General features: G+C 44.3%; 27 non-coding genes and 3 pseudogenes across 27 annotated transcripts; all 30 read left to right on the top strand.

Annotated features, from left to right (window-relative positions):
* Window positions 1–1811: 1811 nt before the first annotated feature.
* LOC138286079 (small nucleolar RNA U3) lies at window positions 1812–2029 on the top strand. The gene has a single exon (XR_011201774.1). It is a non-coding gene; the product is annotated as a small nucleolar RNA U3 (small nucleolar RNA).
* Window positions 2030–7056: 5027 nt separating this feature from the next.
* On the top strand, window positions 7057–7274 carry LOC138286078 (small nucleolar RNA U3). Its single transcript, XR_011201773.1, has one exon. It is a non-coding gene; the product is annotated as a small nucleolar RNA U3 (small nucleolar RNA).
* Window positions 7275–18192: 10918 nt separating this feature from the next.
* LOC138286108 (small nucleolar RNA U3) lies at window positions 18193–18410 on the top strand. The gene has a single exon (XR_011201802.1). It is a non-coding gene; the product is annotated as a small nucleolar RNA U3 (small nucleolar RNA).
* Window positions 18411–22531: 4121 nt separating this feature from the next.
* Window positions 22532–22749, top strand: LOC138286077 (small nucleolar RNA U3). The gene has a single exon (XR_011201772.1). It is a non-coding gene; the product is annotated as a small nucleolar RNA U3 (small nucleolar RNA).
* Window positions 22750–27771: 5022 nt separating this feature from the next.
* On the top strand, window positions 27772–27989 carry LOC138286076 (small nucleolar RNA U3). Its single transcript, XR_011201771.1, has one exon. It is a non-coding gene; the product is annotated as a small nucleolar RNA U3 (small nucleolar RNA).
* A 4121-nt stretch (window positions 27990–32110) lies between these two features.
* Window positions 32111–32328, top strand: LOC138286075 (small nucleolar RNA U3). Its single transcript, XR_011201770.1, has one exon. It is a non-coding gene; the product is annotated as a small nucleolar RNA U3 (small nucleolar RNA).
* A 5022-nt stretch (window positions 32329–37350) lies between these two features.
* Window positions 37351–37568, top strand: LOC138286074 (small nucleolar RNA U3). Its single transcript, XR_011201769.1, has one exon. It is a non-coding gene; the product is annotated as a small nucleolar RNA U3 (small nucleolar RNA).
* Window positions 37569–41700: 4132 nt separating this feature from the next.
* Window positions 41701–41918, top strand: LOC138286181 (small nucleolar RNA U3). The gene has a single exon (XR_011201871.1). It is a non-coding gene; the product is annotated as a small nucleolar RNA U3 (small nucleolar RNA).
* Window positions 41919–46052: 4134 nt separating this feature from the next.
* Window positions 46053–46270, top strand: LOC138286168 (small nucleolar RNA U3). The gene has a single exon (XR_011201859.1). It is a non-coding gene; the product is annotated as a small nucleolar RNA U3 (small nucleolar RNA).
* A 4121-nt stretch (window positions 46271–50391) lies between these two features.
* LOC138286073 (small nucleolar RNA U3) lies at window positions 50392–50609 on the top strand. The gene has a single exon (XR_011201768.1). It is a non-coding gene; the product is annotated as a small nucleolar RNA U3 (small nucleolar RNA).
* Window positions 50610–54732: 4123 nt separating this feature from the next.
* LOC138286167 (small nucleolar RNA U3) lies at window positions 54733–54950 on the top strand. Its single transcript, XR_011201858.1, has one exon. It is a non-coding gene; the product is annotated as a small nucleolar RNA U3 (small nucleolar RNA).
* Window positions 54951–59071: 4121 nt separating this feature from the next.
* LOC138286152 (small nucleolar RNA U3) lies at window positions 59072–59289 on the top strand. The gene has a single exon (XR_011201844.1). It is a non-coding gene; the product is annotated as a small nucleolar RNA U3 (small nucleolar RNA).
* Window positions 59290–63412: 4123 nt separating this feature from the next.
* LOC138286072 (small nucleolar RNA U3) lies at window positions 63413–63630 on the top strand. The gene has a single exon (XR_011201767.1). It is a non-coding gene; the product is annotated as a small nucleolar RNA U3 (small nucleolar RNA).
* Window positions 63631–67751: 4121 nt separating this feature from the next.
* On the top strand, window positions 67752–67969 carry LOC138286071 (small nucleolar RNA U3). Its single transcript, XR_011201766.1, has one exon. It is a non-coding gene; the product is annotated as a small nucleolar RNA U3 (small nucleolar RNA).
* Window positions 67970–72092: 4123 nt separating this feature from the next.
* On the top strand, window positions 72093–72310 carry LOC138286149 (small nucleolar RNA U3). The gene has a single exon (XR_011201841.1). It is a non-coding gene; the product is annotated as a small nucleolar RNA U3 (small nucleolar RNA).
* A 4123-nt stretch (window positions 72311–76433) lies between these two features.
* On the top strand, window positions 76434–76651 carry LOC138286147 (small nucleolar RNA U3). The gene has a single exon (XR_011201840.1). It is a non-coding gene; the product is annotated as a small nucleolar RNA U3 (small nucleolar RNA).
* A 4123-nt stretch (window positions 76652–80774) lies between these two features.
* On the top strand, window positions 80775–80968 carry LOC138286198 (small nucleolar RNA U3; annotated as a pseudogene).
* A 4121-nt stretch (window positions 80969–85089) lies between these two features.
* Window positions 85090–85307, top strand: LOC138286070 (small nucleolar RNA U3). The gene has a single exon (XR_011201765.1). It is a non-coding gene; the product is annotated as a small nucleolar RNA U3 (small nucleolar RNA).
* A 4123-nt stretch (window positions 85308–89430) lies between these two features.
* On the top strand, window positions 89431–89648 carry LOC138286146 (small nucleolar RNA U3). The gene has a single exon (XR_011201839.1). It is a non-coding gene; the product is annotated as a small nucleolar RNA U3 (small nucleolar RNA).
* A 4123-nt stretch (window positions 89649–93771) lies between these two features.
* Window positions 93772–93989, top strand: LOC138286145 (small nucleolar RNA U3). The gene has a single exon (XR_011201838.1). It is a non-coding gene; the product is annotated as a small nucleolar RNA U3 (small nucleolar RNA).
* Window positions 93990–98112: 4123 nt separating this feature from the next.
* Window positions 98113–98306, top strand: LOC138286197 (small nucleolar RNA U3; annotated as a pseudogene).
* A 4121-nt stretch (window positions 98307–102427) lies between these two features.
* Window positions 102428–102645, top strand: LOC138286128 (small nucleolar RNA U3). The gene has a single exon (XR_011201822.1). It is a non-coding gene; the product is annotated as a small nucleolar RNA U3 (small nucleolar RNA).
* Window positions 102646–106764: 4119 nt separating this feature from the next.
* LOC138286166 (small nucleolar RNA U3) lies at window positions 106765–106982 on the top strand. The gene has a single exon (XR_011201857.1). It is a non-coding gene; the product is annotated as a small nucleolar RNA U3 (small nucleolar RNA).
* A 4121-nt stretch (window positions 106983–111103) lies between these two features.
* Window positions 111104–111321, top strand: LOC138286069 (small nucleolar RNA U3). The gene has a single exon (XR_011201764.1). It is a non-coding gene; the product is annotated as a small nucleolar RNA U3 (small nucleolar RNA).
* A 4123-nt stretch (window positions 111322–115444) lies between these two features.
* On the top strand, window positions 115445–115662 carry LOC138286068 (small nucleolar RNA U3). Its single transcript, XR_011201763.1, has one exon. It is a non-coding gene; the product is annotated as a small nucleolar RNA U3 (small nucleolar RNA).
* A 4121-nt stretch (window positions 115663–119783) lies between these two features.
* Window positions 119784–120001, top strand: LOC138286067 (small nucleolar RNA U3). The gene has a single exon (XR_011201762.1). It is a non-coding gene; the product is annotated as a small nucleolar RNA U3 (small nucleolar RNA).
* Window positions 120002–124124: 4123 nt separating this feature from the next.
* LOC138286176 (small nucleolar RNA U3) lies at window positions 124125–124342 on the top strand. The gene has a single exon (XR_011201866.1). It is a non-coding gene; the product is annotated as a small nucleolar RNA U3 (small nucleolar RNA).
* A 4123-nt stretch (window positions 124343–128465) lies between these two features.
* On the top strand, window positions 128466–128659 carry LOC138286196 (small nucleolar RNA U3; annotated as a pseudogene).
* A 4121-nt stretch (window positions 128660–132780) lies between these two features.
* LOC138286127 (small nucleolar RNA U3) lies at window positions 132781–132998 on the top strand. The gene has a single exon (XR_011201821.1). It is a non-coding gene; the product is annotated as a small nucleolar RNA U3 (small nucleolar RNA).
* A 4119-nt stretch (window positions 132999–137117) lies between these two features.
* Window positions 137118–137335, top strand: LOC138286066 (small nucleolar RNA U3). Its single transcript, XR_011201761.1, has one exon. It is a non-coding gene; the product is annotated as a small nucleolar RNA U3 (small nucleolar RNA).
* Window positions 137336–140432: the final 3097 nt, after the last annotated feature.

The raw sequence follows: 140432 nt of genomic DNA, 5'->3' as shown, positions 1-140432 counted from the left end.
GGGGGCACAAATCAGACCCCCTATGCCAAAAAAAATTATAAAAAAAAAATAAAAAAATACTTACCTGAATGTCCCTGGGGTGGGTCCCTCCAGCCTTGGGTGTCCTCCTGGGGTGGGCAAGGGTGGCAGGGGGGGTCCCTGGGGGCAGGGGAGGGCACTGTGGGCTCATTTTGAGCCCACTTGTCCCTTAACGCCATGCCTGACCCAGGCGTTAAAAAGCGGCGCAAATGCGCCGTTTTAAGCCACGCCCACTCCCGGGCGTCTCTTTTGCCCGGGAGTATAAATACCACGTAAAGGCCTGGGAGTCATTTTTTAGACGGGAACGCCTCCCTTGCATATCATTAACGCAAGGAAGGGGTTCACGCTAAAAAATGACGCACATTCCGGGAACTTTGGCGCTAGACGCCTCTAACGCCATAGTATAAATATGGCGTTAGTTGGCGTTAGTTTAGCGTCGAATTTGCGTCGAAAAAAACGACGCAAATTCGGCGCAGAGATGCCTAAAAGTCATGGGGCCTGGAAAAGCTGCATATGTTCAAAGCGGCTGGTAGGACAAGGTGTTGCTGATGTGAAGGCTTTCTTTGATGTCCAGGTATTCAGAGCTCATCTGAAAGTGGTAGGTTCCGTTGTAACCCGTGGTTCCTGCGGAATGCCATCGCCTTGTAAGGGTCTTACACGTGAACTGGGGGAGAGTTACTTTGTTTGGGGAGACTGATTGAAGACATTGCCATACATTTGATCTGTGGTGCAACTTTTCAAAATGTAAAGGTAGGTTGCTTGCTACACCTTTTGTTTCCATACTTGCAAACCTACCAGGTCGTTTCTCATTCACTAGCAATCAGTATCACGCTTTCGGCACATTGAAAGGTCATAATCTGAACCAAATATTCTGATTGAAAACTGTCTTCCTGCAAAATCCTGTGGAACCTGCCGTTTTGTTTCAAGTTTTCCCCATTTTCCCTTGTGTAAGGCATTGCAGTAGTCCAAATGAGTGCTAATTAATGCTCTGCCTCTTAACATGTAAATCGATTTGCGTCAGGAAGTTGAACATCTCACCAAGATATCTGAGGATGAAACTACCAGAGAAATCCATGTCTTGGCTTGAGCTTCAAAATGAAGGCTGTGAACAAGAATAATTCCCAGTGTTTTCACCACCTACACTTTCAGCACAGTATGATGTGAACTCAGAGGGCAAGTGTGTGCTGCTTTACTTGAACAGAGTAAGCGCTCTGGTGATTCTGTCCGATCTCCAGTAAAATGCACCCACTTCGTGCAGTCTGATAATGCGTAGCCATCTTGAAATGGTAATAATTGTCATTTAGTGCAGTGCCGAAAGCTCTGGAAGTAACGGTAGACTGTCTTTTTTGTGAGTTTACCAACTGTTTCTCTTACTTTTTAAACAAGTTAAAATGTGTTTGTTGCGGTAAACGAGAGCAGGAAAGGAAAGTATGGCTGCCGTTTCTTTACCTGTTTGAACTTTAACTTTCATACTGTAGTCCTCTGTCTGTTTCAGGGGCAGCCAACAGGTAACCTGTGTGTGTGTGTGTCTGTGTGTGAGACAGGGCCGGGAAAAGGCAGGCTGAATTTGATTGGTGGCTGATTTCTGATATGCAAATTTTTAAAGCATTGTGTCACCCGAGTTCTAGGGAGAACTCTTTCTTGCACAGAAATGCACGCGCATCTGCTGAATGCTATTTTGTGGTCTTATCTATATATTTATATGTTTTTTGACTTGATGCCCAACAGGTGCTTACTGTAGGTAAGAAGGGTTTCCACTTTTTCTGTCTGTGTGAGCTGGAAGTGGTTCAGGCAAGACTATACTTTCAGGGATCATTTCTATAGTTTTTAACTGAGGAAATGTGTTCGAAAGTGTCTGGTCTTCGCTAACCACGAGGAAGAGTTGTAGTGTTTTCTTCTGAGCGCGAAGCCAGTGGACAGTGTTGCATTTGTGCAGCTGCTGTCTGCTATTGATGAACGTTCCTCTCTTCTTTTACGAAGAACTGGAGGAAGGAAACACAAACTGAGTGGTTAGCTTCTTGTTTCAGTTTAAGAGAGTACAGCATTTTAAACTTCTTTTCTTGGATATTTGATGGTTGCCAGATTCTCACTTGACTTGTATTTGCAATCACCTCTTTTGGGCTTTTTTGGGGCTTTCTTTTATAAACTGAGCTTTTCAAACGGTCTTTCTATAATCGTAATTTGGTACATTTAAGTAAGGAGGGTCTTTTCAAATGGACCCGGGGAAGGGGAAGATTTACTCACCTCTTACGCAACTCAGCAGGACAACTTGAGGATAAAACGTAGAGAAACAAAGATATTTCTCCTTGTTGCTCCTCAGTTGGGAAGGCGTACGCGTTCCCAGGTTTACTACTCTTAGTAAATCTGGGAATGCATGAAAGAGCATGGGTGGATGCCTAAGATCACCCACTCCCTACCCATGGAACGCCTTCCCGGCAAACAGTAACGCAAGGCAGCGACTTGCGCTGCCATGGGTTACTCTAGATTTATTAAGACATGCAATGCCACGCAAGGTGGCCTTGCGTGGTTTAGTAAACCTCACTGATGCCCTGGTGTTGCCTTACGCTGTGATAACGCAAGCGTTTCATAAATCTGGGCCTCTATGTTTGATCTATTTTTAGAGTTTAGACATCTTCCACACAATTAGTGCCGCTCAGTGGCTTATCGCCCTGTCGAATTGACGTGGGGAAAAGGGGCTTTCTAATGCTAGTTAGTCTTTTTAGACTAAAACCAAGAGTAACACCCTGGTCACAGGTCCTAAAATGTATAAGGCTGTTGAGGATCTTAGACCGATGAGGACAAAGAACGCCGTCTTGGGCATTTGCTAAGGTGTTGCACGGGGACTCGCATAGCACAAAGTAACGTAAGCGTAAAGGATTGCATCTGATTACTTACCATAAAAGCCTGTAGGCGCAGCAGAAAATCATTCAGCTTCCCAGGAACGCTCGCACAACCTCTAGTACATCAAGGGCTAGATGTCTTAGGACATTGGAATTTTTTAAGATTCATTGGGGACAGTGAAGTTGCAACAATCAAATAATGGTTGGAATAAGCCATCTGGTCTAATATTCTAGCAAATGTCGTTTTTTTGGCTTTCCTGTTTAATTTAAAGCATTCTTACCTCATTGAACGAAATGTTGAGCTGTCAGCATAGGCGTCGTTCCTCTGCTGTCACATTAGTTAAATGCCCTGTCCCCTCGCTTTTGTCAATAACTCTCAACAGAAGACGTTTAATGATCCCTTTGGGCCCCTAATAATGTTCTCGTATGCTATATTAGAACACTGCAAGATTGATAGCCTCATGAAGAAAATCGGAATGCCAGCAGCTTTTAAACAGTAGAATAATCCCTGTACCTTGAAAATGGTAAAGCTGCAATGTGTGGAACCCCGGAGGCCGCCATTTTGGAGTTCAAACATGCCCCAATGCCGGGGAAACGAGGTGGGTGGGTTGGCGGCAGAGCGTGAATTGGAGAAGGTTCCGCTCTGGCGGCAGGCCAGTTGAGTGCTTCAAAACTTTGCCTAATCTTGGCTTTATAGGAGCCAGGAGCGTAGCCCGACTGCCTTCCCAGCAATGTCCTTTTTTAAAATAATGAAATAAATAGATAAGTAAATATAAAAACAAAAAACAAAGTAAGACTAAATTGTGGTACCCTCTAGCCTGCTGGAAGAGGGGATGTGGACTGTTTTTCGCCTTCAACTTGAGCCTGTCGTGCTGAAGCAATACTTTAGTTAGCGGCATAGACCACAGCAGCAGTTTTTAAAGTCTGTATCACTTACCATCTGAGAGCTAAGCCAGATGGCAGCAAAAATGCTGTTGTGACATCTTCCTGTGCCACTGGAACAGAGTGGCATAGCGTTATAAAAAGTTTCTGAAGAAAGAAACTGGAACTAGTGGGGCATATTTAAGAGAGGCTTGCACTGCAGTTGCGTGACTTCTAGTGACGCAACAGCGGTCAGACCTTTTAACCATATCTAGGAGATCACGCAAAGCCACTTGGCGTGGCTTTGAATAGTCCCGTAGATAGTGATTAAGGCAAGGCATTGTAAAGCGGTGCGCTGGCTTACTCTGCATTAGGGAGGCGATCCAAGGGCTTTGCAGTGTGTGTTCCAACGCAACACCCATGTTGTTAGACGCATCCCCAAATTTACAGAGCAATGTAAATCTGGGAATGCACCAACACCTTACCCCTCCCCAGGGGAGGGTCAGTGAGGAGAAATATCTTTATTTCTCTTTGTTGTTTCCCCTTTCTATGTGTGCTGCGTTTTGCAGCACGCATAGGAAAAGGGAAAAGCCTCCCAAGATTGTTTTTGTGTAGGAAGGTGCCTCTTCCTTCACAAAAACAATTTTGCCTACAACGCAGACAACCTTGCACCATGGTGCAAGGTTGCCGGCGCTGGCTCTAGGCAGTCAAAATGGCTCCAGCGCAGTGGAAAAGGACAGTATTGCATACATATAACACATTATTGCCCGTTTTCTTTGACACAGGGCACAGCAATGTGACTTGCTGTGCTGCCCTGCGCCAAAATGTCGTAAATCTGCCCCAGTGTTTGTAAGTGTCAGAGAGTTGTTGCAGAAAAGCCCTGATCTGGAAAGGAAGGGCAGAGTTGTATTTATGAAACAACTGTCTTTTGTTGATGGCTGTTCCTTTCTTCATTTGAGGAAGGGCTGGATGACGGATACATTCACTGAAATGTTCGGTTCCTATTCTGAAGAATACTAGGATCAAAATTGTCCCGACAAGGATTCACTCCCCGGTGAACGGAATCTTCTGTACAAGAAAAATAAACCGTGTTTTGGATACTTCTATAATACAGAGGCCCATATTTATACTTTTTGACGCTAAACTGCGCTAACGCAGTTTAGCGTCAAAAAGTTTTGCGCCGGCTAACGCCATTCTGAAGCGCCATGCGGGCGCCGTATTTATTGAATGGCGTTAGCCGGCGCAAGCAGACCGGCGCTGCCTGGTGTGCGCGAGAAAAACCACGTACACCAGGCAGCGCCGGCGTAGGGGGAAAATGGCGCATGGGCGTCTTAAAATGGGGCAAGTCAGGTTACGTCGAAAAAATCGTCGTAACCCGACTTGCGCCATTTATTTTCGACGCCCATCCCCCATCAACATGACTCCTATCATTGTAAAGATAGGAGTCATGCCCCCTTGCCCAATGGCCATGCCCAGGGGACTTCTGTCCCCTGGGCATGGTCATTGGGCATAGTGGCATGTAGGGGGGCACAAATCAGGCCCCCCTATGCCAAAAAAAATTATTAAAAAAAAATAAAAAAATACTTACCTGAATGTCCCTGGGGTGGGTCCCTCCAGCCTTGGGTGTCCTCCTGGGGTGGGCAAGGGTGGCAGGGGGGGTCCCTGGGGGCAGGGGAGGGCACTGTGGGCTCATTTTGAGCCCACTTGTCCCTTAACGCCATGCCTGACCCAGGCGTTAAAAAGCGGCGCAAATGCGCCGTTTTAAGCCACGCCCACTCCCGGGCGTCTCTTTTGCCCGGGAGTATAAATACCACGTAAAGGCCTGGGAGTCATTTTTTAGACGGGAACGCCTCCCTTGCATATCATTAACGCAAGGAAGGGGTTCACGCTAAAAAATGACGCACATTCCGGGAACTTTGGCGCTAGGCGCCTCTAACGCCATAGTATAAATATGGCGTTAGTTGGCGTTAGTTTAGCTTCGAATTTGCGTCGAAAAAAACGACGCAAATTCGGCGCAGAGATGCCTAAAAGTCACGGGGCCTGGAAAAGCTGCATATGTTCAAAGCGGCTGGTAGGACAAGGTGTTGCTGATGTGAAGGCTTTCTTTGATGTCCAGGTATTCAGAGCTCATCTGAAAGTGGTAGGTTCCGTTGTAACCCGTGGTTCCTGCGGAATGCCATCGCCTTGTAAGGGTCTTACACGTGAACTGGGGGAGAGTTACTTTGTTTGGGGAGACTGATTGAAGACATTGCCATACATTTGATCTGTGGTGCAACTTTTCAAAATGTAAAGGTAGGTTGCTTGCTACACCTTTTGTTTCCATACTTGCAAACCTACCAGGTCGTTTCTCATTCACTAGCAATCAGTATCACGCTTTCGGCACATTGAAAGGTCATAATCTGAACCAAATATTCTGATTGAAAACTGTCTTCCTGCAAAATCCTGTGGAACCTGCCGTTTTGTTTCATGTTTTCCCCATTTTCCCTTGTGTAAGGCATTGCAGTAGTCCAAATGAGTGCTAATTAATGCTCTGCCTCTTAACATGTAAATCGATTTGCGTCAGGAAGTTGAACATCTCACCAAGATATCTGAGGATGAAACTACCAGAGAAATCCATGTCTTGGCTTGAGCTTCAAAATGAAGGCTGTGAACAAGAATAATTCCCAGTGTTTTCACCACCTACACTTTCAGCACAGTATGATGTGAACTCAGAGGGCAAGTGTGTGCTGCTTTACTTGAACAGAGTAAGCGCTCTGGTGATTCTGTCCGATCTCCAGTAAAATGCACCCACTTCGTGCAGTCTGATAATGCGTAGCCATCTTGAAATGGTAATAATTGTCATTTAGTGCAGTGCCGAAAGCTCTGGAAGTAACGGTAGACTGTCTTTTTTGTGAGTTTACCAACTGTTTCTCTTACTTTTTAAACAAGTTAAAATGTGTTTGTTGCGGTAAACGAGAGCAGGAAAGGAAAGTATGGCTGCCGTTTCTTTACCTGTTTGAACTTTAACTTTCATACTGTAGTCCTCTGTCTGTTTCAGGGGCAGCCAACAGGTAACCTGTGTGTGTGTGTGTGTCTGTGTGTGAGACAGGGCCGGGAAAAGGCAGGCTGAATTTGATTGGTGGCTGATTTCTGATATGCAAATTTTTAAAGCATTGTGTCACCCGAGTTCTAGGGAGAACTCTTTCTTGCACAGAAATGCACGCGCATCTGCTGAATGCTATTTTGTGGTCTTATCTATATATTTATATGTTTTTTGACTTGATGCCCAACAGGTGCTTACTGTAGGTAAGAAGGGTTTCCACTTTTTCTGTCTGTGTGAGCTGGAAGTGGTTCAAGCAAGACTATACTTTCAGGGATCATTTCTATAGTTTTTAACTGAGGAAATGTGTTCGAAAGTGTCTGGTCTTCGCTAACCACGAGGAAGAGTTGTAGTGTTTTCTTCTGAGCGCGAAGCCAGTGGACAGTGTTGCATTTGTGCAGCTGCTGTCTGCTATTGATGAACGTTCCTCTCTTCTTTTACGAAGAACTGGAGGAAGGAAACACAAACTGAGTGGTTAGCTTCTTGTTTCAGTTTAAGAGAGTACAGCATTTTAAACTTCTTTTCTTGGATATTTGATGGTTGCCAGATTCTCACTTGACTTGTATTTGCAATCACCTCTTTTGGGCTTTTTTGGGGCTTTCTTTTATAAACTGAGCTTTTCAAACGGTCTTTCTAATCGTAATTTGGTACATTTAAGTAAGGAGGGTCTTTTCAAATGGACCCGGGGAAGGGGAAGATTTACTCACCTCTTACGCAACTCAGCAGGACAACTTGAGGATAAAACGTAGAGAAACAAAGATATTTCTCCTTGTTGCTCCTCAGTTGGGAAGGCGTACGCGTTCCCAGGTTTACTACTCTTAGTAAATCTGGGAATGCATGAAAGAGCATGGGTGGATGCCTAAGATCACCCACTCCCTACCCATGGAACGCCTTCCCGGCAAACAGTAACGCAAGGCAGCGACTTGCGCTGCCATGGGTTACTCTAGATTTATTAAGACATGCAATGCCACGCAAGGTGGCCTTGCGTGGTTTAGTAAACCTCACTGATGCCCTGGTGTTGCCTTACGCTGTGATAACGCAAGCGTTTCATAAATCTGGGCCTCTATGTTTGATCTATTTTTAGAGTTTAGACATCTTCCACACAATTAGTGCCGCTCAGTGGCTTATCGCCCTGTCGAATTGACGTGGGGAAAAGGGGCTTTCTAATGCTAGTTAGTCTTTTTAGACTAAAACCAAGAGTAACACCCTGGTCACAGGTCCTAAAATGTATAAGGCTGTTGAGGATCTTAGACCGATGAGGACAAAGAACGCCGTCTTGGGCATTTGCTAAGGTGTTGCACGGGGACTCGCATAGCACAAAGTAACGTAAGCGTAAAGGATTGCATCTGATTACTTACCATAAAAGCCTGTAGGCGCAGCAGAAAATCATTCAGCTTCCCAGGAACGCTCGCACAACCTCTAGTACATCAAGGGCTAGATGTCTTAGGACATTGGAATTTTTTAAGATTCATTGGGGACAGTGAAGTTGCAACAATCAAATAATGGTTGGAATAAGCCATCTGGTCTAATATTCTAGCAAATGTCGTTTTTTTGGCTTTCCTGTTTAATTTAAAGCATTCTTACCTCATTGAACGAAATGTTGAGCTGTCAGCATAGGCGTCGTTCCTCTGCTGTCACATTAGTTAAATGCCCTGTCCCCTCGCTTTTGTCAATAACTCTCAACAGAAGACGTTTAATGATCCCTTTGGGCCCCTAATAATGTTCTCGTATGCTATATTAGAACACTGCAAGATTGATAGCCTCATGAAGAAAATCGGAATGCCAGCAGCTTTTAAACAGTAGAATAATCCCTGTACCTTGAAAATGGTAAAGCTGCAATGTGTGGAACCCCGGAGGCCGCCATTTTGGAGTTCAAACATGCCCCAATGCCGGGGAAACGAGGTGGGTGGGTTGGCGGCAGAGCGTGAATTGGAGAAGGTTCCGCTCTGGCGGCAGGCCAGTTGAGTGCTTCAAAACTTTGCCTAATCTTGGCTTTATAGGAGCCAGGAGCGTAGCCCGACTGCCTTCCCAGCAATGTCCTTTTTTAAAATAATGAAATAAATAGATAAGTAAATATAAAAACAAAAAACAAAGTAAGACTAAATTGTGGTACCCTCTAGCCTGCTGGAAGAGGGGATGTGGACTGTTTTTCGCCTTCAACTTGAGCCTGTCGTGCTGAAGCAATACTTTAGTTAGCGGCATAGACCACAGCAGCAGTTTTTAAAGTCTGTATCACTTACCATCTGAGAGCTAAGCCAGATGGCAGCAAAAATGCTGTTGTGACATCTTCCTGTGCCACTGGAACAGAGTGGCATAGCGTTATAAAAAGTTTCTGAAGAAAGAAACTGGAACTAGTGGGGCATATTTAAGAGAGGCTTGCACTGCAGTTGCGTGACTTCTAGTGACGCAACAGCGGTCAGACCTTTTAACCATATCTAGGAGATCACGCAAAGCCACTTGGCGTGGCTTTGAATAGTCCCGTAGATAGTGATTAAGGCAAGGCATTGTAAAGCGGTGCGCTGGCTTACTCTGCATTAGGGAGGCGATCCAAGGGCTTTGCAGTGTGTGTTCCAACACAACACCCATGTTGTTAGACGCATCCCCAAATTTACAGAGCAATGTAAATCTGGGAATGCACCAACACCTTACCCCTCCCCAGGGGAGGGTCAGTGAGGAGAAATATCTTTATGTTCGATGGCATCTGTCGCTGTAGATACGCATGTTCTGCAATAGCTCGCCATCTGGTGTTGGGCCGGAGTGTTACAAGTTGTTTTTCTTCGAAGAAGTCTTTCGAGTCACGGGACCGAGTGACTCCTCCTTTTGTCTCCATTGCGCATGGGCGTCGACTCCATCCTCGATTGTTTTTTTTCCGCCATCGGGTTCGGACGTGTTCCTGTCGCTCCGAGTTTCGGAACGGAAAAAATAGTTAATTTCGGAAGATTTTCGTCGGTATTGTTGCGTTCGGGATCGGCGTACTTAGATTCAACACCGCATCGAAGATCGAAGAGCTCCGGTGCCCTTCGGGGTAGTTTTTCGATCCTCCGTCGGGGCCTGGTCGGCCCGACCGCGTGCTGAGGAACGCCGATGGAACGGACCCCGTTCCGTTTCTGCCCCAAATGCCACAATAAATACCCCTACACAGACCAACACTTGGTCTGCAACCTGTGCCTGTCACCTGAGCACAGCGAAGACACCTGCGAGGCCTGTCGTGCGTTCCGGTCCCGAAAAACACTCCGAGACCGTCGAGCCAGAAGACTTCAAATGGCGTCCGCACCGACAGCCCAACGGGAGTTCGAGGAACAGGAAGAGGAAGGTACCTTCTCGATCCAAGACTCAGACTCCGAAGGATTCGACGATACACAAACCGTGAGTAAGACGTCGAAAACCACACAAAGAAACATTTACAAGGCCCAGGGGACGCCACTGCCACCAGGCCATGGCTCAACCCATAAAATCGGTGACCGACCGTCGGCACCGAAAAAGGCCCAAACAGTGCCGAGATCGTCCGACTCCGGTCGAGACACCGGCACGCAGCCTTCTCGGGACCGAGAAAGTGCTGGAGACAAACCTCGACACCGAGATGCCGGTGTGGACACGGCTCGACGCCGAGACAGCGGCACCGAAACAGATCGACGCCGAGAGGTTTCGGCACCGAAAAGGAAAAAAGTCACCTCGGAGCCGAAAAAACACGCAGACACAGTTTCGACGCCGAAACAAACTGCAAGCGACCCAGCTTCAGGCTCTTATACAGAAGAGCACTCGCTAACCTCCCAAATGCAGAAGCATAGGTTTGAGGAAGAGCTACAAGCAACTGATGCGGACCATACGCAAAAGCGTATCTTCATTCAGCAGGGGACAGGAAAAATAAGCACCCTTCCCCCCATTAGGAGAAAGAGAAGGTTGGAGTTCCAGGCGGAACAAGTACCACAACCAAAAGTGGTGAAAAGAGTTACACCACCACCCTCTCCTCCGCCCGTGATTAACGTTTCACCAGCACAAACGCCATCACACTCCCCAGCTCACACCACCATGAGCCAGGGTGACCAAGACCAGGACGCATGGGACCTATACGACGCCCCAGTGTCAGATAACAGCCCAGAGGCATACCCTACAAAACCATCTCCACCAGAAGACAGCACCGCGTACTCTCAGGTGGTGGCTAGAGCAGCACAATTTCACAACGTAAGCCTCCACTCAGAACAGGTCGAGGATGATTTCCTGTTCAACACACTCTCCTCCACCCACAGCTCCTACCAAAGCCTGCCTATGCTCCCTGGTATGCTCCGGCACGCAAAAGACATATTTAAGGACCCGGTCAAAAGTAGGGCAATCACACCAAGGGTGGAAAAAAAGTATAAGCCGCCTCCTACAGACCCGGCTTTCATCACAACACAGCTGCCACCAGACTCTGTTGTTGTAGGAGCAGCTAGGAAAAGGGCCAACTCTCACACATCTGGAGATGCACCACCCCCAGATAAAGAAAGCCGCAAGTTTGATGCAGCTGGTAAAAGAGTCGCAGCACAAGCTGCAAACCAGTGGCGCATCGCGAACTCCCAGGCACTACTTGCGCGCTATGACAGAGCCCACTGGGACGAGATGCAACATCTCATTGAACATCTGCCCAAAGACTTCCAAAATAGGGCAAAACAAGTGGTTGAGGAGGGACAGGCCATCTCCAACAACCAGATCCGCTCCTCCATGGACGCTGCAGATACAGCTGCACGGACAATTAATACATCTGTAACTATCAGAAGGCATGCATGGCTCCGAACGTCTGGATTTAAACCAGAGATTCAACAAGCAGTTCTCAATATGCCTTTTAATGAAAAAGAACTGTTCGGTCCAGAAGTGGACACAGCGATTGAGAAACTCAAAAAAGATACGGACACTGCCAAAGCCATGGGCGCACTCTACTCCCCGCAGAGCAGAGGGAATTACAGCTCATTCCGTAAAACGCCCTTTCGAGGGGGGTTTCGGGGTCAAAGCACACAAGCCAGCACCTCACAAGCCACACCGTCCAGTTACCAAGGACAGTATAGAGGAGGTTTTCGGGGACAATATAGAGGAGGGCAATTCCCTAGAAATAGAGGAAGATTCCAAAGCCCCAAAACCCCTACTACTAAACAGTGACTCACATGTCACTCACCCCCTCCACACAACACCAGTGGGGGGACGAATAGGTCATTATTACAGAGCATGGGAGAAAATCACTACAGACACTTGGGTTCTAGCAATTATCCAACATGGTTACTGCATAGAATTTCTACAGTTCCCTCCAAACATACCACCAAAAGCACAAAATTTAACAACACACCATTCCAATCTCCTAGAGATAGAAGTGCAGGCACTATTGCAAAAGAATGCAATCGAATTAGTGCCAAACACACAAATAAACACAGGAGTTTACTCACTGTACTTTCTGATACCAAAGAAGGACAAAACACTGAGACCAATCCTAGACCTCAGAGTAGTCAACACTTTCATCAAATCAGACCACTTCCACATGGTCACACTACAAGAAGTATTGCCATTGCTAAAGCTGCACGACTACATGGCAACTTTAGACCTCAAGGATGCTTATTTCCATATACCAATTCACCCATCGCACAGGAAATACCTAAGGTTTGTATTCAAAGGAATACATTACCAATTCAAGGTACTGCCTTTCGGATTAACAACCGCACCAAGAGTCTTTACCAAATGTCTAGCGGTAGTCGCTGCACACATCAGAAGGCAGCAAATACATGTGTTCCCATATCTAGACGACTGGCTAATCAAGGCCCATTCGTTAATAGAGTGCTCAAATCACACAAATCATATCATACAAACCCTCTTCAAACTAGGGTTCACCGTCAATTTCACAAAATCCAAGATTCGGCCACGCAAGGTACAACAATACCTGGGAGCCATAATAGACACATCAAAAGGAGTAGCCACTCCAAGTCCACAAAGAATTCAAAATTTCAACACCATCATACAACGCATGTATCCAACACAAAAGATACAAGCAAAGATGGTATTACAACTCCTAGGCATGATGTCATCATGCATAGCCATTGTCCCAAACGCAAGACTGCACATGAGGCCCTTACAACAATGCCTAGCATCACAGTGGTCTCAAGCACAGGGTCACCTTCTAGATCTGGTGTTAATAGACCGCCAAACTTACCTCTCGCTTCTGTGGTGGAACAACATAAATTTAAACAAGGGGCGGCCTTTCCAAGACCCAGTGCCACAATACGTAATAACAACAGATGCTTCCATGACAGGGTGGGGAGCACACCTCGATCAACACAGCATACAAGGACAATGGAACGTACATCAAACAAAACTGCATATCAATCACCTAGAACTTCTTGCAGTTTTTCAAGCACTAAAAGCTTTCCAACCAATAATAGTTCACAAATACATTCTCGTCAAAACAGACAACATGACAACAATGTATTATCTAAACAAGCAGGGAGGGACGCACTCCACGCAGTTAAGCATGTTAGCACAAAAAATTTGGCATTGGGCAATTCACAACCAAATTCGCCTAATTGCACAGTTTATACCAGGGATACAAAATCAACTCGCAGACAATCTCTCTCGAGATCACCAACAGGTCCACGAATGGGAAATTCACCCCCAAATACTGAACACTTATTTCAAACTCTGGGGAACACCTCAGATAGACTTGTTTGCGACAAGGGAGAACGCAAAATGCCAAAACTTCGCATCCAGATACCCACACAAACAATCCCAAGGCAATGCCCTATGGATGAACTGGTCAGGGATATTTGCTTACGCTTTTCCTCCTCTCCCTCTCCTTCCTTACCTGGTAAACAAACTCAGTCAAAGCAAACTCAAACTCATATTGATAGCACCAACTTGGGCAAGGCAACCCTGGTACACAACGCTGCTAGACCTATCAGTGGTACCCTGCATCAAATTGCCCAACAGGCCAGATCTGTTGACACAGCACAACCAAAAGATCAGACACCCAGATCCAGCATCGCTGAATCTAGCAATCTGGCTCCTGAAATCCTAGAATTCGGGCACTTACAACTTACCCAAGAATGTATGGAAGTCATAAAACAAGCAAGAAGGCCATCCACCAGGCACTGCTATGCAAGTAAATGGAAGAGGTTTGTTTGCTACTGCCATATTAATCAAATACAACCATTACACACAACTCCAGAACATGTAGTGGGTTACTTGCTTCACTTACAAAAATCTAACCTAGCTTTCTCTTCCATTAAGATTCACCTTGCAGCAATATCTGCATACCTGCAGACTACCTATTCAACTTCCCTATATAAAATACCAGTCATTAAAGCATTCATGGAGGGCCGTAGGAGAATTATACCACCAAGAACACTACCTGTTCCTTCATGGAACCTAAATGTTGTCCTAACTAGACTTATGGGTCCACCTTTTGAACCCATGCACTCCTGCGACATACAGTTCCTAACCTGGAAGGTGGCATTTCTCATCGCCATTACTTCCCTGAGAAGAGTAAGCGAGATTCAGGCGTTTACTATACAGGAACCTTTTATACAACTACACAAAAATAAAGTCGTCCTAAGGACCAATCCTAAATTTTTGCCAAAGGTTATTTCACCGTTCCATCTAAATCAAACAGTGGAACTTCCGGTGTTCTTTCCACAGCCAGATACCGTAGCTGAAAGGGCACTACATACATTAGATGTCAAAAGAGCATTAATGTATTACATTGACAGAACAAAGAACATCAGAAAGACTAAACAACTCTTTATTGCATTTCAAAAACCTCATGCAGGAAACCCAATTTCAAAACAAGGTATAGCCAGATGGATAGTTAAATGCATCCAAATCTGCTACCTTAAAGCTAAACGACAGCTGCCCATTACACCAAGGGCACACTCAACCAGAAAGAAAGGTGCTACCATGGCCTTTCTAGGAAACATCCCAATGCAAGAAATATGTAAGGCAGCCACATGGTCTACGCCTCACACATTCACCAAGCACTACTGTGTAGACGTGTTATCCGCACAACAAGCCACAGTAGGTCAAGCTGTATTAAGGACATTATTTCAGACTACTTCCACTCCTACAGGCTGATCCACCGCTTTTGGGGAAATAACTGCTTACTAGTCTATTGCAGAACATGCGTATCTACAGCGACAGATGCCATCGAACTGAAAATGTCACTTACCCAGTGTACATCTGTTCGTGGCATCAGTCGCAGTAGATTCGCATGTGCCCACCCGCCTCCCCGGGAGCCTGTAGCAGTTTGGAAGTTACCTTCAATTATTTATATATGTATCATCTCAACCTTAAATAAGTGCATACTTAGTCACTCCATTGCATGGGCACTATTACTACAATTCAACTCCTACCTCACCCTCTGCGGGGAAAAACAATCGAGGATGGAGTCGACGCCCATGCGCAATGGAGACAAAAGGAGGAGTCACTCGGTCCCGTGACTCGAAAGACTTCTTCGAAGAAAAACAACTTGTAACACTCCGGCCCAACACCAGATGGCGAGCTATTGCAGAACATGCGAATCTACTGCGACTGATGCCACGAACAGATGTACACTGGGTAAGTGACATTTTCATTCTCTTTGTTGTTTCCCCTTTCTATGTGTGCTGCGTTTTGCAGCACGCATAGGAAAAGGGAAAAGCCTCCCAAGATTGTTTTTGTGTAGGAAGGTGCCTCTTCCTTCACAAAAACAATTTTGCCTACAACGCAGACAACCTTGCACCATGGTGCAAGGTTGCCGGCGCTGGCTCTAGGCAGTCAAAATGGCTCCAGCGCAGTGGAAAAGGACAGTATTGCATACATATAACACATTATTGCCCGTTTTCTTTGACACAGGGCACAGCAATGTGACTTGCTGTGCTGCCCTGCGCCAAAATGTCGTAAATCTGCCCCAGTGTTTGTAAGTGTCAGAGAGTTGTTGCAGAAAAGCCCTGATCTGGAAAGGAAGGGCAGAGTTGTATTTATGAAACAACTGTCTTTTGTTGATGGCTGTTCCTTTCTTCATTTGAGGAAGGGCTGGATGACGGATACATTCACTGAAATGTTCGGTTCCTATTCTGAAGAATACTAGGATCAAAATTGTCCCGACAAGGATTCACTCCCCGGTGAACGGAATCTTCTGTACAAGAAAAATAAACCGTGTTTTGGATACTTCTATAATACAGAGGCCCATATTTATACTTTTTGACGCTAAACTGCGCTAACGCAGTTTAGCGTCAAAAAGTTTTGCGCCGGCTAACGCCATTCTGAAGCGCCATGCGGGCGCCGTATTTATTGAATGGCGTTAGCCGGCGCAAGCAGACCGGCGCTGCCTGGTGTGCGCGAGAAAAACCACGTACACCAGGCAGCGCCGGCGTAGGGGGAAAATGGCGCATGGGCGTCTTAAAATGGGGCAAGTCAGGTTACGTCGAAAAAATCGTCGTAACCCGACTTGCGCCATTTATTTTCGACGCCCATCCCCCATCAACATGACTCCTATCATTGTAAAGATAGGAGTCATGCCCCCTTGCCCAATGGCCATGCCCAGGGGACTTCTGTCCCCTGGGCATGGTCATTGGGCATAGTGGCATGTAGGGGGGCACAAATCAGGCCCCCCTATGCCAAAAAAAATTATTAAAAAAAAATAAAAAAATACTTACCTGAATGTCCCTGGGGTGGGTCCCTCCAGCCTTGGGTGTCCTCCTGGGGTGGGCAAGGGTGGCAGGGGCGGTCCCTGGGGGCAGGGGAGGGCACTGTGGGCTCATTTTGAGCCCACTTGTCCCTTAACGCCATGCCTGACCCAGGCGTTAAAAAGCGGCGCAAATGCGCCGTTTTAAGCCACGCCCACTCCCGGGCGTCTCTTTTGCCCGGGAGTATAAATACCACGTAAAGGCCTGGGAGTCATTTTTTAGACGGGAACGCCTCCCTTGCATATCATTAACGCAAGGAAGGGGTTCACGCTAAAAAATGACGCACATTCCGGGAACTTTGGCGCTAGACGCCTCTAACGCCATAGTATAAATATGGCGTTAGTTGGCGTTAGTTTAGCATCGAATTTGCGTCGAAAAAAACGACGCAAATTCGGCGCAGAGATGCCTAAAAGTCATGGGGCCTGGAAAAGCTGCATATGTTCAAAGCGGCTGGTAGGACAAGGTGTTGCTGATGTGAAGGCTTTCTTTGATGTCCAGGTATTCAGAGCTCATCTGAAAGTGGTAGGTTTCCGTTGTAACCCGTGGTTCCTGCGGAATGCCATCGCCTTGTAAGGGTCTTACACGTGAACTGGGGGAGAGTTACTTTGTTTGGGGAGACTGATTGAAGACATTGCCATACATTTGATCTGTGGTGCAACTTTTCAAAATGTAAAGGTAGGTTGCTTGCTACACCTTTTGTTTCCATACTTGCAAACCTACCAGGTCGTTTCTCATTCACTAGCAATCAGTATCACGCTTTCGGCACATTGAAAGGTCATAATCTGAACCAAATATTCTGATTGAAAACTGTCTTCCTGCAAAATCCTGTGGAACCTGCCGTTTTGTTTCAAGTTTTCCCCATTTTCCCTTGTGTAAGGCATTGCAGTAGTCCAAATGAGTGCTAATTAATGCTCTGCCTCTTAACATGTAAATCGATTTGCGTCAGGAAGTTGAACATCTCACCAAGATATCTGAGGATGAAACTACCAGAGAAATCCATGTCTTGGCTTGAGCTTCAAAATGAAGGCTGTGAACAAGAATAATTCCCAGTGTTTTCACCACCTACACTTTCAGCACAGTATGATGTGAACTCAGAGGGCAAGTGTGTGCTGCTTTACTTGAACAGAGTAAGCGCTCTGGTGATTCTGTCCGATCTCCAGTAAAATGCACCCACTTCGTGCAGTCTGATAATGCGTAGCCATCTTGAAATGGTAATAATTGTCATTTAGTGCAGTGCCGAAAGCTCTGGAAGTAACGGTAGACTGTCTTTTTTGTGAGTTTACCAACTGTTTCTCTTACTTTTTAAACAAGTTAAAATGTGTTTGTTGCGGTAAACGAGAGCAGGAAAGGAAAGTATGGCTGCCGTTTCTTTACCTGTTTGAACTTTAACTTTCATACTGTAGTCCTCTGTCTGTTTCAGGGGCAGCCAACAGGTAACCTGTGTGTGTGTGTGTGTCTGTGTGTGAGACAGGGCCGGGAAAAGGCAGGCTGAATTTGATTGGTGGCTGATTTCTGATATGCAAATTTTTAAAGCATTGTGTCACCCGAGTTCTAGGGAGAACTCTTTCTTGCACAGAAATGCACGCGCATCTGCTGAATGCTATTTTGTGGTCTTATCTATATATTTATATGTTTTTTGACTTGATGCCCAACAGGTGCTTACTGTAGGTAAGAAGGGTTTCCACTTTTTCTGTCTGTGTGAGCTGGAAGTGGTTCAGGCAAGACTATACTTTCAGGGGTCATTTCTATAGTTTTTAACTGAGGAAATGTGTTCGAAAGTGTCTGGTCTTCGCTAACCACGAGGAAGAGTTGTAGTGTTTTCTTCTGAGCGCGAAGCCAGTGGACAGTGTTGCATTTGTGCAGCTGCTGTCTGCTATTGATGAACGTTCCTCTCTTCTTTTACGAAGAACTGGAGGAAGGAAACACAAACTGAGTGGTTAGCTTCTTGTTTCAGTTTAAGAGAGTACAGCATTTTAAACTTCTTTTCTTGGATATTTGATGGTTGCCAGATTCTCACTTGACTTGTATTTGCAATCACCTCTTTTGGGCTTTTTTGGGGCTTTCTTTTATAAACTGAGCTTTTCAAACGGTCTTTCTAATCGTAATTTGGTACATTTAAGTAAGGAGGGTCTTTTCAAATGGACCCGGGGAAGGGGAAGATTTACTCACCTCTTACGCAACTCAGCAGGACAACTTGAGGATAAAACGTAGAGAAACAAAGATATTTCTCCTTGTTGCTCCTCAGTTGGGAAGGCGTACGCGTTCCCAGGTTTACTACTCTTAGTAAATCTGGGAATGCATGAAAGAGCATGGGTGGATGCCTAAGATCACCCACTCCCTACCCATGGAACGCCTTCCCGGCAAACAGTAACGCAAGGCAGCGACTTGCGCTGCCATGGGTTACTCTAGATTTATTAAGACATGCAATGCCACGCAAGGTGGCCTTGCGTGGTTTAGTAAACCTCACTGATGCCCTGGTGTTGCCTTACGCTGTGATAACGCAAGCGTTTCATAAATCTGGGCCTCTATGTTTGATCTATTTTTAGAGTTTAGACATCTTCCACACAATTAGTGCCGCTCAGTGGCTTATCGCCCTGTCGAATTGACGTGGGGAAAAGGGGCTTTCTAATGCTAGTTAGTCTTTTTAGACTAAAACCAAGAGTAACACCCTGGTCACAGGTCCTAAAATGTATAAGGCTGTTGAGGATCTTAGACCGATGAGGACAAAGAACGCCGTCTTGGGCATTTGCTAAGGTGTTGCACGGGGACTCGCATAGCACAAAGTAACGTAAGCGTAAAGGATTGCATCTGATTACTTACCATAAAAGCCTGTAGGCGCAGCAGAAAATCATTCAGCTTCCCAGGAACGCTCGCACAACCTCTAGTACATCAAGGGCTAGATGTCTTAGGACATTGGAATTTTTTAAGATTCATTGGGGACAGTGAAGTTGCAACAATCAAATAATGGTTGGAATAAGCCATCTGGTCTAATATTCTAGCAAATGTCGTTTTTTTGGCTTTCCTGTTTAATTTAAAGCATTCTTACCTCATTGAACGAAATGTTGAGCTGTCAGCATAGGCGTCGTTCCTCTGCTGTCACATTAGTTAAATGCCCTGTCCCCTCGCTTTTGTCAATAACTCTCAACAGAAGACGTTTAATGATCCCTTTGGGCCCCTAATAATGTTCTCGTATGCTATATTAGAACACTGCAAGATTGATAGCCTCATGAAGAAAATCGGAATGCCAGCAGCTTTTAAACAGTAGAATAATCCCTGTACCTTGAAAATGGTAAAGCTGCAATGTGTGGAACCCCGGAGGCCGCCATTTTGGAGTTCAAACATGCCCCAATGCCGGGGAAACGAGGTGGGTGGGTTGGCGGCAGAGCGTGAATTGGAGAAGGTTCCGCTCTGGCGGCAGGCCAGTTGAGTGCTTCAAAACTTTGCCTAATCTTGGCTTTATAGGAGCCAGGAGCGTAGCCCGACTGCCTTCCCAGCAATGTCCTTTTTTAAAATAATGAAATAAATAGATAAGTAAATATAAAAACAAAAAACAAAGTAAGACTAAATTGTGGTACCCTCTAGCCTGCTGGAAGAGGGGATGTGGACTGTTTTTCGCCTTCAACTTGAGCCTGTCGTGCTGAAGCAATACTTTAGTTAGCGGCATAGACCACAGCAGCAGTTTTTAAAGTCTGTATCACTTACCATCTGAGAGCTAAGCCAGATGGCAGCAAAAATGCTGTTGTGACATCTTCCTGTGCCACTGGAACAGAGTGGCATAGCGTTATAAAAAGTTTCTGAAGAAAGGAACTGGAACTAGTGGGGCATATTTAAGAGAGGCTTGCACTGCAGTTGCGTGACTTCTAGTGACGCAACAGCGGTCAGACCTTTTAACCATATCTAGGAGATCACGCAAAGCCACTTGGCGTGGCTTTGAATAGTCCCGTAGATAGTGATTAAGGCAAGGCATTGTAAAGCGGTGCGCTGGCTTACTCTGCATTAGGGAGGCGATCCAAGGGCTTTGCAGTGTGTGTTCCAACGCAACACCCATGTTGTTAGACGCATCCCCAAATTTACAGAGCAATGTAAATCTGGGAATGCACCAACACCTTACCCCTCCCCAGGGGAGGGTCAGTGAGGAGAAATATCTTTATTTCTCTTTGTTGTTTCCCCTTTCTATGTGTGCTGCGTTTTGCAGCACGCATAGGAAAAGGGAAAAGCCTCCCAAGATTGTTTTTGTGTAGGAAGGTGCCTCTTCCTTCACAAAAACAATTTTGCCTACAACGCAGACAACCTTGCACCATGGTGCAAGGTTGCCGGCGCTGGCTCTAGGCAGTCAAAATGGCTCCAGCGCAGTGGAAAAGGACAGTATTGCATACATATAACACATTATTGCCCGTTTTCTTTGACACAGGGCACAGCAATGTGACTTGCTGTGCTGCCCTGCGCCAAAATGACGTAAATCTGCCCCAGTGTTTGTAAGTGTCAGAGAGTTGTTGCAGAAAAGCCCTGATCTGGAAAGGAAGGGCAGAGTTGTATTTATGAAACAACTGTCTTTTGTTGATGGCTGTTCCTTTCTTCATTTGAGGAAGGGCTGGATGACGGATACATTCACTGAAATGTTCGGTTCCTATTCTGAAGAATACTAGGATCAAAATTGTCCCGACAAGGATTCACTCCCCGGTGAACGGAATCTTCTGTACAATAAAAATAAACCGTGTTTTGGATACTTCTATAATACAGAGATGCCTAAAAGTCATGGGGCCTGGAAAAGCTGCATATGTTCAAAGCGGCTGGTAGGACAAGGTGTTGCTGATGTGAAGGCTTTCTTTGATGTCCAGGTATTCAGAGCTCATCTGAAAGTGGTAGGTTCCGTTGTAACCCGTGGTTCCTGCGGAATGCCATCGCCTTGTAAGGGTCTTACACGTGAACTGGGGGAGAGTTACTTTGTTTGGGGAGACTGATTGAAGACATTGCCATACATTTGATCTGTGGTGCAACTTTTCAAAATGTAAAGGTAGGTTGCTTGCTACACCTTTTGTTTCCATACTTGCAAACCTACCAGGTCGTTTCTCATTCACTAGCAATCAGTATCACGCTTTCGGCACATTGAAAGGTCATAATCTGAACCAAATATTCTGATTGAAAACTGTCTTCCTGCAAAATCCTGTGGAACCTGCCGTTTTGTTTCAAGTTTTCCCCATTTTCCCTTGTGTAAGGCATTGCAGTAGTCCAAATGAGTGCTAATTAATGCTCTGCCTCTTAACATGTAAATCGATTTGCGTCAGGAAGTTGAACATCTCACCAAGATATCTGAGGATGAAACTACCAGAGAAATCCATGTCTTGGCTTGAGCTTCAAAATGAAGGCTGTGAACAAGAATAATTCCCAGTGTTTTCACCACCTACACTTTCAGCACAGTATGATGTGAACTCAGAGGGCAAGTGTGTGCTGCTTTACTTGAACAGAGTAAGCGCTCTGGTGATTCTGTCCGATCTCCAGTAAAATGCACCCACTTCGTGCAGTCTGATAATGCGTAGCCATCTTGAAATGGTAATAATTGTCATTTAGTGCAGTGCCGAAAGCTCTGGAAGTAACGGTAGACTGTCTTTTTTGTGAGTTTACCAACTGTTTCTCTTACTTTTTAAACAAGTTAAAATGTGTTTGTTGCGGTAAACGAGAGCAGGAAAGGAAAGTATGGCTGCCGTTTCTTTACCTGTTTGAACTTTAACTTTCATACTGTAGTCCTCTGTCTGTTTCAGGGGCAGCCAACAGGTAACCTGTGTGTGTGTGTGTGTCTGTGTGTGAGACAGGGCCGGGAAAAGGCAGGCTGAATTTGATTGGTGGCTGATTTCTGATATGCAAATTTTTAAAGCATTGTGTCACCCGAGTTCTAGGGAGAACTCTTTCTTGCACAGAAATGCACGCGCATCTGCTGAATGCTATTTTGTGGTCTTATCTATATATTTATATGTTTTTTGACTTGATGCCCAACAGGTGCTTACTGTAGGTAAGAAGGGTTTCCACTTTTTCTGTCTGTGTGAGCTGGAAGTGGTTCAGGCAAGACTATACTTTCAGGGATCATTTCTATAGTTTTTAACTGAGGAAATGTGTTCGAAAGTGTCTGGTCTTCGCTAACCACGAGGAAGAGTTGTAGTGTTTTCTTCTGAGCGCGAAGCCAGTGGACAGTGTTGCATTTGTGCAGCTGCTGTCTGCTATTGATGAACGTTCCTCTCTTCTTTTACGAAGAACTGGAGGAAGGAAACACAAACTGAGTGGTTAGCTTCTTGTTTCAGTTTAAGAGAGTACAGCATTTTAAACTTCTTTTCTTGGATATTTGATGGTTGCCAGATTCTCACTTGACTTGTATTTGCAATCACCTCTTTTGGGCTTTTTTGGGGCTTTCTTTTATAAACTGAGCTTTTCAAATGGTCTTTCTTATCGTAATTTGGTACATTTAAGTAAGGAGGGTCTTTTCAAATGGACCCGGGGAAGGGGAAGATTTACTCACCTCTTACGCAACTCAGCAGGACAACTTGAGGATAAAACGTAGAGAAACAAAGATATTTCTCCTTGTTGCTCCTCAGTTGGGAAGGCGTACGCGTTCCCAGGTTTACTACTCTTAGTAAATCTGGGAATGCATGAAAGAGCATGGGTGGATGCCTAAGATCACCCACTCCCTACCCATGGAACGCCTTCCCGGCAAACAGTAACGCAAGGCAGCGACTTGCGCTGCCATGGGTTACTCTAGATTTATTAAGACATGCAATGCCACGCAAGGTGGCCTTGCGTGGTTTAGTAAACCTCACTGATGCCCTGGTGTTGCCTTACGCTGTGATAACGCAAGCGTTTCATAAATCTGGGCCTCTATGTTTGATCTATTTTTAGAGTTTAGACATCTTCCACACAATTAGTGCCGCTCAGTGGCTTATCGCCCTGTCGAATTGACGTGGGGAAAAGGGGCTTTCTAATGCTAGTTAGTCTTTTTAGACTAAAACCAAGAGTAACACCCTGGTCACAGGTCCTAAAATGTATAAGGCTGTTGAGGATCTTAGACCGATGAGGACAAAGAACGCCGTCTTGGGCATTTGCTAAGGTGTTGCACGGGGACTCGCATAGCACAAAGTAACGTAAGCGTAAAGGATTGCATCTGATTACTTACCATAAAAGCCTGTAGGCGCAGCAGAAAATCATTCAGCTTCCCAGGAACGCTCGCACAACCTCTAGTACATCAAGGGCTAGATGTCTTAGGACATTGGAATTTTTTAAGATTCATTGGGGACAGTGAAGTTGCAACAATCAAATAATGGTTGGAATAAGCCATCTGGTCTAATATTCTAGCAAATGTCGTTTTTTTGGCTTTCCTGTTTAATTTAAAGCATTCTTACCTCATTGAACGAAATGTTGAGCTGTCAGCATAGGCGTCGTTCCTCTGCTGTCACATTAGTTAAATGCCCTGTCCCCTCGCTTTTGTCAATAACTCTCAACAGAAGACGTTTAATGATCCCTTTGGGCCCCTAATAATGTTCTCGTATGCTATATTAGAACACTGCAAGATTGATAGCCTCATGAAGAAAATCGGAATGCCAGCAGCTTTTAAACAGTAGAATAATCCCTGTACCTTGAAAATGGTAAAGCTGCAATGTGTGGAACCCCGGAGGCCGCCATTTTGGAGTTCAAACATGCCCCAATGCCGGGGAAACGAGGTGGGTGGGTTGGCGGCAGAGCGTGAATTGGAGAAGGTTCCGCTCTGGCGGCAGGCCAGTTGAGTGCTTCAAAACTTTGCCTAATCTTGGCTTTATAGGAGCCAGGAGCGTAGCCCGACTGCCTTCCCAGCAATGTCCTTTTTTAAAATAATGAAATAAATAGATAAGTAAATATAAAAACAAAAAACAAAGTAAGACTAAATTGTGGTACCCTCTAGCCTGCTGGAAGAGGGGATGTGGACTGTTTTTCGCCTTCAACTTGAGCCTGTCGTGCTGAAGCAATACTTTAGTTAGCGGCATAGACCACAGCAGCAGTTTTTAAAGTCTGTATCACTTACCATCTGAGAGCTAAGCCAGATGGCAGCAAAAATGCTGTTGTGACATCTTCCTGTGCCACTGGAACAGAGTGGCATAGCGTTATAAAAAGTTTCTGAAGAAAGAAACTGGAACTAGTGGGGCATATTTAAGAGAGGCTTGCACTGCAGTTGCGTGACTTCTAGTGACGCAACAGCGGTCAGACCTTTTAACCATATCTAGGAGATCACGCAAAGCCACTTGGCGTGGCTTTGAATAGTCCCGTAGATAGTGATTAAGGCAAGGCATTGTAAAGCGGTGCGCTGGCTTACTCTGCATTAGGGAGGCGATCCAAGGGCTTTGCAGTGTGTGTTCCAACGCAACACCCATGTTGTTAGACGCATCCCCAAATTTACAGAGCAATGTAAATCTGGGAATGCACCAACACCTTACCCCTCCCCAGGGGAGGGTCAGTGAGGAGAAATATCTTTATTTCTCTTTGTTGTTTCCCCTTTCTATGTGTGCTGCGTTTTGCAGCACACATAGGAAAAGGGAAAAGCCTCCCAAGATTGTTTTTGTGTAGGAAGGTGCCTCTTCCTTCACAAAAACAATTTTGCCTACAACGCAGACAACCTTGCACCATGGTGCAAGGTTGCCGGCGCTGGCTCTAGGCAGTCAAAATGGCTCCAGCGCAGTGGAAAAGGACAGTATTGCATACATATAACACATTATTGCCCGTTTTCTTTGACACAGGGCACAGCAATGTGACTTGCTGTGCTGCCCTGCGCCAAAATGTCGTAAATCTGCCCCAGTGTTTGTAAGTGTCAGAGAGTTGTTGCAGAAAAGCCCTGATCTGGAAAGGAAGGGCAGAGTTGTATTTATGAAACAACTGTCTTTTGTTGATGGCTGTTCCTTTCTTCATTTGAGGAAGGGCTGGATGACGGATACATTCACTGAAATGTTCGGTTCCTATTCTGAAGAATACTAGGATCAAAATTGTCCCGACAAGGATTCACTCCCCGGTGAACGGAATCTTCTGTACAAGAAAAATAAACCGTGTTTTGGATACTTCTATAATACAGAGGCCCATATTTATACTTTTTGACGCTAAACTGCGCTAACGCAGTTTAGCGTCAAAAAGTTTTGCGCCGGCTAACGCCATTCTGAAGCGCCATGCGGGCGCCGTATTTATTGAATGGCGTTAGCCGGCGCAAGCAGACCGGCGCTGCCTGGTGTGCGCGAGAAAAACCACGTACACCAGGCAGCGCCGGCGTAGGGGGAAAATGGCGCATGGGCGTCTTAAAATGGGGCAAGTCAGGTTACGTCGAAAAAATCGTCGTAACCCGACTTGCGCCATTTATTTTCGACGCCCATCCCCCATCAACATGACTCCTATCATTGTAAAGATAGGAGTCATGCCCCCTTGCCCAATGGCCATGCCCAGGGGACTTCTGTCCCCTGGGCATGGTCATTGGGCATAGTGGCATGTAGGGGGGCACAAATCAGACCCCCTATGCCAAAAAAAATTATAAAAAAAAAATAAAAAAATACTTACCTGAATGTCCCTGGGGTGGGTCCCTCCAGCCTTGGGTGTCCTCCTGGGGTGGGCAAGGGTGGCAGGGGGGGTCCCTGGGGGCAGGGGAGGGCACTGTGGGCTCATTTTGAGCCCACTTGTCCCTTAACGCCATGCCTGACCCAGGCGTTAAAAAGCGGCGCAAATGCGCCGTTTTAAGCCACGCCCACTCCCGGGCGTCTCTTTTGCCCGGGAGTATAAATACCACGTAAAGGCCTGGGAGTCATTTTTTAGACGGGAACGCCTCCCTTGCATATCATTAACGCAAGGAAGGGGTTCACGCTAAAAAATGACGCACATTCCGGGAACTTTGGCGCTAGACGCCTCTAACGCCATAGTATAAATATGGCGTTAGTTGGCGTTAGTTTAGCGTCGAATTTGCGTCGAAAAAAACGACGCAAATTCGGCGCAGAGATGCCTAAAAGTCATGGGGCCTGGAAAAGCTGCATATGTTCAAAGCGGCTGGTAGGACAAGGTGTTGCTGATGTGAAGGCTTTCTTTGATGTCCAGGTATTCAGAGCTCATCTGAAAGTGGTAGGTTCCGTTGTAACCCGTGGTTCCTGCGGAATGCCATCGCCTTGTAAGGGTCTTACACGTGAACTGGGGGAGAGTTACTTTGTTTGGGGAGACTGATTGAAGACATTGCCATACATTTGATCTGTGGTGCAACTTTTCAAAATGTAAAGGTAGGTTGCTTGCTACACCTTTTGTTTCCATACTTGCAAACCTACCAGGTCGTTTCTCATTCACTAGCAATCAGTATCACGCTTTCGGCACATTGAAAGGTCATAATCTGAACCAAATATTCTGATTGAAAACTGTCTTCCTGCAAAATCCTGTGGAACCTGCCGTTTTGTTTCAAGTTTTCCCCATTTTCCCTTGTGTAAGGCATTGCAGTAGTCCAAATGAGTGCTAATTAATGCTCTGCCTCTTAACATGTAAATCGATTTGCGTCAGGAAGTTGAACATCTCACCAAGATATCTGAGGATGAAACTACCAGAGAAATCCATGTCTTGGCTTGAGCTTCAAAATGAAGGCTGTGAACAAGAATAATTCCCAGTGTTTTCACCACCTACACTTTCAGCACAGTATGATGTGAACTCAGAGGGCAAGTGTGTGCTGCTTTACTTGAACAGAGTAAGCGCTCTGGTGATTCTGTCCGATCTCCAGTAAAATGCACCCACTTCGTGCAGTCTGATAATGCGTAGCCATCTTGAAATGGTAATAATTGTCATTTAGTGCAGTGCCGAAAGCTCTGGAAGTAACGGTAGACTGTCTTTTTTGTGAGTTTACCAACTGTTTCTCTTACTTTTTAAACAAGTTAAAATGTGTTTGTTGCGGTAAACGAGAGCAGGAAAGGAAAGTATGGCTGCCGTTTCTTTACCTGTTTGAACTTTAACTTTCATACTGTAGTCCTCTGTCTGTTTCAGGGGCAGCCAACAGGTAACCTGTGTGTGTGTGTGTCTGTGTGTGAGACAGGGCCGGGAAAAGGCAGGCTGAATTTGATTGGTGGCTGATTTCTGATATGCAAATTTTTAAAGCATTGTGTCACCCGAGTTCTAGGGAGAACTCTTTCTTGCACAGAAATGCACGCGCATCTGCTGAATGCTATTTTGTGGTCTTATCTATATATTTATATGTTTTTTGACTTGATGCCCAACAGGTGCTTACTGTAGGTAAGAAGGGTTTCCACTTTTTCTGTCTGTGTGAGCTGGAAGTGGTTCAGGCAAGACTATACTTTCAGGGATCATTTCTATAGTTTTTAACTGAGGAAATGTGTTCGAAAGTGTCTGGTCTTCGCTAACCACGAGGAAGAGTTGTAGTGTTTTCTTCTGAGCGCGAAGCCAGTGGACAGTGTTGCATTTGTGCAGCTGCTGTCTGCTATTGATGAACGTTCCTCTCTTCTTTTACGAAGAACTGGAGGAAGGAAACACAAACTGAGTGGTTAGCTTCTTGTTTCAGTTTAAGAGAGTACAGCATTTTAAACTTCTTTTCTTGGATATTTGATGGTTGCCAGATTCTCACTTGACTTGTATTTGCAATCACCTCTTTTGGGCTTTTTTGGGGCTTTCTTTTATAAACTGAGCTTTTCAAACGGTCTTTCTAATCGTAATTTGGTACATTTAAGTAAGGAGGGTCTTTTCAAATGGACCCGGGGAAGGGGAAGATTTACTCACCTCTTACGCAACTCAGCAGGACAACTTGAGGATAAAACGTAGAGAAACAAAGATATTTCTCCTTGTTGCTCCTCAGTTGGGAAGGCGTACGCGTTCCCAGGTTTACTACTCTTAGTAAATCTGGGAATGCATGAAAGAGCATGGGTGGATGCCTAAGATCACCCACTCCCTACCCATGGAACGCCTTCCCGGCAAACAGTAACGCAAGGCAGCGACTTGCGCTGCCATGGGTTACTCTAGATTTATTAAGACATGCAATGCCACGCAAGGTGGCCTTGCGTGGTTTAGTAAACCTCACTGATGCCCTGGTGTTGCCTTACGCTGTGATAACGCAAGCGTTTCATAAATCTGGGCCTCTATGTTTGATCTATTTTTAGAGTTTAGACATCTTCCACACAATTAGTGCCGCTCAGTGGCTTATCGCCCTGTCGAATTGACGTGGGGAAAAGGGGCTTTCTAATGCTAGTTAGTCTTTTTAGACTAAAACCAAGAGTAACACCCTGGTCACAGGTCCTAAAATGTATAAGGCTGTTGAGGATCTTAGACCGATGAGGACAAAGAACGCCGTCTTGGGCATTTGCTAAGGTGTTGCACGGGGACTCGCATAGCACAAAGTAACGTAAGCGTAAAGGATTGCATCTGATTACTTACCATAAAAGCCTGTAGGCGCAGCAGAAAATCATTCAGCTTCCCAGGAACGCTCGCACAACCTCTAGTACATCAAGGGCTAGATGTCTTAGGACATTGGAATTTTTTAAGATTCATTGGGGACAGTGAAGTTGCAACAATCAAATAATGGTTGGAATAAGCCATCTGGTCTAATATTCTAGCAAATGTCGTTTTTTTGGCTTTCCTGTTTAATTTAAAGCATTCTTACCTCATTGAACGAAATGTTGAGCTGTCAGCATAGGCGTCGTTCCTCTGCTGTCACATTAGTTAAATGCCCTGTCCCCTCGCTTTTGTCAATAACTCTCAACAGAAGACGTTTAATGATCCCTTTGGGCCCCTAATAATGTTCTCGTATGCTATATTAGAACACTGCAAGATTGATAGCCTCATGAAGAAAATCGGAATGCCAGCAGCTTTTAAACAGTAGAATAATCCCTGTACCTTGAAAATGGTAAAGCTGCAATGTGTGGAACCCCGGAGGCCGCCATTTTGGAGTTCAAACATGCCCCAATGCCGGGGAAACGAGGTGGGTGGGTTGGCGGCAGAGCGTGAATTGGAGAAGGTTCCGCTCTGGCGGCAGGCCAGTTGAGTGCTTCAAAACTTTGCCTAATCTTGGCTTTATAGGAGCCAGGAGCGTAGCCCGACTGCCTTCCCAGCAATGTCCTTTTTTAAAATAATGAAATAAATAGATAAGTAAATATAAAAACAAAAAACAAAGTAAGACTAAATTGTGGTACCCTCTAGCCTGCTGGAAGAGGGGATGTGGACTGTTTTTCGCCTTCAACTTGAGCCTGTCGTGCTGAAGCAATACTTTAGTTAGCGGCATAGACCACAGCAGCAGTTTTTAAAGTCTGTATCACTTACCATCTGAGAGCTAAGCCAGATGGCAGCAAAAATGCTGTTGTGACATCTTCCTGTGCCACTGGAACAGAGTGGCATAGCGTTATAAAAAGTTTCTGAAGAAAGAAACTGGAACTAGTGGGGCATATTTAAGAGAGGCTTGCACTGCAGTTGCGTGACTTCTAGTGACGCAACAGCGGTCAGACCTTTTAACCATATCTAGGAGATCACGCAAAGCCACTTGGCGTGGCTTTGAATAGTCCCGTAGATAGTGATTAAGGCAAGGCATTGTAAAGCGGTGCGCTGGCTTACTCTGCATTAGGGAGGCGATCCAAGGGCTTTGCAGTGTGTGTTCCAACGCAACACCCATGTTGTTAGACGCATCCCCAAATTTACAGAGCAATGTAAATCTGGGAATGCACCAACACCTTACCCCTCCCCAGGGGAGGGTCAGTGAGGAGAAATATCTTTATTTCTCTTTGTTGTTTCCCCTTTCTATGTGTGCTGCGTTTTGCAGCACGCATAGGAAAAGGGAAAAGCCTCCCAAGATTGTTTTTGTGTAGGAAGGTGCCTCTTCCTTCACAAAAACAATTTTGCCTACAACGCAGACAACCTTGCACCATGGTGCAAGGTTGCCGGCGCTGGCTCTAGGCAGTCAAAATGGCTCCAGCGCAGTGGAAAAGGACAGTATTGCATACATATAACACATTATTGCCCGTTTTCTTTGACACAGGGCACAGCAATGTGACTTGCTGTGCTGCCCTGCGCCAAAATGTCGTAAATCTGCCCCAGTGTTTGTAAGTGTCAGAGAGTTGTTGCAGAAAAGCCCTGATCTGGAAAGGAAGGGCAGAGTTGTATTTATGAAACAACTGTCTTTTGTTGATGGCTGTTCCTTTCTTCATTTGAGGAAGGGCTGGATGACGGATACATTCACTGAAATGTTCGGTTCCTATTCTGAAGAATACTAGGATCAAAATTGTCCCGACAAGGATTCACTCCCCGGTGAACGGAATCTTCTGTACAAGAAAAATAAACCGTGTTTTGGATACTTCTATAATACAGAGATGCCTAAAAGTCATGGGGCCTGGAAAAGCTGCATATGTTCAAAGCGGCTGGTAGGACAAGGTGTTGCTGATGTGAAGGCTTTCTTTGATGTCCAGGTATTCAGAGCTCATCTGAAAGTGGTAGGTTCCGTTGTAACCCGTGGTTCCTGCGGAATGCCATCGCCTTGTAAGGGTCTTACACGTGAACTGGGGGAGAGTTACTTTGTTTGGGGAGACTGATTGAAGACATTGCCATACATTTGATCTGTGGTGCAACTTTTCAAAATGTAAAGGTAGGTTGCTTGCTACACCTTTTGTTTCCATACTTGCAAACCTACCAGGTCGTTTCTCATTCACTAGCAATCAGTATCACGCTTTCGGCACATTGAAAGGTCATAATCTGAACCAAATATTCTGATTGAAAACTGTCTTCCTGCAAAATCCTGTGGAACCTGCCGTTTTGTTTCAAGTTTTCCCCATTTTCCCTTGTGTAAGGCATTGCAGTAGTCCAAATGAGTGCTAATTAATGCTCTGCCTCTTAACATGTAAATCGATTTGCGTCAGGAAGTTGAACATCTCACCAAGATATCTGAGGATGAAACTACCAGAGAAATCCATGTCTTGGCTTGAGCTTCAAAATGAAGGCTGTGAACAAGAATAATTCCCAGTGTTTTCACCACCTACACTTTCAGCACAGTATGATGTGAACTCAGAGGGCAAGTGTGTGCTGCTTTACTTGAACAGAGTAAGCGCTCTGGTGATTCTGTCCGATCTCCAGTAAAATGCACCCACTTCGTGCAGTCTGATAATGCGTAGCCATCTTGAAATGGTAATAATTGTCATTTAGTGCAGTGCCGAAAGCTCTGGAAGTAACGGTAGACTGTCTTTTTTGTGAGTTTACCAACTGTTTCTCTTACTTTTTAAACAAGTTAAAATGTGTTTGTTGCGGTAAACGAGAGCAGGAAAGGAAAGTATGGCTGCCGTTTCTTTACCTGTTTGAACTTTAACTTTCATACTGTAGTCCTCTGTCTGTTTCAGGGGCAGCCAACAGGTAACCTGTGTGTGTGTGTGTGTCTGTGTGTGAGACAGGGCCGGGAAAAGGCAGGCTGAATTTGATTGGTGGCTGATTTCTGATATGCAAATTTTTAAAGCATTGTGTCACCCGAGTTCTAGGGAGAACTCTTTCTTGCACAGAAATGCACGCGCATCTGCTGAATGCTATTTTGTGGTCTTATCTATATATTTATATGTTTTTTGACTTGATGCCCAACAGGTGCTTACTGTAGGTAAGAAGGGTTTCCACTTTTTCTGTCTGTGTGAGCTGGAAGTGGTTCAGGCAAGACTATACTTTCAGGGATCATTTCTATAGTTTTTAACTGAGGAAATGTGTTCGAAAGTGTCTGGTCTTCGCTAACCACGAGGAAGAGTTGTAGTGTTTTCTTCTGAGCGCGAAGCCAGTGGACAGTGTTGCATTTGTGCAGCTGCTGTCTGCTATTGATGAACGTTCCTCTCTTCTTTTACGAAGAACTGGAGGAAGGAAACACAAACTGAGTGGTTAGCTTCTTGTTTCAGTTTAAGAGAGTACAGCATTTTAAACTTCTTTTCTTGGATATTTGATGGTTGCCAGATTCTCACTTGACTTGTATTTGCAATCACCTCTTTTGGGCTTTTTGGGGGCTTTCTTTTATAAACTGAGCTTTTCAAACGGTCTTTCTAATCGTAATTTGGTACATTTAAGTAAAGAGGGTCTTTTCAAATGGACCCGAGGAAGGGGAAGATTTACTCACCTTTTACGCAACTCAGCAGGACAACTTGAGGATAAAACGTAGAGAAACAAAGATATTTCTCCTTGTTGCTCCTCAGTTGGGAAGGCGTACGCGTTCCCAGGTTTACTACTCTTAGTAAATCTGGGAATGCATGAAAGAGCATGGGTGGATGCCTAAGATCACCCACTCCCTACCCATGGAACGCCTTCCCGGCAAACAGTAACGCAAGGCAGCGACTTGCGCTGCCATGGGTTACTCTAGATTTATTAAGACATGCAATGCCACGCAAGGTGGCCTTGCGTGGTTTAGTAAACCTCACTGATGCCCTGGTGTTGCCTTACGCTGTGATAACGCAAGCGTTTCATAAATCTGGGCCTCTATGTTTGATCTATTTTTAGAGTTTAGACATCTTCCACACAATTAGTGCCGCTCAGTGGCTTATCGCCCTGTCGAATTGACGTGGGGAAAAGGGGCTTTCTAATGCTAGTTAGTCTTTTTAGACTAAAACCAAGAGTAACACCCTGGTCACAGGTCCTAAAATGTATAAGGCTGTTGAGGATCTTAGACCGATGAGGACAAAGAACGCCGTCTTGGGCATTTGCTAAGGTGTTGCACGGGGACTCGCATAGCACAAAGTAACGTAAGCGTAAAGGATTGCATCTGATTACTTACCATAAAAGCCTGTAGGCGCAGCAGAAAATCATTCAGCTTCCCAGGAACGCTCGCACAACCTCTAGTACATCAAGGGCTAGATGTCTTAGGACATTGGAATTTTTTAAGATTCATTGGGGACAGTGAAGTTGCAACAATCAAATAATGGTTGGAATAAGCCATCTGGTCTAATATTCTAGCAAATGTCGTTTTTTTGGCTTTCCTGTTTAATTTAAAGCATTCTTACCTCATTGAACGAAATGTTGAGCTGTCAGCATAGGCGTCGTTCCTCTGCTGTCACATTAGTTAAATGCCCTGTCCCCTCGCTTTTGTCAATAACTCTCAACAGAAGACGTTTAATGATCCCTTTGGGCCCCTAATAATGTTCTCGTATGCTATATTAGAACACTGCAAGATTGATAGCCTCATGAAGAAAATCGGAATGCCAGCAGCTTTTAAACAGTAGAATAATCCCTGTACCTTGAAAATGGTAAAGCTGCAATGTGTGGAACCCCGGAGGCCGCCATTTTGGAGTTCAAACATGCCCCAATGCCGGGGAAACGAGGTGGGTGGGTTGGCGGCAGAGCGTGAATTGGAGAAGGTTCCGCTCTGGCGGCAGGCCAGTTGAGTGCTTCAAAACTTTGCCTAATCTTGGCTTTATAGGAGCCAGGAGCGTAGCCCGACTGCCTTCCCAGCAATGTCCTTTTTTAAAATAATGAAATAAATAGATAAGTAAATATAAAAACAAAAAACAAAGTAAGACTAAATTGTGGTACCCTCTAGCCTGCTGGAAGAGGGGATGTGGACTGTTTTTCGCCTTCAACTTGAGCCTGTCGTGCTGAAGCAATACTTTAGTTAGCGGCATAGACCACAGCAGCAGTTTTTAAAGTCTGTATCACTTACCATCTGAGAGCTAAGCCAGATGGCAGCAAAAATGCTGTTGTGACATCTTCCTGTGCCACTGGAACAGAGTGGCATAGCGTTATAAAAAGTTTCTGAAGAAAGAAACTGGAACTAGTGGGGCATATTTAAGAGAGGCTTGCACTGCAGTTGCGTGACTTCTAGTGACGCAACAGCGGTCAGACCTTTTAACCATATCTAGGAGATCACGCAAAGCCACTTGGCGTGGCTTTGAATAGTCCCGTAGATAGTGATTAAGGCAAGGCATTGTAAAGCGGTGCGCTGGCTTACTCTGCATTAGGGAGGCGATCCAAGGGCTTTGCAGTGTGTGTTCCAACGCAACACCCATGTTGTTAGACGCATCCCCAAATTTACAGAGCAATGTAAATCTGGGAATGCACCAACACCTTACCCCTCCCCAGGGGAGGGTCAGTGAGGAGAAATATCTTTATTTCTCTTTGTTGTTTCCCCTTTCTATGTGTGCTGCGTTTTGCAGCACACATAGGAAAAGGGAAAAGCCTCCCAAGATTGTTTTTGTGTAGGAAGGTGCCTCTTCCTTCACAAAAACAATTTTGCCTACAACGCAGACAACCTTGCACCATGGTGCAAGGTTGCCGGCGCTGGCTCTAGGCAGTCAAAATGGCTCCAGCGCAGTGGAAAAGGACAGTATTGCATACATATAACACATTATTGCCCGTTTTCTTTGACACAGGGCACAGCAATGTGACTTGCTGTGCTGCCCTGCGCCAAAATGTCGTAAATCTGCCCCAGTGTTTGTAAGTGTCAGAGAGTTGTTGCAGAAAAGCCCTGATCTGGAAAGGAAGGGCAGAGTTGTATTTATGAAACAACTGTCTTTTGTTGATGGCTGTTCCTTTCTTCATTTGAGGAAGGGCTGGATGACGGATACATTCACTGAAATGTTCGGTTCCTATTCTGAAGAATACTAGGATCAAAATTGTCCCGACAAGGATTCACTCCCCGGTGAACGGAATCTTCTGTACAAGAAAAATAAACCGTGTTTTGGATACTTCTATAATACAGAGGCCCATATTTATACTTTTTGACGCTAAACTGCGCTAACGCAGTTTAGCGTCAAAAAGTTTTGCGCCGGCTAACGCCATTCTGAAGCGCCATGCGGGCGCCGTATTTATTGAATGGCGTTAGCCGGCGCAAGCAGACCGGCGCTGCCTGGTGTGCGCGAGAAAAACCACGTACACCAGGCAGCGCCGGCGTAGGGGGAAAATGGCGCATGGGCGTCTTAAAATGGGGCAAGTCAGGTTACGTCGAAAAAATCGTCGTAACCCGACTTGCGCCATTTATTTTCGACGCCCATCCCCCATCAACATGACTCCTATCATTGTAAAGATAGGAGTCATGCCCCCTTGCCCAATGGCCATGCCCAGGGGACTTCTGTCCCCTGGGCATGGTCATTGGGCATAGTGGCATGTAGGGGGGCACAAATCAGACCCCCTATGCCAAAAAAAATTATAAAAAAAAAATAAAAAAATACTTACCTGAATGTCCCTGGGGTGGGTCCCTCCAGCCTTGGGTGTCCTCCTGGGGTGGGCAAGGGTGGCAGGGGGGGTCCCTGGGGGCAGGGGAGGGCACTGTGGGCTCATTTTGAGCCCACTTGTCCCTTAACGCCATGCCTGACCCAGGCGTTAAAAAGCGGCGCAAATGCGCCGTTTTAAGCCACGCCCACTCCCGGGCGTCTCTTTTGCCCGGGAGTATAAATACCACGTAAAGGCCTGGGAGTCATTTTTTAGACGGGAACGCCTCCCTTGCATATCATTAACGCAAGGAAGGGGTTCACGCTAAAAAATGACGCACATTCCGGGAACTTTGGCGCTAGACGCCTCTAACGCCATAGTATAAATATGGCGTTAGTTGGCGTTAGTTTAGCGTCGAATTTGCGTCGAAAAAAACGACGCAAATTCGGCGCAGAGATGCCTAAAAGTCATGGGGCCTGGAAAAGCTGCATATGTTCAAAGCGGCTGGTAGGACAAGGTGTTGCTGATGTGAAGGCTTTCTTTGATGTCCAGGTATTCAGAGCTCATCTGAAAGTGGTAGGTTCCGTTGTAACCCGTGGTTCCTGCGGAATGCCATCGCCTTGTAAGGGTCTTACACGTGAACTGGGGGAGAGTTACTTTGTTTGGGGAGACTGATTGAAGACATTGCCATACATTTGATCTGTGGTGCAACTTTTCAAAATGTAAAGGTAGGTTGCTTGCTACACCTTTTGTTTCCATACTTGCAAACCTACCAGGTCGTTTCTCATTCACTAGCAATCAGTATCACGCTTTCGGCACATTGAAAGGTCATAATCTGAACCAAATATTCTGATTGAAAACTGTCTTCCTGCAAAATCCTGTGGAACCTGCCGTTTTGTTTCAAGTTTTCCCCATTTTCCCTTGTGTAAGGCATTGCAGTAGTCCAAATGAGTGCTAATTAATGCTCTGCCTCTTAACATGTAAATCGATTTGCGTCAGGAAGTTGAACATCTCACCAAGATATCTGAGGATGAAACTACCAGAGAAATCCATGTCTTGGCTTGAGCTTCAAAATGAAGGCTGTGAACAAGAATAATTCCCAGTGTTTTCACCACCTACACTTTCAGCACAGTATGATGTGAACTCAGAGGGCAAGTGTGTGCTGCTTTACTTGAACAGAGTAAGCGCTCTGGTGATTCTGTCCGATCTCCAGTAAAATGCACCCACTTCGTGCAGTCTGATAATGCGTAGCCATCTTGAAATGGTAATAATTGTCATTTAGTGCAGTGCCGAAAGCTCTGGAAGTAACGGTAGACTGTCTTTTTTGTGAGTTTACCAACTGTTTCTCTTACTTTTTAAACAAGTTAAAATGTGTTTGTTGCGGTAAACGAGAGCAGGAAAGGAAAGTATGGCTGCCGTTTCTTTACCTGTTTGAACTTTAACTTTCATACTGTAGTCCTCTGTCTGTTTCAGGGGCAGCCAACAGGTAACCTGTGTGTGTGTGTGTCTGTGTGTGAGACAGGGCCGGGAAAAGGCAGGCTGAATTTGATTGGTGGCTGATTTCTGATATGCAAATTTTTAAAGCATTGTGTCACCCGAGTTCTAGGGAGAACTCTTTCTTGCACAGAAATGCACGCGCATCTGCTGAATGCTATTTTGTGGTCTTATCTATATATTTATATGTTTTTTGACTTGATGCCCAACAGGTGCTTACTGTAGGTAAGAAGGGTTTCCACTTTTTCTGTCTGTGTGAGCTGGAAGTGGTTCAGGCAAGACTATACTTTCAGGGATCATTTCTATAGTTTTTAACTGAGGAAATGTGTTCGAAAGTGTCTGGTCTTCGCTAACCACGAGGAAGAGTTGTAGTGTTTTCTTCTGAGCGCGAAGCCAGTGGACAGTGTTGCATTTGTGCAGCTGCTGTCTGCTATTGATGAACGTTCCTCTCTTCTTTTACGAAGAACTGGAGGAAGGAAACACAAACTGAGTGGTTAGCTTCTTGTTTCAGTTTAAGAGAGTACAGCATTTTAAACTTCTTTTCTTGGATATTTGATGGTTGCCAGATTCTCACTTGACTTGTATTTGCAATCACCTCTTTTGGGCTTTTTTGGGGCTTTCTTTTATAAACTGAGCTTTTCAAACGGTCTTTCTAATCGTAATTTGGTACATTTAAGTAAGGAGGGTCTTTTCAAATGGACCCCGGGGAAGGGAAGATTTACTCACCTCTTACGCAACTCAGCAGGACAACTTGAGGATAAAACGTAGAGAAACAAAGATATTTTCTCCTTGTTGCTCCTCAGTTGGGAAGGCGTACTGCGTTCCCAGGTTTACTACTCTTAGTAAATCTGGGAATGCATGAAAGAGCATGGGTGGATGCCTAAGATCACCCACTCCCTACCCATGGAACGCCTTCCCGGCAAACAGTAACGCAAGGCAGCGACTTGCGCTGCCATGGGTTACTCTAGATTTATTAAGACATGCAATGCCACGCAAGGTGGCCTTGCGTGGTTTAGTAAACCCTCACTGATGCCCTGGTGTTGCCTTACGCTGTGATAACGCAAGCGTTTCAATAATCTGGGCCTCTATGTTTGATCTATTTTAGAGTTTAGACATCTTCCACACAATTAGTGCCGCTCAGTGGCTTATCGCCCTGTCGAATTGACGTGGGGAAAAGGGCTTTCTAATGCTAGTTAGTCTTTTTAGACTAAAACCAAGAGTAACACCCTGGTCACAGGTCCTAAAATGTATAAGGCTGTTGAGGATCTTAGACCGATGAGGACAAAGAACGCCGTCTTGGGCATTTGCTAAGGTGTTGCACGGGGACTCGCATAGCACAAAGTAACGTAAGCGTAACAGGATTGCATCTGATTACTTACCATAAAAGCCCTGTAGGCGCAGCAGAAAATCACATTCAGCTTCCCAGGAACGCTCGCACAACCTCTAGTACATCAAGGCTAGATGTCTTAGGACATTGGAATTTTGTAAGATTCATTGGGGACAGTGAAGTTGCAACAATCAAATAATGGTTGGAATAAGCCATCTGGTCTAATATTCTAGCAATGTCGTTTTTTTTGGCTTTCCTGTTTAATTAAAAGCATTCTTACCTCATTGAACGAAAATGTTGAGCTGTCAGCATAGGCGTCGTTCCTCTGCTGTCACATTAGTTAAATGCCAGTCCCCTCAGCTTTTGTCAATAACTCTCAACAGAAGACGTTAACGATCCCTTTGGCCCCTAATAATGTTTCTCGTATGCTATATTAGAACACTGCAAGATTGATAGCCTCATGAAGAAAATCGGATGCCAGCAGCTTTTAAACAGTAGAATAATCCCTGTACCTTGAAAATGGTAAAGCTGCATGTGTGGAACCCGGAGGCCGCCCATTTTGGAGTTCAAACATGCCCCAATGCCGGGGAAACGAGGTGGGTGGGTTGGCGGCAGAGCGTGAATTGGAGAAGGTTCCGCTCTGGCGGCAGGCCAGTTGAGTGCTTCAAAACTTTGCCTAATCTTGCTTTAATAGGAGCCAGGAGCGTAGCCCGACTGCCTTCCCAGCAATGTCCTTTTTTAAAATAATGAAATAAATAGATAAGTAAATATAAAAACAAAAAACAAAGTAAGACTAAATTGTGGTACCCTCTAGCCTGCTGGAAGAGGGGATGTGGACTGTTTTTCGCCTTCAACTTGAGCCTGTCGTGCTGAAGCAATACTTTAGTTAGCGGCATAGACCACAGCAGCAGTTTTTAAAGTCTGTATCACTTACCATCTGAGAGCTATGCCAGATGGCAGCAAAAATGCTGTTGTGACATCTTTCCTGTTGCCACTGGAACAGAGTGGCATAGCGTTATAAAAAGTTTCTGAAGAAAGAAACTGGAACTAGTGGGGCATATTTAAGAGAGGCTTGCACTGCAGTTGCGTGACTTCTAGTGACGCAACAGCGGTCAGACCTTTTTAACCATATCTAGGAGATCACGCAAGAGCCACTTGGCGTGGCTTTGAATAGTCCCCGTAGATAGTGATTAAGGCAAGGCATTGTAAAGCGGTGCGCTGGCTTACTCTGCATTAGGGAGGCGATCCAAGGGCTTTGCAGTGTGTGTTCCAACGCAACACCCATGTTGTTAGATCGCATCCCCAAATTTACAGAGCAATGTAAATCTGGGAATGCACCAACACCTTACCCCTCCCCAGGGGAGGGTCAGTGAGGAGAAATATCTTTATTTCTCTTTGTTGTTTCCCCTTTCTATGTGTGCTGCGTTTTGCAGCACGCATAGGAAAAGGGAAAAGCCTCCCAAGATTGTTTTTGTGTAGGAAGGTGCCTCTTCCTTCACAAAAACAATTTTGCCTACAACGCAGACAACCTTGCACCATGGTGCAAGGTTGCCGGCGCTGGCTCTAGGCAGTCAAAATGGCTCCAGCGCAGTGGAAAAGGACAGTATTGCATACATATAACACATTATTGCCCGTTTTCTTTGACACAGGGCACAGCAATGTGACTTGCTGTGCTGCCCTGCGCCAAAATGTCGTAAATCTGCCCCAGGTATGTAAGTGTCAGAGAGTTGTTGCAGAAAAGGCCCTGATGCTGGAAAGGAAGGGCAGAGTTGTATTTATGAAACAACTGTCTTTGTGTGATGGCTGTTCCTTTCTTCATTTGAGGAAGGGGCTGGATGACGGATACATTCACTGAAATGTTCGGTTTCCTATTCTGAAGAATACTAGGATCAAAATTGTCCCGACAAGGATTCACTCCCCGGTGAACGGAATCTTCTGTACAAGAAAATAAACCGTGTTTTGGATACTTCTATAATACAGAGATGCCTAAAAGTCAATGGGGCCTGGAAAAGCTGCATATGTTCAAAGCGGCTGGTAGGACAAGGTGTTGCTGATGTGAAGGCTTTCTTTGATGTCCAGGTATTCAGAGCTCATCTGAAAGTGGTAGGTTCCGTTGTAACCCGTGGTTCCTGCGGAATGCCATCGCCTTGTAAGGGTCTTACACGTGAACTGGGGGAGAGTTACTTTGTTTGGGGAGACTGATTGAAGACATTGCCATTACATTTGATCTGTGGTGCAACTTTCAAAATGTAAAGGTAGGTTGCTTGCTACACCTTTTGTTTCCATACTTGCAAACCTACCAGGTCGTTTCTCATTCACTAGCAATCAGTATCACGCTTTCGGCACATTGAAAAGGTCATAATCTGAACCAAATATTCTGATTGAAAACTGTCTTCCTGCAAAATCCTGTGGAACCTGCCGTTTTGTTTCAAGTTTTCCCCATTTTCCCTTGTGTAAGGCATTGCGAGTAGTCCAAATGAGTGCTAATTATGCTCTGCCTCGTAACATGTAAATCGATTTGCGTCAGGAAGTTGAACATCTCACCAAGATATCTGAGGATGAAACTACCAGAGAAATCCATGTCTTGGCTTGAGCTTCAAAATGAAGGCTGTGAACAAGAATAATTCCCATGAGTTTTCACCACCTACACTTTCAGCACAGTATGAATGTGAACTCAGAGGGCAAGTGTGTGCTGCTTTACTTGAACAGAGTAAGCGCTCTGGTGATTCTGTCCGATCTCCAGTAAAATGCACCCACTCGTGCAGTCTGATAATGCGTAGCCATCTTGAAATGGTAATAATTGTCATTTAGTGCAGTGCCGAAAGCTCTGGAAGTAACGGTAGACTGTCTTTTTGTGAGTTTACCAACTGTTTCTCTTACTTTTAAACAAGTTAAAATGTGTTTGTTGCGGTAAACGAGAGCAGGAAAGGAAAGTATGGCTGCCGTTTCTTTACCTGTTGAACTTTAACTTTCATACTGTAGTCCTCTGGTCTGTTTCAGGGGCAGCCAACAGGTAACCTGTGTGTGTGTGTGTGTCTGTGTGTGAGACAGGGCCGGAAAAGGCAGGCTGAATTTGATTGGTGGCTGATTCTGATATGCAAATTTTTAAAGCATTGTGTCACCCGAGTTCTAGGGAGAACTCTTTCTTGCACAGAAATGCACGCGCATCTGCTGAATGCTATTTTGTGGTCTTATCCTATATAATTATATGTTTTTTGACTTGATGCCCAACAGGTGCTTACTGTAGGTAAGAAGGGTTTTCCACTTTTTCTGTCTGTGTGAGCTGGAAGTGGTTCAGGCAAGACTATACTTTCAGGGATCATTTCTATCAGTTTTTAACTGAGGAAATGTGTTCGAAAGTGTCTGGTCTTCGCTAACCACGAGGAAGAGTTGTAGTGTTTTCTTCTGAGCGCGAAGCCAGTGGACAGTGTTGCATTTGTGCAGCTGCTGTCTGCTATTGATGAACGTTCCTCTCTTCTTTTACGAAGAACTGGAGGAAGGAAACACAACTGAGTGGTTAGCTTCTTGTTTCAGTTTAAGAGAGTACAGCATTTAAACTTCTTTTCTTGGATATTTGATGGTTGCCAGATTCTCACATGACTTGTATTTGCAATCACCTCTTTTGGGCTTTTTGGGGGCTTTCTTTTATAAACTGAGCTTTTCAAACGGATCTTTCTAATCGTAATTTGGGTACAGTTTAAGTAAAGAGGTCTTTTCAAATGGACCCGAGGAAGGGGAAGATTTACTCACCTTTTACGCAACTCAGCAGGACAACTTGAGGATAAAACGTAGAGAAACAAAGATATTTTCTCCTTGTTGCTCCTCAGTTGGGAAGGCGTACGCGTTCCCAGGTTTACTACTCTTAGTAAATCTGGGAATGCATGAAAGAGCATGGGTGGATGCCTAAGATCACCCACTCCCTACCCATGGAACGCCTTCCGTGCAAACAGTAACGCAAGCAGCGACTTGCGCTGCCATGGGTTACTCTAGATTTATTAAGACATGCAATGCCACGCAAGGTGGCCTTGCGTGGTTTAGTAAACCCTCACTGATGCCCTGGTGTTGCTTACGCTGTGATAACGCAAGCGTTTCATAAATCTGGGCCTCTATGTTTGATCTATTTTTAGAGTTTAGGACATCTTCCACACAATTAGTGCCGCTCAGTGGCTTATCGCCCTGTCGAATTGACGTGGGGAAAAGGGGCTTTCTAATGCTAGTTAGTCTTTTTAGACTAAAACCAAGAGTAACACCCTGGTCACAGGTCCTAAAATGTATAAGGCTGTTGAGGATCTTAGACCGATGAGGACAAAGAACGCGTCTTGGGCATTTGCTAAGGTGTTGCACGGGGACTCGCATAGCACAAAGTAACGTAAGCGTAAAGGATTGCATCTGATTACTTACCATGAAAAGCCTGTAGGCGCAGCAGAAAATCATTCAGCTTCCCAGGAACGCTCGCACAACCTCTAGTACATCAAGGGCTAGAATGTCTTAGGACATTGGAATTTTTAAAGATTCATTGGGGACAGTGAAGTTGCAACAATCAAATAATGGTTGGAATAAGCCATCTGGTCTAATATTCTAGCAAATGTCGTTTTTTTGGCTTTCCTGTTTAATTTTAAAGCATTCTTACCTCATTGAACAGATTTGTGAGCTGGTCAGCATAGGCGGTCGTTCCTCTGCTGTCACATTAGTTAAATGCCCTGTCCCCTCGCTTTTGTCAATAACTCTCAACAGAAGACGTTTAATGATCCCTTTGGGCCCCTAATAATGTTCTCGTATGCTATATTAGAACACTGCAAGATTGATGAGGCCTCATGAAGAAAATCGGAATGCCAGCAGCTTTTAAACAGTAGAATAATCCCTGTACCTTGAAAATGGTAAAGCTGCAATGTGTGGAACCCCGGAGGCCGCCATTTTGGAGTTCAAACATGCCCCAATGCCGGGGAACGAGGTGGGTGGGTTGGCGGCAGAGCGTGAATTGGAGAAGGGTTCCGCTCTGGCGGCAGGCCAGTTGAGTGCTTCAAAACTTTGCCTAATCTTGGCTTTATAGGAGCCAGGAGCGTAGCCCGACTGCCTTCCCAGCAATGTCCTTTTTTAAATAATGAAATAAATAGATAAGTAAATATAAAAACAAAAAACAAAGTAAGACTAAATTGTGGTACCCCCTCTAGCCTGCTGGAAGAGGGGGATGTGGACTGTTTTTCGCCTTCAACTTGAGCCTGTCGTGCTGAAGCAATACTTTAGTTAGCGGCATAGACCACAGCAGCAGTTTTTAAAGTCTGTATCACTTACCATCTGAGAGCTAAGCCAGATGGCAAGCAAAAATGCTGTTGTGACATCTTCCTGTGCCACTGGAACAGAGTGGCATAGCGTTATAAAAAGTTTCTGAAGAAAGAAACTGGAACTAGTGGGGCATATTTAGAGAGGCTTGTACTGCGTTGCGTGACTTCTAGTGACGCAACAGCGGTCAGACCTTTTAACCATATCTAGGAGATCACGCAAAGCCACTTGGCGTGGCTTTGAATAGTCCCGTAGATAGTGATTAAGGCAAGGCATTGTAAAGCGGTGCGCTGGCTTACTCTGCATTAGGGAGGCGATCCAAGGGCTTTGCAGTGTGTGTTCCAACGCAACACCCATGTTGTTAGACGCATCCCCAAATTTACAGAGCCATGTAAATCTGGGAATGCACCAACACCTTACCCCTCCCCAGGGGAGGGTCAGTGAGGAGAAATATCTTTATTTCTCTTTGTTGTTTCCCCTTTCTATGTGTGCTGCGTTTTGCAGCACGCATAGGAAAAGGGAAAAGCCTCCCAAGATTGTTTTTGTGTAGGAAGGTGCCTCTTCCTTCACAAAAACAATTTTGCCTACAACGCAGACAACCTTGCACCATGGTGCAAGGTTGCCGGCGCTGGCTCTAGGCAGTCAAAATGGCTCCAGCGCAGTGGAAAAGGACAGTATTGCATACATATAACACATTATTGCCCGTTTTCTTTGACACAGGGCACAGCAATGTGACTTGCTGTGCTGCCCTGCTCCAAAATGTCGTAAATCTGCCCCAGTGTTTGTAAGTGTCAGAGAGTTGTTGCAGAAAAGCCCTGATCTGGAAAGGAAGGGCAGAGTTGTATTTATGAAACAACTGTCTTTTGTTGATGGCTGTTCCTTTCTTCATTTGAGGAAGGGCTGGATGACGGATACATTCACTGAAATGTTCGGTTCCTATTCTGAGGAATACTAGGATCAAAATTGGCCCGACAAGGATTCACTCCCCGGTGAACGGAATCTTCTGTACAAGAAAAATAAACCGTGTTTTGGATACTTCTATAATACAGAGATGCCTAAAAGTCATGGGGCCTGGAAAAGCTGCATATGTTCAAAGCGGCTGGTAGGACAAGGTGTTGCTGATGTGAAGGCTTTCTTTGATGTCCAGGTATTCAGAGCTCATCTGAAAGTGGTAGGTTCCGTTGTAACCCGTGGTTCCTGCGGAATGCCATCGCCTTGTAAGGGTCTTACACGTGAACTGGGGGAGAGTTACTTTGTTTGGGGAGACTGATTGAAGACATTGCCATACATTTGATCTGTGGTGCAACTTTTCAAAATGTAAAGGTAGGTTGCTTGCTACACCTTTTGTTTCCATACTTGCAAACCTACCAGGTCGTTTCTCATTCACTAGCAATCAGTATCACGCTTTCGGCACATTGAAAGGTCATAATCTGAACCAAATATTCTGATTGAAAACTGTCTTCCTGCAAAATCCTGTGGAACCTGCCGTTTTGTTTCAAGTTTTCCCCATTTTCCCTTGTGTAAGGCATTGCAGTAGTCCAAATGAGTGCTAATTAATGCTCTGCCTCTTAACATGTAAATCGATTTGTGTCAGGAAGTTGAACATCTCACCAAGATATCTGAGGATGAAACTACCAGAGAAATCCATGTCTTGGCTCGAGCTTCAAAATGAAGGCTGTGAACAAGAATAATTCCCAGTGTTTTCACCACCTACACTTTCAGCACAGTATGATGTGAACTCAGAGGGCAAGTGTGTGCTGCTTTACTTGAACAGAGTAAGCGCTCTGGTGATTCTGTCCGATCTCCAGTAAAATGCACCCACTTCGTGCAGTCTGATAATGCGTAGCCATCTTGAAATGGTAATAATTGTCATTTAGTGCAGTGCCGAAAGCTCTGGAAGTAACGGTAGACTGTCTTTTTTGTGAGTTTACCAACTGTTTCTCTTACTTTTTAAACAAGTTAAAATGTGTTTGTTGCGGTAAACGAGAGCAGGAAAGGAAAGTATGGCTGCCGTTTCTTTACCTGTTTGAACTTTAACTTTCATACTGTAGTCCTCTGTCTGTTTCAGGAGCAGCCAACAGGTAACCTGTGTGTGTGTGTGTGTGTGTCTGTGTGTGAGACAGGGCCGGGAAAAGGCAGGCTGAATTTGATTGGTGGCTGATTTCTGATATTCAAATTTTTAAAGCATTGTGTCACCCGAGTTCTAGGGAGAACTCTTTCTTGCACAGAAATGCACGCGCATCTGCTGAATGCTATTTTGTGGTCTTATCTATATATTTATATGTTTTTTGACTTGATGCCCAACAGGTGCTTACTGTAGGTAAGAAGGGTTTCCACTTTTTCTGTCTGTGTGAGCTGGAAGTGGTTCAGGCAAGACTATACTTTCAGGGATCATTTCTATAGTTTTTAACTGAGGAAATGTGTTCGAAAGTGTCTGGTCTTCGCTAACCACGAGGAAGAGTTGTAGTGTTTTCTTCTGAGCGCGAAGCCAGTGGACAGTGTTGCATTTGTGCAGCTGCTGTCTGCTATTCATGAACGTTCCTCTCTTCTTTTACGGAGAACTGGAGGAAGGAAACACAAACTGAGTGGTTAGCTTCTTGTTTCAGTTTAAGAGAGTACAGCATTTTAAACTTCTTTTCTTGGATATTTGATGGTTGCCAGATTCTCACTTGACTTGTATTTGCAATCACCTCTTTTGAGCTTTTTGGGGGCTTTCTTTTATAAACTGAGCTTTTCAAACGGTCTTTCTAATCGTAATTTGGTACATTTAGGTAAAGAGGGTCTTTTCAAATGGACCCGGGGAAGGGGAAGATTTACTCACCTTTTACGCAACTCAGCAGGACAACTTGAGGATAAAACGTAGAGAAACAAAGATATTTCTCCTTGTTGCTCCTCAGTTGGGAAGGCGTACGCGTTCCCAGGTTTACTACTCTTAGTAAATCTGGGAATGCATGAAAGAGCATGGGTGGATGCCTAAGATCACCCACTCCCTACCCATGGAACGCCTTCCCGGCAAACAGTAACGCAAGGCAGCGACTTGCGCTGCCATGGGTTACTCTAGATTTATTAAGACATGCAATGCCACGCAAGGTGGCCTTGCGTGGTTTAGTAAACCTCACTGATGCCCTGGTGTTGCCTTACGCTGTGATAACGCAAGCGTTTCATAAATCTGGGCCTCTATGTTTGATCTATTTTTAGAGTTTAGACATCTTCCACACAATTAGTGCCGCTCAGTGGCTTATCGCCCTGTCGAATTGACGTGGGAAAAAGGGGCTTTCTAATGCTAGTTAGTCTTTTTAGACTAAAACCAAGAGTAACACCCTGGTCACAGGTCCTAAAATGTATAAGGCTGTTGAGGATCTTAGACCGATGAGGACAAAGAACGCCGTCTTGGGCATTTGCTAAGGTGTTGCACGGGGACTCGCATAGCACAAAGTAACGTAAGCGTAAAGGATTGCATCTGATTACTTACCATAAAAGCCTGTAGGCGCAGCAGAAAATCATTCAGCTTCCCAGGAACGCTCGCACAACCTCTAGTACATCAAGGGCTAGATGTCTTAGGACATTGGAATTTTTTAAGATTCATTGGGGACAGTGAAGTTGCAACAATCAAATAATGGTTGGAATAAGCCATCTGGTCTAATATTCTAGCAAATGTCGTTTTTTTGGCTTTCCTGTTTAATTTAAAGCATTCTTACCTCATTGAACGAAATGTTGAGCTGTCAGCATAGGCGTCGTTCCTCTGCTGTCACATTAGTTAAATGCCCTGTCCCCTTGCTTTTGTCAATAACTCTCAACAGAAGACGTTTAATGATCCCTTTGGGCCCCTAATAATGTTCTCGTATGCTATATTAGAACACTGCAAGATTGATAGCCTCATGAAGAAAATCGGAATGCCAGCAGCTTTTAAACAGTAGAATAATCCCTGTACCTTGAAAATGGTAAAGCTGCAATGTGTGGAACCCCGGAGGCCGCCATTTTGGAGTTCAAACATGCCCCAATGCCGGGGAAACGAGGTGGGTGGGTTGGTGGCAGAGCGTGAATTGGAGAAGGTTCCGCTCTGGCGGCAGGCCAGTTGAGTGCTTCAAAACTTTGCCTAATCTTGGCTTTATAGGAGCCAGGAGCGTAGCCCGACTGCCTTCCCAGCAATGTCCTTTTTTAAAATAATGAAATAAATAGATAAGTAAATATAAAAACAAAAAACAAAGTAAGACTAAATTGTGGTACCCTCTAGCCTGCTGGAAGAGGGGATGTGGACTGTTTTTCGCCTTCAACTTGAGCCTGTCGTGCTGAAGCAATACTTTAGTTAGCGGCATAGACCACAGCAGCAGTTTTTAAAGTCTGTATCACTTACCATCTGAGAGCTAAGCCAGATGGCAGCAAAAATGCTGTTGTGACATCTTCCTGTGCCACTGGAACAGAGTGGCATAGCGTTATAAAAAGTTTCTGAAGAAAGAAACTGGAACTAGTGGGGCATATTTAAGAGAGGCTTGCACTGCAGTTGCGTGACTTCTAGTGACGCAACAGCGGTCAGACCTTTTAACCATATCTAGGAGATCACGCAAAGCCACTTGGCGTGGCTTTGAATAGTCCCGTAGATAGTGATTAAGGCAAGGCATTGTAAAGCGGTGCGCTGGCTTACTCTGCATTAGGGAGGCGATCCAAGGGCTTTGCAGTGTGTGTTCCAACGCAACACCCATGTTGTTAGACGCATCCCCAAATTTACAGAGCCATGTAAATCTGGGAATGCACCAACACCTTACCCCTCCCCAGGGGAGGGTCAGTGAGGAGAAATATCTTTATTTCTCTTTGTTGTTTCCCCTTTCTATGTGTGCTGCGTTTTGCAGCACGCATAGGAAAAGGGAAAAGCCTCCCAAGATTGTTTTTGTGTAGGAAGGTGCCTCTTCCTTCACAAAAACAATTTTGCCTACAACGCAGACAACCTTGCACCATGGTGCAAGGTTGCCGGCGCTGGCTCTAGGCAGTCAAAATGGCTCCAGCGCAGTGGAAAAGGACAGTATTGCATACATATAACACATTATTGCCCGTTTTCTTTGACACAGGGCACAGCAATGTGACTTGCTGTGCTGCCCTGCGCCAAAATGTCGTAAATCTGCCCCAGTGTTTGTAAGTGTCAGAGAGTTGTTGCAGAAAAGCCCTGATCTGGAAAGGAAGGGCAGAGTTGTATTTATGAAACAACTGTCTTTTGTTGATGGCTGTTCCTTTCTTCATTTGAGGAAGGGCTGGATGACGGATACATTCACTGAAATGTTCGGTTCCTATTCTGAAGAATACTAGGATCAAAATTGTCCCGACAAGGATTCACTCCCCGGTGAACGGAATCTTCTGTACAAGAAAAATAAACCGTGTTTTGGATACTTCTATAATACAGAGATGCCTAAAAGTCATGGGGCCTGGAAAAGCTGCATATGTTCAAAGCGGCTGGTAGGACAAGGTGTTGCTGATGTGAAGGCTTTCTTTGATGTCCAGGTATTCAGAGCTCATCTGAAAGTGGTAGGTTCCGTTGTAACCCGTGGTTCCTGCGGAATGCCATCGCCTTGTAAGGGTCTTACACGTGAACTGGGGGAGAGTTACTTTGTTTGGGGAGACTGATTGAAGACATTGCCATACATTTGATCTGTGGTGCAACTTTTCAAAATGTAAAGGTAGGTTGCTTGCTACACCTTTTGTTTCCATACTTGCAAACCTACCAGGTCGTTTCTCATTCACTAGCAATCAGTATCACGCTTTCGGCACATTGAAAGGTCATAATCTGAACCAAATATTCTGATTGAAAACTGTCTTCCTGCAAAATCCTGTGGAACCTGCCGTTTTGTTTCAAGTTTTCCCCATTTTCCCTTGTGTAAGGCATTGCAGTAGTCCAAATGAGTGCTAATTAATGCTCTGCCTCTTAACATGTAAATCGATTTGCGTCAGGAAGTTGAACATCTCACCAAGATATCTGAGGATGAAACTACCAGAGAAATCCATGTCTTGGCTCGAGCTTCAAAATGAAGGCTGTGAACAAGAATAATTCCCAGTGTTTTCACCACCTACACTTTCAGCACAGTATGATGTGAACTCAGAGGGCAAGTGTGTGCTGCTTTACTTGAACAGAGTAAGCGCTCTGGTGATTCTGTCCGATCTCCAGTAAAATGCACCCACTTCGTGCAGTCTGATAATGCGTAGCCATCTTGAAATGGTAATAATTGTCATTTAGTGCAGTGCCGAAAGCTCTGGAAGTAACGGTAGACTGTCTTTTTTGTGAGTTTACCAACTGTTTCTCTTACTTTTTAAACAAGTTAAAATGTGTTTGTTGCGGTAAACGAGAGCAGGAAAGGAAAGTATGGCTGCCGTTTCTTTACCTGTTTGAACTTTAACTTTCATACTGTAGTCCTCTGTCTGTTTCAGGGGCAGCCAACAGGTAACCTGTGTGTGTGTGTGTGTCTGTGTGTGAGACAGGGCCGGGAAAAGGCAGGCTGAATTTGATTGGTGGCTGATTTCTGATATGCAAATTTTTAAAGCATTGTGTCACCCGAGTTCTAGGGAGAACTCTTTCTTGCACAGAAATGCACGCGCATCTGCTGAATGCTATTTTGTGGTCTTATCTATATATTTATATGTTTTTTGACTTGATGCCCAACAGGTGCTTACTGTAGGTAAGAAGGGTTTCCACTTTTTCTGTCTGTGTGAGCTGGAAGTGGTTCAGGCAAGACTATACTTTCAGGGATCATTTCTATAGTTTTTAACTGAGGAAATGTGTTCGAAAGTGTCTGGTCTTCGCTAACCACGAGGAAGAGTTGTAGTGTTTTCTTCTGAGCGCGAAGCCAGTGGACAGTGTTGCATTTGTGCAGCTGCTGTCTGCTATTGATGAACGTTCCTCTCTTCTTTTACGAAGAACTGGAGGAAGGAAACACAAACTGAGTGGTTAGCTTCTTGTTTCAGTTTAAGAGAGTACAGCATTTTAAACTTCTTTTCTTGGATATTTGATGGTTGCCAGATTCTCACTTGACTTGTATTTGCAATCACCTCTTTTGAGCTTTTTGGGGGCTTTCTTTTATAAACTGAGCTTTTCAAACGGTCTTTCTAATCGTAATTTGGTACATTTAAGTAAAGAGGGTCTTTTCAAATGGACCCGGGGAAGGGGAAGATTTACTCACCTTTTACGCAACTCAGCAGGACAACTTGAGGATAAAACGTAGAGAAACAAAGATATTTCTCCTTGTTGCTCCTCAGTTGGGAAGGCGTACGCGTTCCCAGGTTTACTACTCTTAGTAAATCTGGGAATGCATGAAAGAGCATGGGTGGATGCCTAAGATCACCCACTCCCTACCCATGGAACGCCTTCCCGGCAAACAGTAACGCAAGGCAGCGACTTGCGCTGCCATGGGTTACTCTAGATTTATTAAGACATGCAATGCCACGCAAGGTGGCCTTGCGTGGTTTAGTAAACCTCACTGATGCCCTGGTGTTGCCTTACGCTGTGATAACGCAAGCGTTTCATAAATCTGGGCCTCTATGTTTGATCTATTTTTAGAGTTTAGACATCTTCCACACAATTAGTGCCGCTCAGTGGCTTATCGCCCTGTCGAATTGACGTGGGGAAAAGGGGCTTTCTAATGCTAGTTAGTCTTTTTAGACTAAAACCAAGAGTAACACCCTGGTCACAGGTCCTAAAATGTATAAGGCTGTTGAGGATCTTAGACCGATGAGGACAAAGAACGCCGTCTTGGGCATTTGCTAAGGTGTTGCACGGGGACTCGCATAGCACAAAGTAACGTAAGCGTAAAGGATTGCATCTGATTACTTACCATAAAAGCCTGTAGGCGCAGCAGAAAATCATTCAGCTTCCCAGGAACGCTCGCACAACCTCTAGTACATCAAGGGCTAGATGTCTTAGGACATTGGAATTTTTTAAGATTCATTGGGGACAGTGAAGTTGCAACAATCAAATAATGGTTGGAATAAGCCATCTGGTCTAATATTCTAGCAAATGTCGTTTTTTTGGCTTTCCTGTTTAATTTAAAGCATTCTTACCTCATTGAACGAAATGTTGAGCTGTCAGCATAGGCGTCGTTCCTCTGCTGTCACATTAGTTAAATGCCCTGTCCCCTCGCTTTTGTCAATAACTCTCAACAGAAGACGTTTAATGATCCCTTTGGGCCCCTAATAATGTTCTCGTATGCTATATTAGAACACTGCAAGATTGATAGCCTCATGAAGAAAATCGGAATGCCAGCAGCTTTTAAACAGTAGAATAATCCCTGTACCTTGAAAATGGTAAAGCTGCAATGTGTGGAACCCCGGAGGCCGCCATTTTGGAGTTCAAACATGCCCCAATGCCGGGGAAACGAGGTGGGTGGGTTGGCGGCAGAGCGTGAATTGGAGAAGGTTCCGCTCTGGCGGCAGGCCAGTTGAGTGCTTCAAAACTTTGCCTAATCTTGGCTTTATAGGAGCCAGGAGCGTAGCCCGACTGCCTTCCCAGCAATGTCCTTTTTTAAAATAATGAAATAAATAGATAAGTAAATATAAAAACAAAAAACAAAGTAAGACTAAATTGTGGTACCCTCTAGCCTGCTGGAAGAGGGGATGTGGACTGTTTTTCGCCTTCAACTTGAGCCTGTCGTGCTGAAGCAATACTTTAGTTAGCGGCATAGACCACAGCAGCAGTTTTTAAAGTCTGTATCACTTACCATCTGAGAGCTAAGCCAGATGGCAGCAAAAATGCTGTTGTGACATCTTCCTGTGCCACTGGAACAGAGTGGCATAGCGTTATAAAAAGTTTCTGAAGAAAGAAACTGGAACTAGTGGGGCATATTTAAGAGAGGCTTGTACTGCAGTTGCGTGACTTCTAGTGACGCAACAGCGGTCAGACCTTTTAACCATATCTAGGAGATCACGCAAAGCCACTTGGCGTGGCTTTGAATAGTCCCGTAGATAGTGATTAAGGCAAGGCATTGTAAAGCGGTGCGCTGGCTTACTCTGCATTAGGGAGGCGATCCAAGGGCTTTGCAGTGTGTGTTCCAACGCAACACCCATGTTGTTAGACGCATCCCCAAATTTACAGAGCCATGTAAATCTGGGAATGCACCAACACCTTACCCCTCCCCAGGGGAGGGTCAGTGAGGAGAAATATCTTTATTTCTCTTTGTTGTTTCCCCTTTCTATGTGTGCTGCGTTTTGCAGCACGCATAGGAAAAGGGAAAAGCCTCCCAAGATTGTTTTTGTGTAGGAAGGTGCCTCTTCCTTCACAAAAACAATTTTGCCTACAACGCAGACAACCTTGCACCATGGTGCAAGGTTGCCGGCGCTGGCTCTAGGCAGTCAAAATGGCTCCAGCGCAGTGGAAAAGGACAGTATTGCATACATATAACACATTATTGCCCGTTTTCTTTGACACAGGGCACAGCAATGTGACTTGCTGTGCTGCCCTGCTCCAAAATGTCGTAAATCTGCCCCAGTGTTTGTAAGTGTCAGAGAGTTGTTGCAGAAAAGCCCTGATCTGGAAAGGAAGGGCAGAGTTGTATTTATGAAACAACTGTCTTTTGTTGATGGCTGTTCCTTTCTTCATTTGAGGAAGGGCTGGATGACGGATACATTCACTGAAATGTTCGGTTCCTATTCTGAGGAATACTAGGATCAAAATTGGCCCGACAAGGATTCACTCCCCGGTGAACGGAATCTTCTGTACAAGAAAAATAAACCGTGTTTTGGATACTTCTATAATACAGAGATGCCTAAAAGTCATGGGGCCTGGAAAAGCTGCATATGTTCAAAGCGGCTGGTAGGACAAGGTGTTGCTGATGTGAAGGCTTTCTTTGATGTCCAGGTATTCAGAGCTCATCTGAAAGTGGTAGGTTCCGTTGTAACCCGTGGTTCCTGCGGAATGCCATCGCCTTGTAAGGGTCTTACACGTGAACTGGGGGAGAGTTACTTTGTTTGGGGAGACTGATTGAAGACATTGCCATACATTTGATCTGTGGTGCAACTTTTCAAAATGTAAAGGTAGGTTGCTTGCTACACCTTTTGTTTCCATACTTGCAAACCTACCAGGTCGTTTCTCATTCACTAGCAATCAGTATCACGCTTTCGGCACATTGAAAGGTCATAATCTGAACCAAATATTCTGATTGAAAACTGTCTTCCTGCAAAATCCTGTGGAACCTGCCGTTTTGTTTCAAGTTTTCCCCATTTTCCCTTGTGTAAGGCATTGCAGTAGTCCAAATGAGTGCTAATTAATGCTCTGCCTCTTAACATGTAAATCGATTTGTGTCAGGAAGTTGAACATCTCACCAAGATATCTGAGGATGAAACTACCAGAGAAATCCATGTCTTGGCTCGAGCTTCAAAATGAAGGCTGTGAACAAGAATAATTCCCAGTGTTTTCACCACCTACACTTTCAGCACAGTATGATGTGAACTCAGAGGGCAAGTGTGTGCTGCTTTACTTGAACAGAGTAAGCGCTCTGGTGATTCTGTCCGATCTCCAGTAAAATGCACCCACTTCGTGCAGTCTGATAATGCGTAGCCATCTTGAAATGGTAATAATTGTCATTTAGTGCAGTGCCGAAAGCTCTGGAAGTAACGGTAGACTGTCTTTTTTGTGAGTTTACCAACTGTTTCTCTTACTTTTTAAACAAGTTAAAATGTGTTTGTTGCGGTAAACGAGAGCAGGAAAGGAAAGTATGGCTGCCGTTTCTTTACCTGTTTGAACTTTAACTTTCATACTGTAGTCCTCTGTCTGTTTCAGGAGCAGCCAACAGGTAACCTGTGTGTGTGTGTGTGTGTCTGTGTGTGAGACAGGGCCGGGAAAAGGCAGGCTGAATTTGATTGGTGGCTGATTTCTGATATTCAAATTTTTAAAGCATTGTGTCACCCGAGTTCTAGGGAGAACTCTTTCTTGCACAGAAATGCACGCGCATCTGCTGAATGCTATTTTGTGGTCTTATCTATATATTTATATGTTTTTTGACTTGATGCCCAACAGGTGCTTACTGTAGGTAAGAAGGGTTTCCACTTTTTCTGTCTGTGTGAGCTGGAAGTGGTTCAGGCAAGACTATACTTTCAGGGATCATTTCTATAGTTTTTAACTGAGGAAATGTGTTCGAAAGTGTCTGGTCTTCGCTAACCACGAGGAAGAGTTGTAGTGTTTTCTTCTGAGCGCGAAGCCAGTGGACAGTGTTGCATTTGTGCAGCTGCTGTCTGCTATTCATGAACGTTCCTCTCTTCTTTTACGGAGAACTGGAGGAAGGAAACACAAACTGAGTGGTTAGCTTCTTGTTTCAGTTTAAGAGAGTACAGCATTTTAAACTTCTTTTCTTGGATATTTGATGGTTGCCAGATTCTCACTTGACTTGTATTTGCAATCACCTCTTTTGAGCTTTTTGGGGGCTTTCTTTTATAAACTGAGCTTTTCAAACGGTCTTTCTAATCGTAATTTGGTACATTTAGGTAAAGAGGGTCTTTTCAAATGGACCCGGGGAAGGGGAAGATTTACTCACCTTTTACGCAACTCAGCAGGACAACTTGAGGATAAAACGTAGAGAAACAAAGATATTTCTCCTTGTTGCTCCTCAGTTGGGAAGGCGTACGCGTTCCCAGGTTTACTACTCTTAGTAAATCTGGGAATGCATGAAAGAGCATGGGTGGATGCCTAAGATCACCCACTCCCTACCCATGGAACGCCTTCCCGGCAAACAGTAACGCAAGGCAGCGACTTGCGCTGCCATGGGTTACTCTAGATTTATTAAGACATGCAATGCCACGCAAGGTGGCCTTGCGTGGTTTAGTAAACCTCACTGATGCCCTGGTGTTGCCTTACGCTGTGATAACGCAAGCGTTTCATAAATCTGGGCCTCTATGTTTGATCTATTTTTAGAGTTTAGACATCTTCCACACAATTAGTGCCGCTCAGTGGCTTATCGCCCTGTCGAATTGACGTGGGAAAAAGGGGCTTTCTAATGCTAGTTAGTCTTTTTAGACTAAAACCAAGAGTAACACCCTGGTCACAGGTCCTAAAATGTATAAGGCTGTTGAGGATCTTAGACCGATGAGGACAAAGAACGCCGTCTTGGGCATTTGCTAAGGTGTTGCACGGGGACTCGCATAGCACAAAGTAACGTAAGCGTAAAGGATTGCATCTGATTACTTACCATAAAAGCCTGTAGGCGCAGCAGAAAATCATTCAGCTTCCCAGGAACGCTCGCACAACCTCTAGTACATCAAGGGCTAGATGTCTTAGGACATTGGAATTTTTTAAGATTCATTGGGGACAGTGAAGTTGCAACAATCAAATAATGGTTGGAATAAGCCATCTGGTCTAATATTCTAGCAAATGTCGTTTTTTTGGCTTTCCTGTTTAATTTAAAGCATTCTTACCTCATTGAACGAAATGTTGAGCTGTCAGCATAGGCGTCGTTCCTCTGCTGTCACATTAGTTAAATGCCCTGTCCCCTCGCTTTTGTCAATAACTCTCAACAGAAGACGTTTAATGATCCCTTTGGGCCCCTAATAATGTTCTCGTATGCTATATTAGAACACTGCAAGATTGATAGCCTCATGAAGAAAATCGGAATGCCAGCAGCTTTTAAACAGTAGAATAATCCCTGTACCTTGAAAATGGTAAAGCTGCAATGTGTGGAACCCCGGAGGCCGCCATTTTGGAGTTCAAACATGCCCCAATGCCGGGGAAACGAGGTGGGTGGGTTGGCGGCAGAGCGTGAATTGGAGAAGGTTCCGCTCTGGCGGCAGGCCAGTTGAGTGCTTCAAAACTTTGCCTAATCTTGGCTTTATAGGAGCCAGGAGCGTAGCCCGACTGCCTTCCCAGCAATGTCCTTTTTTAAAATAATGAAATAAATAGATAAGTAAATATAAAAACAAAAAACAAAGTAAGACTAAATTGTGGTACCCTCTAGCCTGCTGGAAGAGGGGATGTGGACTGTTTTTCGCCTTCAACTTGAGCCTGTCGTGCTGAAGCAATACTTTAGTTAGCGGCATAGACCACAGCAGCAGTTTTTAAAGTCTGTATCACTTACCATCTGAGAGCTAAGCCAGATGGCAGCAAAAATGCTGTTGTGACATCTTCCTGTGCCACTGGAACAGAGTGGCATAGCGTTATAAAAAGTTTCTGAAGAAAGAAACTGGAACTAGTGGGGCATATTTAAGAGAGGCTTGCACTGCAGTTGCGTGACTTCTAGTGACGCAACAGCGGTCAGACCTTTTAACCATATCTAGGAGATCACGCAAAGCCACTTGGCGTGGCTTTGAATAGTCCCGTAGATAGTGATTAAGGCAAGGCATTGTAAAGCGGTGCGCTGGCTTACTCTGCATTAGGGAGGCGATCCAAGGGCTTTGCAGTGTGTGTTCCAACGCAACACCCATGTTGTTAGACGCATCCCCAAATTTACAGAGCCATGTAAATCTGGGAATGCACCAACACCTTACCCCTCCCCAGGGGAGGGTCAGTGAGGAGAAATATCTTTATTTCTCTTTGTTGTTTCCCCTTTCTATGTGTGCTGCGTTTTGCAGCACGCATAGGAAAAGGGAAAAGCCTCCCAAGATTGTTTTTGTGTAGGAAGGTGCCTCTTCCTTCACAAAAACAATTTTGCCTACAACGCAGACAACCTTGCACCATGGTGCAAGGTTGCCGGCGCTGGCTCTAGGCAGTCAAAATGGCTCCAGCGCAGTGGAAAAGGACAGTATTGCATACATATAACACATTATTGCCCGTTTTCTTTGACACAGGGCACAGCAATGTGACTTGCTGTGCTGCCCTGCGCCAAAATGTCGTAAATCTGCCCCAGTGTTTGTAAGTGTCAGAGAGTTGTTGCAGAAAAGCCCTGATCTGGAAAGGAAGGGCAGAGTTGTATTTATGAAACAACTGTCTTTTGTTGATGGCTGTTCCTTTCTTCATTTGAGGAAGGGCTGGATGACGGATACATTCACTGAAATGTTCGGTTCCTATTCTGAAGAATACTAGGATCAAAATTGTCCCGACAAGGATTCACTCCCCGGTGAACGGAATCTTCTGTACAAGAAAAATAAACCGTGTTTTGGATACTTCTATAATACAGAGATGCCTAAAAGTCATGGGGCCTGGAAAAGCTGCATATGTTCAAAGCGGCTGGTAGGACAAGGTGTTGCTGATGTGAAGGCTTTCTTTGATGTCCAGGTATTCAGAGCTCATCTGAAAGTGGTAGGTTCCGTTGTAACCCGTGGTTCCTGCGGAATGCCATCGCCTTGTAAGGGTCTTACACGTGAACTGGGGGAGAGTTACTTTGTTTGGGGAGACTGATTGAAGACATTGCCATACATTTGATCTGTGGTGCAACTTTTCAAAATGTAAAGGTAGGTTGCTTGCTACACCTTTTGTTTCCATACTTGCAAACCTACCAGGTCGTTTCTCATTCACTAGCAATCAGTATCACGCTTTCGGCACATTGAAAGGTCATAATCTGAACCAAATATTCTGATTGAAAACTGTCTTCCTGCAAAATCCTGTGGAACCTGCCGTTTTGTTTCAAGTTTTCCCCATTTTCCCTTGTGTAAGGCATTGCAGTAGTCCAAATGAGTGCTAATTAATGCTCTGCCTCTTAACATGTAAATCGATTTGCGTCAGGAAGTTGAACATCTCACCAAGATATCTGAGGATGAAACTACCAGAGAAATCCATGTCTTGGCTCGAGCTTCAAAATGAAGGCTGTGAACAAGAATAATTCCCAGTGTTTTCACCACCTACACTTTCAGCACAGTATGATGTGAACTCAGAGGGCAAGTGTGTGCTGCTTTACTTGAACAGAGTAAGCGCTCTGGTGATTCTGTCCGATCTCCAGTAAAATGCACCCACTTCGTGCAGTCTGATAATGCGTAGCCATCTTGAAATGGTAATAATTGTCATTTAGTGCAGTGCCGAAAGCTCTGGAAGTAACGGTAGACTGTCTTTTTTGTGAGTTTACCAACTGTTTCTCTTACTTTTTAAACAAGTTAAAATGTGTTTGTTGCGGTAAACGAGAGCAGGAAAGGAAAGTATGGCTGCCGTTTCTTTACCTGTTTGAACTTTAACTTTCATACTGTAGTCCTCTGTCTGTTTCAGGGGCAGCCAACAGGTAACCTGTGTGTGTGTGTGTGTCTGTGTGTGAGACAGGGCCGGGAAAAGGCAGGCTGAATTTGATTGGTGGCTGATTTCTGATATGCAAATTTTTAAAGCATTGTGTCACCCGAGTTCTAGGGAGAACTCTTTCTTGCACAGAAATGCACGCGCATCTGCTGAATGCTATTTTGTGGTCTTATCTATATATTTATATGTTTTTTGACTTGATGCCCAACAGGTGCTTACTGTAGGTAAGAAGGGTTTCCACTTTTTCTGTCTGTGTGAGCTGGAAGTGGTTCAGGCAAGACTATACTTTCAGGGATCATTTCTATAGTTTTTAACTGAGGAAATGTGTTCGAAAGTGTCTGGTCTTCGCTAACCACGAGTAAGAGTTGTAGTGTTTTCTTCTGAGCGCGAAGCCAGTGGACAGTGTTGCATTTGTGCAGCTGCTGTCTGCTATTGATGAACGTTCCTCTCTTCTTTTACGAAGAACTGGAGGAAGGAAACACAAACTGAGTGGTTAGCTTCTTGTTTCAGTTTAAGAGAGTACAGCATTTTAAACTTCTTTTCTTGGATATTTGATGGTTGCCAGATTCTCACTTGACTTGTATTTGCAATCACCTCTTTTGAGCTTTTTGGGGGCTTTCTTTTATAAACTGAGCTTTTCAAACGGTCTTTCTAATCGTAATTTGGTACATTTAAGTAAAGAGGGTCTTTTCAAATGGACCCGGGGAAGGGGAAGATTTACTCACCTTTTACGCAACTCAGCAGGACAACTTGAGGATAAAACGTAGAGAAACAAAGATATTTCTCCTTGTTGCTCCTCAGTTGGGAAGGCGTACGCGTTCCCAGGTTTACTACTCTTAGTAAATCTGGGAATGCATGAAAGAGCATGGGTGGATGCCTAAGATCACCCACTCCCTACCCATGGAACGCCTTCCCGGCAAACAGTAACGCAAGGCAGCGACTTGCGCTGCCATGGGTTACTCTAGATTTATTAAGACATGCAATGCCACGCAAGGTGGCCTTGCGTGGTTTAGTAAACCTCACTGATGCCCTGGTGTTGCCTTACGCTGTGATAACGCAAGCGTTTCATAAATCTGGGCCTCTATGTTTGATCTATTTTTAGAGTTTAGACATCTTCCACACAATTAGTGCCGCTCAGTGGCTTATCGCCCTGTCGAATTGACGTGGGAAAAAGGGGCTTTCTAATGCTAGTTAGTCTTTTTAGACTAAAACCAAGAGTAACACCCTGGTCACAGGTCCTAAAATGTATAAGGCTGTTGAGGATCTTAGACCGATGAGGACAAAGAACGCCGTCTTGGGCATTTGCTAAGGTGTTGCACGGGGACTCGCATAGCACAAAGTAACGTAAGCGTAAAGGATTGCATCTGATTACTTACCATAAAAGCCTGTAGGCGCAGCAGAAAATCATTCAGCTTCCCAGGAACGCTCGCACAACCTCTAGTACATCAAGGGCTAGATGTCTTAGGACATTGGAATTTTTTAAGATTCATTGGGGACAGTGAAGTTGCAACAATCAAATAATGGTTGGAATAAGCCATCTGGTCTAATATTCTAGCAAATGTCGTTTTTTTGGCTTTCCTGTTTAATTTAAAGCATTCTTACCTCATTGAACGAAATGTTGAGCTGTCAGCATAGGCGTCGTTCCTCTGCTGTCACATTAGTTAAATGCCCTGTCCCCTCGCTTTTGTCAATAACTCTCAACAGAAGACGTTTAATGATCCCTTTGGGCCCCTAATAATGTTCTCGTATGCTATATTAGAACACTGCAAGATTGATAGCCTCGTGAAGAAAATCGGAATGCCAGCAGCTTTTAAACAGTAGAATAATCCCTGTACCTTGAAAATGGTAAAGCTGCAATGTGTGGAACCCCGGAGGCCGCCATTTTGGAGTTCAAACATGCCCCAATGCCGGGGAAACGAGGTGGGTGGGTTGGCGGCAGAGCGTGAATTGGAGAAGGTTCCGCTCTGGCGGCAGGCCAGTTGAGTGCTTCAAAACTTTGCCTAATCTTGGCTTTATAGGAGCCAGGAGCGTAGCCCGACTGCCTTCCCAGCAATGTCCTTTTTTAAAATAATGAAATAAATAGATAAGTAAATATAAAAACAAAAAACAAAGTAAGACTAAATTGTGGTACCCTCTAGCCTGCTGGAAGAGGGGATGTGGACTGTTTTTCGCCTTCAACTTGAGCCTGTCGTGCTGAAGCAATACTTTAGTTAGCGGCATAGACCACAGCAGCAGTTTTTAAAGTCTGTATCACTTACCATCTGAGAGCTAAGCCAGATGGCAGCAAAAATGCTGTTGTGACATCTTCCTGTGCCACTGGAACAGAGTGGCATAGCGTTATAAAAAGTTTCTGAAGAAAGAAACTGGAACTAGTGGGGCATATTTAAGAGAGGCTTGCACTGCAGTTGCGTGACTTCTAGTGACGCAACAGCGGTCAGACCTTTTAACCATATCTAGGAGATCACGCAAAGCCACTTGGCGTGGCTTTGAATAGTCCCGTAGATAGTGATTAAGGCAAGGCATTGTAAAGCGGTGCGCTGGCTTACTCTGCATTAGGGAGGCGATCCAAGGGCTTTGCAGTGTGTGTTCCAACGCAACACCCATGTTGTTAGACGCATCCCCAAATTTACAGAGCCATGTAAATCTGGGAATGCACCAACACCTTACCCCTCCCCAGGGGAGGGTCAGTGAGGAGAAATATCTTTATTTCTCTTTGTTGTTTCCCCTTTCTATGTGTGCTGCGTTTTGCAGCACGCATAGGAAAAGGGAAAAGCCTCCCAAGATTGTTTTTGTGTAGGAAGGTGCCTCTTCCTTCACAAAAACAATTTTGCCTAAAACGCAGACAACCTTGCACCATGGTGCAAGGTTGCCGGCGCTGGCTCTAGGCAGTCAAAATGGCTCCAGCGCAGTGGAAAAGGACAGTATTGCATACATATAACACATTATTGCCCGTTTTCTTTGACACAGGGCACAGCAATGTGACTTGCTGTGCTGCCCTGCGCCAAAATTTCGTAAATCTGCCCCAGTGTTTGTAAGTGTCAGAGAGTTGTTGCAGAAAAGCCCTGATCTGGAAAGGAAGGGCAGAGTTGTATTTATGAAACAACTGTCTTTTGTTGATGGCTGTTCCTTTCTTCATTTGAGGAAGGGCTGGATGACGGATACATTCACTGAAATGTTCGGTTCCTATTCTGAAGAATACTAGGATCAAAATTGGCCCGACAAGGATTCACTCCCCGGTGAACGGAATCTTCTGTACAAGAAAAATAAACCGTGTTTTGGATACTTCTATAATACAGAGATGCCTAAAAGTCATGGGGCCTGGAAAAGCTGCATATGTTCAAAGCGGCTGGTAGGACAAGGTGTTGCTGATGTGAAGGCTTTCTTTGATGTCCAGGTATTCAGAGCTCATCTGAAAGTGGTAGGTTCCGTTGTAACCCGTGGTTCCTGCGGAATGCCATCGCCTTGTAAGGGTCTTACACGTGAACTGGGTGAGAGTTACTTTGTTTGGGGAGACTGATTGAAGACATTGCCATACATTTGATCTGTGGTGCAACTTTTCAAAATGTAAAGGTAGGTTGCTTGCTACACCTTTTGTTTCCATACTTGCAAACCTACCAGGTCGTTTCTCATTCACTAGCAATCAGTATCACGCTTTCGGCACATTGAAAGGTCATAATCTGAACCAAATATTCTGATTGAAAACTGTCTTCCTGCAAAATCCTGTGGAACCTGCCGTTTTGTTTCAAGTTTTCCCCATTTTCCCTTGTGTAAGGCATTGCAGTAGTCCAAATGAGTGCTAATTAATGCTCTGCCTCTTAACATGTAAATCGATTTGCGTCAGGAAGTTGAACATCTCACCAAGATATCTGAGGATGACACTACCAGAGAAATCCATGTCTTGGCTTGAGCTTCAAAATGAAGGCTGTGAACAAGAATAATTCCCAGTGTTTTCACCACCTACACTTTCAGCACAGTATGATGTGAACTCAGAGGGCAAGTGTGTGCTGCTTTACTTGAACAGAGTAAGCGCTCTGGTGATTCTGTCCGATCTCCAGTAAAATTCACCCACTTCGTGCAGTCTGATAATGCGTAGCCATCTTGAAATGGTAATAATTGTCATTTAGTGCAGTGCCGAAAGCTCTGGAAGTAACGGTAGACTGTCTTTTTTGTGAGTTTACCAACTGTTTCTCTTACTTTTTAAACAAGTTAAAATGTGTTTGTTGCGGTAAACGAGAGCAGGAAAGGAAAGTATGGCTGCCGTTTCTTTACCTGTTTGAACTTTAACTTTCATACTGTAGTCCTCTGTCTGTTTCAGGAGCAGCCAACAGGTAACCTGTGTGTGTGTGTGTGTGTCTGTGTGTGAGACAGGGCCGGGAAAAGGCAGGCTGAATTTGATTGGTGGCTGATTTCTGATATGCAAATTTTTAAAGCATTGTGTCACCCGAGTTCTAGGGAGAACTCTTTCTTGCACAGAAATGCACGCGCATCTGCTGAATGCTATTTTGTGGTCTTATCTATATATTTATATGTTTTTTGACTTGATGCCCAACAGGTGCTTACTGTAGGTAAGAAGGGTTTCCACTTTTTCTGTCTGTGTGAGCTGGAAGTGGTTCAGGCAAGACTATACTTTCAGGGATCATTTCTATAGTTTTTAACTGAGGAAATGTGTTCGAAAGTGTCTGGTCTTCGCTAACCACGAGGAAGAGTTGTAGTGTTTTCTTCTGAGCGCGAAGCCAGTGGACAGTGTTGCATTTGTGCAGCTGCTGTCTGCTATTGATGAACGTTCCTCTCTTCTTTTACGAAGAACTGGAGGAAGGAAACACAAACTGAGTGGTTAGCTTCTTGTTTCAGTTTAAGAGAGTACAGCATTTTAAACTTCTTTTCTTGGATATTTGATGGTTGCCAGATTCTCACTTGACTTGTATTTGCAATCACCTCTTTTGGGCTTTTTTGGGGCTTTCTTTTATAAACTGAGCTTTTCAAACTGTCTTTCTAATCGTAATTTGGTACATTTAAGTAAGGAGGGTCTTTTCAAATGGACCCGGGGAAGGGGAAGATTTACTCACCTCTTACGCAACTCAGCAGGACAACTTGAGGATAAAACGTAGAGAAACAAAGATATTTCTCCTTGTTGCTCCTCAGTTGGGAAGGCGTACGCTTTCCCAGGTTTACTACTCTTAGTAAATCTGGGAATGCATGAAAGAGCATGGGTGGATGCCTAAGATCACCCACTCCCTACCCATGGAACGCCTTCCCGGCAAACAGTAACGCAAGGCAGCGACTTGCGCTGCCATGGGTTACTCTAGATTTATTAAGACATGCAATGCCACGCAAGGTGGCCTTGCGTGGTTTAGTAAACCTCACTGATGCCCTGGTGTTGCCTTACGCTGTGATAACGCAAGCGTTTCATAAATCTGGGCCTCTATGTTTGATCTATTTTTAGAGTTTAGACATCTTCCACACAATTAGTGCCGCTCAGTGGCTTATCGCCCTGTCGAATTGACGTGGGGAAAAGGGGCTTTCTAATGCTAGTTAGTCTTTTTAGACTAAAACCAAGAGTAACACCCTGGTCACAGGTCCTAAAATGTATAAGGCTGTTGAGGATCTTAGACCGATGAGGACAAAGAACGCCGTCTTGGGCATTTGCTAAGGTGTTGCACGGGGACTCGCATAGCACAAAGTAACGTAAGCGTAAAGGATTGCATCTGATTACTTACCATAAAAGCCTGTAGGCGCAGCAGAAAATCATTCAGCTTCCCAGGAACGCTCGCACAACCTCTAGTACATCAAGGGCTAGATGTCTTAGGACATTGGAATTTTTTAAGATTCATTGGGGACAGTGAAGTTGCAACAATCAAATAATGGTTGGAATAAGCCATCTGGTCTAATATTCTAGCAAATGTCGTTTTTTTGGCTTTCCTGTTTAATTTAAAGCATTCTTACCTCATTGAACGAAATGTTGAGCTGTCAGCATAGGCGTCGTTCCTCTGCTGTCACATTAGTTAAATGCCCTGTCCCCTCGCTTTTGTCAATAACTCTCAACAGAAGACGTTTAATGATCCCTTTGGGCCCCTAATAATGTTCTCGTATGCTATATTAGAACACTGCAAGATTGATAGCCTCATGAAGAAAATCGGAATGCCAGCAGCTTTTAAACAGTAGAATAATCCCTGTACCTTGAAAATGGTAAAGCTGCAATGTGTGGAACCCCGGAGGCCGCCATTTTGGAGTTCAAACATGCCCCAATGCCGGGGAAACGAGGTGGGTGGGTTGGCGGCAGAGCGTGAATTGGAGAAGGTTCCGCTCTGGCGGCAGGCCAGTTGAGTGCTTCAAAACTTTGCCTAATCTTGGCTTTATAGGAGCCAGGAGCGTAGCCCGACTGCCTTCCCAGCAATGTCCTTTTTTAAAATAATGAAATAAATAGATAAGTAAATATAAAAACAAAAAACAAAGTAAGACTAAATTGTGGTACCCTCTAGCCTGCTGGAAGAGGGGATGTGGACTGTTTTTCGCCTTCAACTTGAGCCTGTCGTGCTGAAGCAATACTTTAGTTAGCGGCATAGACCACAGCAGCAGTTTTTAAAGTCTGTATCACTTACCATCTGAGAGCTAAGCCAGATGGCAGCAAAAATGCTGTTGTGACATCTTCCTGTGCCACTGGAACAGAGTGGCATAGCGTTATAAAAAGTTTCTGAAGAAAGAAACTGGAACTAGTGGGGCATATTTAAGAGAGGCTTGCACTGCAGTTGCGTGACTTCTAGTGACGCAACAGCGGTCAGACCTTTTAACCATATCTAGGAGATCACGCAAAGCCACTTGGCGTGGCTTTGAATAGTCCCGTAGATAGTGATTAAGGCAAGGCATTGTAAAGCGGTGCGCTGGCTTACTCTGCATTAGGGAGGCGATCCAAGGGCTTTGCAGTGTGTGTTCCAACGCAACACCCATGTTGTTAGACGCATCCCCAAATTTACAGAGCCATGTAAATCTGGGAATGCACCAACACCTTACCCCTCCCCAGGGGAGGGTCAGTGAGGAGAAATATCTTTATTTCTCTTTGTTGTTTCCCCTTTCTATGTGTGCTGCGTTTTGCAGCACGCATAGGAAAAGGGAAAAGCCTCCCAAGATTGTTTTTGTGTAGGAAGGTGCCTCTTCCTTCACAAAAACAATTTTGCCTACAACGCAGACAACCTTGCACCATGGTGCAAGGTTGCCGGCGCTGGCTCTAGGCAGTCAAAATGGCTCCAGCGCAGTGGAAAAGGACAGTATTGCATACATATAACACATTATTGCCCGTTTTCTTTGACACAGGGCACAGCAATGTGACTTGCTGTGCTGCCCTGCGCCAAAATGTCGTAAATCTGCCCCAGTGTTTGTAAGTGTCAGAGAGTTGTTGCAGAAAAGCCCTGATCTGGAAAGGAAGGGCAGAGTTGTATTTATGAAACAACTGTCTTTTGTTGATGGCTGTTCCTTTCTTCATTTGAGGAAGGGCTGGATGACGGATACATTCACTGAAATGTTCGGTTCCTATTCTGAAGAATACTAGGATCAAAATTGTCCCGACAAGGATTCACTCCCCGGTGAACGGAATCTTCTGTACAAGAAAAATAAACCGTGTTTTGGATACTTCTATAATACAGAGATGCCTAAAAGTCATGGGGCCTGGAAAAGCTGCATATGTTCAAAGCGGCTGGTAGGACAAGGTGTTGCTGATGTGAAGGCTTTCTTTGATGTCCAGGTATTCAGAGCTCATCTGAAAGTGGTAGGTTCCGTTGTAACCCGTGGTTCCTGCGGAATGCCATCGCCTTGTAAGGGTCTTACACGTGAACTGGGGGAGAGTTACTTTGTTTGGGGAGACTGATTGAAGACATTGCCATACATTTGATCTGTGGTGCAACTTTTCAAAATGTAAAGGTAGGTTGCTTGCTACACCTTTTGTTTCCATACTTGCAAACCTACCAGGTCGTTTCTCATTCACTAGCAATCAGTATCACGCTTTCGGCACATTGAAAGGTCATAATCTGAACCAAATATTCTGATTGAAAACTGTCTTCCTGCAAAATCCTGTGGAACCTGCCGTTTTGTTTCAAGTTTTCCCCATTTTCCCTTGTGTAAGGCATTGCAGTAGTCCAAATGAGTGCTAATTAATGCTCTGCCTCTTAACATGTAAATCGATTTGCGTCAGGAAGTTGAACATCTCACCAAGATATCTGAGGATGAAACTACCAGAGAAATCCATGTCTTGGCTTGAGCTTCAAAATGAAGGCTGTGAACAAGAATAATTCCCAGTGTTTTCACCACCTACACTTTCAGCACAGTATGATGTGAACTCAGAGGGCAAGTGTGTGCTGCTTTACTTGAACAGAGTAAGCGCTCTGGTGATTCTGTCCGATCTCCAGTAAAATGCACCCACTTCGTGCAGTCTGATAATGCGTAGCCATCTTGAAATGGTAATAATTGTCATTTAGTGCAGTGCCGAAAGCTCTGGAAGTAACGGTAGACTGTCTTTTTTGTGAGTTTACCAACTGTTTCTCTTACTTTTTAAACAAGTTAAAATGTGTTTGTTGCGGTAAACGAGAGCAGGAAAGGAAAGTATGGCTGCCGTTTCTTTACCTGTTTGAACTTTAACTTTCATACTGTAGTCCTCTGTCTGTTTCAGGGGCAGCCAACAGGTAACCTGTGTGTGTGTGTGTGTCTGTGTGTGAGACAGGGCCGGGAAAAGGCAGGCTGAATTTGATTGGTGGCTGATTTCTGATATGCAAATTTTTAAAGCATTGTGTCACCCGAGTTCTAGGGAGAACTCTTTCTTGCACAGAAATGCACGCGCATCTGCTGAATGCTATTTTGTGGTCTTATCTATATATTTATATGTTTTTTGACTTGATGCCCAACAGGTGCTTACTGTAGGTAAGAAGGGTTTCCACTTTTTCTGTCTGTGTGAGCTGGAAGTGGTTCAGGCAAGACTATACTTTCAGGGATCATTTCTATAGTTTTTAACTGAGGAAATGTGTTCGAAAGTGTCTGGTCTTCGCTAACCACGAGGAAGAGTTGTAGTGTTTTCTTCTGAGCGCGAAGCCAGTGGACAGTGTTGCATTTGTGCAGCTGCTGTCTGCTATTGATGAACGTTCCTCTCTTCTTTTACGAAGAACTGGAGGAAGGAAACACAAACTGAGTGGTTAGCTTCTTGTTTCAGTTTAAGAGAGTACAGCATTTTAAACTTCTTTTCTTGGATATTTGATGGTTGCCAGATTCTCACTTGACTTGTATTTGCAATCACCTCTTTTGGGCTTTTTGGGGGCTTTCTTTTATAAACTGAGCTTTTCAAACGGTCTTTCTAATCGTAATTTGGTACATTTAAGTAAAGAGGGTCTTTTCAAATGGACCCGAGGAAGGGGAAGATTTACTCACCTTTTACGCAACTCAGCAGGACAACTTGAGGATAAAACGTAGAGAAACAAAGATATTTCTCCTTGTTGCTCCTCAGTTGGGAAGGCGTACGCGTTCCCAGGTTTACTACTCTTAGTAAATCTGGGAATGCATGAAAGAGCATGGGTGGATGCCTAAGATCACCCACTCCCTACCCATGGAACGCCTTCCCGGCAAACAGTAACGCAAGGCAGCGACTTGCGCTGCCATGGGTTACTCTAGATTTATTAAGACATGCAATGCCACGCAAGGTGGCCTTGCGTGGTTTAGTAAACCTCACTGATGCCCTGGTGTTGCCTTACGCTGTGATAACGCAAGCGTTTCATAAATCTGGGCCTCTATGTTTGATCTATTTTTAGAGTTTAGACATCTTCCACACAATTAGTGCCGCTCAGTGGCTTATCGCCCTGTCGAATTGACGTGGGGAAAAGGGGCTTTCTAATGCTAGTTAGTCTTTTTAGACTAAAACCAAGAGTAACACCCTGGTCACAGGTCCTAAAATGTATAAGGCTGTTGAGGATCTTAGACCGATGAGGACAAAGAACGCCGTCTTGGGCATTTGCTAAGGTGTTGCACGGGGACTCGCATAGCACAAAGTAACGTAAGCGTAAAGGATTGCATCTGATTACTTACCATAAAAGCCTGTAGGCGCAGCAGAAAATCATTCAGCTTCCCAGGAACGCTCGCACAACCTCTAGTACATCAAGGGCTAGATATCTTAGGACATTGGAATTTTTTAAGATTCATTGGGGACAGTGAAGTTGCAACAATCAAATAATGGTTGGAATAAGCCATCTGGTCTAATATTCTAGCAAATGTCGTTTTTTTGGCTTTCCTGTTTAATTTAAAGCATTCTTACCTCATTGAACGAAATGTTGAGCTGTCAGCATAGGCGTCGTTCCTCTGCTGTCACATTAGTTAAATGCCCTGTCCCCTCGCTTTTGTCAATAACTCTCAACAGAAGACGTTTAATGATCCCTTTGGGCCCCTAATAATGTTCTCGTATGCTATATTAGAACACTGCAAGATTGATAGCCTCATGAAGAAAATCGGAATGCCAGCAGCTTTTAAACAGTAGAATAATCCCTGTACCTTGAAAATGGTAAAGCTGCAATGTGTGGAACCCCGGAGGCCGCCATTTTGGAGTTCAAACATGCCCCAATGCCGGGGAAACGAGGTGGGTGGGTTGGCGGCAGAGCGTGAATTGGAGAAGGTTCCGCTCTGGCGGCAGGCCAGTTGAGTGCTTCAAAACTTTGCCTAATCTTGGCTTTATAGGAGCCAGGAGCGTAGCCCGACTGCCTTCCCAGCAATGTCCTTTTTTAAAATAATGAAATAAATAGATAAGTAAATATAAAAACAAAAAACAAAGTAAGACTAAATTGTGGTACCCTCTAGCCTGCTGGAAGAGGGGATGTGGACTGTTTTTCGCCTTCAACTTGAGCCTGTCGTGCTGAAGCAATACTTTAGTTAGCGGCATAGACCACAGCAGCAGTTTTTAAAGTCTGTATCACTTACCATCTGAGAGCTAAGCCAGATGGCAGCAAAAATGCTGTTGTGACATCTTCCTGTGCCACTGGAACAGAGTGGCATAGCGTTATAAAAAGTTTCTGAAGAAAGAAACTGGAACTAGTGGGGCATATTTAAGAGAGGCTTGCACTGCAGTTGCGTGACTTCTAGTGACGCAACAGCGGTCAGACCTTTTAACCATATCTAGGAGATCACGCAAAGCCACTTGGCGTGGCTTTGAATAGTCCCGTAGATAGTGATTAAGGCAAGGCATTGTAAAGCGGTGCGCTGGCTTACTCTGCATTAGGGAGGCGATCCAAGGGCTTTGCAGTGTGTGTTCCAACGCAACACCCATGTTGTTAGACGCATCCCCAAATTTACAGAGCCATGTAAATCTGGGAATGCACCAACACCTTACCCCTCCCCAGGGGAGGGTCAGTGAGGAGAAATATCTTTATTTCTCTTTGTTGTTTCCCCTTTCTATGTGTGCTGCGTTTTGCAGCACGCATAGGAAAAGGGAAAAGCCTCCCAAGATTGTTTTTGTGTAGGAAGGTGCCTCTTCCTTCACAAAAACAATTTTGCCTACAACGCAGACAACCTTGCACCATGGTGCAAGGTTGCCGGCGCTGGCTCTAGGCAGTCAAAATGGCTCCAGCGCAGTGGAAAAGGACAGTATTGCATACATATAACACATTATTGCCCGTTTTCTTTGACACAGGGCACAGCAATGTGACTTGCTGTGCTGCCCTGCTCCAAAATGTCGTAAATCTGCCCCAGTGTTTGTAAGTGTCAGAGAGTTGTTGCAGAAAAGCCCTGATCTGGAAAGGAAGGGCAGAGTTGTATTTATGAAACAACTGTCTTTTGTTGATGGCTGTTCCTTTCTTCATTTGAGGAAGGGCTGGATGACGGATACATTCACTGAAATGTTCGGTTCCTATTCTGAGGAATACTAGGATCAAAATTGGCCCGACAAGGATTCACTCCCCGGTGAACGGAATCTTCTGTACAAGAAAAATAAACCGTGTTTTGGATACTTCTATAATACAGAGATGCCTAAAAGTCATGGGGCCTGGAAAAGCTGCATATGTTCAAAGCGGCTGGTAGGACAAGGTGTTGCTGATGTGAAGGCTTTCTTTGATGTCCAGGTATTCAGAGCTCATCTGAAAGTGGTAGGTTCCGTTGTAACCCGTGGTTCCTGCGGAATGCCATCGCCTTGTAAGGGTCTTACACGTGAACTGGGGGAGAGTTACTTTGTTTGGGGAGACTGATTGAAGACATTGCCATACATTTGATCTGTGGTGCAACTTTTCAAAATGTAAAGGTAGGTTGCTTGCTACACCTTTTGTTTCCATACTTGCAAACCTACCAGGTCGTTTCTCATTCACTAGCAATCAGTATCACGCTTTCGGCACATTGAAAGGTCATAATCTGAACCAAATATTCTGATTGAAAACTGTCTTCCTGCAAAATCCTGTGGAACCTGCCGTTTTGTTTCAAGTTTTCCCCATTTTCCCTTGTGTAAGGCATTGCAGTAGTCCAAATGAGTGCTAATTAATGCTCTGCCTCTTAACATGTAAATCGATTTGTGTCAGGAAGTTGAACATCTCACCAAGATATCTGAGGATGAAACTACCAGAGAAATCCATGTCTTGGCTCGAGCTTCAAAATGAAGGCTGTGAACAAGAATAATTCCCAGTGTTTTCACCACCTACACTTTCAGCACAGTATGATGTGAACTCAGAGGGCAAGTGTGTGCTGCTTTACTTGAACAGAGTAAGCGCTCTGGTGATTCTGTCCGATCTCCAGTAAAATGCACCCACTTCGTGCAGTCTGATAATGCGTAGCCATCTTGAAATGGTAATAATTGTCATTTAGTGCAGTGCCGAAAGCTCTGGAAGTAACGGTAGACTGTCTTTTTTGTGAGTTTACCAACTGTTTCTCTTACTTTTTAAACAAGTTAAAATGTGTTTGTTGCGGTAAACGAGAGCAGGAAAGGAAAGTATGGCTGCCGTTTCTTTACCTGTTTGAACTTTAACTTTCATACTGTAGTCCTCTGTCTGTTTCAGGAGCAGCCAACAGGTAACCTGTGTGTGTGTGTGTGTGTCTGTGTGTGAGACAGGGCCGGGAAAAGGCAGGCTGAATTTGATTGGTGGCTGATTTCTGATATTCAAATTTTTAAAGCATTGTGTCACCCGAGTTCTAGGGAGAACTCTTTCTTGCACAGAAATGCACGCGCATCTGCTGAATGCTATTTTGTGGTCTTATCTATATATTTATATGTTTTTTGACTTGATGCCCAACAGGTGCTTACTGTAGGTAAGAAGGGTTTCCACTTTTTCTGTCTGTGTGAGCTGGAAGTGGTTCAGGCAAGACTATACTTTCAGGGATCATTTCTATAGTTTTTAACTGAGGAAATGTGTTCGAAAGTGTCTGGTCTTCGCTAACCACGAGGAAGAGTTGTAGTGTTTTCTTCTGAGCGTGAAGCCAGTGGACAGTGTTGCATTTGTGCAGCTGCTGTCTGCTATTCATGAACGTTCCTCTCTTCTTTTACGGAGAACTGGAGGAAGGAAACACAAACTGAGTGGTTAGCTTCTTGTTTCAGTTTAAGAGAGTACAGCATTTTAAACTTCTTTTCTTGGATATTTGATGGTTGCCAGATTCTCACTTGACTTGTATTTGCAATCACCTCTTTTGAGCTTTTTGGGGGCTTTCTTTTATAAACTGAGCTTTTCAAACGGTCTTTCTAATCGTAATTTGGTACATTTAAGTAAAGAGGGTCTTTTCAAATGGACCCGAGGAAGGGGAAGATTTACTCACCTTTTACGCAACTCAGCAGGACAACTTGAGGATAAAACGTAGAGAAACAAAGATATTTCTCCTTGTTGCTCCTCAGTTGGGAAGGCGTACGCGTTCCCAGGTTTACTACTCTTAGTAAATCTGGGAATGCATGAAAGAGCATGGGTGGATGCCTAAGATCACCCACTCCCTACCCATGGAACGCCTTCCCGGCAAACAGTAACGCAAGGCAGCGACTTGCGCTGCCATGGGTTACTCTAGATTTATTAAGACATGCAATGCCACGCAAGGTGGCCTTGCGTGGTTTAGTAAACCTCACTGATGCCCTGGTGTTGCCTTACGCTGTGATAACGCAAGCGTTTCATAAATCTGGGCCTCTATGTTTGATCTATTTTTAGAGTTTAGACATCTTCCACACAATTAGTGCCGCTCAGTGGCTTATCGCCCTGTCGAATTGACGTGGGGAAAAGGGGCTTTCTAATGCTAGTTAGTCTTTTTAGACTAAAACCAAGAGTAACACCCTGGTCACAGGTCCTAAAATGTATAAGGCTGTTGAGGATCTTAGACCGATGAGGACAAAGAACGCCGTCTTGGGCATTTGCTAAGGTGTTGCACGGGGACTCGCATAGCACAAAGTAACGTAAGCGTAAAGGATTGCATCTGATTACTTACCATAAAAGCCTGTAGGCGCAGCAGAAAATCATTCAGCTTCCCAGGAACGCTCGCACAACCTCTAGTACATCAAGGGCTAGATATCTTAGGACATTGGAATTTTTTAAGATTCATTGGGGACAGTGAAGTTGCAACAATCAAATAATGGTTGGAATAAGCCATCTGGTCTAATATTCTAGCAAATGTCGTTTTTTTGGCTTTCCTGTTTAATTTAAAGCATTCTTACCTCATTGAACGAAATGTTGAGCTGTCAGCATAGGCGTCGTTCCTCTGCTGTCACATTAGTTAAATGCCCTGTCCCCTCGCTTTTGTCAATAACTCTCAACAGAAGACGTTTAATGATCCCTTTGGGCCCCTAATAATGTTCTCGTATGCTATATTAGAACACTGCAAGATTGATAGCCTCATGAAGAAAATCGGAATGCCAGCAGCTTTTAAACAGTAGAATAATCCCTGTACCTTGAAAATGGTAAAGCTGCAATGTGTGGAACCCCGGAGGCCGCCATTTTGGAGTTCAAACATGCCCCAATGCCGGGGAAACGAGGTGGGTGGGTTGGCGGCAGAGCGTGAATTGGAGAAGGTTCCGCTCTGGCGGCAGGCCAGTTGAGTGCTTCAAAACTTTGCCTAATCTTGGCTTTATAGGAGCCAGGAGCGTAGCCCGACTGCCTTCCCAGCAATGTCCTTTTTTAAAATAATGAAATAAATAGATAAGTAAATATAAAAACAAAAAACAAAGTAAGACTAAATTGTGGTACCCTCTAGCCTGCTGGAAGAGGGGATGTGGACTGTTTTTCGCCTTCAACTTGAGCCTGTCGTGCTGAAGCAATACTTTAGTTAGCGGCATAGACCACAGCAGCAGTTTTTAAAGTCTGTATCACTTACCATCTGAGAGCTAAGCCAGATGGCAGCAAAAATGCTGTTGTGACATCTTCCTGTGCCACTGGAACAGAGTGGCATAGCGTTATAAAAAGTTTCTGAAGAAAGAAACTGGAACTAGTGGGGCATATTTAAGAGAGGCTTGCACTGCAGTTGCGTGACTTCTAGTGACGCAACAGCGGTCAGACCTTTTAACCATATCTAGGAGATCACGCAAAGCCACTTGGCGTGGCTTTGAATAGTCCCGTAGATAGTGATTAAGGCAAGGCATTGTAAAGCGGTGCGCTGGCTTACTCTGCATTAGGGAGGCGATCCAAGGGCTTTGCAGTGTGTGTTCCAACGCAACACCCATGTTGTTAGACGCATCCCCAAATTTACAGAGCCATGTAAATCTGGGAATGCACCAACACCTTACCCCTCCCCAGGGGAGGGTCAGTGAGGAGAAATATCTTTATTTCTCTTTGTTGTTTCCCCTTTCTATGTGTGCTGCGTTTTGCAGCACGCATAGGAAAAGGGAAAAGCCTCCCAAGATTGTTTTTGTGTAGGAAGGTGCCTCTTCCTTCACAAAAACAATTTTGCCTACAACGCAGACAACCTTGCACCATGGTGCAAGGTTGCCGGCGCTGGCTCTAGGCAGTCAAAATGGCTCCAGCGCAGTGGAAAAGGACAGTATTGCATACATATAACACATTATTGCCCGTTTTCTTTGACACAGGGCACAGCAATGTGACTTGCTGTGCTGCCCTGCTCCAAAATGTCGTAAATCTGCCCCAGTGTTTGTAAGTGTCAGAGAGTTGTTGCAGAAAAGCCCTGATCTGGAAAGGAAGGGCAGAGTTGTATTTATGAAACAACTGTCTTTTGTTGATGGCTGTTCCTTTCTTCATTTGAGGAAGGGCTGGATGACGGATACATTCACTGAAATGTTCGGTTCCTATTCTGAGGAATACTAGGATCAAAATTGGCCCGACAAGGATTCACTCCCCGGTGAACGGAATCTTCTGTACAAGAAAAATAAACCGTGTTTTGGATACTTCTATAATACAGAGATGCCTAAAAGTCATGGGGCCTGGAAAAGCTGCATATGTTCAAAGCGGCTGGTAGGACAAGGTGTTGCTGATGTGAAGGCTTTCTTTGATGTCCAGGTATTCAGAGCTCATCTGAAAGTGGTAGGTTCCGTTGTAACCCGTGGTTCCTGCGGAATGCCATCGCCTTGTAAGGGTCTTACACGTGAACTGGGGGAGAGTTACTTTGTTTGGGGAGACTGATTGAAGACATTGCCATACATTTGATCTGTGGTGCAACTTTTCAAAATGTAAAGGTAGGTTGCTTGCTACACCTTTTGTTTCCATACTTGCAAACCTACCAGGTCGTTTCTCATTCACTAGCAATCAGTATCACGCTTTCGGCACATTGAAAGGTCATAATCTGAACCAAATATTCTGATTGAAAACTGTCTTCCTGCAAAATCCTGTGGAACCTGCCGTTTTGTTTCAAGTTTTCCCCATTTTCCCTTGTGTAAGGCATTGCAGTAGTCCAAATGAGTGCTAATTAATGCTCTGCCTCTTAACATGTAAATCGATTTGTGTCAGGAAGTTGAACATCTCACCAAGATATCTGAGGATGAAACTACCAGAGAAATCCATGTCTTGGCTCGAGCTTCAAAATGAAGGCTGTGAACAAGAATAATTCCCAGTGTTTTCACCACCTACACTTTCAGCACAGTATGATGTGAACTCAGAGGGCAAGTGTGTGCTGCTTTACTTGAACAGAGTAAGCGCTCTGGTGATTCTGTCCGATCTCCAGTAAAATGCACCCACTTCGTGCAGTCTGATAATGCGTAGCCATCTTGAAATGGTAATAATTGTCATTTAGTGCAGTGCCGAAAGCTCTGGAAGTAACGGTAGACTGTCTTTTTTGTGAGTTTACCAACTGTTTCTCTTACTTTTTAAACAAGTTAAAATGTGTTTGTTGCGGTAAACGAGAGCAGGAAAGGAAAGTATGGCTGCCGTTTCTTTACCTGTTTGAACTTTAACTTTCATACTGTAGTCCTCTGTCTGTTTCAGGAGCAGCCAACAGGTAACCTGTGTGTGTGTGTGTGTGTCTGTGTGTGAGACAGGGCCGGGAAAAGGCAGGCTGAATTTGATTGGTGGCTGATTTCTGATATTCAAATTTTTAAAGCATTGTGTCACCCGAGTTCTAGGGAGAACTCTTTCTTGCACAGAAATGCACGCGCATCTGCTGAATGCTATTTTGTGGTCTTATCTATATATTTATATGTTTTTTGACTTGATGCCCAACAGGTGCTTACTGTAGGTAAGAAGGGTTTCCACTTTTTCTGTCTGTGTGAGCTGGAAGTGGTTCAGGCAAGACTATACTTTCAGGGATCATTTCTATAGTTTTTAACTGAGGAAATGTGTTCGAAAGTGTCTGGTCTTCGCTAACCACGAGGAAGAGTTGTAGTGTTTTCTTCTGAGCGTGAAGCCAGTGGACAGTGTTGCATTTGTGCAGCTGCTGTCTGCTATTCATGAACGTTCCTCTCTTCTTTTACGGAGAACTGGAGGAAGGAAACACAAACTGAGTGGTTAGCTTCTTGTTTCAGTTTAAGAGAGTACAGCATTTTAAACTTCTTTTCTTGGATATTTGATGGTTGCCAGATTCTCACTTGACTTGTATTTGCAATCACCTCTTTTGAGCTTTTTGGGGGCTTTCTTTTATAAACTGAGCTTTTCAAACGGTCTTTCTAATCGTAATTTGGTACATTTAGGTAAAGAGGGTCTTTTCAAATGGACCCGGGGAAGGGGAAGATTTACTCACCTTTTACGCAACTCAGCAGGACAACTTGAGGATAAAACGTAGAGAAACAAAGATATTTCTCCTTGTTGCTCCTCAGTTGGGAAGGCGTACGCGTTCCCAGGTTTACTACTCTTAGTAAATCTGGGAATGCATGAAAGAGCATGGGTGGATGCCTAAGATCACCCACTCCCTACCCATGGAACGCCTTCCCGGCAAACAGTAACGCAAGGCAGCGACTTGCGCTGCCATGGGTTACTCTAGATTTATTAAGACATGCAATGCCACGCAAGGTGGCCTTGCGTGGTTTAGTAAACCTCACTGATGCCCTGGTGTTGCCTTACGCTGTGATAACGCAAGCGTTTCATAAATCTGGGCCTCTATGTTTGATCTATTTTTAGAGTTTAGACATCTTCCACACAATTAGTGCCGCTCAGTGGCTTATCGCCCTGTCGAATTGACGTGGGAAAAAGGGGCTTTCTAATGCTAGTTAGTCTTTTTAGACTAAAACCAAGAGTAACACCCTGGTCACAGGTCCTAAAATGTATAAGGCTGTTGAGGATCTTAGACCGATGAGGACAAAGAACGCCGTCTTGGGCATTTGCTAAGGTGTTGCACGGGGACTCGCATAGCACAAAGTAACGTAAGCGTAAAGGATTGCATCTGATTACTTACCATAAAAGCCTGTAGGCGCAGCAGAAAATCATTCAGCTTCCCAGGAACGCTCGCACAACCTCTAGTACATCAAGGGCTAGATGTCTTAGGACATTGGAATTTTTTAAGATTCATTGGGGACAGTGAAGTTGCAACAATCAAATAATGGTTGGAATAAGCCATCTGGTCTAATATTCTAGCAAATGTCGTTTTTTTGGCTTTCCTGTTTAATTTAAAGCATTCTTACCTCATTGAACGAAATGTTGAGCTGTCAGCATAGGCGTCGTTCCTCTGCTGTCACATTAGTTAAATGCCCTGTCCCCTCGCTTTTGTCAATAACTCTCAACAGAAGACGTTTAATGATCCCTTTGGGCCCCTAATAATGTTCTCGTATGCTATATTAGAACACTGCAAGATTGATAGCCTCATGAAGAAAATCGGAATGCCAGCAGCTTTTAAACAGTAGAATAATCCCTGTACCTTGAAAATGGTAAAGCTGCAATGTGTGGAACCCCGGAGGCCGCCATTTTGGAGTTCAAACATGCCCCAATGCCGGGGAAACGAGGTGGGTGGGTTGGCGGCAGAGCGTGAATTGGAGAAGGTTCCGCTCTGGCGGCAGGCCAGTTGAGTGCTTCAAAACTTTGCCTAATCTTGGCTTTATAGGAGCCAGGAGCGTAGCCCGACTGCCTTCCCAGCAATGTCCTTTTTTAAAATAATGAAATAAATAGATAAGTAAATATAAAAACAAAAAACAAAGTAAGACTAAATTGTGGTACCCTCTAGCCTGCTGGAAGAGGGGATGTGGACTGTTTTTCGCCTTCAACTTGAGCCTGTCGTGCTGAAGCAATACTTTAGTTAGCGGCATAGACCACAGCAGCAGTTTTTAAAGTCTGTATCACTTACCATCTGAGAGCTAAGCCAGATGGCAGCAAAAATGCTGTTGTGACATCTTCCTGTGCCACTGGAACAGAGTGGCATAGCGTTATAAAAAGTTTCTGAAGAAAGAAACTGGAACTAGTGGGGCATATTTAAGAGAGGCTTGCACTGCAGTTGCGTGACTTCTAGTGACGCAACAGCGGTCAGACCTTTTAACCATATCTAGGAGATCACGCAAAGCCACTTGGCGTGGCTTTGAATAGTCCCGTAGATAGTGATTAAGGCAAGGCATTGTAAAGCGGTGCGCTGGCTTACTCTGCATTAGGGAGGCGATCCAAGGGCTTTGCAGTGTGTGTTCCAACGCAACACCCATGTTGTTAGACGCATCCCCAAATTTACAGAGCCATGTAAATCTGGGAATGCACCAACACCTTACCCCTCCCCAGGGGAGGGTCAGTGAGGAGAAATATCTTTATTTCTCTTTGTTGTTTCCCCTTTCTATGTGTGCTGCGTTTTGCAGCACGCATAGGAAAAGGGAAAAGCCTCCCAAGATTGTTTTTGTGTAGGAAGGTGCCTCTTCCTTCACAAAAACAATTTTGCCTACAACGCAGACAACCTTGCACCATGGTGCAAGGTTGCCGGCGCTGGCTCTAGGCAGTCAAAATGGCTCCAGCGCAGTGGAAAAGGACAGTATTGCATACATATAACACATTATTGCCCGTTTTCTTTGACACAGGGCACAGCAATGTGACTTGCTGTGCTGCCCTGCGCCAAAATTTCGTAAATCTGCCCCAGTGTTTGTAAGTGTCAGAGAGTTGTTGCAGAAAAGCCCTGATCTGGAAAGGAAGGGCAGAGTTGTATTTATGAAACAACTGTCTTTTGTTGATGGCTGTTCCTTTCTTCATTTGAGGAAGGGCTGGATGACGGATACATTCACTGAAATGTTCGGTTCCTATTCTGAAGAATACTAGGATCAAAATTGGCCCGACAAGGATTCACTCCCCGGTGAACGGAATCTTCTGTACAAGAAAAATAAACCGTGTTTTGGATACTTCTATAATACAGAGATGCCTAAAAGTCATGGGGCCTGGAAAAGCTGCATATGTTCAAAGCGGCTGGTAGGACAAGGTGTTGCTGATGTGAAGGCTTTCTTTGATGTCCAGGTATTCAGAGCTCATCTGAAAGTGGTAGGTTCCGTTGTAACCCGTGGTTCCTGCGGAATGCCATCGCCTTGTAAGGGTCTTACACGTGAACTGGGTGAGAGTTACTTTGTTTGGGGAGACTGATTGAAGACATTGCCATACATTTGATCTGTGGTGCAACTTTTCAAAATGTAAAGGTAGGTTGCTTGCTACACCTTTTGTTTCCATACTTGCAAACCTACCAGGTCGTTTCTCATTCACTAGCAATCAGTATCACGCTTTCGGCACATTGAAAGGTCATAATCTGAACCAAATATTCTGATTGAAAACTGTCTTCCTGCAAAATCCTGTGGAACCTGCCGTTTTGTTTCAAGTTTTCCCCATTTTCCCTTGTGTAAGGCATTGCAGTAGTCCAAATGAGTGCTAATTAATGCTCTGCCTCTTAACATGTAAATCGATTTGCGTCAGGAAGTTGAACATCTCACCAAGATATCTGAGGATGACACTACCAGAGAAATCCATGTCTTGGCTCGAGCTTCAAAATGAAGGCTGTGAACAAGAATAATTCCCAGTGTTTTCACCACCTACACTTTCAGCACAGTATGATGTGAACTCAGAGGGCAAGTGTGTGCTGCTTTACTTGAACAGAGTAAGCGCTCTGGTGATTCTGTCCGATCTCCAGTAAAATTCACCCACTTCGTGCAGTCTGATAATGCGTAGCCATCTTGAAATGGTAATAATTGTCATTTAGTGCAGTGCCGAAAGCTCTGGAAGTAACGGTAGACTGTCTTTTTTGTGAGTTTACCAACTGTTTCTCTTACTTTTTAAACAAGTTAAAATGTGTTTGTTGCGGTAAACGAGAGCAGGAAAGGAAAGTATGGCTGCCGTTTCTTTACCTGTTTGAACTTTAACTTTCATACTGTAGTCCTCTGTCTGTTTCAGGAGCAGCCAACAGGTAACCTGTGTGTGTGTGTGTGTGTCTGTGTGTGAGACAGGGCCGGGAAAAGGCAGGCTGAATTTGATTGGTGGCTGATTTCTGATATGCAAATTTTTAAAGCATTGTGTCACCCGAGTTCTAGGGAGAACTCTTTCTTGCACAGAAATGCACGCGCATCTGCTGAATGCTATTTTGTGGTCTTATCTATATATTTATATGTTTTTTGACTTGATGCCCAACAGGTGCTTACTGTAGGTAAGAAGGGTTTCCACTTTTTCTGTCTGTGTGAGCTGGAAGTGGTTCAGGCAAGACTATACTTTCAGGGATCATTTCTATAGTTTTTAACTGAGGAAATGTGTTCGAAAGTGTCTGGTCTTCGCTAACCACGAGAGCGCGAAGCCAGTGGACAGTGTTGCATTTGTGCAGCTGCTGTCTGCTATTGATGAACGTTCCTCTCTTCTTTTACGAAGAACTGGAGGAAGGAAACACAAACTGAGTGGTTAGCTTCTTGTTTCAGTTTAAGAGAGTACAGCATTTTAAACTTCTTTTCTTGGATATTTGATGGTTGCCAGATTCTCACTTGACTTGTATTTGCAATCACCTCTTTTGAGCTTTTTGGGGGCTTTCTTTTATAAACTGAGCTTTTCAAACGGTCTTTCTAATCGTAATTTGGTACATTTAAGTAAAGAGGGTCTTTTCAAATGGACCCGGGGAAGGGGAAGATTTACTCACCTTTTACGCAACTCAGCAGGACAACTTGAGGATAAAACGTAGAGAAACAAAGATATTTCTCCTTGTTGCTCCTCAGTTGGGAAGGCGTACGCGTTCCCAGGTTTACTACTCTTAGTAAATCTGGGAATGCATGAAAGAGCATGGGTGGATGCCTAAGATCACCCACTCCCTACCCATGGAACGCCTTCCCGGCAAACAGTAACGCAAGGCAGCGACTTGCGCTGCCATGGGTTACTCTAGATTTATTAAGACATGCAATGCCACGCAAGGTGGCCTTGCGTGGTTTAGTAAACCTCACTGATGCCCTGGTGTTGCCTTACGCTGTGATAACGCAAGCGTTTCATAAATCTGGGCCTCTATGTTTGATCTATTTTTAGAGTTTAGACATCTTCCACACAATTAGTGCCGCTCAGTGGCTTATCGCCCTGTCGAATTGACGTGGGAAAAAGGGGCTTTCTAATGCTAGTTAGTCTTTTTAGACTAAAACCAAGAGTAACACCCTGGTCACAGGTCCTAAAATGTATAAGGCTGTTGAGGATCTTAGACCGATGAGGACAAAGAACGCCGTCTTGGGCATTTGCTAAGGTGTTGCACGGGGACTCGCATAGCACAAAGTAACGTAAGCGTAAAGGATTGCATCTGATTACTTACCATAAAAGCCTGTAGGCGCAGCAGAAAATCATTCAGCTTCCCAGGAACGCTCGCACAACCTCTAGTACATCAAGGGCTAGATGTCTTAGGACATTGGAATTTTTTAAGATTCATTGGGGACAGTGAAGTTGCAACAATCAAATAATGGTTGGAATAAGCCATCTGGTCTAATATTCTAGCAAATGTCGTTTTTTTGGCTTTCCTGTTTAATTTAAAGCATTCTTACCTCATTGAACGAAATGTTGAGCTGTCAGCATAGGCGTCGTTCCTCTGCTGTCACATTAGTTAAATGCCCTGTCCCCTCGCTTTTGTCAATAACTCTCAACAGAAGACGTTTAATGATCCCTTTGGGCCCCTAATAATGTTCTCGTATGCTATATTAGAACACTGCAAGATTGATAGCCTCATGAAGAAAATCGGAATGCCAGCAGCTTTTAAACAGTAGAATAATCCCTGTACCTTGAAAATGGTAAAGCTGCAATGTGTGGAACCCCGGAGGCCGCCATTTTGGAGTTCAAACATGCCCCAATGCCGGGGAAACGAGGTGGGTGGGTTGGCGGCAGAGCGTGAATTGGAGAAGGTTCCGCTCTGGCGGCAGGCCAGTTGAGTGCTTCAAAACTTTGCCTAATCTTGGCTTTATAGGAGCCAGGAGCGTAGCCCGACTGCCTTCCCAGCAATGTCCTTTTTTAAAATAATGAAATAAATAGATAAGTAAATATAAAAACAAAAAACAAAGTAAGACTAAATTGTGGTACCCTCTAGCCTGCTGGAAGAGGGGATGTGGACTGTTTTTCGCCTTCAACTTGAGCCTGTCGTGCTGAAGCAATACTTTAGTTAGCGGCATAGACCACAGCAGCAGTTTTTAAAGTCTGTATCACTTACCATCTGAGAGCTAAGCCAGATGGCAGCAAAAATGCTGTTGTGACATCTTCCTGTGCCACTGGAACAGAGTGGCATAGCGTTATAAAAAGTTTCTGAAGAAAGAAACTGGAACTAGTGGGGCATATTTAAGAGAGGCTTGCACTGCAGTTGCGTGACTTCTAGTGACGCAACAGCGGTCAGACCTTTTAACCATATCTAGGAGATCACGCAAAGCCACTTGGCGTGGCTTTGAATAGTCCCGTAGATAGTGATTAAGGCAAGGCATTGTAAAGCGGTGCGCTGGCTTACTCTGCATTAGGGAGGCGATCCAAGGGCTTTGCAGTGTGTGTTCCAACGCAACACCCATGTTGTTAGACGCATCCCCAAATTTACAGAGCCATGTAAATCTGGGAATGCACCAACACCTTACCCCTCCCCAGGGGAGGGTCAGTGAGGAGAAATATCTTTATTTCTCTTTGTTGTTTCCCCTTTCTATGTGTGCTGCGTTTTGCAGCACGCATAGGAAAAGGGAAAAGCCTCCCAAGATTGTTTTTGTGTAGGAAGGTGCCTCTTCCTTCACAAAAACAATTTTGCCTACAACGCAGACAACCTTGCACCATGGTGCAAGGTTGCCGGCGCTGGCTCTAGGCAGTCAAAATGGCTCCAGCGCAGTGGAAAAGGACAGTATTGCATACATATAACACATTATTGCCCGTTTTCTTTGACACAGGGCACAGCAATGTGACTTGCTGTGCTGCCCTGCGCCAAAATGTCGTAAATCTGCCCCAGTGTTTGTAAGTGTCAGAGAGTTGTTGCAGAAAAGCCCTGATCTGGAAAGGAAGGGCAGAGTTGTATTTATGAAACAACTGTCTTTTGTTGATGGCTGTTCCTTTCTTCATTTGAGGAAGGGCTGGATGACGGATACATTCACTGAAATGTTCGGTTCCTATTCTGAAGAATACTAGGATCAAAATTGTCCCGACAAGGAGTCACTCCCCGGTGAACGGAATCTTCTGTACAAGAAAAATAAACCGTGTTTTGGATACTTCTATAATACAGAGATGCCTAAAAGTCATGGGGCCTGGAAAAGCTGCATATGTTCAAAGCGGCTGGTAGGACAAGGTGTTGCTGATGTGAAGGCTTTCTTTGATGTCCAGGTATTCAGAGCTCATCTGAAAGTGGTAGGTTCCGTTGTAACCCGTGGTTCCTGCGGAATGCCATCGCCTTGTAAGGGTCTTACACGTGAACTGGGGGAGAGTTACTTTGTTTGGGGAGACTGATTGAAGACATTGCCATACATTTGATCTGTGGTGCAACTTTTCAAAATGTAAAGGTAGGTTGCTTGCTACACCTTTTGTTTCCATACTTGCAAACCTACCAGGTCGTTTCTCATTCACTAGCAATCAGTATCACGCTTTCGGCACATTGAAAGGTCATAATCTGAACCAAATATTCTGATTGAAAACTGTCTTCCTGCAAAATCCTGTGGAACCTGCCGTTTTGTTTCAAGTTTTCCCCATTTTCCCTTGTGTAAGGCATTGCAGTAGTCCAAATGAGTGCTAATTAATGCTCTGCCTCTTAACATGTAAATCGATTTGCGTCAGGAAGTTGAACATCTCACCAAGATATCTGAGGATGAAACTACCAGAGAAATCCATGTCTTGGCTTGAGCTTCAAAATGAAGGCTGTGAACAAGAATAATTCCCAGTGTTTTCACCACCTACACTTTCAGCACAGTATGATGTGAACTCAGAGGGCAAGTGTGTGCTGCTTTACTTGAACAGAGTAAGCGCTCTGGTGATTCTGTCCGATCTCCAGTAAAATGCACCCACTTCGTGCAGTCTGATAATGCGTAGCCATCTTGAAATGGTAATAATTGTCATTTAGTGCAGTGCCGAAAGCTCTGGAAGTAACGGTAGACTGTCTTTTTTGTGAGTTTACCAACTGTTTCTCTTACTTTTTAAACAAGTTAAAATGTGTTTGTTGCGGTAAACGAGAGCAGGAAAGGAAAGTATGGCTGCCGTTTCTTTACCTGTTTGAACTTTAACTTTCATACTGTAGTCCTCTGTCTGTTTCAGGGGCAGCCAACAGGTAACCTGTGTGTGTGTGTGTGTCTGTGTGTGAGACAGGGCCGGGAAAAGGCAGGCTGAATTTGATTGGTGGCTGATTTCTGATATGCAAATTTTTAAAGCATTGTGTCACCCGAGTTCTAGGGAGAACTCTTTCTTGCACAGAAATGCACGCGCATCTGCTGAATGCTATTTTGTGGTCTTATCTATATATTTATATGTTTTTTGACTTGATGCCCAACAGGTGCTTACTGTAGGTAAGAAGGGTTTCCACTTTTTCTGTCTGTGTGAGCTGGAAGTGGTTCAGGCAAGACTATACTTTCAGGGATCATTTCTATAGTTTTTAACTGAGGAAATGTGTTCGAAAGTGTCTGGTCTTCGCTAACCACGAGGAAGAGTTGTAGTGTTTTCTTCTGAGCGCGAAGCCAGTGGACAGTGTTGCATTTGTGCAGCTGCTGTCTGCTATTGATGAACGTTCCTCTCTTCTTTTACGAAGAACTGGAGGAAGGAAACACAAACTGAGTGGTTAGCTTCTTGTTTCAGTTTAAGAGAGTACAGCATTTTAAACTTCTTTTCTTGGATATTTGATGGTTGCCAGATTCTCACTTGACTTGTATTTGCAATCACCTCTTTTGGGCTTTTTGGGGGCTTTCTTTTATAAACTGAGCTTTTCAAACGGTCTTTCTAATCGTAATTTGGTACATTTAAGTAAAGAGGGTCTTTTCAAATGGACCCGAGGAAGGGGAAGATTTACTCACCTTTTACGCAACTCAGCAGGACAACTTGAGGATAAAACGTAGAGAAACAAAGATATTTCTCCTTGTTGCTCCTCAGTTGGGAAGGCGTACGCGTTCCCAGGTTTACTACTCTTAGTAAATCTGGGAATGCATGAAAGAGCATGGGTGGATGCCTAAGATCACCCACTCCCTACCCATGGAACGCCTTCCCGGCAAACAGTAACGCAAGGCAGCGACTTGCGCTGCCATGGGTTACTCTAGATTTATTAAGACATGCAATGCCACGCAAGGTGGCCTTGCGTGGTTTAGTAAACCTCACTGATGCCCTGGTGTTGCCTTACGCTGTGATAACGCAAGCGTTTCATAAATCTGGGCCTCTATGTTTGATCTATTTTTAGAGTTTAGACATCTTCCACACAATTAGTGCCGCTCAGTGGCTTATCGCCCTGTCGAATTGACGTGGGGAAAAGGGGCTTTCTAATGCTAGTTAGTCTTTTTAGACTAAAACCAAGAGTAACACCCTGGTCACAGGTCCTAAAATGTATAAGGCTGTTGAGGATCTTAGACCGATGAGGACAAAGAACGCCGTCTTGGGCATTTGCTAAGGTGTTGCACGGGGACTCGCATAGCACAAAGTAACGTAAGCGTAAAGGATTGCATCTGATTACTTACCATAAAAGCCTGTAGGCGCAGCAGAAAATCATTCAGCTTCCCAGGAACGCTCGCACAACCTCTAGTACATCAAGGGCTAGATATCTTAGGACATTGGAATTTTTTAAGATTCATTGGGGACAGTGAAGTTGCAACAATCAAATAATGGTTGGAATAAGCCATCTGGTCTAATATTCTAGCAAATGTCGTTTTTTTGGCTTTCCTGTTTAATTTAAAGCATTCTTACCTCATTGAACGAAATGTTGAGCTGTCAGCATAGGCGTCGTTCCTCTGCTGTCACATTAGTTAAATGCCCTGTCCCCTCGCTTTTGTCAATAACTCTCAACAGAAGACGTTTAATGATCCCTTTGGGCCCCTAATAATGTTCTCGTATGCTATATTAGAACACTGCAAGATTGATAGCCTCATGAAGAAAATCGGAATGCCAGCAGCTTTTAAACAGTAGAATAATCCCTGTACCTTGAAAATGGTAAAGCTGCAATGTGTGGAACCCCGGAGGCCGCCATTTTGGAGTTCAAACATGCCCCAATGCCGGGGAAACGAGGTGGGTGGGTTGGCGGCAGAGCGTGAATTGGAGAAGGTTCCGCTCTGGCGGCAGGCCAGTTGAGTGCTTCAAAACTTTGCCTAATCTTGGCTTTATAGGAGCCAGGAGCGTAGCCCGACTGCCTTCCCAGCAATGTCCTTTTTTAAAATAATGAAATAAATAGATAAGTAAATATAAAAACAAAAAACAAAGTAAGACTAAATTGTGGTACCCTCTAGCCTGCTGGAAGAGGGGATGTGGACTGTTTTTCGCCTTCAACTTGAGCCTGTCGTGCTGAAGCAATACTTTAGTTAGCGGCATAGACCACAGCAGCAGTTTTTAAAGTCTGTATCACTTACCATCTGAGAGCTAAGCCAGATGGCAGCAAAAATGCTGTTGTGACATCTTCCTGTGCCACTGGAACAGAGTGGCATAGCGTTATAAAAAGTTTCTGAAGAAAGAAACTGGAACTAGTGGGGCATATTTAAGAGAGGCTTGCACTGCAGTTGCGTGACTTCTAGTGACGCAACAGCGGTCAGACCTTTTAACCATATCTAGGAGATCACGCAAAGCCACTTGGCGTGGCTTTGAATAGTCCCGTAGATAGTGATTAAGGCAAGGCATTGTAAAGCGGTGCGCTGGCTTACTCTGCATTAGGGAGGCGATCCAAGGGCTTTGCAGTGTGTGTTCCAACGCAACACCCATGTTGTTAGACGCATCCCCAAATTTACAGAGCCATGTAAATCTGGGAATGCACCAACACCTTACCCCTCCCCAGGGGAGGGTCAGTGAGGAGAAATATCTTTATTTCTCTTTGTTGTTTCCCCTTTCTATGTGTGCTGCGTTTTGCAGCACGCATAGGAAAAGGGAAAAGCCTCCCAAGATTGTTTTTGTGTAGGAAGGTGCCTCTTCCTTCACAAAAACAATTTTGCCTACAACGCAGACAACCTTGCACCATGGTGCAAGGTTGCCGGCGCTGGCTCTAGGCAGTCAAAATGGCTCCAGCGCAGTGGAAAAGGACAGTATTGCATACATATAACACATTATTGCCCGTTTTCTTTGACACAGGGCACAGCAATGTGACTTGCTGTGCTGCCCTGCTCCAAAATGTCGTAAATCTGCCCCAGTGTTTGTAAGTGTCAGAGAGTTGTTGCAGAAAAGCCCTGATCTGGAAAGGAAGGGCAGAGTTGTATTTATGAAACAACTGTCTTTTGTTGATGGCTGTTCCTTTCTTCATTTGAGGAAGGGCTGGATGACGGATACATTCACTGAAATGTTCGGTTCCTATTCTGAGGAATACTAGGATCAAAATTGGCCCGACAAGGATTCACTCCCCGGTGAACGGAATCTTCTGTACAAGAAAAATAAACCGTGTTTTGGATACTTCTATAATACAGAGATGCCTAAAAGTCATGGGGCCTGGAAAAGCTGCATATGTTCAAAGCGGCTGGTAGGACAAGGTGTTGCTGATGTGAAGGCTTTCTTTGATGTCCAGGTATTCAGAGCTCATCTGAAAGTGGTAGGTTCCGTTGTAACCCGTGGTTCCTGCGGAATGCCATCGCCTTGTAAGGGTCTTACACGTGAACTGGGGGAGAGTTACTTTGTTTGGGGAGACTGATTGAAGACATTGCCATACATTTGATCTGTGGTGCAACTTTTCAAAATGTAAAGGTAGGTTGCTTGCTACACCTTTTGTTTCCATACTTGCAAACCTACCAGGTCGTTTCTCATTCACTAGCAATCAGTATCACGCTTTCGGCACATTGAAAGGTCATAATCTGAACCAAATATTCTGATTGAAAACTGTCTTCCTGCAAAATCCTGTGGAACCTGCCGTTTTGTTTCAAGTTTTCCCCATTTTCCCTTGTGTAAGGCATTGCAGTAGTCCAAATGAGTGCTAATTAATGCTCTGCCTCTTAACATGTAAATCGATTTGTGTCAGGAAGTTGAACATCTCACCAAGATATCTGAGGATGAAACTACCAGAGAAATCCATGTCTTGGCTCGAGCTTCAAAATGAAGGCTGTGAACAAGAATAATTCCCAGTGTTTTCACCACCTACACTTTCAGCACAGTATGATGTGAACTCAGAGGGCAAGTGTGTGCTGCTTTACTTGAACAGAGTAAGCGCTCTGGTGATTCTGTCCGATCTCCAGTAAAATGCACCCACTTCGTGCAGTCTGATAATGCGTAGCCATCTTGAAATGGTAATAATTGTCATTTAGTGCAGTGCCGAAAGCTCTGGAAGTAACGGTAGACTGTCTTTTTTGTGAGTTTACCAACTGTTTCTCTTACTTTTTAAACAAGTTAAAATGTGTTTGTTGCGGTAAACGAGAGCAGGAAAGGAAAGTATGGCTGCCGTTTCTTTACCTGTTTGAACTTTAACTTTCATACTGTAGTCCTCTGTCTGTTTCAGGAGCAGCCAACAGGTAACCTGTGTGTGTGTGTGTGTGTCTGTGTGTGAGACAGGGCCGGGAAAAGGCAGGCTGAATTTGATTGGTGGCTGATTTCTGATATTCAAATTTTTAAAGCATTGTGTCACCCGAGTTCTAGGGAGAACTCTTTCTTGCACAGAAATGCACGCGCATCTGCTGAATGCTATTTTGTGGTCTTATCTATATATTTATATGTTTTTTGACTTGATGCCCAACAGGTGCTTACTGTAGGTAAGAAGGGTTTCCACTTTTTCTGTCTGTGTGAGCTGGAAGTGGTTCAGGCAAGACTATACTTTCAGGGATCATTTCTATAGTTTTTAACTGAGGAAATGTGTTCGAAAGTGTCTGGTCTTCGCTAACCACGAGGAAGAGTTGTAGTGTTTTCTTCTGAGCGTGAAGCCAGTGGACAGTGTTGCATTTGTGCAGCTGCTGTCTGCTATTCATGAACGTTCCTCTCTTCTTTTACGGAGAACTGGAGGAAGGAAACACAAACTGAGTGGTTAGCTTCTTGTTTCAGTTTAAGAGAGTACAGCATTTTAAACTTCTTTTCTTGGATATTTGATGGTTGCCAGATTCTCACTTGACTTGTATTTGCAATCACCTCTTTTGAGCTTTTTGGGGGCTTTCTTTTATAAACTGAGCTTTTCAAACGGTCTTTCTAATCGTAATTTGGTACATTTAAGTAAAGAGGGTCTTTTCAAATGGACCCGAGGAAGGGGAAGATTTACTCACCTTTTACGCAACTCAGCAGGACAACTTGAGGATAAAACGTAGAGAAACAAAGATATTTCTCCTTGTTGCTCCTCAGTTGGGAAGGCGTACGCGTTCCCAGGTTTACTACTCTTAGTAAATCTGGGAATGCATGAAAGAGCATGGGTGGATGCCTAAGATCACCCACTCCCTACCCATGGAACGCCTTCCCGGCAAACAGTAACGCAAGGCAGCGACTTGCGCTGCCATGGGTTACTCTAGATTTATTAAGACATGCAATGCCACGCAAGGTGGCCTTGCGTGGTTTAGTAAACCTCACTGATGCCCTGGTGTTGCCTTACGCTGTGATAACGCAAGCGTTTCATAAATCTGGGCCTCTATGTTTGATCTATTTTTAGAGTTTAGACATCTTCCACACAATTAGTGCCGCTCAGTGGCTTATCGCCCTGTCGAATTGACGTGGGGAAAAGGGGCTTTCTAATGCTAGTTAGTCTTTTTAGACTAAAACCAAGAGTAACACCCTGGTCACAGGTCCTAAAATGTATAAGGCTGTTGAGGATCTTAGACCGATGAGGACAAAGAACGCCGTCTTGGGCATTTGCTAAGGTGTTGCACGGGGACTCGCATAGCACAAAGTAACGTAAGCGTAAAGGATTGCATCTGATTACTTACCATAAAAGCCTGTAGGCGCAGCAGAAAATCATTCAGCTTCCCAGGAACGCTCGCACAACCTCTAGTACATCAAGGGCTAGATATCTTAGGACATTGGAATTTTTTAAGATTCATTGGGGACAGTGAAGTTGCAACAATCAAATAATGGTTGGAATAAGCCATCTGGTCTAATATTCTAGCAAATGTCGTTTTTTTGGCTTTCCTGTTTAATTTAAAGCATTCTTACCTCATTGAACGAAATGTTGAGCTGTCAGCATAGGCGTCGTTCCTCTGCTGTCACATTAGTTAAATGCCCTGTCCCCTCGCTTTTGTCAATAACTCTCAACAGAAGACGTTTAATGATCCCTTTGGGCCCCTAATAATGTTCTCGTATGCTATATTAGAACACTGCAAGATTGATAGCCTCATGAAGAAAATCGGAATGCCAGCAGCTTTTAAACAGTAGAATAATCCCTGTACCTTGAAAATGGTAAAGCTGCAATGTGTGGAACCCCGGAGGCCGCCATTTTGGAGTTCAAACATGCCCCAATGCCGGGGAAACGAGGTGGGTGGGTTGGCGGCAGAGCGTGAATTGGAGAAGGTTCCGCTCTGGCGGCAGGCCAGTTGAGTGCTTCAAAACTTTGCCTAATCTTGGCTTTATAGGAGCCAGGAGCGTAGCCCGACTGCCTTCCCAGCAATGTCCTTTTTTAAAATAATGAAATAAATAGATAAGTAAATATAAAAACAAAAAACAAAGTAAGACTAAATTGTGGTACCCTCTAGCCTGCTGGAAGAGGGGATGTGGACTGTTTTTCGCCTTCAACTTGAGCCTGTCGTGCTGAAGCAATACTTTAGTTAGCGGCATAGACCACAGCAGCAGTTTTTAAAGTCTGTATCACTTACCATCTGAGAGCTAAGCCAGATGGCAGCAAAAATGCTGTTGTGACATCTTCCTGTGCCACTGGAACAGAGTGGCATAGCGTTATAAAAAGTTTCTGAAGAAAGAAACTGGAACTAGTGGGGCATATTTAAGAGAGGCTTGCACTGCAGTTGCGTGACTTCTAGTGACGCAACAGCGGTCAGACCTTTTAACCATATCTAGGAGATCACGCAAAGCCACTTGGCGTGGCTTTGAATAGTCCCGTAGATAGTGATTAAGGCAAGGCATTGTAAAGCGGTGCGCTGGCTTACTCTGCATTAGGGAGGCGATCCAAGGGCTTTGCAGTGTGTGTTCCAACGCAACACCCATGTTGTTAGACGCATCCCCAAATTTACAGAGCCATGTAAATCTGGGAATGCACCAACACCTTACCCCTCCCCAGGGGAGGGTCAGTGAGGAGAAATATCTTTATTTCTCTTTGTTGTTTCCCCTTTCTATGTGTGCTGCGTTTTGCAGCACGCATAGGAAAAGGGAAAAGCCTCCCAAGATTGTTTTTGTGTAGGAAGGTGCCTCTTCCTTCACAAAAACAATTTTGCCTACAACGCAGACAACCTTGCACCATGGTGCAAGGTTGCCGGCGCTGGCTCTAGGCAGTCAAAATGGCTCCAGCGCAGTGGAAAAGGACAGTATTGCATACATATAACACATTATTGCCCGTTTTCTTTGACACAGGGCACAGCAATGTGACTTGCTGTGCTGCCCTGCTCCAAAATGTCGTAAATCTGCCCCAGTGTTTGTAAGTGTCAGAGAGTTGTTGCAGAAAAGCCCTGATCTGGAAAGGAAGGGCAGAGTTGTATTTATGAAACAACTGTCTTTTGTTGATGGCTGTTCCTTTCTTCATTTGAGGAAGGGCTGGATGACGGATACATTCACTGAAATGTTCGGTTCCTATTCTGAGGAATACTAGGATCAAAATTGGCCCGACAAGGATTCACTCCCCGGTGAACGGAATCTTCTGTACAAGAAAAATAAACCGTGTTTTGGATACTTCTATAATACAGAGATGCCTAAAAGTCATGGGGCCTGGAAAAGCTGCATATGTTCAAAGCGGCTGGTAGGACAAGGTGTTGCTGATGTGAAGGCTTTCTTTGATGTCCAGGTATTCAGAGCTCATCTGAAAGTGGTAGGTTCCGTTGTAACCCGTGGTTCCTGCGGAATGCCATCGCCTTGTAAGGGTCTTACACGTGAACTGGGGGAGAGTTACTTTGTTTGGGGAGACTGATTGAAGACATTGCCATACATTTGATCTGTGGTGCAACTTTTCAAAATGTAAAGGTAGGTTGCTTGCTACACCTTTTGTTTCCATACTTGCAAACCTACCAGGTCGTTTCTCATTCACTAGCAATCAGTATCACGCTTTCGGCACATTGAAAGGTCATAATCTGAACCAAATATTCTGATTGAAAACTGTCTTCCTGCAAAATCCTGTGGAACCTGCCGTTTTGTTTCAAGTTTTCCCCATTTTCCCTTGTGTAAGGCATTGCAGTAGTCCAAATGAGTGCTAATTAATGCTCTGCCTCTTAACATGTAAATCGATTTGTGTCAGGAAGTTGAACATCTCACCAAGATATCTGAGGATGAAACTACCAGAGAAATCCATGTCTTGGCTCGAGCTTCAAAATGAAGGCTGTGAACAAGAATAATTCCCAGTGTTTTCACCACCTACACTTTCAGCACAGTATGATGTGAACTCAGAGGGCAAGTGTGTGCTGCTTTACTTGAACAGAGTAAGCGCTCTGGTGATTCTGTCCGATCTCCAGTAAAATGCACCCACTTCGTGCAGTCTGATAATGCGTAGCCATCTTGAAATGGTAATAATTGTCATTTAGTGCAGTGCCGAAAGCTCTGGAAGTAACGGTAGACTGTCTTTTTTGTGAGTTTACCAACTGTTTCTCTTACTTTTTAAACAAGTTAAAATGTGTTTGTTGCGGTAAACGAGAGCAGGAAAGGAAAGTATGGCTGCCGTTTCTTTACCTGTTTGAACTTTAACTTTCATACTGTAGTCCTCTGTCTGTTTCAGGAGCAGCCAACAGGTAACCTGTGTGTGTGTGTGTGTGTCTGTGTGTGAGACAGGGCCGGGAAAAGGCAGGCTGAATTTGATTGGTGGCTGATTTCTGATATTCAAATTTTTAAAGCATTGTGTCACCCGAGTTCTAGGGAGAACTCTTTCTTGCACAGAAATGCACGCGCATCTGCTGAATGCTATTTTGTGGTCTTATCTATATATTTATATGTTTTTTGACTTGATGCCCAACAGGTGCTTACTGTAGGTAAGAAGGGTTTCCACTTTTTCTGTCTGTGTGAGCTGGAAGTGGTTCAGGCAAGACTATACTTTCAGGGATCATTTCTATAGTTTTTAACTGAGGAAATGTGTTCGAAAGTGTCTGGTCTTCGCTAACCACGAGGAAGAGTTGTAGTGTTTTCTTCTGAGCGTGAAGCCAGTGGACAGTGTTGCATTTGTGCAGCTGCTGTCTGCTATTCATGAACGTTCCTCTCTTCTTTTACGGAGAACTGGAGGAAGGAAACACAAACTGAGTGGTTAGCTTCTTGTTTCAGTTTAAGAGAGTACAGCATTTTAAACTTCTTTTCTTGGATATTTGATGGTTGCCAGATTCTCACTTGACTTGTATTTGCAATCACCTCTTTTGAGCTTTTTGGGGGCTTTCTTTTATAAACTGAGCTTTTCAAACGGTCTTTCTAATCGTAATTTGGTACATTTAGGTAAAGAGGGTCTTTTCAAATGGACCCGGGGAAGGGGAAGATTTACTCACCTTTTACGCAACTCAGCAGGACAACTTGAGGATAAAACGTAGAGAAACAAAGATATTTCTCCTTGTTGCTCCTCAGTTGGGAAGGCGTACGCGTTCCCAGGTTTACTACTCTTAGTAAATCTGGGAATGCATGAAAGAGCATGGGTGGATGCCTAAGATCACCCACTCCCTACCCATGGAACGCCTTCCCGGCAAACAGTAACGCAAGGCAGCGACTTGCGCTGCCATGGGTTACTCTAGATTTATTAAGACATGCAATGCCACGCAAGGTGGCCTTGCGTGGTTTAGTAAACCTCACTGATGCCCTGGTGTTGCCTTACGCTGTGATAACGCAAGCGTTTCATAAATCTGGGCCTCTATGTTTGATCTATTTTTAGAGTTTAGACATCTTCCACACAATTAGTGCCGCTCAGTGGCTTATCGCCCTGTCGAATTGACGTGGGAAAAAGGGGCTTTCTAATGCTAGTTAGTCTTTTTAGACTAAAACCAAGAGTAACACCCTGGTCACAGGTCCTAAAATGTATAAGGCTGTTGAGGATCTTAGACCGATGAGGACAAAGAACGCCGTCTTGGGCATTTGCTAAGGTGTTGCACGGGGACTCGCATAGCACAAAGTAACGTAAGCGTAAAGGATTGCATCTGATTACTTACCATAAAAGCCTGTAGGCGCAGCAGAAAATCATTCAGCTTCCCAGGAACGCTCGCACAACCTCTAGTACATCAAGGGCTAGATGTCTTAGGACATTGGAATTTTTTAAGATTCATTGGGGACAGTGAAGTTGCAACAATCAAATAATGGTTGGAATAAGCCATCTGGTCTAATATTCTAGCAAATGTCGTTTTTTTGGCTTTCCTGTTTAATTTAAAGCATTCTTACCTCATTGAACGAAATGTTGAGCTGTCAGCATAGGCGTCGTTCCTCTGCTGTCACATTAGTTAAATGCCCTGTCCCCTCGCTTTTGTCAATAACTCTCAACAGAAGACGTTTAATGATCCCTTTGGGCCCCTAATAATGTTCTCGTATGCTATATTAGAACACTGCAAGATTGATAGCCTCATGAAGAAAATCGGAATGCCAGCAGCTTTTAAACAGTAGAATAATCCCTGTACCTTGAAAATGGTAAAGCTGCAATGTGTGGAACCCCGGAGGCCGCCATTTTGGAGTTCAAACATGCCCCAATGCCGGGGAAACGAGGTGGGTGGGTTGGCGGCAGAGCGTGAATTGGAGAAGGTTCCGCTCTGGCGGCAGGCCAGTTGAGTGCTTCAAAACTTTGCCTAATCTTGGCTTTATAGGAGCCAGGAGCGTAGCCCGACTGCCTTCCCAGCAATGTCCTTTTTTAAAATAATGAAATAAATAGATAAGTAAATATAAAAACAAAAAACAAAGTAAGACTAAATTGTGGTACCCTCTAGCCTGCTGGAAGAGGGGATGTGGACTGTTTTTCGCCTTCAACTTGAGCCTGTCGTGCTGAAGCAATACTTTAGTTAGCGGCATAGACCACAGCAGCAGTTTTTAAAGTCTGTATCACTTACCATCTGAGAGCTAAGCCAGATGGCAGCAAAAATGCTGTTGTGACATCTTCCTGTGCCACTGGAACAGAGTGGCATAGCGTTATAAAAAGTTTCTGAAGAAAGAAACTGGAACTAGTGGGGCATATTTAAGAGAGGCTTGCACTGCAGTTGCGTGACTTCTAGTGACGCAACAGCGGTCAGACCTTTTAACCATATCTAGGAGATCACGCAAAGCCACTTGGCGTGGCTTTGAATAGTCCCGTAGATAGTGATTAAGGCAAGGCATTGTAAAGCGGTGCGCTGGCTTACTCTGCATTAGGGAGGCGATCCAAGGGCTTTGCAGTGTGTGTTCCAACGCAACACCCATGTTGTTAGACGCATCCCCAAATTTACAGAGCCATGTAAATCTGGGAATGCACCAACACCTTACCCCTCCCCAGGGGAGGGTCAGTGAGGAGAAATATCTTTATTTCTCTTTGTTGTTTCCCCTTTCTATGTGTGCTGCGTTTTGCAGCACGCATAGGAAAAGGGAAAAGCCTCCCAAGATTGTTTTTGTGTAGGAAGGTGCCTCTTCCTTCACAAAAACAATTTTGCCTACAACGCAGACAACCTTGCACCATGGTGCAAGGTTGCCGGCGCTGGCTCTAGGCAGTCAAAATGGCTCCAGCGCAGTGGAAAAGGACAGTATTGCATACATATAACACATTATTGCCCGTTTTCTTTGACACAGGGCACAGCAATGTGACTTGCTGTGCTGCCCTGCGCCAAAATTTCGTAAATCTGCCCCAGTGTTTGTAAGTGTCAGAGAGTTGTTGCAGAAAAGCCCTGATCTGGAAAGGAAGGGCAGAGTTGTATTTATGAAACAACTGTCTTTTGTTGATGGCTGTTCCTTTCTTCATTTGAGGAAGGGCTGGATGACGGATACATTCACTGAAATGTTCGGTTCCTATTCTGAAGAATACTAGGATCAAAATTGGCCCGACAAGGATTCACTCCCCGGTGAACGGAATCTTCTGTACAAGAAAAATAAACCGTGTTTTGGATACTTCTATAATACAGAGATGCCTAAAAGTCATGGGGCCTGGAAAAGCTGCATATGTTCAAAGCGGCTGGTAGGACAAGGTGTTGCTGATGTGAAGGCTTTCTTTGATGTCCAGGTATTCAGAGCTCATCTGAAAGTGGTAGGTTCCGTTGTAACCCGTGGTTCCTGCGGAATGCCATCGCCTTGTAAGGGTCTTACACGTGAACTGGGTGAGAGTTACTTTGTTTGGGGAGACTGATTGAAGACATTGCCATACATTTGATCTGTGGTGCAACTTTTCAAAATGTAAAGGTAGGTTGCTTGCTACACCTTTTGTTTCCATACTTGCAAACCTACCAGGTCGTTTCTCATTCACTAGCAATCAGTATCACGCTTTCGGCACATTGAAAGGTCATAATCTGAACCAAATATTCTGATTGAAAACTGTCTTCCTGCAAAATCCTGTGGAACCTGCCGTTTTGTTTCAAGTTTTCCCCATTTTCCCTTGTGTAAGGCATTGCAGTAGTCCAAATGAGTGCTAATTAATGCTCTGCCTCTTAACATGTAAATCGATTTGCGTCAGGAAGTTGAACATCTCACCAAGATATCTGAGGATGACACTACCAGAGAAATCCATGTCTTGGCTCGAGCTTCAAAATGAAGGCTGTGAACAAGAATAATTCCCAGTGTTTTCACCACCTACACTTTCAGCACAGTATGATGTGAACTCAGAGGGCAAGTGTGTGCTGCTTTACTTGAACAGAGTAAGCGCTCTGGTGATTCTGTCCGATCTCCAGTAAAATTCACCCACTTCGTGCAGTCTGATAATGCGTAGCCATCTTGAAATGGTAATAATTGTCATTTAGTGCAGTGCCGAAAGCTCTGGAAGTAACGGTAGACTGTCTTTTTTGTGAGTTTACCAACTGTTTCTCTTACTTTTTAAACAAGTTAAAATGTGTTTGTTGCGGTAAACGAGAGCAGGAAAGGAAAGTATGGCTGCCGTTTCTTTACCTGTTTGAACTTTAACTTTCATACTGTAGTCCTCTGTCTGTTTCAGGAGCAGCCAACAGGTAACCTGTGTGTGTGTGTGTGTGTCTGTGTGTGAGACAGGGCCGGGAAAAGGCAGGCTGAATTTGATTGGTGGCTGATTTCTGATATGCAAATTTTTAAAGCATTGTGTCACCCGAGTTCTAGGGAGAACTCTTTCTTGCACAGAAATGCACGCGCATCTGCTGAATGCTATTTTGTGGTCTTATCTATATATTTATATGTTTTTTGACTTGATGCCCAACAGGTGCTTACTGTAGGTAAGAAGGGTTTCCACTTTTTCTGTCTGTGTGAGCTGGAAGTGGTTCAGGCAAGACTATACTTTCAGGGATCATTTCTATAGTTTTTAACTGAGGAAATGTGTTCGAAAGTGTCTGGTCTTCGCTAACCACGAGAGCGCGAAGCCAGTGGACAGTGTTGCATTTGTGCAGCTGCTGTCTGCTATTGATGAACGTTCCTCTCTTCTTTTACGAAGAACTGGAGGAAGGAAACACAAACTGAGTGGTTAGCTTCTTGTTTCAGTTTAAGAGAGTACAGCATTTTAAACTTCTTTTCTTGGATATTTGATGGTTGCCAGATTCTCACTTGACTTGTATTTGCAATCACCTCTTTTGAGCTTTTTGGGGGCTTTCTTTTATAAACTGAGCTTTTCAAACGGTCTTTCTAATCGTAATTTGGTACATTTAAGTAAAGAGGGTCTTTTCAAATGGACCCGGGGAAGGGGAAGATTTACTCACCTTTTACGCAACTCAGCAGGACAACTTGAGGATAAAACGTAGAGAAACAAAGATATTTCTCCTTGTTGCTCCTCAGTTGGGAAGGCGTACGCGTTCCCAGGTTTACTACTCTTAGTAAATCTGGGAATGCATGAAAGAGCATGGGTGGATGCCTAAGATCACCCACTCCCTACCCATGGAACGCCTTCCCGGCAAACAGTAACGCAAGGCAGCGACTTGCGCTGCCATGGGTTACTCTAGATTTATTAAGACATGCAATGCCACGCAAGGTGGCCTTGCGTGGTTTAGTAAACCTCACTGATGCCCTGGTGTTGCCTTACGCTGTGATAACGCAAGCGTTTCATAAATCTGGGCCTCTATGTTTGATCTATTTTTAGAGTTTAGACATCTTCCACACAATTAGTGCCGCTCAGTGGCTTATCGCCCTGTCGAATTGACGTGGGAAAAAGGGGCTTTCTAATGCTAGTTAGTCTTTTTAGACTAAAACCAAGAGTAACACCCTGGTCACAGGTCCTAAAATGTATAAGGCTGTTGAGGATCTTAGACCGATGAGGACAAAGAACGCCGTCTTGGGCATTTGCTAAGGTGTTGCACGGGGACTCGCATAGCACAAAGTAACGTAAGCGTAAAGGATTGCATCTGATTACTTACCATAAAAGCCTGTAGGCGCAGCAGAAAATCATTCAGCTTCCCAGGAACGCTCGCACAACCTCTAGTACATCAAGGGCTAGATGTCTTAGGACATTGGAATTTTTTAAGATTCATTGGGGACAGTGAAGTTGCAACAATCAAATAATGGTTGGAATAAGCCATCTGGTCTAATATTCTAGCAAATGTCGTTTTTTTGGCTTTCCTGTTTAATTTAAAGCATTCTTACCTCATTGAACGAAATGTTGAGCTGTCAGCATAGGCGTCGTTCCTCTGCTGTCACATTAGTTAAATGCCCTGTCCCCTCGCTTTTGTCAATAACTCTCAACAGAAGACGTTTAATGATCCCTTTGGGCCCCTAATAATGTTCTCGTATGCTATATTAGAACACTGCAAGATTGATAGCCTCATGAAGAAAATCGGAATGCCAGCAGCTTTTAAACAGTAGAATAATCCCTGTACCTTGAAAATGGTAAAGCTGCAATGTGTGGAACCCCGGAGGCCGCCATTTTGGAGTTCAAACATGCCCCAATGCCGGGGAAACGAGGTGGGTGGGTTGGCGGCAGAGCGTGAATTGGAGAAGGTTCCGCTCTGGCGGCAGGCCAGTTGAGTGCTTCAAAACTTTGCCTAATCTTGGCTTTATAGGAGCCAGGAGCGTAGCCCGACTGCCTTCCCAGCAATGTCCTTTTTTAAAATAATGAAATAAATAGATAAGTAAATATAAAAACAAAAAACAAAGTAAGACTAAATTGTGGTACCCTCTAGCCTGCTGGAAGAGGGGATGTGGACTGTTTTTCGCCTTCAACTTGAGCCTGTCGTGCTGAAGCAATACTTTAGTTAGCGGCATAGACCACAGCAGCAGTTTTTAAAGTCTGTATCACTTACCATCTGAGAGCTAAGCCAGATGGCAGCAAAAATGCTGTTGTGACATCTTCCTGTGCCACTGGAACAGAGTGGCATAGCGTTATAAAAAGTTTCTGAAGAAAGAAACTGGAACTAGTGGGGCATATTTAAGAGAGGCTTGCACTGCAGTTGCGTGACTTCTAGTGACGCAACAGCGGTCAGACCTTTTAACCATATCTAGGAGATCACGCAAAGCCACTTGGCGTGGCTTTGAATAGTCCCGTAGATAGTGATTAAGGCAAGGCATTGTAAAGCGGTGCGCTGGCTTACTCTGCATTAGGGAGGCGATCCAAGGGCTTTGCAGTGTGTGTTCCAACGCAACACCCATGTTGTTAGACGCATCCCCAAATTTACAGAGCCATGTAAATCTGGGAATGCACCAACACCTTACCCCTCCCCAGGGGAGGGTCAGTGAGGAGAAATATCTTTATTTCTCTTTGTTGTTTCCCCTTTCTATGTGTGCTGCGTTTTGCAGCACGCATAGGAAAAGGGAAAAGCCTCCCAAGATTGTTTTTGTGTAGGAAGGTGCCTCTTCCTTCACAAAAACAATTTTGCCTACAACGCAGACAACCTTGCACCATGGTGCAAGGTTGCCGGCGCTGGCTCTAGGCAGTCAAAATGGCTCCAGCGCAGTGGAAAAGGACAGTATTGCATACATATAACACATTATTGCCCGTTTTCTTTGACACAGGGCACAGCAATGTGACTTGCTGTGCTGCCCTGCGCCAAAATGTCGTAAATCTGCCCCAGTGTTTGTAAGTGTCAGAGAGTTGTTGCAGAAAAGCCCTGATCTGGAAAGGAAGGGCAGAGTTGTATTTATGAAACAACTGTCTTTTGTTGATGGCTGTTCCTTTCTTCATTTGAGGAAGGGCTGGATGACGGATACATTCACTGAAATGTTCGGTTCCTATTCTGAAGAATACTAGGATCAAAATTGTCCCGACAAGGATTCACTCCCCGGTGAACGGAATCTTCTGTACAAGAAAAATAAACCGTGTTTTGGATACTTCTATAATACAGAGATGCCTAAAAGTCATGGGGCCTGGAAAAGCTGCATATGTTCAAAGCGGCTGGTAGGACAAGGTGTTGCTGATGTGAAGGCTTTCTTTGATGTCCAGGTATTCAGAGCTCATCTGAAAGTGGTAGGTTCCGTTGTAACCCGTGGTTCCTGCGGAATGCCATCGCCTTGTAAGGGTCTTACACGTGAACTGGGGGAGAGTTACTTTGTTTGGGGAGACTGATTGAAGACATTGCCATACATTTGATCTGTGGTGCAACTTTTCAAAATGTAAAGGTAGGTTGCTTGCTACACCTTTTGTTTCCATACTTGCAAACCTACCAGGTCGTTTCTCATTCACTAGCAATCAGTATCACGCTTTCGGCACATTGAAAGGTCATAATCTGAACCAAATATTCTGATTGAAAACTGTCTTCCTGCAAAATCCTGTGGAACCTGCCGTTTTGTTTCAAGTTTTCCCCATTTTCCCTTGTGTAAGGCATTGCAGTAGTCCAAATGAGTGCTAATTAATGCTCTGCCTCTTAACATGTAAATCGATTTGCGTCAGGAAGTTGAACATCTCACCAAGATATCTGAGGATGACACTACCAGAGAAATCCATGTCTTGGCTTGAGCTTCAAAATGAAGGCTGTGAACAAGAATAATTCCCAGTGTTTTCACCACCTACACTTTCAGCACAGTATGATGTGAACTCAGAGGGCAAGTGTGTGCTGCTTTACTTGAACAGAGTAAGCGCTCTGGTGATTCTGTCCGATCTCCAGTAAAATTCACCCACTTCGTGCAGTCTGATAATGCGTAGCCATCTTGAAATGGTAATAATTGTCATTTAGTGCAGTGCCGAAAGCTCTGGAAGTAACGGTAGACTGTCTTTTTTGTGAGTTTACCAACTGTTTCTCTTACTTTTTAAACAAGTTAAAATGTGTTTGTTGCGGTAAACGAGAGCAGGAAAGGAAAGTATGGCTGCCGTTTCTTTACCTGTTTGAACTTTAACTTTCATACTGTAGTCCTCTGTCTGTTTCAGGAGCAGCCAACAGGTAACCTGTGTGTGTGTGTGTGTCTGTGTGTGAGACAGGGCCGGGAAAAGGCAGGCTGAATTTGATTGGTGGCTGATTTCTGATATGCAAATTTTTAAAGCATTGTGTCACCCGAGTTCTAGGGAGAACTCTTTCTTGCACAGAAATGCACGCGCATCTGCTGAATGCTATTTTGTGGTCTTATCTATATATTTATATGTTTTTTGACTTGATGCCCAACAGGTGCTTACTGTAGGTAAGAAGGGTTTCCACTTTTTCTGTCTGTGTGAGCTGGAAGTGGTTCAGGCAAGACTATACTTTCAGGGATCATTTCTATAGTTTTTAACTGAGGAAATGTGTTCGAAAGTGTCTGGTCTTCGCTAACCACGAGGAAGAGTTGTAGTGTTTTCTTCTGAGCGCGAAGCCAGTGGGCAGTGTTGCATTTGTGCAGCTGCTGTCTGCTATTGATGAACGTTCCTCTCTTCTTTTACGAAGAACTGGAGGAAGGAAACACAAACTGAGTGGTTAGCTTCTTGTTTCAGTTTAAGAGAGTACAGCATTTTAAACTTCTTTTCTTGGATATTTGATGGTTGCCAGATTCTCACTTGACTTGTATTTGCAATCACCTCTTTTGAGCTTTTTGGGGGCTTTCTTTTATAAACTGAGCTTTTCAAACGGTCTTTCTAATCGTAATTTGGTACATTTAAGTAAAGAGGGTCTTTTCAAATGGACCTGGGGAAGGGGAAGATTTACTCACCTTTTACGCAACTCAGCAGGACAACTTGAGGATAAAACGTAGAGAAACAAAGATATTTCTCCTTGTTGCTCCTCAGTTGGGAAGGCGTACGCGTTCCCAGGTTTACTACTCTTAGTAAATCTGGGAATGCATGAAAGAGCATGGGTGGATGCCTAAGATCACCCACTCCCTACCCATGGAACGCCTTCCCGGCAAACAGTAACGCAAGGCAGCGACTTGCGCTGCCATGGGTTACTCTAGATTTATTAAGACATGCAATGCCACGCAAGGTGGCCTTGCGTGGTTTAGTAAACCTCACTGATGCCCTGGTGTTGCCTTACGCTGTGATAACGCAAGCGTTTCATAAATCTGGGCCTCTATGTTTGATCTATTTTTAGAGTTTAGACATCTTCCACACAATTAGTGCCGCTCAGTGGCTTATCGCCCTGTCGAATTGACGTGGGAAAAAGGGGCTTTCTAATGCTAGTTAGTCTTTTTAGACTAAAACCAAGAGTAACACCCTGGTCACAGGTCCTAAAATGTATAAGGCTGTTGAGGATCTTAGACCGATGAGGACAAAGAACGCCGTCTTGGGCATTTGCTAAGGTGTTGCACGGGGACTCGCATAGCACAAAGTAACGTAAGCGTAAAGGATTGCATCTGATTACTTACCATAAAAGCCTGTAGGCGCAGCAGAAAATCATTCAGCTTCCCAGGAACGCTCGCACAACCTCTAGTACATCAAGGGCTAGATGTCTTAGGACATTGGAATTTTTTAAGATTCATTGGGGACAGTGAAGTTGCAACAATCAAATAATGGTTGGAATAAGCCATCTGGTCTAATATTCTAGCAAATGTCGTTTTTTTGGCTTTCCTGTTTAATTTAAAGCATTCTTACCTCATTGAACGAAATGTTGAGCTGTCAGCATAGGCGTCGTTCCTCTGCTGTCACATTAGTTAAATGCCCTGTCCCCTCGCTTTTGTCAATAACTCTCAACAGAAGACGTTTAATGATCCCTTTGGGCCCCTAATAATGTTCTCGTATGCTATATTAGAACACTGCAAGATTGATAGCCTCATGAAGAAAATCGGAATGCCAGCAGCTTTTAAACAGTAGAATAATCCCTGTACCTTGAAAATGGTAAAGCTGCAATGTGTGGAACCCCGGAGGCCGCCATTTTGGAGTTCAAACATGCCCCAATGCCGGGGAAACGAGGTGGGTGGGTTGGCGGCAGAGCGTGAATTGGAGAAGGTTCCGCTCTGGCGGCAGGCCAGTTGAGTGCTTCAAAACTTTGCCTAATCTTGGCTTTATAGGAGCCAGGAGCGTAGCCCGACTGCCTTCCCAGCAATGTCCTTTTTTAAAATAATGAAATAAATAGATAAGTAAATATAAAAACAAAAAACAAAGTAAGACTAAATTGTGGTACCCTCTAGCCTGCTGGAAGAGGGGATGTGGACTGTTTTTCGCCTTCAACTTGAGCCTGTCGTGCTGAAGCAATACTTTAGTTAGCGGCATAGACCACAGCAGCAGTTTTTAAAGTCTGTATCACTTACCATCTGAGAGCTAAGCCAGATGGCAGCAAAAATGCTGTTGTGACATCTTCCTGTGCCACTGGAACAGAGTGGCATAGCGTTATAAAAAGTTTCTGAAGAAAGAAACTGGAACTAGTGGGGCATATTTAAGAGAGGCTTGCACTGCAGTTGCGTGACTTCTAGTGACGCAACAGCGGTCAGACCTTTTAACCATATCTAGGAGATCACGCAAAGCCACTTGGCGTGGCTTTGAATAGTCCCGTAGATAGTGATTAAGGCAAGGCATTGTAAAGCGGTGCGCTGGCTTACTCTGCATTAGGGAGGCGATCCAAGGGCTTTGCAGTGTGTGTTCCAACGCAACACCCATATTGTTAGACGCATCCCCAAATTTACAGAGCCATGTAAATCTGGGAATGCACCAACACCTTACCCCTCCCCAGGGGAGGGTCAGTGAGGAGAAATATCTTTATTTCTCTTTGTTGTTTCCCCTTTCTATGTGTGCTGCGTTTTGCAGCACGCATAGGAAAAGGGAAAAGCCTCCCAAGATTGTTTTTGTGTAGGAAGGTGCCTCTTCCTTCACAAAAACAATTTTGCCTACAACGCAGACAACCTTGCACCATGGTGCAAGGTTGCCGGCGCTGGCTCTAGGCAGTCAAAATGGCTCCAGCGCAGTGGAAAAGGACAGTATTGCATACATATAACACATTATTGCCCGTTTTCTTTGACACAGGGCACAGCAATGTGACTTGCTGTGCTGCCCTGCGCCAAATATCGTAAATCTGCCCCAGTGTTTGTAAGTGTCAGAGAGTTGTTGCAGAAAAGCCCTGATCTGGAAAGGAAGGGCAGAGTTGTATTTATGAAACAACTGTCTTTTGTTGATGGCTGTTCCTTTCTTCATTTGAGGAAGGGCTGGATGACGGATACATTCACTGAAATGTTCGGTTCCTATTCTGAAGAATACTAGGATCAAAATTGTCCCGACAAGGATTCACTCCCCGGTGAACGGAATCTTCTGTACAAGAAAAATAAACCGTGTTTTGGATACTTCTATAATACAGAGATGCCTAAAAGTCATGGGGCCTGGAAAAGCTGCATATGTTCAAAGCGGCTGGTAGGACAAGGTGTTGCTGATGTGAAGGCTTTCTTTGATGTCAGGTATTCAGAGCTCATCTGAAAGTGGTAGGTTCCGTTGTAACCCGTGGTTCCTGCGGAATGCCATCGCCTTGTAAGGGTCTTACACGTGAACTGGGGGAGAGTTACTTTGTTTGGGGAGACTGATTGAAGACATTGCCATACATTTGATCTGTGGTGCAACTTTTCAAAATGTAAAGGTAGGTTGCTTGCTACACCTTTTGTTTCCATACTTGCAAACCTACCAGGTCGTTTCTCATTCACTAGCAATCAGTATCACGCTTTCGGCACATTGAAAGGTCATAATCTGAACCAAATATTCTGATTGAAAACTGTCTTCCTGCAAAATCCTGTGGAACCTGCCGTTTTGTTTCAAGTTTTCCCCATTTTCCCTTGTGTAAGGCATTGCAGTAGTCCAAATGAGTGCTAATTAATGCTCTGCCTCTTAACATGTAAATCGATTTGCGTCAGGAAGTTGAACATCTCACCAAGATATCTGAGGATGAAACTACCAGAGAAATCCATGTCTTGGCTTGAGCTTCAAAATGAAGGCTGTGAACAAGAATAATTCCCAGTGTTTTCACCACCTACACTTTCAGCACAGTATGATGTGAACTCAGAGGGCAAGTGTGTGCTGCTTTACTTGAACAGAGTAAGCGCTCTGGTGATTCTGTCCGATCTCCAGTAAAATTCACCCACTTCGTGCAGTCTGATAATGCGTAGCCATCTTGAAATGGTAATAATTGTCATTTAGTGCAGTGCCGAAAGCTCTGGAAGTAACGGTAGACTGTCTTTTTTGTGAGTTTACCAACTGTTTCTCTTACTTTTTAAACAAGTTAAAATGTGTTTGTTGCGGTAAACGAGAGCAGGAAAGGAAAGTATGGCTGCCGTTTCTTTACCTGTTTGAACTTTAACTTTCATACTGTAGTCCTCTGTCTGTTTCAGGAGCAGCCAACAGGTAACCTGTGTGTGTGTGTGTGTCTGTGTGTGAGACAGGGCCGGGAAAAGGCAGGCTGAATTTGATTGGTGGCTGATTTCTGATATGCAAATTTTTAAAGCATTGTGTCACCCGAGTTCTAGGGAGAACTCTTTCTTGCACAGAAATGCACGCGCATCTGCTGAATGCTATTTTGTGGTCTTATCTATATATTTATATGTTTTTTGACTTGATGCCCAACAGGTGCTTACTGTAGGTAAGAAGGGTTTCCACTTTTTCTGTCTGTGTGAGCTGGAAGTGGTTCAGGCAAGACTATACTTTCAGGGATCATTTCTATAGTTTTTAACTGAGGAAATGTGTTCGAAAGTGTCTGGTCTTCGCTAACCACGAGGAAGAGTTGTAGTGTTTTCTTCTGAGCGCGAAGCCAGTGGACAGTGTTGCATTTGTGCAGCTGCTGTCTGCTATTCATGAACGTTCCTCTCTTCTTTTACGGAGAACTGGAGGAAGGAAACACAAACTGAGTGGTTAGCTTCTTGTTTCAGTTTAAGAGAGTACAGCATTTTAAACTTCTTTTCTTGGATATTTGATGGTTGCCAGATTCTCACTTGACTTGTATTTGCAATCACCTCTTTTGAGCTTTTTGGGGGCTTTCTTTTATAAACTGAGCTTTTCAAACGGTCTTTCTAATCGTAATTTGGTACATTTAGGTAAAGAGGGTCTTTTCAAATGGACCCGGGGAAGGGGAAGATTTACTCACCTTTTACGCAACTCAGCAGGACAACTTGAGGATAAAACGTAGAGAAACAAAGATATTTCTCCTTGTTGCTCCTCAGTTGGGAAGGCGTACGCGTTCCCAGGTTTACTACTCTTAGTAAATCTGGGAATGCATGAAAGAGCATGGGTGGATGCCTAAGATCACCCACTCCCTACCCATGGAACGCCTTCCCGGCAAACAGTAACGCAAGGCAGCGACTTGCGCTGCCATGGGTTACTCTAGATTTATTAAGACATGCAATGCCACGCAAGGTGGCCTTGCGTGGTTTAGTAAACCTCACTGATGCCCTGGTGTTGCCTTACGCTGTGATAACGCAAGCGTTTCATAAATCTGGGCCTCTATGTTTGATCTATTTTTAGAGTTTAGACATCTTCCACACAATTAGTGCCGCTCAGTGGCTTATCGCCCTGTCGAATTGACGTGGGAAAAAGGGGCTTTCTAATGCTAGTTAGTCTTTTTAGACTAAAACCAAGAGTAACACCCTGGTCACAGGTCCTAAAATGTATAAGGCTGTTGAGGATCTTAGACCGATGAGGACAAAGAACGCCGTCTTGGGCATTTGCTAAGGTGTTGCACGGGGACTCGCATAGCACAAAGTAACGTAAGCGTAAAGGATTGCATCTGATTACTTACCATAAAAGCCTGTAGGCGCAGCAGAAAATCATTCAGCTTCCCAGGAACGCTCGCACAACCTCTAGTACATCAAGGGCTAGATGTCTTAGGACATTGGAATTTTTTAAGATTCATTGGGGACAGTGAAGTTGCAACAATCAAATAATGGTTGGAATAAGCCATCTGGTCTAATATTCTAGCAAATGTCGTTTTTTTGGCTTTCCTGTTTAATTTAAAGCATTCTTACCTCATTGAACGAAATGTTGAGCTGTCAGCATAGGCGTCGTTCCTCTGCTGTCACATTAGTTAAATGCCCTGTCCCCTCGCTTTTGTCAATAACTCTCAACAGAAGACGTTTAATGATCCCTTTGGGCCCCTAATAATGTTCTCGTATGCTATATTAGAACACTGCAAGATTGATAGCCTCATGAAGAAAATCGGAATGCCAGCAGCTTTTAAACAGTAGAATAATCCCTGTACCTTGAAAATGGTAAAGCTGCAATGTGTGGAACCCCGGAGGCCGCCATTTTGGAGTTCAAACATGCCCCAATGCCGGGGAAACGAGGTGGGTGGGTTGGCGGCAGAGCGTGAATTGGAGAAGGTTCCGCTCTGGCGGCAGGCCAGTTGAGTGCTTCAAAACTTTGCCTAATCTTGGCTTTATAGGAGCCAGGAGCGTAGCCCGACTGCCTTCCCAGCAATGTCCTTTTTTAAAATAATGAAATAAATAGATAAGTAAATATAAAAACAAAAAACAAAGTAAGACTAAATTGTGGTACCCTCTAGCCTGCTGGAAGAGGGGATGTGGACTGTTTTTCGCCTTCAACTTGAGCCTGTCGTGCTGAAGCAATACTTTAGTTAGCGGCATAGACCACAGCAGCAGTTTTTAAAGTCTGTATCACTTACCATCTGAGAGCTAAGCCAGATGGCAGCAAAAATGCTGTTGTGACATCTTCCTGTGCCACTGGAACAGAGTGGCATAGCGTTATAAAAAGTTTCTGAAGAAAGAAACTGGAACTAGTGGGGCATATTTAAGAGAGGCTTGCACTGCAGTTGCGTGACTTCTAGTGACGCAACAGCGGTCAGACCTTTTAACCATATCTAGGAGATCACGCAAAGCCACTTGGCGTGGCTTTGAATAGTCCCGTAGATAGTGATTAAGGCAAGGCATTGTAAAGCGGTGCGCTGGCTTACTCTGCATTAGGGAGGCGATCCAAGGGCTTTGCAGTGTGTGTTCCAACGCAACACCCATGTTGTTAGACGCATCCCCAAATTTACAGAGCCATGTAAATCTGGGAATGCACCAACACCTTACCCCTCCCCAGGGGAGGGTCAGTGAGGAGAAATATCTTTATTTCTCTTTGTTGTTTCCCCTTTCTATGTGTGCTGCGTTTTGCAGCACGCATAGGAAAAGGGAAAAGCCTCCCAAGATTGTTTTTGTGTAGGAAGGTGCCTCTTCCTTCACAAAAACAATTTTGCCTACAACGCAGACAACCTTGCACCATGGTGCAAGGTTGCCGGCGCTGGCTCTAGGCAGTCAAAATGGCTCCAGCGCAGTGGAAAAGGACAGTATTGCATACATATAACACATTATTGCCCGTTTTCTTTGACACAGGGCACAGCAATGTGACTTGCTGTGCTGCCCTGCGCCAAAATGTCGTAAATCTGCCCCAGTGTTTGTAAGTGTCAGAGAGTTGTTGCAGAAAAGCCCTGATCTGGAAAGGAAGGGCAGAGTTGTATTTATGAAACAACTGTCTTTTGTTGATGGCTGTTCCTTTCTTCATTTGAGGAAGGGCTGGATGACGGATACATTCACTGAAATGTTCGGTTCCTATTCTGAAGAATACTAGGATCAAAATTGTCCCGACAAGGATTCACTCCCCGGTGAACGGAATCTTCTGTACAAGAAAAATAAACCGTGTTTTGGATACTTCTATAATACAGAGATGCCTAAAAGTCATGGGGCCTGGAAAAGCTGCATATGTTCAAAGCGGCTGGTAGGACAAGGTGTTGCTGATGTGAAGGCTTTCTTTGATGTCCAGGTATTCAGAGCTCATCTGAAAGTGGTAGGTTCCGTTGTAACCCGTGGTTCCTGCGGAATGCCATCGCCTTGTAAGGGTCTTACACGTGAACTGGGGGAGAGTTACTTTGTTTGGGGAGACTGATTGAAGACATTGCCATACATTTGATCTGTGGTGCAACTTTTCAAAATGTAAAGGTAGGTTGCTTGCTACACCTTTTGTTTCCATACTTGCAAACCTACCAGGTCGTTTCTCATTCACTAGCAATCAGTATCACGCTTTCGGCACATTGAAAGGTCATAATCTGAACCAAATATTCTGATTGAAAACTGTCTTCCTGCAAAATCCTGTGGAACCTGCCGTTTTGTTTCAAGTTTTCCCCATTTTCCCTTGTGTAAGGCATTGCAGTAGTCCAAATGAGTGCTAATTAATGCTCTGCCTCTTAACATGTAAATCGATTTGCGTCAGGAAGTTGAACATCTCACCAAGATATCTGAGGATGAAACTACCAGAGAAATCCATGTCTTGGCTCGAGCTTCAAAATGAAGGCTGTGAACAAGAATAATTCCCAGTGTTTTCACCACCTACACTTTCAGCACAGTATGATGTGAACTCAGAGGGCAAGTGTGTGCTGCTTTACTTGAACAGAGTAAGCGCTCTGGTGATTCTGTCCGATCTCCAGTAAAATGCACCCACTTCGTGCAGTCTGATAATGCGTAGCCATCTTGAAATGGTAATAATTGTCATTTAGTGCAGTGCCGAAAGCTCTGGAAGTAACGGTAGACTGTCTTTTTTGTGAGTTTACCAACTGTTTCTCTTACTTTTTAAACAAGTTAAAATGTGTTTGTTGCGGTAAACGAGAGCAGGAAAGGAAAGTATGGCTGCCGTTTCTTTACCTGTTTGAACTTTAACTTTCATACTGTAGTCCTCTGTCTGTTTCAGGGGCAGCCAACAGGTAACCTGTGTGTGTGTGTGTGTCTGTGTGTGAGACAGGGCCGGGAAAAGGCAGGCTGAATTTGATTGGTGGCTGATTTCTGATATGCAAATTTTTAAAGCATTGTGTCACCCGAGTTCTAGGGAGAACTCTTTCTTGCACAGAAATGCACGCGCATCTGCTGAATGCTATTTTGTGGTCTTATCTATATATTTATATGTTTTTTGACTTGATGCCCAACAGGTGCTTACTGTAGGTAAGAAGGGTTTCCACTTTTTCTGTCTGTGTGAGCTGGAAGTGGTTCAGGCAAGACTATACTTTCAGGGATCATTTCTATAGTTTTTAACTGAGGAAATGTGTTCGAAAGTGTCTGGTCTTCGCTAACCACGAGGAAGAGTTGTAGTGTTTTCTTCTGAGCGCGAAGCCAGTGGACAGTGTTGCATTTGTGCAGCTGCTGTCTGCTATTGATGAACGTTCCTCTCTTCTTTTACGAAGAACTGGAGGAAGGAAACACAAACTGAGTGGTTAGCTTCTTGTTTCAGTTTAAGAGAGTACAGCATTTTAAACTTCTTTTCTTGGATATTTGATGGTTGCCAGATTCTCACTTGACTTGTATTTGCAATCACCTCTTTTGAGCTTTTTGGGGGCTTTCTTTTATAAACTGAGCTTTTCAAACGGTCTTTCTAATCGTAATTTGGTACATTTAAGTAAAGAGGGTCTTTTCAAATGGACCCGGGGAAGGGGAAGATTTACTCACCTTTTACGCAACTCAGCAGGACAACTTGAGGATAAAACGTAGAGAAACAAAGATATTTCTCCTTGTTGCTCCTCAGTTGGGAAGGCGTACGCGTTCCCAGGTTTACTACTCTTAGTAAATCTGGGAATGCATGAAAGAGCATGGGTGGATGCCTAAGATCACCCACTCCCTACCCATGGAACGCCTTCCCGGCAAACAGTAACGCAAGGCAGCGACTTGCGCTGCCATGGGTTACTCTAGATTTATTAAGACATGCAATGCCACGCAAGGTGGCCTTGCGTGGTTTAGTAAACCTCACTGATGCCCTGGTGTTGCCTTACGCTGTGATAACGCAAGCGTTTCATAAATCTGGGCCTCTATGTTTGATCTATTTTTAGAGTTTAGACATCTTCCACACAATTAGTGCCGCTCAGTGGCTTATCGCCCTGTCGAATTGACGTGGGAAAAAGGGGCTTTCTAATGCTAGTTAGTCTTTTTAGACTAAAACCAAGAGTAACACCCTGGTCACAGGTCCTAAAATGTATAAGGCTGTTGAGGATCTTAGACCGATGAGGACAAAGAACGCCGTCTTGGGCATTTGCTAAGGTGTTGCACGGGGACTCGCATAGCACAAAGTAACGTAAGCGTAAAGGATTGCATCTGATTACTTACCATAAAAGCCTGTAGGCGCAGCAGAAAATCATTCAGCTTCCCAGGAACGCTCGCACAACCTCTAGTACATCAAGGGCTAGATGTCTTAGGACATTGGAATTTTTTAAGATTCATTGGGGACAGTGAAGTTGCAACAATCAAATAATGGTTGGAATAAGCCATCTGGTCTAATATTCTAGCAAATGTCGTTTTTTTGGCTTTCCTGTTTAATTTAAAGCATTCTTACCTCATTGAACGAAATGTTGAGCTGTCAGCATAGGCGTCGTTCCTCTGCTGTCACATTAGTTAAATGCCCTGTCCCCTCGCTTTTGTCAATAACTCTCAACAGAAGACGTTTAATGATCCCTTTGGGCCCCTAATAATGTTCTCGTATGCTATATTAGAACACTGCAAGATTGATAGCCTCGTGAAGAAAATCGGAATGCCAGCAGCTTTTAAACAGTAGAATAATCCCTGTACCTTGAAAATGGTAAAGCTGCAATGTGTGGAACCCCGGAGGCCGCCATTTTGGAGTTCAAACATGCCCCAATGCCGGGGAAACGAGGTGGGTGGGTTGGCGGCAGAGCGTGAATTGGAGAAGGTTCCGCTCTGGCGGCAGGCCAGTTGAGTGCTTCAAAACTTTGCCTAATCTTGGCTTTATAGGAGCCAGGAGCGTAGCCCGACTGCCTTCCCAGCAATGTCCTTTTTTAAAATAATGAAATAAATAGATAAGTAAATATAAAAACAAAAAACAAAGTAAGACTAAATTGTGGTACCCTCTAGCCTGCTGGAAGAGGGGATGTGGACTGTTTTTCGCCTTCAACTTGAGCCTGTCGTGCTGAAGCAATACTTTAGTTAGCGGCATAGACCACAGCAGCAGTTTTTAAAGTCTGTATCACTTACCATCTGAGAGCTAAGCCAGATGGCAGCAAAAATGCTGTTGTGACATCTTCCTGTGCCACTGGAACAGAGTGGCATAGCGTTATAAAAAGTTTCTGAAGAAAGAAACTGGAACTAGTGGGGCATATTTAAGAGAGGCTTGCACTGCAGTTGCGTGACTTCTAGTGACGCAACAGCGGTCAGACCTTTTAACCATATCTAGGAGATCACGCAAAGCCACTTGGCGTGGCTTTGAATAGTCCCGTAGATAGTGATTAAGGCAAGGCATTGTAAAGCGGTGCGCTGGCTTACTCTGCATTAGGGAGGCGATCCAAGGGCTTTGCAGTGTGTGTTCCAACGCAACACCCATGTTGTTAGACGCATCCCCAAATTTACAGAGCCATGTAAATCTGGGAATGCACCAACACCTTACCCCTCCCCAGGGGAGGGTCAGTGAGGAGAAATATCTTTATTTCTCTTTGTTGTTTCCCCTTTCTATGTGTGCTGCGTTTTGCAGCACGCATAGGAAAAGGGAAAAGCCTCCCAAGATTGTTTTTGTGTAGGAAGGTGCCTCTTCCTTCACAAAAACAATTTTGCCTAAAACGCAGACAACCTTGCACCATGGTGCAAGGTTGCCGGCGCTGGCTCTAGGCAGTCAAAATGGCTCCAGCGCAGTGGAAAAGGACAGTATTGCATACATATAACACATTATTGCCCGTTTTCTTTGACACAGGGCACAGCAATGTGACTTGCTGTGCTGCCCTGCGCCAAAATTTCGTAAATCTGCCCCAGTGTTTGTAAGTGTCAGAGAGTTGTTGCAGAAAAGCCCTGATCTGGAAAGGAAGGGCAGAGTTGTATTTATGAAACAACTGTCTTTTGTTGATGGCTGTTCCTTTCTTCATTTGAGGAAGGGCTGGATGACGGATACATTCACTGAAATGTTCGGTTCCTATTCTGAAGAATACTAGGATCAAAATTGGCCCGACAAGGATTCACTCCCCGGTGAACGGAATCTTCTGTACAAGAAAAATAAACAGTGTTTTGGATACTTCTATAATACAGAGATGCCTAAAAGTCATGGGGCCTGGAAAAGCTGCATATGTTCAAAGCGGCTGGTAGGACAAGGTGTTGCTGATGTGAAGGCTTTCTTTGATGTCCAGGTATTCAGAGCTCATCTGAAAGTGGTAGGTTCCGTTGTAACCCGTGGTTCCTGCGGAATGCCATCGCCTTGTAAGGGTCTTACACGTGAACTGGGTGAGAGTTACTTTGTTTGGGGAGACTGATTGAAGACATTGCCATACATTTGATCTGTGGTGCAACTTTTCAAAATGTAAAGGTAGGTTGCTTGCTACACCTTTTGTTTCCATACTTGCAAACCTACCAGGTCGTTTCTCATTCACTAGCAATCAGTATCACGCTTTCGGCACATTGAAAGGTCATAATCTGAACCAAATATTCTGATTGAAAACTGTCTTCCTGCAAAATCCTGTGGAACCTGCCGTTTTGTTTCAAGTTTTCCCCATTTTCCCTTGTGTAAGGCATTGCAGTAGTCCAAATGAGTGCTAATTAATGCTCTGCCTCTTAACATGTAAATCGATTTGCGTCAGGAAGTTGAACATCTCACCAAGATATCTGAGGATGACACTACCAGAGAAATCCATGTCTTGGCTTGAGCTTCAAAATGAAGGCTGTGAACAAGAATAATTCCCAGTGTTTTCACCACCTACACTTTCAGCACAGTATGATGTGAACTCAGAGGGCAAGTGTGTGCTGCTTTACTTGAACAGAGTAAGCGCTCTGGTGATTCTGTCCGATCTCCAGTAAAATTCACCCACTTCGTGCAGTCTGATAATGCGTAGCCATCTTGAAATGGTAATAATTGTCATTTAGTGCAGTGCCGAAAGCTCTGGAAGTAACGGTAGACTGTCTTTTTTGTGAGTTTACCAACTGTTTCTCTTACTTTTTAAACAAGTTAAAATGTGTTTGTTGCGGTAAACGAGAGCAGGAAAGGAAAGTATGGCTGCCGTTTCTTTACCTGTTTGAACTTTAACTTTCATACTGTAGTCCTCTGTCTGTTTCAGGAGCAGCCAACAGGTAACCTGTGTGTGTGTGTGTGTGTCTGTGTGTGAGACAGGGCCGGGAAAAGGCAGGCTGAATTTGATTGGTGGCTGATTTCTGATATGCAAATTTTTAAAGCATTGTGTCACCCGAGTTCTAGGGAGAACTCTTTCTTGCACAGAAATGCACGCGCATCTGCTGAATGCTATTTTGTGGTCTTATCTATATATTTATATGTTTTTTGACTTGATGCCCAACAGGTGCTTACTGTAGGTAAGAAGGGTTTCCACTTTTTCTGTCTGTGTGAGCTGGAAGTGGTTCAGGCAAGACTATACTTTCAGGGATCATTTCTATAGTTTTTAACTGAGGAAATGTGTTCGAAAGTGTCTGGTCTTCGCTAACCACGAGGAAGAGTTGTAGTGTTTTCTTCTGAGCGCGAAGCCAGTGGACAGTGTTGCATTTGTGCAGCTGCTGTCTGCTATTGATGAACGTTCCTCTCTTCTTTTACGAAGAACTGGAGGAAGGAAACACAAACTGAGTGGTTAGCTTCTTGTTTCAGTTTAAGAGAGTACAGCATTTTAAACTTCTTTTCTTGGATATTTGATGGTTGCCAGATTCTCACTTGACTTGTATTTGCAATCACCTCTTTTGGGCTTTTTTGGGGCTTTCTTTTATAAACTGAGCTTTTCAAACTGTCTTTCTAATCGTAATTTGGTACATTTAAGTAAAGAGGGTCTTTTCAAATGGACCCGGGGAAGGGGAAGATTTACTCACCTCTTACGCAACTCAGCAGGACAACTTGAGGATAAAACGTAGAGAAACAAAGATATTTCTCCTTGTTGCTCCTCAGTTGGGAAGGCGTACGCTTTCCCAGGTTTACTACTCTTAGTAAATCTGGGAATGCATGAAAGAGCATGGGTGGATGCCTAAGATCACCCACTCCCTACCCATGGAACGCCTTCCCGGCAAACAGTAACGCAAGGCAGCGACTTGCGCTGCCATGGGTTACTCTAGATTTATTAAGACATGCAATGCCACGCAAGGTGGCCTTGCGTGGTTTAGTAAACCTCACTGATGCCCTGGTGTTGCCTTACGCTGTGATAACGCAAGCGTTTCATAAATCTGGGCCTCTATGTTTGATCTATTTTTAGAGTTTAGACATCTTCCACACAATTAGTGCCGCTCAGTGGCTTATCGCCCTGTCGAATTGACGTGGGGAAAAGGGGCTTTCTAATGCTAGTTAGTCTTTTTAGACTAAAACCAAGAGTAACACCCTGGTCACAGGTCCTAAAATGTATAAGGCTGTTGAGGATCTTAGACCGATGAGGACAAAGAACGCCGTCTTGGGCATTTGCTAAGGTGTTGCACGGGGACTCGCATAGCACAAAGTAACGTAAGCGTAAAGGATTGCATCTGATTACTTACCATAAAAGCCTGTAGGCGCAGCAGAAAATCATTCAGCTTCCCAGGAACGCTCGCACAACCTCTAGTACATCAAGGGCTAGATGTCTTAGGACATTGGAATTTTTTAAGATTCATTGGGGACAGTGAAGTTGCAACAATCAAATAATGGTTGGAATAAGCCATCTGGTCTAATATTCTAGCAAATGTCGTTTTTTTGGCTTTCCTGTTTAATTTAAAGCATTCTTACCTCATTGAACGAAATGTTGAGCTGTCAGCATAGGCGTCGTTCCTCTGCTGTCACATTAGTTAAATGCCCTGTCCCCTCGCTTTTGTCAATAACTCTCAACAGAAGACGTTTAATGATCCCTTTGGGCCCCTAATAATGTTCTCGTATGCTATATTAGAACACTGCAAGATTGATAGCCTCATGAAGAAAATCGGAATGCCAGCAGCTTTTAAACAGTAGAATAATCCCTGTACCTTGAAAATGGTAAAGCTGCAATGTGTGGAACCCCGGAGGCCGCCATTTTGGAGTTCAAACATGCCCCAATGCCGGGGAAACGAGGTGGGTGGGTTGGCGGCAGAGCGTGAATTGGAGAAGGTTCCGCTCTGGCGGCAGGCCAGTTGAGTGCTTCAAAACTTTGCCTAATCTTGGCTTTATAGGAGCCAGGAGCGTAGCCCGACTGCCTTCCCAGCAATGTCCTTTTTTAAAATAATGAAATAAATAGATAAGTAAATATAAAAACAAAAAACAAAGTAAGACTAAATTGTGGTACCCTCTAGCCTGCTGGAAGAGGGGATGTGGACTGTTTTTCGCCTTCAACTTGAGCCTGTCGTGCTGAAGCAATACTTTAGTTAGCGGCATAGACCACAGCAGCAGTTTTTAAAGTCTGTATCACTTACCATCTGAGAGCTAAGCCAGATGGCAGCAAAAATGCTGTTGTGACATCTTCCTGTGCCACTGGAACAGAGTGGCATAGCGTTATAAAAAGTTTCTGAAGAAAGAAACTGGAACTAGTGGGGCATATTTAAGAGAGGCTTGCACTGCAGTTGCGTGACTTCTAGTGACGCAACAGCGGTCAGACCTTTTAACCATATCTAGGAGATCACGCAAAGCCACTTGGCGTGGCTTTGAATAGTCCCGTAGATAGTGATTAAGGCAAGGCATTGTAAAGCGGTGCGCTGGCTTACTCTGCATTAGGGAGGCGATCCAAGGGCTTTGCAGTGTGTGTTCCAACGCAACACCCATGTTGTTAGACGCATCCCCAAATTTACAGAGCCATGTAAATCTGGGAATGCACCAACACCTTACCCCTCCCCAGGGGAGGGTCAGTGAGGAGAAATATCTTTATTTCTCTTTGTTGTTTCCCCTTTCTATGTGTGCTGCGTTTTGCAGCACGCATAGGAAAAGGGAAAAGCCTCCCAAGATTGTTTTTGTGTAGGAAGGTGCCTCTTCCTTCACAAAAACAATTTTGCCTACAACGCAGACAACCTTGCACCATGGTGCAAGGTTGCCGGCGCTGGCTCTAGGCAGTCAAAATGGCTCCAGCGCAGTGGAAAAGGACAGTATTGCATACATATAACACATTATTGCCCGTTTTCTTTGACACAGGGCACAGCAATGTGACTTGCTGTGCTGCCCTGCGCCAAAATGTCGTAAATCTGCCCCAGTGTTTGTAAGTGTCAGAGAGTTGTTGCAGAAAAGCCCTGATCTGGAAAGGAAGGGCAGAGTTGTATTTATGAAACAACTGTCTTTTGTTGATGGCTGTTCCTTTCTTCATTTGAGGAAGGGCTGGATGACGGATACATTCACTGAAATGTTCGGTTCCTATTCTGAAGAATACTAGGATCAAAATTGTCCCGACAAGGATTCACTCCCCGGTGAACGGAATCTTCTGTACAAGAAAAATAAACCGTGTTTTGGATACTTCTATAATACAGAGATGCCTAAAAGTCATGGGGCCTGGAAAAGCTGCATATGTTCAAAGCGGCTGGTAGGACAAGGTGTTGCTGATGTGAAGGCTTTCTTTGATGTCCAGGTATTCAGAGCTCATCTGAAAGTGGTAGGTTCCGTTGTAACCCGTGGTTCCTGCGGAATGCCATCGCCTTGTAAGGGTCTTACACGTGAACTGGGGGAGAGTTACTTTGTTTGGGGAGACTGATTGAAGACATTGCCATACATTTGATCTGTGGTGCAACTTTTCAAAATGTAAAGGTAGGTTGCTTGCTACACCTTTTGTTTCCATACTTGCAAACCTACCAGGTCGTTTCTCATTCACTAGCAATCAGTATCACGCTTTCGGCACATTGAAAGGTCATAATCTGAACCAAATATTCTGATTGAAAACTGTCTTCCTGCAAAATCCTGTGGAACCTGCCGTTTTGTTTCAAGTTTTCCCCATTTTCCCTTGTGTAAGGCATTGCAGTAGTCCAAATGAGTGCTAATTAATGCTCTGCCTCTTAACATGTAAATCGATTTGCGTCAGGAAGTTGAACATCTCACCAAGATATCTGAGGATGAAACTACCAGAGAAATCCATGTCTTGGCTTGAGCTTCAAAATGAAGGCTGTGAACAAGAATAATTCCCAGTGTTTTCACCACCTACACTTTCAGCACAGTATGATGTGAACTCAGAGGGCAAGTGTGTGCTGCTTTACTTGAACAGAGTAAGCGCTCTGGTGATTCTGTCCGATCTCCAGTAAAATGCACCCACTTCGTGCAGTCTGATAATGCGTAGCCATCTTGAAATGGTAATAATTGTCATTTAGTGCAGTGCCGAAAGCTCTGGAAGTAACGGTAGACTGTCTTTTTTGTGAGTTTACCAACTGTTTCTCTTACTTTTTAAACAAGTTAAAATGTGTTTGTTGCGGTAAACGAGAGCAGGAAAGGAAAGTATGGCTGCCGTTTCTTTACCTGTTTGAACTTTAACTTTCATACTGTAGTCCTCTGTCTGTTTCAGGGGCAGCCAACAGGTAACCTGTGTGTGTGTGTGTGTCTGTGTGTGAGACAGGGCCGGGAAAAGGCAGGCTGAATTTGATTGGTGGCTGATTTCTGATATGCAAATTTTTAAAGCATTGTGTCACCCGAGTTCTAGGGAGAACTCTTTCTTGCACAGAAATGCACGCGCATCTGCTGAATGCTATTTTGTGGTCTTATCTATATATTTATATGTTTTTTGACTTGATGCCCAACAGGTGCTTACTGTAGGTAAGAAGGGTTTCCACTTTTTCTGTCTGTGTGAGCTGGAAGTGGTTCAGGCAAGACTATACTTTCAGGGATCATTTCTATAGTTTTTAACTGAGGAAATGTGTTCGAAAGTGTCTGGTCTTCGCTAACCACGAGGAAGAGTTGTAGTGTTTTCTTCTGAGCGCGAAGCCAGTGGACAGTGTTGCATTTGTGCAGCTGCTGTCTGCTATTGATGAACGTTCCTCTCTTCTTTTACGAAGAACTGGAGGAAGGAAACACAAACTGAGTGGTTAGCTTCTTGTTTCAGTTTAAGAGAGTACAGCATTTTAAACTTCTTTTCTTGGATATTTGATGGTTGCCAGATTCTCACTTGACTTGTATTTGCAATCACCTCTTTTGGGCTTTTTGGGGGCTTTCTTTTATAAACTGAGCTTTTCAAACGGTCTTTCTAATCGTAATTTGGTACATTTAAGTAAAGAGGGTCTTTTCAAATGGACCCGAGGAAGGGGAAGATTTACTCACCTTTTACGCAACTCAGCAGGACAACTTGAGGATAAAACGTAGAGAAACAAAGATATTTCTCCTTGTTGCTCCTCAGTTGGGAAGGCGTACGCGTTCCCAGGTTTACTACTCTTAGTAAATCTGGGAATGCATGAAAGAGCATGGGTGGATGCCTAAGATCACCCACTCCCTACCCATGGAACGCCTTCCCGGCAAACAGTAACGCAAGGCAGCGACTTGCGCTGCCATGGGTTACTCTAGATTTATTAAGACATGCAATGCCACGCAAGGTGGCCTTGCGTGGTTTAGTAAACCTCACTGATGCCCTGGTGTTGCCTTACGCTGTGATAACGCAAGCGTTTCATAAATCTGGGCCTCTATGTTTGATCTATTTTTAGAGTTTAGACATCTTCCACACAATTAGTGCCGCTCAGTGGCTTATCGCCCTGTCGAATTGACGTGGGGAAAAGGGGCTTTCTAATGCTAGTTAGTCTTTTTAGACTAAAACCAAGAGTAACACCCTGGTCACAGGTCCTAAAATGTATAAGGCTGTTGAGGATCTTAGACCGATGAGGACAAAGAACGCCGTCTTGGGCATTTGCTAAGGTGTTGCACGGGGACTCGCATAGCACAAAGTAACGTAAGCGTAAAGGATTGCATCTGATTACTTACCATAAAAGCCTGTAGGCGCAGCAGAAAATCATTCAGCTTCCCAGGAACGCTCGCACAACCTCTAGTACATCAAGGGCTAGATATCTTAGGACATTGGAATTTTTTAAGATTCATTGGGGACAGTGAAGTTGCAACAATCAAATAATGGTTGGAATAAGCCATCTGGTCTAATATTCTAGCAAATGTCGTTTTTTTGGCTTTCCTGTTTAATTTAAAGCATTCTTACCTCATTGAACGAAATGTTGAGCTGTCAGCATAGGCGTCGTTCCTCTGCTGTCACATTAGTTAAATGCCCTGTCCCCTCGCTTTTGTCAATAACTCTCAACAGAAGACGTTTAATGATCCCTTTGGGCCCCTAATAATGTTCTCGTATGCTATATTAGAACACTGCAAGATTGATAGCCTCATGAAGAAAATCGGAATGCCAGCAGCTTTTAAACAGTAGAATAATCCCTGTACCTTGAAAATGGTAAAGCTGCAATGTGTGGAACCCCGGAGGCCGCCATTTTGGAGTTCAAACATGCCCCAATGCCGGGGAAACGAGGTGGGTGGGTTGGCGGCAGAGCGTGAATTGGAGAAGGTTCCGCTCTGGCGGCAGGCCAGTTGAGTGCTTCAAAACTTTGCCTAATCTTGGCTTTATAGGAGCCAGGAGCGTAGCCCGACTGCCTTCCCAGCAATGTCCTTTTTTAAAATAATGAAATAAATAGATAAGTAAATATAAAAACAAAAAACAAAGTAAGACTAAATTGTGGTACCCTCTAGCCTGCTGGAAGAGGGGATGTGGACTGTTTTTCGCCTTCAACTTGAGCCTGTCGTGCTGAAGCAATACTTTAGTTAGCGGCATAGACCACAGCAGCAGTTTTTAAAGTCTGTATCACTTACCATCTGAGAGCTAAGCCAGATGGCAGCAAAAATGCTGTTGTGACATCTTCCTGTGCCACTGGAACAGAGTGGCATAGCGTTATAAAAAGTTTCTGAAGAAAGAAACTGGAACTAGTGGGGCATATTTAAGAGAGGCTTGCACTGCAGTTGCGTGACTTCTAGTGACGCAACAGCGGTCAGACCTTTTAACCATATCTAGGAGATCACGCAAAGCCACTTGGCGTGGCTTTGAATAGTCCCGTAGATAGTGATTAAGGCAAGGCATTGTAAAGCGGTGCGCTGGCTTACTCTGCATTAGGGAGGCGATCCAAGGGCTTTGCAGTGTGTGTTCCAACGCAACACCCATGTTGTTAGACGCATCCCCAAATTTACAGAGCCATGTAAATCTGGGAATGCACCAACACCTTACCCCTCCCCAGGGGAGGGTCAGTGAGGAGAAATATCTTTATTTCTCTTTGTTGTTTCCCCTTTCTATGTGTGCTGCGTTTTGCAGCACGCATAGGAAAAGGGAAAAGCCTCCCAAGATTGTTTTTGTGTAGGAAGGTGCCTCTTCCTTCACAAAAACAATTTTGCCTACAACGCAGACAACCTTGCACCATGGTGCAAGGTTGCCGGCGCTGGCTCTAGGCAGTCAAAATGGCTCCAGCGCAGTGGAAAAGGACAGTATTGCATACATATAACACATTATTGCCCGTTTTCTTTGACACAGGGCACAGCAATGTGACTTGCTGTGCTGCCCTGCTCCAAAATGTCGTAAATCTGCCCCAGTGTTTGTAAGTGTCAGAGAGTTGTTGCAGAAAAGCCCTGATCTGGAAAGGAAGGGCAGAGTTGTATTTATGAAACAACTGTCTTTTGTTGATGGCTGTTCCTTTCTTCATTTGAGGAAGGGCTGGATGACGGATACATTCACTGAAATGTTCGGTTCCTATTCTGAGGAATACTAGGATCAAAATTGGCCCGACAAGGATTCACTCCCCGGTGAACGGAATCTTCTGTACAAGAAAAATAAACCGTGTTTTGGATACTTCTATAATACAGAGATGCCTAAAAGTCATGGGGCCTGGAAAAGCTGCATATGTTCAAAGCGGCTGGTAGGACAAGGTGTTGCTGATGTGAAGGCTTTCTTTGATGTCCAGGTATTCAGAGCTCATCTGAAAGTGGTAGGTTCCGTTGTAACCCGTGGTTCCTGCGGAATGCCATCGCCTTGTAAGGGTCTTACACGTGAACTGGGGGAGAGTTACTTTGTTTGGGGAGACTGATTGAAGACATTGCCATACATTTGATCTGTGGTGCAACTTTTCAAAATGTAAAGGTAGGTTGCTTGCTACACCTTTTGTTTCCATACTTGCAAACCTACCAGGTCGTTTCTCATTCACTAGCAATCAGTATCACGCTTTCGGCACATTGAAAGGTCATAATCTGAACCAAATATTCTGATTGAAAACTGTCTTCCTGCAAAATCCTGTGGAACCTGCCGTTTTGTTTCAAGTTTTCCCCATTTTCCCTTGTGTAAGGCATTGCAGTAGTCCAAATGAGTGCTAATTAATGCTCTGCCTCTTAACATGTAAATCGATTTGTGTCAGGAAGTTGAACATCTCACCAAGATATCTGAGGATGAAACTACCAGAGAAATCCATGTCTTGGCTCGAGCTTCAAAATGAAGGCTGTGAACAAGAATAATTCCCAGTGTTTTCACCACCTACACTTTCAGCACAGTATGATGTGAACTCAGAGGGCAAGTGTGTGCTGCTTTACTTGAACAGAGTAAGCGCTCTGGTGATTCTGTCCGATCTCCAGTAAAATGCACCCACTTCGTGCAGTCTGATAATGCGTAGCCATCTTGAAATGGTAATAATTGTCATTTAGTGCAGTGCCGAAAGCTCTGGAAGTAACGGTAGACTGTCTTTTTTGTGAGTTTACCAACTGTTTCTCTTACTTTTTAAACAAGTTAAAATGTGTTTGTTGCGGTAAACGAGAGCAGGAAAGGAAAGTATGGCTGCCGTTTCTTTACCTGTTTGAACTTTAACTTTCATACTGTAGTCCTCTGTCTGTTTCAGGAGCAGCCAACAGGTAACCTGTGTGTGTGTGTGTGTGTCTGTGTGTGAGACAGGGCCGGGAAAAGGCAGGCTGAATTTGATTGGTGGCTGATTTCTGATATTCAAATTTTTAAAGCATTGTGTCACCCGAGTTCTAGGGAGAACTCTTTCTTGCACAGAAATGCACGCGCATCTGCTGAATGCTATTTTGTGGTCTTATCTATATATTTATATGTTTTTTGACTTGATGCCCAACAGGTGCTTACTGTAGGTAAGAAGGGTTTCCACTTTTTCTGTCTGTGTGAGCTGGAAGTGGTTCAGGCAAGACTATACTTTCAGGGATCATTTCTATAGTTTTTAACTGAGGAAATGTGTTCGAAAGTGTCTGGTCTTCGCTAACCACGAGGAAGAGTTGTAGTGTTTTCTTCTGAGCGTGAAGCCAGTGGACAGTGTTGCATTTGTGCAGCTGCTGTCTGCTATTCATGTACGTTCCTCTCTTCTTTTACGGAGAACTGGAGGAAGGAAACACAAACTGAGTGGTTAGCTTCTTGTTTCAGTTTAAGAGAGTACAGCATTTTAAACTTCTTTTCTTGGATATTTGATGGTTGCCAGATTCTCACTTGACTTGTATTTGCAATCACCTCTTTTGAGCTTTTTGGGGGCTTTCTTTTATAAACTGAGCTTTTCAAACGGTCTTTCTAATCGTAATTTGGTACATTTAGGTAAAGAGGGTCTTTTCAAATGGACCCGGGGAAGGGGAAGATTTACTCACCTTTTACGCAACTCAGCAGGACAACTTGAGGATAAAACGTAGAGAAACAAAGATATTTCTCCTTGTTGCTCCTCAGTTGGGAAGGCGTACGCGTTCCCAGGTTTACTACTCTTAGTAAATCTGGGAATGCATGAAAGAGCATGGGTGGATGCCTAAGATCACCCACTCCCTACCCATGGAACGCCTTCCCGGCAAACAGTAACGCAAGGCAGCGACTTGCGCTGCCATGGGTTACTCTAGATTTATTAAGACATGCAATGCCACGCAAGGTGGCCTTGCGTGGTTTAGTAAACCTCACTGATGCCCTGGTGTTGCCTTACGCTGTGATAACGCAAGCGTTTCATAAATCTGGGCCTCTATGTTTGATCTATTTTTAGAGTTTAGACATCTTCCACACAATTAGTGCCGCTCAGTGGCTTATCGCCCTGTCGAATTGACGTGGGAAAAAGGGGCTTTCTAATGCTAGTTAGTCTTTTTAGACTAAAACCAAGAGTAACACCCTGGTCACAGGTCCTAAAATGTATAAGGCTGTTGAGGATCTTAGACCGATGAGGACAAAGAACGCCGTCTTGGGCATTTGCTAAGGTGTTGCACGGGGACTCGCATAGCACAAAGTAACGTAAGCGTAAAGGATTGCATCTGATTACTTACCATAAAAGCCTGTAGGCGCAGCAGAAAATCATTCAGCTTCCCAGGAACGCTCGCACAACCTCTAGTACATCAAGGGCTAGATGTCTTAGGACATTGGAATTTTTTAAGATTCATTGGGGACAGTGAAGTTGCAACAATCAAATAATGGTTGGAATAAGCCATCTGGTCTAATATTCTAGCAAATGTCGTTTTTTTGGCTTTCCTGTTTAATTTAAAGCATTCTTACCTCATTGAACGAAATGTTGAGCTGTCAGCATAGGCGTCGTTCCTCTGCTGTCACATTAGTTAAATGCCCTGTCCCCTCGCTTTTGTCAATAACTCTCAACAGAAGACGTTTAATGATCCCTTTGGGCCCCTAATAATGTTCTCGTATGCTATATTAGAACACTGCAAGATTGATAGCCTCATGAAGAAAATCGGAATGCCAGCAGCTTTTAAACAGTAGAATAATCCCTGTACCTTGAAAATGGTAAAGCTGCAATGTGTGGAACCCCGGAGGCCGCCATTTTGGAGTTCAAACATGCCCCAATGCCGGGGAAACGAGGTGGGTGGGTTGGCGGCAGAGCGTGAATTGGAGAAGGTTCCGCTCTGGCGGCAGGCCAGTTGAGTGCTTCAAAACTTTGCCTAATCTTGGCTTTATAGGAGCCAGGAGCGTAGCCCGACTGCCTTCCCAGCAATGTCCTTTTTTAAAATAATGAAATAAATAGATAAGTAAATATAAAAACAAAAAACAAAGTAAGACTAAATTGTGGTACCCTCTAGCCTGCTGGAAGAGGGGATGTGGACTGTTTTTCGCCTTCAACTTGAGCCTGTCGTGCTGAAGCAATACTTTAGTTAGCGGCATAGACCACAGCAGCAGTTTTTAAAGTCTGTATCACTTACCATCTGAGAGCTAAGCCAGATGGCAGCAAAAATGCTGTTGTGACATCTTCCTGTGCCACTGGAACAGAGTGGCATAGCGTTATAAAAAGTTTCTGAAGAAAGAAACTGGAACTAGTGGGGCATATTTAAGAGAGGCTTGCACTGCAGTTGCGTGACTTCTAGTGACGCAACAGCGGTCAGACCTTTTAACCATATCTAGGAGATCACGCAAAGCCACTTGGCGTGGCTTTGAATAGTCCCGTAGATAGTGATTAAGGCAAGGCATTGTAAAGCGGTGCGCTGGCTTACTCTGCATTAGGGAGGCGATCCAAGGGCTTTGCAGTGTGTGTTCCAACGCAACACCCATGTTGTTAGACGCATCCCCAAATTTACAGAGCCATGTAAATCTGGGAATGCACCAACACCTTACCCCTCCCCAGGGGAGGGTCAGTGAGGAGAAATATCTTTATTTCTCTTTGTTGTTTCCCCTTTCTATGTGTGCTGCGTTTTGCAGCACGCATAGGAAAAGGGAAAAGCCTCCCAAGATTGTTTTTGTGTAGGAAGGTGCCTCTTCCTTCACAAAAACAATTTTGCCTACAACGCAGACAACCTTGCACCATGGTGCAAGGTTGCCGGCGCTGGCTCTAGGCAGTCAAAATGGCTCCAGCGCAGTGGAAAAGGACAGTATTGCATACATATAACACATTATTGCCCGTTTTCTTTGACACAGGGCACAGCAATGTGACTTGCTGTGCTGCCCTGCGCCAAAATTTCGTAAATCTGCCCCAGTGTTTGTAAGTGTCAGAGAGTTGTTGCAGAAAAGCCCTGATCTGGAAAGGAAGGGCAGAGTTGTATTTATGAAACAACTGTCTTTTGTTGATGGCTGTTCCTTTCTTCATTTGAGGAAGGGCTGGATGACGGATACATTCACTGAAATGTTCGGTTCCTATTCTGAAGAATACTAGGATCAAAATTGGCCCGACAAGGATTCACTCCCCGGTGAACGGAATCTTCTGTACAAGAAAAATAAACCGTGTTTTGGATACTTCTATAATACAGAGATGCCTAAAAGTCATGGGGCCTGGAAAAGCTGCATATGTTCAAAGCGGCTGGTAGGACAAGGTGTTGCTGATGTGAAGGCTTTCTTTGATGTCCAGGTATTCAGAGCTCATCTGAAAGTGGTAGGTTCCGTTGTAACCCGTGGTTCCTGCGGAATGCCATCGCCTTGTAAGGGTCTTACACGTGAACTGGGTGAGAGTTACTTTGTTTGGGGAGACTGATTGAAGACATTGCCATACATTTGATCTGTGGTGCAACTTTTCAAAATGTAAAGGTAGGTTGCTTGCTACACCTTTTGTTTCCATACTTGCAAACCTACCAGGTCGTTTCTCATTCACTAGCAATCAGTATCACGCTTTCGGCACATTGAAAGGTCATAATCTGAACCAAATATTCTGATTGAAAACTGTCTTCCTGCAAAATCCTGTGGAACCTGCCGTTTTGTTTCAAGTTTTCCCCATTTTCCCTTGTGTAAGGCATTGCAGTAGTCCAAATGAGTGCTAATTAATGCTCTGCCTCTTAACATGTAAATCGATTTGCGTCAGGAAGTTGAACATCTCACCAAGATATCTGAGGATGACACTACCAGAGAAATCCATGTCTTGGCTCGAGCTTCAAAATGAAGGCTGTGAACAAGAATAATTCCCAGTGTTTTCACCACCTACACTTTCAGCACAGTATGATGTGAACTCAGAGGGCAAGTGTGTGCTGCTTTACTTGAACAGAGTAAGCGCTCTGGTGATTCTGTCCGATCTCCAGTAAAATTCACCCACTTCGTGCAGTCTGATAATGCGTAGCCATCTTGAAATGGTAATAATTGTCATTTAGTGCAGTGCCGAAAGCTCTGGAAGTAACGGTAGACTGTCTTTTTTGTGAGTTTACCAACTGTTTCTCTTACTTTTTAAACAAGTTAAAATGTGTTTGTTGCGGTAAACGAGAGCAGGAAAGGAAAGTATGGCTGCCGTTTCTTTACCTGTTTGAACTTTAACTTTCATACTGTAGTCCTCTGTCTGTTTCAGGAGCAGCCAACAGGTAACCTGTGTGTGTGTGTGTGTGTCTGTGTGTGAGACAGGGCCGGGAAAAGGCAGGCTGAATTTGATTGGTGGCTGATTTCTGATATGCAAATTTTTAAAGCATTGTGTCACCCGAGTTCTAGGGAGAACTCTTTCTTGCACAGAAATGCACGCGCATCTGCTGAATGCTATTTTGTGGTCTTATCTATATATTTATATGTTTTTTGACTTGATGCCCAACAGGTGCTTACTGTAGGTAAGAAGGGTTTCCACTTTTTCTGTCTGTGTGAGCTGGAAGTGGTTCAGGCAAGACTATACTTTCAGGGATCATTTCTATAGTTTTTAACTGAGGAAATGTGTTCGAAAGTGTCTGGTCTTCGCTAACCACGAGAGCGCGAAGCCAGTGGACAGTGTTGCATTTGTGCAGCTGCTGTCTGCTATTGATGAACGTTCCTCTCTTCTTTTACGAAGAACTGGAGGAAGGAAACACAAACTGAGTGGTTAGCTTCTTGTTTCAGTTTAAGAGAGTACAGCATTTTAAACTTCTTTTCTTGGATATTTGATGGTTGCCAGATTCTCACTTGACTTGTATTTGCAATCACCTCTTTTGAGCTTTTTGGGGGCTTTCTTTTATAAACTGAGCTTTTCAAACGGTCTTTCTAATCGTAATTTGGTACATTTAAGTAAAGAGGGTCTTTTCAAATGGACCCGGGGAAGGGGAAGATTTACTCACCTTTTACGCAACTCAGCAGGACAACTTGAGGATAAAACGTAGAGAAACAAAGATATTTCTCCTTGTTGCTCCTCAGTTGGGAAGGCGTACGCGTTCCCAGGTTTACTACTCTTAGTAAATCTGGGAATGCATGAAAGAGCATGGGTGGATGCCTAAGATCACCCACTCCCTACCCATGGAACGCCTTCCCGGCAAACAGTAACGCAAGGCAGCGACTTGCGCTGCCATGGGTTACTCTAGATTTATTAAGACATGCAATGCCACGCAAGGTGGCCTTGCGTGGTTTAGTAAACCTCACTGATGCCCTGGTGTTGCCTTACGCTGTGATAACGCAAGCGTTTCATAAATCTGGGCCTCTATGTTTGATCTATTTTTAGAGTTTAGACATCTTCCACACAATTAGTGCCGCTCAGTGGCTTATCGCCCTGTCGAATTGACGTGGGAAAAAGGGGCTTTCTAATGCTAGTTAGTCTTTTTAGACTAAAACCAAGAGTAACACCCTGGTCACAGGTCCTAAAATGTATAAGGCTGTTGAGGATCTTAGACCGATGAGGACAAAGAACGCCGTCTTGGGCATTTGCTAAGGTGTTGCACGGGGACTCGCATAGCACAAAGTAACGTAAGCGTAAAGGATTGCATCTGATTACTTACCATAAAAGCCTGTAGGCGCAGCAGAAAATCATTCAGCTTCCCAGGAACGCTCGCACAACCTCTAGTACATCAAGGGCTAGATGTCTTAGGACATTGGAATTTTTTAAGATTCATTGGGGACAGTGAAGTTGCAACAATCAAATAATGGTTGGAATAAGCCATCTGGTCTAATATTCTAGCAAATGTCGTTTTTTTGGCTTTCCTGTTTAATTTAAAGCATTCTTACCTCATTGAACGAAATGTTGAGCTGTCAGCATAGGCGTCGTTCCTCTGCTGTCACATTAGTTAAATGCCCTGTCCCCTCGCTTTTGTCAATAACTCTCAACAGAAGACGTTTAATGATCCCTTTGGGCCCCTAATAATGTTCTCGTATGCTATATTAGAACACTGCAAGATTGATAGCCTCATGAAGAAAATCGGAATGCCAGCAGCTTTTAAACAGTAGAATAATCCCTGTACCTTGAAAATGGTAAAGCTGCAATGTGTGGAACCCCGGAGGCCGCCATTTTGGAGTTCAAACATGCCCCAATGCCGGGGAAACGAGGTGGGTGGGTTGGCGGCAGAGCGTGAATTGGAGAAGGTTCCGCTCTGGCGGCAGGCCAGTTGAGTGCTTCAAAACTTTGCCTAATCTTGGCTTTATAGGAGCCAGGAGCGTAGCCCGACTGCCTTCCCAGCAATGTCCTTTTTTAAAATAATGAAATAAATAGATAAGTAAATATAAAAACAAAAAACAAAGTAAGACTAAATTGTGGTACCCTCTAGCCTGCTGGAAGAGGGGATGTGGACTGTTTTTCGCCTTCAACTTGAGCCTGTCGTGCTGAAGCAATACTTTAGTTAGCGGCATAGACCACAGCAGCAGTTTTTAAAGTCTGTATCACTTACCATCTGAGAGCTAAGCCAGATGGCAGCAAAAATGCTGTTGTGACATCTTCCTGTGCCACTGGAACAGAGTGGCATAGCGTTATAAAAAGTTTCTGAAGAAAGAAACTGGAACTAGTGGGGCATATTTAAGAGAGGCTTGCACTGCAGTTGCGTGACTTCTAGTGACGCAACAGCGGTCAGACCTTTTAACCATATCTAGGAGATCACGCAAAGCCACTTGGCGTGGCTTTGAATAGTCCCGTAGATAGTGATTAAGGCAAGGCATTGTAAAGCGGTGCGCTGGCTTACTCTGCATTAGGGAGGCGATCCAAGGGCTTTGCAGTGTGTGTTCCAACGCAACACCCATGTTGTTAGACGCATCCCCAAATTTACAGAGCCATGTAAATCTGGGAATGCACCAACACCTTACCCCTCCCCAGGGGAGGGTCAGTGAGGAGAAATATCTTTATTTCTCTTTGTTGTTTCCCCTTTCTATGTGTGCTGCGTTTTGCAGCACGCATAGGAAAAGGGAAAAGCCTCCCAAGATTGTTTTTGTGTAGGAAGGTGCCTCTTCCTTCACAAAAACAATTTTGCCTACAACGCAGACAACCTTGCACCATGGTGCAAGGTTGCCGGCGCTGGCTCTAGGCAGTCAAAATGGCTCCAGCGCAGTGGAAAAGGACAGTATTGCATACATATAACACATTATTGCCCGTTTTCTTTGACACAGGGCACAGCAATGTGACTTGCTGTGCTGCCCTGCGCCAAAATGTCGTAAATCTGCCCCAGTGTTTGTAAGTGTCAGAGAGTTGTTGCAGAAAAGCCCTGATCTGGAAAGGAAGGGCAGAGTTGTATTTATGAAACAACTGTCTTTTGTTGATGGCTGTTCCTTTCTTCATTTGAGGAAGGGCTGGATGACGGATACATTCACTGAAATGTTCGGTTCCTATTCTGAAGAATACTAGGATCAAAATTGTCCCGACAAGGATTCACTCCCCGGTGAACGGAATCTTCTGTACAAGAAAAATAAACCGTGTTTTGGATACTTCTATAATACAGAGATGCCTAAAAGTCATGGGGCCTGGAAAAGCTGCATATGTTCAAAGCGGCTGGTAGGACAAGGTGTTGCTGATGTGAAGGCTTTCTTTGATGTCCAGGTATTCAGAGCTCATCTGAAAGTGGTAGGTTCCGTTGTAACCCGTGGTTCCTGCGGAATGCCATCGCCTTGTAAGGGTCTTACACGTGAACTGGGGGAGAGTTACTTTGTTTGGGGAGACTGATTGAAGACATTGCCATACATTTGATCTGTGGTGCAACTTTTCAAAATGTAAAGGTAGGTTGCTTGCTACACCTTTTGTTTCCATACTTGCAAACCTACCAGGTCGTTTCTCATTCACTAGCAATCAGTATCACGCTTTCGGCACATTGAAAGGTCATAATCTGAACCAAATATTCTGATTGAAAACTGTCTTCCTGCAAAATCCTGTGGAACCTGCCGTTTTGTTTCAAGTTTTCCCCATTTTCCCTTGTGTAAGGCATTGCAGTAGTCCAAATGAGTGCTAATTAATGCTCTGCCTCTTAACATGTAAATCGATTTGCGTCAGGAAGTTGAACATCTCACCAAGATATCTGAGGATGACACTACCAGAGAAATCCATGTCTTGGCTTGAGCTTCAAAATGAAGGCTGTGAACAAGAATAATTCCCAGTGTTTTCACCACCTACACTTTCAGCACAGTATGATGTGAACTCAGAGGGCAAGTGTGTGCTGCTTTACTTGAACAGAGTAAGCGCTCTGGTGATTCTGTCCGATCTCCAGTAAAATTCACCCACTTCGTGCAGTCTGATAATGCGTAGCCATCTTGAAATGGTAATAATTGTCATTTAGTGCAGTGCCGAAAGCTCTGGAAGTAACGGTAGACTGTCTTTTTTGTGAGTTTACCAACTGTTTCTCTTACTTTTTAAACAAGTTAAAATGTGTTTGTTGCGGTAAACGAGAGCAGGAAAGGAAAGTATGGCTGCCGTTTCTTTACCTGTTTGAACTTTAACTTTCATACTGTAGTCCTCTGTCTGTTTCAGGAGCAGCCAACAGGTAACCTGTGTGTGTGTGTGTGTCTGTGTGTGAGACAGGGCCGGGAAAAGGCAGGCTGAATTTGATTGGTGGCTGATTTCTGATATGCAAATTTTTAAAGCATTGTGTCACCCGAGTTCTAGGGAGAACTCTTTCTTGCACAGAAATGCACGCGCATCTGCTGAATGCTATTTTGTGGTCTTATCTATATATTTATATGTTTTTTGACTTGATGCCCAACAGGTGCTTACTGTAGGTAAGAAGGGTTTCCACTTTTTCTGTCTGTGTGAGCTGGAAGTGGTTCAGGCAAGACTATACTTTCAGGGATCATTTCTATAGTTTTTAACTGAGGAAATGTGTTCGAAAGTGTCTGGTCTTCGCTAACCACGAGGAAGAGTTGTAGTGTTTTCTTCTGAGCGCGAAGCCAGTGGGCAGTGTTGCATTTGTGCAGCTGCTGTCTGCTATTGATGAACGTTCCTCTCTTCTTTTACGAAGAACTGGAGGAAGGAAACACAAACTGAGTGGTTAGCTTCTTGTTTCAGTTTAAGAGAGTACAGCATTTTAAACTTCTTTTCTTGGATATTTGATGGTTGCCAGATTCTCACTTGACTTGTATTTGCAATCACCTCTTTTGAGCTTTTTGGGGGCTTTCTTTTATAAACTGAGCTTTTCAAACGGTCTTTCTAATCGTAATTTGGTACATTTAAGTAAAGAGGGTCTTTTCAAATGGACCTGGGGAAGGGGAAGATTTACTCACCTTTTACGCAACTCAGCAGGACAACTTGAGGATAAAACGTAGAGAAACAAAGATATTTCTCCTTGTTGCTCCTCAGTTGGGAAGGCGTACGCGTTCCCAGGTTTACTACTCTTAGTAAATCTGGGAATGCATGAAAGAGCATGGGTGGATGCCTAAGATCACCCACTCCCTACCCATGGAACGCCTTCCCGGCAAACAGTAACGCAAGGCAGCGACTTGCGCTGCCATGGGTTACTCTAGATTTATTAAGACATGCAATGCCACGCAAGGTGGCCTTGCGTGGTTTAGTAAACCTCACTGATGCCCTGGTGTTGCCTTACGCTGTGATAACGCAAGCGTTTCATAAATCTGGGCCTCTATGTTTGATCTATTTTTAGAGTTTAGACATCTTCCACACAATTAGTGCCGCTCAGTGGCTTATCGCCCTGTCGAATTGACGTGGGAAAAAGGGGCTTTCTAATGCTAGTTAGTCTTTTTAGACTAAAACCAAGAGTAACACCCTGGTCACAGGTCCTAAAATGTATAAGGCTGTTGAGGATCTTAGACCGATGAGGACAAAGAACGCCGTCTTGGGCATTTGCTAAGGTGTTGCACGGGGACTCGCATAGCACAAAGTAACGTAAGCGTAAAGGATTGCATCTGATTACTTACCATAAAAGCCTGTAGGCGCAGCAGAAAATCATTCAGCTTCCCAGGAACGCTCGCACAACCTCTAGTACATCAAGGGCTAGATGTCTTAGGACATTGGAATTTTTTAAGATTCATTGGGGACAGTGAAGTTGCAACAATCAAATAATGGTTGGAATAAGCCATCTGGTCTAATATTCTAGCAAATGTCGTTTTTTTGGCTTTCCTGTTTAATTTAAAGCATTCTTACCTCATTGAACGAAATGTTGAGCTGTCAGCATAGGCGTCGTTCCTCTGCTGTCACATTAGTTAAATGCCCTGTCCCCTCGCTTTTGTCAATAACTCTCAACAGAAGACGTTTAATGATCCCTTTGGGCCCCTAATAATGTTCTCGTATGCTATATTAGAACACTGCAAGATTGATAGCCTCATGAAGAAAATCGGAATGCCAGCAGCTTTTAAACAGTAGAATAATCCCTGTACCTTGAAAATGGTAAAGCTGCAATGTGTGGAACCCCGGAGGCCGCCATTTTGGAGTTCAAACATGCCCCAATGCCGGGGAAACGAGGTGGGTGGGTTGGCGGCAGAGCGTGAATTGGAGAAGGTTCCGCTCTGGCGGCAGGCCAGTTGAGTGCTTCAAAACTTTGCCTAATCTTGGCTTTATAGGAGCCAGGAGCGTAGCCCGACTGCCTTCCCAGCAATGTCCTTTTTTAAAATAATGAAATAAATAGATAAGTAAATATAAAAACAAAAAACAAAGTAAGACTAAATTGTGGTACCCTCTAGCCTGCTGGAAGAGGGGATGTGGACTGTTTTTCGCCTTCAACTTGAGCCTGTCGTGCTGAAGCAATACTTTAGTTAGCGGCATAGACCACAGCAGCAGTTTTTAAAGTCTGTATCACTTACCATCTGAGAGCTAAGCCAGATGGCAGCAAAAATGCTGTTGTGACATCTTCCTGTGCCACTGGAACAGAGTGGCATAGCGTTATAAAAAGTTTCTGAAGAAAGAAACTGGAACTAGTGGGGCATATTTAAGAGAGGCTTGCACTGCAGTTGCGTGACTTCTAGTGACGCAACAGCGGTCAGACCTTTTAACCATATCTAGGAGATCACGCAAAGCCACTTGGCGTGGCTTTGAATAGTCCCGTAGATAGTGATTAAGGCAAGGCATTGTAAAGCGGTGCGCTGGCTTACTCTGCATTAGGGAGGCGATCCAAGGGCTTTGCAGTGTGTGTTCCAACGCAACACCCATATTGTTAGACGCATCCCCAAATTTACAGAGCCATGTAAATCTGGGAATGCACCAACACCTTACCCCTCCCCAGGGGAGGGTCAGTGAGGAGAAATATCTTTATTTCTCTTTGTTGTTTCCCCTTTCTATGTGTGCTGCGTTTTGCAGCACGCATAGGAAAAGGGAAAAGCCTCCCAAGATTGTTTTTGTGTAGGAAGGTGCCTCTTCCTTCACAAAAACAATTTTGCCTACAACGCAGACAACCTTGCACCATGGTGCAAGGTTGCCGGCGCTGGCTCTAGGCAGTCAAAATGGCTCCAGCGCAGTGGAAAAGGACAGTATTGCATACATATAACACATTATTGCCCGTTTTCTTTGACACAGGGCACAGCAATGTGACTTGCTGTGCTGCCCTGCGCCAAATATCGTAAATCTGCCCCAGTGTTTGTAAGTGTCAGAGAGTTGTTGCAGAAAAGCCCTGATCTGGAAAGGAAGGGCAGAGTTGTATTTATGAAACAACTGTCTTTTGTTGATGGCTGTTCCTTTCTTCATTTGAGGAAGGGCTGGATGACGGATACATTCACTGAAATGTTCGGTTCCTATTCTGAAGAATACTAGGATCAAAATTGTCCCGACAAGGATTCACTCCCCGGTGAACGGAATCTTCTGTACAAGAAAAATAAACCGTGTTTTGGATACTTCTATAATACAGAGATGCCTAAAAGTCATGGGGCCTGGAAAAGCTGCATATGTTCAAAGCGGCTGGTAGGACAAGGTGTTGCTGATGTGAAGGCTTTCTTTGATGTCAGGTATTCAGAGCTCATCTGAAAGTGGTAGGTTCCGTTGTAACCCGTGGTTCCTGCGGAATGCCATCGCCTTGTAAGGGTCTTACACGTGAACTGGGGGAGAGTTACTTTGTTTGGGGAGACTGATTGAAGACATTGCCATACATTTGATCTGTGGTGCAACTTTTCAAAATGTAAAGGTAGGTTGCTTGCTACACCTTTTGTTTCCATACTTGCAAACCTACCAGGTCGTTTCTCATTCACTAGCAATCAGTATCACGCTTTCGGCACATTGAAAGGTCATAATCTGAACCAAATATTCTGATTGAAAACTGTCTTCCTGCAAAATCCTGTGGAACCTGCCGTTTTGTTTCAAGTTTTCCCCATTTTCCCTTGTGTAAGGCATTGCAGTAGTCCAAATGAGTGCTAATTAATGCTCTGCCTCTTAACATGTAAATCGATTTGCGTCAGGAAGTTGAACATCTCACCAAGATATCTGAGGATGAAACTACCAGAGAAATCCATGTCTTGGCTTGAGCTTCAAAATGAAGGCTGTGAACAAGAATAATTCCCAGTGTTTTCACCACCTACACTTTCAGCACAGTATGATGTGAACTCAGAGGGCAAGTGTGTGCTGCTTTACTTGAACAGAGTAAGCGCTCTGGTGATTCTGTCCGATCTCCAGTAAAATTCACCCACTTCGTGCAGTCTGATAATGCGTAGCCATCTTGAAATGGTAATAATTGTCATTTAGTGCAGTGCCGAAAGCTCTGGAAGTAACGGTAGACTGTCTTTTTTGTGAGTTTACCAACTGTTTCTCTTACTTTTTAAACAAGTTAAAATGTGTTTGTTGCGGTAAACGAGAGCAGGAAAGGAAAGTATGGCTGCCGTTTCTTTACCTGTTTGAACTTTAACTTTCATACTGTAGTCCTCTGTCTGTTTCAGGAGCAGCCAACAGGTAACCTGTGTGTGTGTGTGTGTCTGTGTGTGAGACAGGGCCGGGAAAAGGCAGGCTGAATTTGATTGGTGGCTGATTTCTGATATGCAAATTTTTAAAGCATTGTGTCACCCGAGTTCTAGGGAGAACTCTTTCTTGCACAGAAATGCACGCGCATCTGCTGAATGCTATTTTGTGGTCTTATCTATATATTTATATGTTTTTTGACTTGATGCTCAACAGGTGCTTACTGTAGGTAAGAAGGGTTTCCACTTTTTCTGCCTGTGTGAGCTGGAAGTGGTTCTGGCAAGACTATACTTTCAGGGATCATTTCTATAGTTTTTAACTGAGGAAATGTGTTCGAAAGTGTCTGGTCTTCGCTAACCACGAGGAAGAGTTGTAGTGTTTTCTTCTGAGCGCGAAGCCAGTGGACAGTGTTGCATTTGTGCAGCTGCTGTCTGCTATTGATGAACGTTCCTCTCTTCTTTTACGAAGAACTGGAGGAAGGAAACACAAACTGAGTGGTTAGCTTCTTGTTTCAGTTTAAGAGAGTACAGCATTTTAAACTTCTTTTCTTGGATATTTGATGGTTGCCAGATTCTCACTTGACTTGTATTTGCAATCACCTCTTTTGAGCTTTTTGGGGGCTTTCTTTTATAAACTGAGCTTTTCAAACGGTCTTTCTAATCGTAATTTGGTACATTTAAGTAAAGAGGGTCTTTTCAAATGGACCCGGGGAAGGGGAAGATTTACTCACCTTTTACGCAACTCAGCAGGACAACTTGAGGATAAAACGTAGAGAAACAAAGATATTTCTCCTTGTTGCTCCTCAGTTGGGAAGGCGTACGCGTTCCCAGGTTTACTACTCTTAGTAAATCTGGGAATGCATGAAAGAGCATGGGTGGATGCCTAAGATCACCCACTCCCTACCCATGGAACGCCTTCCCGGCAAACAGTAACGCAAGGCAGCGACTTGCGCTGCCATGGGTTACTCTAGATTTATTAAGACATGCAATGCCACGCAAGGTGGCCTTGCGTGGTTTAGTAAACCTCACTGATGCCCTGGTGTTGCCTTACGCTGTGATAACGCAAGCGTTTCATAAATCTGGGCCTCTATGTTTGATCTATTTTTAGAGTTTAGACATCTTCCACACAATTAGTGCCGCTCAGTGGCTTATCGCCCTGTCGAATTGACGTGGGAAAAAGGGGCTTTCTAATGCTAGTTAGTCTTTTTAGACTAAAACCAAGAGTAACACCCTGGTCACAGGTCCTAAAATGTATAAGGCTGTTGAGGATCTTAGACCGATGAGGACAAAGAACGCCGTCTTGGGCATTTGCTAAGGTGTTGCACGGGGACTCGCATAGCACAAAGTAACGTAAGCGTAAAGGATTGCATCTGATTACTTACCATAAAAGCCTGTAGGCGCAGCAGAAAATCATTCAGCTTCCCAGGAACGCTCGCACAACCTCTAGTACATCAAGGGCTAGATGTCTTAGGACATTGGAATTTTTTAAGATTCATTGGGGACAGTGAAGTTGCAACAATCAAATAATGGTTGGAATAAGCCATCTGGTCTAATATTCTAGCAAATGTCGTTTTTTTGGCTTTCCTGTTTAATTTAAAGCATTCTTACCTCATTGAACGAAATGTTGAGCTGTCAGCATAGGCGTCGTTCCTCTGCTGTCACATTAGTTAAATGCCCTGTCCCCTCGCTTTTGTCAATAACTCTCAACAGAAGACGTTTAATGATCCCTTTGGGCCCCTAATAATGTTCTCGTATGCTATATTAGAACACTGCAAGATTGATAGCCTCATGAAGAAAATCGGAATGCCAGCAGCTTTTAAACAGTAGAATAATCCCTGTACCTTGAAAATGGTAAAGCTGCAATGTGTGGAACCCCGGAGGCCGCCATTTTGGAGTTCAAACATGCCCCAATGCCGGGGAAACGAGGTGGGTGGGTTGGCGGCAGAGCGTGAATTGGAGAAGGTTCCGCTCTGGCGGCAGGCCAGTTGAGTGCTTCAAAACTTTGCCTAATCTTGGCTTTATAGGAGCCAGGAGCGTAGCCCGACTGCCTTCCCAGCAATGTCCTTTTTTAAAATAATGAAATAAATAGATAAGTAAATATAAAAACAAAAAACAAAGTAAGACTAAATTGTGGTACCCTCTAGCCTGCTGGAAGAGGGGATGTGGACTGTTTTTCGCCTTCAACTTGAGCCTGTCGTGCTGAAGCAATACTTTAGTTAGCGGCATAGACCACAGCAGCAGTTTTTAAAGTCTGTATCACTTACCATCTGAGAGCTAAGCCAGATGGCAGCAAAAATGCTGTTGTGACATCTTCCTGTGCCACTGGAACAGAGTGGCATAGCGTTATAAAAAGTTTCTGAAGAAAGAAACTGGAACTAGTGGGGCATATTTAAGAGAGGCTTGCACTGCAGTTGCGTGACTTCTAGTGACGCAACAGCGGTCAGACCTTTTAACCATATCTAGGAGATCACGCAAAGCCACTTGGCGTGGCTTTGAATAGTCCCGTAGATAGTGATTAAGGCAAGGCATTGTAAAGCGGTGCGCTGGCTTACTCTGCATTAGGGAGGCGATCCAAGGGCTTTGCAGTGTGTGTTCCAACGCAACACCCATGTTGTTAGACGCATCCCCAAATTTACAGAGCCATGTAAATCTGGGAATGCACCAACACCTTACCCCTCCCCAGGGGAGGGTCAGTGAGGAGAAATATCTTTATTTCTCTTTGTTGTTTCCCCTTTCTATGTGTGCTGCGTTTTGCAGCACGCATAGGAAAAGGGAAAAGCCTCCCAAGATTGTTTTTGTGTAGGAAGGTGCCTCTTCCTTCACAAAAACAATTTTGCCTACAACGCAGACAACCTTGCACCATGGTGCAAGGTTGCCGGCGCTGGCTCTAGGCAGTCAAAATGGCTCCAGCGCAGTGGAAAAGGACAGTATTGCATACATATAACACATTATTGCCCGTTTTCTTTGACACAGGGCACAGCAATGTGACTTGCTGTGCTGCCCTGCGCCAAAATGTCGTAAATCTGCCCCAGTGTTTGTAAGTGTCAGAGAGTTGTTGCAGAAAAGCCCTGATCTGGAAAGGAAGGGCAGAGTTGTATTTATGAAACAACTGTCTTTTGTTGATGGCTGTTCCTTTCTTCATTTGAGGAAGGGCTGGATGACGGATACATTCACTGAAATGTTCGGTTCCTATTCTGAAGAATACTAGGATCAAAATTGTCCCGACAAGGATTCACTCCCCGGTGAACGGAATCTTCTGTACAAGAAAAATAAACCGTGTTTTGGATACTTCTATAATACAGAGATGCCTAAAAGTCATGGGGCCTGGAAAAGCTGCATATGTTCAAAGCGGCTGGTAGGACAAGGTGTTGCTGATGTGAAGGCTTTCTTTGATGTCCAGGTATTCAGAGCTCATCTGAAAGTGGTAGGTTCCGTTGTAACCCGTGGTTCCTGCGGAATGCCATCGCCTTGTAAGGGTCTTACACGTGAACTGGGGGAGAGTTACTTTGTTTGGGGAGACTGATTGAAGACATTGCCATACATTTGATCTGTGGTGCAACTTTTCAAAATGTAAAGGTAGGTTGCTTGCTACACCTT

This window comes from Pleurodeles waltl, chromosome 3_1, assembly GCF_031143425.1.
Source record: "Pleurodeles waltl isolate 20211129_DDA chromosome 3_1, aPleWal1.hap1.20221129, whole genome shotgun sequence".
NCBI classification, from domain to species: Eukaryota; Metazoa; Chordata; class Amphibia; order Caudata; family Salamandridae; genus Pleurodeles; species Pleurodeles waltl.
This window is presented reverse-complemented; position numbering and strand designations above follow the sequence as displayed.